The sequence below is a fragment of the Megalopta genalis genome, chromosome 11, assembly GCF_051020955.1.
Source record: "Megalopta genalis isolate 19385.01 chromosome 11, iyMegGena1_principal, whole genome shotgun sequence".
Taxonomy (NCBI): domain Eukaryota; kingdom Metazoa; phylum Arthropoda; class Insecta; order Hymenoptera; family Halictidae; genus Megalopta; species Megalopta genalis.
Genome location: NC_135023.1, coordinates 581494 through 721544, shown reverse-complemented (window position 1 = coordinate 721544; position 140051 = coordinate 581494).

The window sequence follows — 140051 nt, the reverse complement described above, 5'->3', positions numbered from 1 at the left end:
TGAGGGGGAGGAGTCAGATTTCTCTGTCTCCTCCCACCACTCATCGCAGAGTGTCCCGGGCTCGTCGTCAGCGAGGAAGAGAGGACGGCCGCCGACGACCGGCGAATATGTTGGCCTCGCAGAGGCCAAACTTAGGCTGGCCGAGGCCTCGCAGTTGGAGGCCGAGGCAAGGGAGGTGGCGGCGATATTCGACCCGGGTGCCCCCGTGCCGAGACCATCGCGATCGAGCGTCCCGCTCCCGGACGAGACGGATATCGCGGAAAATTTCCGCAACCGTCCGACGCGGGATGTCGCGGCAGCTATATTGGAGAGCCTGGATGAGGTGGCCAGGATCTCCGGCGTGTCAAAGGGGCTGAAGGGCAACTTGGCCCGCGCCCTGAGGGTGGCCGCCTTAAACGGCAGGGTAGGGGTGTCCGAGCTTGCGGTTAGGTCGGCTACCGACGCCACGCGTGCCCTGGAGGCCGAGAATGCCGTCCTCAGGGGGCAAATGATGGAGCTGCAGGCGGAGGTGGCCCGGCTCCGGCAGGTGGTGGAGGCGAGAACGGCTGCTGCCGCAATGCCTCCGCCGCCGCGCCCGGGAGAGGGCTCAGTATCGCCGCCGATCATCGGCGCCCGGGATTGCCATCGCTCCGGGCAAGAAAAGTCCTCGCCGCCACCTGCGGCTGCGCCCGCAGATTTTCTGGTGCAGATAGGAGCCCTGATAGACGCCAAATTGGCGTCATTCAGGAGGGAGCTCGCGCCGCGAACGGACTCGGCCCTGCGATCGGTGGCACCTGGGCCGTCCGTCCCCTCACAGTCTTCGGACAGGGTGGGGCGGAGGGCGAAGAAGAAGAAGAAAGGTGGGAAAGCTGGGGCGGCTAAAGCGGCCCAGACGGAGCCCGCTCGACCGCGAGCGGAATTGGCCCCACACTCCGCCGCGCCTCCACCCCAGGAGGCGTGGTCCCAGGTGGTTGGCCGGAAGGCCAAAAAGGCGACTGCCAAGGCCACTGCGGCGGCGAATAAAAAAGGACGGGTGGTCCCGGCGGCACCCAGAAAGACACCCCTGCCTCCTCGACCGCCACGCACAGCAGCGGTTACCATAACGGTTCCGTCTGGCGTGGACATTACTTACGCGCAGGCGATGGCCACTGCCAGGTCCAAGGTGGACCTGGCAGAAATTGGCATCGCCTCGCTGAGGCCGCGAAGGGCGGTGACTGGGGGGTTAATTTTGGAGGTCCCTGGCACCGATGGGGCCGCCAAGGCCACCGTCCTCGCCACAAAAGTGGCGGAAGCGCTGGCAGGTACCGGCGTAAAGGTCGCGCGTCCGGTCAAAAAAGCTGACCTTAGGGTGCGCGGCCTGGTCGATTCGACCACGCCGGCGGAGGTCGCTGCGGCTGTTGCCCGCGTGGGCGGGTGCAGCGAGGGGGACATCAATACCGGCGAAATCCGGTCTTCCCCCTCGGGATTGGGCACCCTCTGGGTCCGATGTCCTGCCGCGGCCGCTCGCAAGGTTGCTGTCGCGGGCCGGATAACCGTCGGCTGGACCCAGGCAGCCGTGGAGGCCCTGAGTGCCCGGCCTCTGCAGTGTTACCGTTGCCTTGGTGTTGGCCACACCAGTCAGCGGTGCACTTCGGCCGAGGATAGGTCCGACTGCTGCTATAGATGCGGCAGTCGGGACCATAAGGTGGCAGCCTGTACGGCCACGCCCAATTGTCCCCTTTGTGCGGGCGCGGGCAAGCCGTCTGGTCACCGCCTCGGCAGCCGGGCATGTCCTGCTAGTGCGGGGCGAGGCAAGGGAGGCGGCCAAAGGCCGTCTGCCAGATTTAATAAAAAGAGAAAGGAAACCACGATGGCCAAGGCAGCGACCACCGTGGCCAGCAACGAAAAGGCGGCACCGCCTGATGCTACCGCCGCACCCGCGTGGGCGGATGGGGCCACTAAAGTCCCAGACGCCACCGCATCCGCGGCCGTGACGGCGATGGACACGGCTGTGTAATGGGGCCCCCGGGCCCGATAATACAAGTTAACCTCAACTGCTCGGCCAGAGCGCAGGATCTCCTGTTTCAATGCCTGGCCGAGCGGGGTGCCGGGTTGGCAGTCGTGGCGGAGCCGCACAGGGTCCCCAAACATCCACACTGGATGGGGGACTCGATTGGCTCCGCCGCGATTATTTGGGCTGGGAGGCCGGGGTCCCCGCCGTGCTCGCTTATCGAGCGCGGCCTGGGATACGTGGCCGTCGATTGGGGCGGCACCGCGGTTGTGGCGATATACGCACCTCCAAGGTGGTCCCTCGAAGAGTTTGAGCAGTATCTGGACGGGGTAGGGAGATGCGTCTCCCGCTGCCATCCCCGTCCGGTGCTGGTCCTGGGGGACTTCAATGCCAAGGCCACGGCTTGGGGTTCCCCCGGGACTGACTCGAGGGGCCGGGAGGTGCTGGATTGGGCGGCGGGACTGGAGCTCCGTCTCCTGAATACGGGCTCGGTCCATACGTGCGTGCGGCATAACGGGGGGTCCATCGTTGACCTTTCGTGGGCAACGCCCCCGGCCGCGCGCCGTATTACGGGGTGGAGTGTGGCGGAGGGGGTCGAGACGTTGTCTGACCACAGATACATAATTCTCGACCTCTCCGCCGCCCCACCATCGACACCCCGTCGTCGCCCCGCTGATGAAGGATCGCCTCAACCGCGGTGGGCGCTGAAGCGCCTCGACCAGGACGCTCTGATGGCGGCAGCCCACGTCGTGGCCTGGCCAGCAACACCGGCCGGGCCAGTCGACGGGAATGGGGAGGCCCGTTGGTTCCGGGGCGCAATGACGTCGGTTTGCGACGTCGCCATGCCCCGGGCCAGGGTCTTCCCGAGGAAGGCTGTGTACTGGTGGTCGCGTGCGATAGCTGAATTACGCACCGAGTGCGTCCGCGCGCGACGCCAGTACGCTCGCGCCCGTCGACGACGACGTACGGACGACGTGCTGGCTGCCCAGCTGTACGGGCGATATCGGGAGAAGGTGGTCGCCCTGCAGCTGGCCATCAGGCGAGCGAAGGACCAGGCCTGGCGCGATCTCCTCGGCTCTCTAAACCGAGATCCGTGGGGGCGCCCATACAAGATGGCATTGGGACGATTGCGTCCCTGGGCGCCCCCCGTGACGGAGAGCCTGGATCCGGGGCTGCTCGGGCGGGTCGTGGACGCTTTATTCCCCGTTAGCGAGGGGCCGTCCCGGCCCGTCCCTGAGCCAGAGGAACATGAGTGGTCCCCGGATCTTGAGGTCGCGCCGGAGGAGATGGCCGGGGTCGTCAAATGGCTCCGGGGCAAGAATACCGCCCCGGGGCCGGACGGTATCCCCGGCCGGGTCTGGTTGCTCGCCACGAGCGTCCTGGGGGAGAGGCTGAGGAGCCTCTACTCTGGGCTCCTGAGGTCGGGGACGTTCCCCGACCTATGGAGAGAAAGTCGGATGGTCCTCTTGAGGAAGGATGGGAGGCCGGGGGATTCTCCCTCCGCGTACCGGCCCATTTGTCTCCTGGATGAGGCGGGCAAGATCTTCGAGAAGATCATTGTTGTCCGCCTCTCCAGGCACCTGTCCCGCGACGGCCCAGATCTGGCGGACTGCCAGATTGGCTTCCGAGAGGGGCGATCGACGGTCGACGCTATCGGCCGTCTCAAGTCCCTCTCGGACAATGCCGTGGCAAGGGGCGGGGTGTGCTTGGCGGTGTCCATTGACATCGTCAATGCGTTCAACACCCTGCCCTGGTCCGCCATTAGGGAGGCCCTCGTCGATCACCAGGTGCCTCCCTATCTGAGGCGAGTGATCGGGGCCTACCTGCGGGACAGGTGGGTCGAATACCCGGGCCGGTGCGGGATGATACGGAGGGAAGTGGACCGCGGGGTCCCGCAGGGGTCCGTTTTAGGACCGCTCCTGTGGGACCTGGGTTACAACGCGGTCCTGGAGAAGGCCTCCCTGCCCGACGGTGCCACCCTCGTCTGCTACGCGGACGACACGTTGGTGGTCGCCGTCGGGAGTACCTTCGAGAGGACCATCCGACGAGCAGAGGTTGCGGTGGCAGCCGTCGTCGCGAGGATCCGCGATCTGGGGCTGAAAATAGCCCCGGAGAAGGCCGAGGCTGTCTGGTTCCACGGACGGCCTCGGTCTCGGCCACCGGCCAGATCGTGGATCCGGGTTGGAGAAGCCTGCGTCGAGGTGGAGTCCCAGTTGAAATATCTCGGACTTGTCCTCGACAGCCGCTGGAGCTTCGGTGCGCATCTCGACCGTCTCGTCCCCCGAGTCGAAAAGGCGGCGGCCTCTTTGGGCCGCCTGCTGCCCAACCTCGGGGGACCGGGAGATTTGGTGCGCCGCCTATACCTGGGCGTGGTGCGGTCTATGGCCTTATACGGTGCCCCAATCTGGGCGCCGTACGTGATGACCAGCCGGCGCAACACGCTGTTGTTGCGCCGGCTGCAGAGGCGGATGGCCATCCGCCTCATAAGAGGTTACCGCACCACGTCTACCGTGGCGGCGCTTGCTCTGGCGGGAGAACTTCCCTTCGAGCTTCAAGCGGCGGTGCGCGCCTATGTTTATAGGCGCACTAGCATCGCCAGCCGTGCTCGAGGGGCCCCGCCGGAGCGTGAGACGGTCGAGGGCTTCGAGCTCCAGGCCCGGCGACTAGCGCTCGCCAGATGGCGTGCCGAGCTTTGCTCCCACGCCGGCGAGCGCGTCCCCGGGGCTCTCCTGCCGCACTTCACCTCGTGGCGGGAGAGACGGCATGGCGGGCTCTCCTACCGAGCGACGCAGGTGTTCACCGGGCATGGCTGCTTCGGTGTCTACCTGTGTCGCATCGGGCGGGAAGCGACGACGGTGTGCCACCATTGTGGCGCGGAGGAAGACTCGGCGCAGCACACGCTGGAGGAATGTCCCGCCTTTTCAGCGCTGCGCCGAGTCCTAAAACGAGAAGTCGGCCACGACCTCGCACTCTCCAGCCTAGTTGGGGCCATGCTGGAGAGCCCGTGGAAGTGGGCGGCAGCAATCTCTTTCTGCGAGGAGGTTATGTCGCGGAAGGAGGCTGCCGAGCGGGATCGGGAGCTTACAGATCCCGCCCGACGTGCCCGGGGACGGCGTGCGCGCCCACGCCGAGAAACCCCGGGCAGCTGAGAGTAGGCGGGCGGCGGGTGTACCAGAATATGCTGGTTTCATTGCCCGCCGTCCGCCAACAGAGGAGGACGTCCACTGTTGGGAGTGGAGGATGACGGGTCGCCTGAAGGAGGCGAGGGTTAACTGTGATCCTCCTCCAATATACTCGTCGCCCCCCCGGCGGCCGCTGTGATCAGGGCGGGGGCCCTGGTCACCTATCGCGCGGTCGCCGTGTCGGGGCGGTGCGGGGTGCGACCCCTCGCGCCGCCGAATTTAAATGGATTTAGGGGGGAGGATTTATTTTATTTCCCCCCGGGACGCGGCCGGCCATCGTTACCATCTTGATGGCCGGCCAGGCGAGGGGGAGCCGCGGTAGTGTTCTTCAAGAGTTCCCGTGGCTCCCCCGTTGAATCGCCAGCGATCGGTCCTGCGTCCTCAGGTCGCCGTGGAGGTTTTAGTGGGTCGATCCCCACACTACCCTCGTCCCGCTCCCCCGGGCGGGGCGGGGGTGTCTGGCGAGCAGATTTCCTCCACGAAAAATAAAAAAAAAAAAAAAAAAAAAAAGGTCCCCCCCGAGTCCGCTACCTTGTCGTGGTGGGGGGGCTTCGTGCCCTAATGATCCTCAAGGCTGTGCCGGCGGGGAATTTATTCCCTGGCAGGTTCTACCATGCCGGAGTGGCTTGAGTTGAGGGGCCAACTAAAGTCGGACACATACCGTAAACCTGTGGTCATGTTTTACAGGAACGGGGGTCTTGCCTTAACCGGCCGGGCCGCGAGGATGACAACCTCTCTAAAAAATCCCTAGCCCCAAGCAGTGTTGCGCGGTGAAGAGGGCGTAGCTGGAGTAAGCGCCAGCTATGGTTGGTGGGTGCACCAATCGTTAGCGGACAACCCCGGGGTACCTGGCGACCCCCCGGGCGTATTAGCCTTCCCCGGGTATGGCGGCTCTACCCGGGGTGACCTCCTTTCCGACCACACTCGTGGGATTAAGTATGGAGTCTACTTTTTCACAAACAACCGGGGTGGGGGGAAACGAGCGTGAGGTGGAGGTGCGCGGGCCTATCGTGCGCCTCAAAAGATGCACAGAGCCGGTGTCGCGGAGGCATTCGGCGACACGCGGCAAAAAGAGGACCGCAGCGGGCCTTGGTGAGTGCGATGAGGGGGAGGAGTCAGATTTCTCTGTCTCCTCCCACCACTCATCGCAGAGTGTCCCGGGCTCGTCGTCAGCGAGGAAAAGAGGACGGCCGCCGACGACCGGCGAATATGTTGGCCTCGCAGAGGCCAAACTTAGGCTGGCCGAGGCTTCGCAGCTGGAGGCCGAGGCAAGGGAGGTGGCGGCGATATTCGACCCGGGAGCCCCCGTGCCGAGGCCATCGCGGTCGAGCGTCCCGCTCCCGGACGAGACGGATATAGCGGAAAATTTCCGCAACCGTCCAACGCGGGATGTCGCGGCCGCTATATTGGAGAGCCTGGATGAAGTGGCCAGGATCTCCGGCGTGTCAAAGGGGCTGAAGGGCAATTTGGCCCGCGCCCTAAGGGTGGCCGCCTTAAACGGCAGGGTGGGGGTGTCCGAGCTTGCGGTTAGGTCGGCTACCGACGCCACGCGTGCCCTGGAGGCAGAGAATGCCGTCCTCAGGGGGCAAATGACGGAGCTGCGGGCGGAGGTGGCTCGGCTCCGGCAGGTGGTGGAGGCGAGTACGGCTGCTGCCGCAATGCCTCCGCCGCCGCGCCCGGGAGAGGGCTCAGTATCGCCGCCGATCGTCGCCGCCCGGGACTGCCAACGCTCCGGGCAAGAAAAGTCCTCACCCCCACATGCGACTGCGCCCGCAGATTTTCTGGCGCAGATAAGCGCCCTGATAGACGCCAAATTGGCGTCATTCAGGAGGGAGCTCGCGCCGCGAACGGACTCGGCCCTGCGATCGGTGGCACCTGGGCCGTCCGTCCCCTCACAGTCTTCGGACAGGGTGGGGCGGAAGACGAAGAAGAAGAAGAAAGGTGGGAAAGCTGGGGCGGCTATAGCGGCCCAGACGGAGCCCGCTCGACCGCGAGCAGAATCGGCGCTACCCTCTGCCGCGCCTCCGCCCCAGGAGGCGTGGTCCCAGGTGGTTGGCCGCAAAGCTAAAAAGGCGGCTGCCAAGGCCACTGCGGCGGCGAATAATAAAAAAGGACGGGTGGTCCCGGCGGCCCCCAGGAAGACACCCCTGCCTCCGCGACCGCCACGCACAGCAGCGGTTACCATAACGGTTCCGTCTGGCGTGGACATTACTTACGCGCAGGCGATGGCCACTGCCAGGTCCAAGGTGGACCTGGCAGAAATTGGCATCGCCTCGCTGAGGCCGCGAAGGGCGGTGACTGGGGGGTTAATTTTGGAAGTCCCTGGCACCGATGGGGCCGCCAAGGCCACCGTCCTCGCCACAAAAGTGGCGGAAGCGCTGGCAGGCACCGGCGTAAAGGTCGCGCGTCCGGTCAAAAAAGCTGACCTTAGGGTGCGCGGCCTGGTCGATTCGACCACGCCGGCGGAGGTCGCTGCGGCTGTTGCCCGCGTGGGCGGGTGCAGCGAGGGGGACATCAATACCGGCGAAATCCGGTCTTCCCCCTCGGGATTGGGCACCCTCTGGGTCCGATGTCCTGCCGCGGCCGCTCGCAAGGTTGCTGTCGCGGGCCGGATAACCGTCGGCTGGACCCAGGCAACCGTGGAGGCCCTGAGTGCCCGGCCTCTGCAGTGTTACCGCTGTCTTGGTGTTGGCCACACCAGTCAGCGGTGCACTTCTGCCGAGGATAGGTCCGACTGCTGCTACAGATGCGGCAGTCGGGACCATAAGGCGGCAGCCTGTACGGCCACGCCCAATTGCCCGCTTTGTGCGGGCGCGGGCAAGCCGTCTGGTCACCGCCTCGGCAGCCGGGCATGTCCTGCCAGTGTGAGGCGAGGCAAGGTGGGCGGCCAAAGGCCGTCTGCCAGACTTAATAAAAAAGGGAAGGTAACCACGATGGCCAAGGCAGCGACCACCGTGGCCAGCAACGAAAAGGTAGCATCGCCTGATGCTACCGCCGCGCCCGCGTGGGCGGATGGGGCCACTAAAGTCCCTGACGCCACCGCATCCGCGGCCGTGACGGCGGTGGACACGGCTGTGTAATGGGGCCCCCGGGCCCGATAATACAAGTTAACCTCAACTGCTCGGCCAGAGCGCAGGATCTCCTGTTTCAATGCCTGGCCGAGCGGGGTGCCGGGTTGGCAGTCGTGGCGGAGCCGCACAGGGTCCCCAAACATCCACACTGGATGGGGGACTCGATTGGCTCCGCCGCGATTATTTGGGCTGGGAGGCCGGGGTCCCCGCCGTGCTCGCTTATCGAGCGCGGCCTGGGATACGTGGCCGTCGATTGGGGCGGCACCGCGGTTGTGGCGATATACGCACCTCCAAGGTGGTCCCTCGAAGAGTTTGAGCAGTATCTGGACGGGGTAGGGAGATGCGTCTCCCGCTGCCATCCCCGTCCGGTGCTGGTCCTGGGGGACTTTAATGCCAAGGCCACGGCTTGGGGTTCCCCCGGGACTGATTCGAGGGGCCGGGAGGTGCTGGATTGGGCGGCGGGACTGGAGCTCCGTCTCCTGAACACGGGCTCGGTCCATACGTGCGTGCGGCATAACGGGGGGTCCATCGTTGACCTTTCGTGGGCAACGCCCCAGGCCGCGCGCCGTATTACGGGGTGGAGGGTGGCGGAAGGGGTCGAGACGTTGTCTGACCACAGATACATAGTTCTCGACCTCTCCGCCGCCCCACCATCGACACTCCGTCGTCGCCCCGCCGATGAAGGTTCGCCTCGACCGCGGTGGGCGCTGAAGCGCCTCGACCAGGACGCTCTGATGGCGGCGGCCCACGTCGTGGCCTGGCCAGCAACACCGGCCGGGCCAGTCGACGGGAATGGGGAGGCCCATTGGTTCCGTGGCGCAATGACGTCCATTTGCGACGTAGCCATGCCCCGGGCCAGGGTCTTCCCGAGGAAGGCGGTGTACTGGTGGTCGCGCGCGATAGCGGAGTTACGCACCGAGTGCGTCCGCGCGCGACGCCAGTACGCTCGCGCCCGTCGACGACGACGTACGGACGACGTTCTGGCTGCCCAGCTGTACGGGCGATATCGGGAGAAGGTGGTCGCCCTGCAGCTGGCCATCAGGCGAGCGAAGGACCAGGCCTGGCGCGATCTCCTCGGCTCTCTAAACCGAGATCCGTGGGGGCGCCCATACAAGATGGCATTGGGACGATTGCGTCCCTGGGCGCCCCCCGTGACGGAGAGCCTGGATCCGGGGCTGCTCGGGCGGGTCGTGGACGCTTTATTCCCCGTTAGCGGGGAGGCGTCCCGGCCTGTCCCTGAGCCAGAGGAACATGAGTGGTCCCCGGATCTTGAGGTCGCGCCGGAGGAGATGGCCGGGGTCGTCAAATGGCTCCGGGGCAAGAATACCGCCCCGGGGCCGGACGGTATCCCCGGCCGGGTCTGGCTGCTCGCCGCGAGCGTCCTGGGCGAGAGGCTGAGGAGCCTCTACTCTGGGCTCCTGAGGTCGGGGACGTTCCCCGACCTATGGAGAGAAAGTCGGATGGTCCTCTTGAGGAAGGATGGGAGGCCGGGGTATTCTCCCTCCGCGTACCGGCCCATTTGTCTCCTGGATGAGGCGGGAAAGATCTTCGAGAAGATCATTGTTGCCCGCCTCTCCAGACACCTGTCCCGCGACGGCCCAGATCTGGCGGACTGCCAGTTTGGCTTCCGGGAGGGGCGATCGACGGTCGACGCAATCGACCGCCTCAAGTCCCTCTCGGACAATGCCGTGGCAAGGGGCGGGGTGTGCTTGGCGGTGTCCATTGACATCGTCAATGCGTTCAACACCCTGCCCTGGTCCGCCATCAGGGAGGCCCTCGTCGATCACCAGGTGCCTCCCTATCTGAGGCGGGTGATTGGGGCCTACCTGCGGGACAGGTGGGTTGAATACCCGGGCCGGTACGGGATGATACGGAGGGAAGTGGACCGCGGGGTCCCGCAGGGTTCCGTTTTAGGACCGCTCCTGTGGGACCTGGGTTACAACGCGGTCCTGGAAAGGGCCTCCCTGCCCGACGGTGCCACCCTCGTCTGCTACGCGGACGACACGTTGGTGGTCGCCGTCGGGAGTACCTTCGAGAGGACCATCCGACGAGCAGAGGTTGCGGTGGCAGCCGTCGTCGCGAGGATCCGCGATCTGGGGCTGAAAATAGCCCCGGAGAAGGCCGAGGCTGTCTGGTTTCACGGTCGGCCTCGGTCTCGGCCACCGGCCAGATCGTGGATCCGGGTTGGAGAAGCCTGCGTCGAGGTGAAGTCCGAGTTGAAATATCTCGGACTGATCCTCGACAGCCACTGGTGCTTCGATGCGCACCTCGACCGTCTCGTCCCCCGAGTCGAAAAGGCGGCGGCCTCTTTGGGCCGCCTGCTGCCCAACCTCGGGGGACCGGGAGATTTGGTGCGCCGCCTATACCTGGGCGTGGTGCGGTCTATGGCCTTATACGGTGCCCCAATATGGGCGCCGTACGTGATGACCAGCCGGCGCAACACGCTATTGTTGCGCCGGCTGCAGAGGCGGATGGCCATCCGCCTCATAAGAGGTTACCGCACCACGTCTACCGTGGCGGCGCTTGCTCTGGCGGGAGAACTTCCCTTCGAGCTTCAGGCGGCGGTGCGCGCCTATGTTTATGGGCGCACAAGCATCGCCAGCCGTGCTCGAGGGGCCCCGCCGGAGCGAGAGACGGTCGAGGGCTTCGAGCTCCAGGCCCGGAGACTAGCGCTCGCCAGATGGCGTGCCGAGCTTCGCTCCCACGCCGGCGAGCGCGTCCCCGGGGCTCTCCTGCCGCACTTCACCTCGTGGCGGGAGAGACGGCATGGCAGGCTCTCCTACCGAGCGACGCAGGTGTTCACCGGGCATGGCTGCTTCGGTGTCTACCTGTGTCGCGTCGGGCGGGAAGCGACGACGGTGTGCCACCATTGTGGCGCGGAGGAAGACTCGGCGCAGCACACGCTGGAGGAATGTCCCGCCTTTTCAGCGCTGCGCCGAGTCCTAAAACGGGAAGTCGGTCACGACCTCGCACTCTCCAGCCTAGTTGGGGCCATGCTGGAGAGCCCGGGGAAGTGGGCGGCAGCAATCTCTTTCTGCGAGGATGTTATGTCGCGGAAGGAGGCTGCCGAGCGGGATCGGGAGCTTACAGATCCCGCCCGACGTGCCCGGGGACGGCGTGCGCGCCCACGCCGAGAAACCCCGGGCAGCTGAGAGTAGGCGGGCGGCGGGTGTACCAGAACATGCTGGTTTCATTGCCCGCCGCCCGCCAACAGAGGAGGACCTCCACTGTTGGGAGTGGGGGATGACGAGTCGCCTGATGGAGGCGAGGTTTAACTGTGATCCTCCTCCAATATACTCGTCGTCCCCCCGGCGGCCGCTGTGATCAGGGCGGGGGCCCTGGTCACCTATCGCGCGGTCGCCGTGTCGGGGCGGTGCGGGGTGCGACCCCTCGCGCCGCCGAATTTAAATTTAAATGGATTTTAGGGGGGAGGATTTATCTCCCCCCGGGACGCGGCCGGCCATCGTTACCATCTTGATGGCCGGCCAGGCGAGGGGGAGCCGCGGTAGTGTTCCTCAAGAGTTCCCGTGGCTCCCCCGTTGAATCGCCAGCGATCGGTCCTGCGTCCTCAGGTCGCCGTGGAGGTTTTAGTGGGTCAAACCCCACACTACCCTCGTCTCGCTCCCCCGGGCGGGGCGGGGGTGTCTGGCGAGCAGATTTCCTCCACGTAAAATAAAAAAAAAAAAAAAAAAAAGGTTATGTCAAGGTTATGTCAAGGTTATGTCAAGGTTATGTCGGTCGGATAAGGGACTGTCATGCGTAACTAAGGTCTTTTGGCCATAGCCTCTGCAGTTCAAGTCTTCCCCACCTTCACGTGGTACCGGCTGTTCTCGCCGAAGGGGTTCAGGCTCTCGAATGACGCAGCAATAGTGGTAGCTGTCGACGGGCACAACCACTCACTTTCATATACACACACTTTTCTACGCGTGCTTCCGGGCACCCTTTGTCTCGGGGAGAGTGTAAGAGAGGCCTTCCCCTTTTTCCGGGGAGCCAGTGGATGAATTGAGTAACCCTATAAACGGGTTCACTCGTGAATGAAGGGGGCCTACCTATAAACGGGAATGCCCTGGCGGGTTATGAATGGTCCGGGTACCTGGTCAATAGGTACACCGGAATATGAATGAGTCTCCGAGTTCGAGGGGTCGCTGTCTGGGAGTACGGTGCAGTGATCGTCGGGGGAGGGAATGATCGGGGGTCCTGAGGGGACTTCCTCGTGTCCGTGTGCGCCCCCTATCTGGAGGGTACAGCGGTTAACACCGGTGGGCACTGCCGGGCCGCCATTAGTAGGGGGGCCCGAACCCAGCCCAGCCAGTTGGGAGGCAGCCCTGCACAGTGGTAGGGCGATTACGCTAAATCCCGCTTCTCGTAGTAGTGCCGAGTGGCGTCCGGACGGGTACCCTGCTGCGGGGAGCGGGGGGGGGAACCGACGAGGCCACCGGATTGTAGGGACGCTCGGACATCGGGGGGGTCCAGGACGGGCTGCCGGTGCCCCTTCTCCCGGCGATCCTCCTGACCATATCACACACCTACACTCTCTTACACTGTTTTTGTCCCCTTTTTGTTTAATTCTTTTTTTTAAAAATGAATAAAGATATTGAAAATAAGCAGGTTTTCACAGTGCCGCCTGCGTCCCTCGGTTTATCCGAGGTAAGGGTGCTTCCCGGCACCCGCAATTCCGCCAGGTCGGTAGGCAACCAGGCCGACTTGGACGTGCTGGCTACTGGATGTCAGCGCTTCGACCTCGTGCAGGAGGGCTCGCCCTTCCTGCCGAGGAAGAGTCTGGCACGGTCTCCGCCGTCGGGATCTCGCGATCCTGCACGTGAGGCCGTGGACCAGGAGAATCCCCGGACGGCGGCCGTTACGGCCTCCTCTCCGGTGCCCAATCCCCCCTCCCCTCCCTTCTTCTCCCCTCTCCCTCCTTCCTCTCTATTTTCCTTTCCCCCTTCACCTACCCTCGGCTCTGCCAAGGGTTCGGGGGGTGGTAAGAGTAAAAGTAAGACGAAGAGAAAGAGGACCGCGTTTTCGTCTCCCGAGGAAGCGATTGGCGGTTCCTCGGACGAGTCTGCCACGACGAGCGGCTGCGTGAGCCCCCTGCCTGGCCTGGAAACGCAGGTAAAAAAGGCGGTTGCGGGCACACGAGCGCTCTGCAAGAGGCTATGCGCCTCCACGGAAATGGAGGAAGACACGAGGAAATTGTTCAACTCAATCATAAGAAGCCTCAACGAAGTGCAACACGCGGTCAAGGCTATGAGGAGGAACGAGCGTGCCCCTTCAACCTTAACTCCAGCCCACCGCCCTCCAACACGGAGCTCCCCAGCTCCGGACGCGAAGTCTGGAGGTCGCGGGGTTAATACGGGCACGCAGACCGAGCCTGCGACGGAGAGGATGGACACCGAGTGCATCGCCCCGCCGAGGACCAGGTCTTGTGGCACTCAGACCTGCGACCCGCAGGAGGTGGACGATCATGACGTTGCGGACTGGACGCGCGGGGCCAGGGACTGGCCATCTCTCCGAGCACTGGTGGACAGGAGGTGGGCGGAATCGTCGTTCGTGAACACGACAATTGTCGAGGGTAACCCCCTCGTTGGCTGTCCGGACGACGATCTGGCGTGCTTCGCCCCAGCTGACCTCGAGGTGGGAACGGGCCCTGCCCGCTTCCTTCTAGACCGGATACCGGGGGTTGCTGACCTGAGGACGGACCCTCCATCGGTTGGTGAGTCCACATTTCTCACCCTCAGGACATCCATTCCGCGCCGCGATGCCCCCCCCAGAATCCGCGAGAAAAAAATATTTTTCGCGGCTGACAGGGCAACCGGGTCCAGCACCTTCGCGGCGGAAAACGCGTACAGGGCACTCGCGCACTTAAGGGAACTGGGAGTCAAGATGGCATGCAAGTGCATAGCCATTGCCTCCCACCCCGACATTCCTTCGGAGCCTTTCCGAAAGATGCTCGAGGCGGTTTTTTCGGGAACCGGGGTTGCAATTAAGATCTGGGGGATCCCAGCCGGCCAAATGCGTCGCCCCCCCGAGCAGCCCTCCGACACGGTACTGGTGAGGGGCGAGAACCTCACGTACGCTCAGATGCTTCGGGCCGTAAAGGATAAGGTCGACATCGACGGCGCGGGGATTCTCGTCTCCGACGTCAGGACCAGCAGGGATGGACACATGCTCATACAAGTGAGGGGCGACGGGGCGAAGGCCAGGGCCCTCAGCTCCCTGGTTAACGAAAAGGTACAAGGGCTTAGGGCGTCGGTCGGGGTGGGAAGGGGCCCTCTCCGCACCTTGCACCTCCGCCGTGTCGAAGGCGACGCGACCGTCGACGACATAAAGGCGGCTATTCACAGGAGGCTGCCCGAATTTCCATCTGACAGCTACAAGATACGCGCTCTCCGGCCGGCGTTTGCTGGGAGGCAGAATGCATCTATTCTGGCTCCCGCGTCGGTGGCGGCGCGTATCCTCGCCCTCAGCCCGCTACGCGTGGGCTGGAGCTGCTGTCTGGTAACTGAGCGCGAGGAAATCCTCCAGTGCTTCAGGTGCCGGGGATACGGACATCGGGCCGCTGATTGTAAAGGGCCAGACCGTACAAAGGTCTGCCGCAAATGCGGCGCTGATGATCACCGGGCGGGCGAGTGTAAGGGGCGCGAGAGGTGCGTGGTCTGCGACCAGGACGGGCACCGGGACGGGGGTCTCAGATGTCCTGCCTACCGCAGGGCCCTTGAAGAGGCCAGGAGCAAGGGGGGGAAGCCTCCTTCTATCGAACGACGTCCAAAAATAACGCCGCGAGCGCGAGCCTCTCCCCCTTCGGTTGAAAAGGGGATTGGCTCGTCCGCGGTGCGTAATCATAATATAACACCTGAGCAGTCTGCTCGTCGGAATGAAGCAGGCATTAGTTCTGGGGGCGGTGGTACGCGCGCGGGTGGATGTCCGCAGCCTGCACCGCGCGGTGCATCGGCCGGGGGGGTACCCCCTGTGCCAAGTAGCGCGTCGCCAACGCGCAGCGATGTCTGCGCAGACCAAGGCGCAGACTCGGCCCTTCGCCGCGAGCCGTGCCGGAAAGAGCCGAAGCTCAGGCTGAAGAGAGCGCCGGCCCAGGGACGCGCGGGGGGAGACGGGCTGACGAGTCCGAATGACGTCGTCTTGCGTCCGCGCAGCACGGAACGCGCAGGCGGCGGCGCAGGCGCGGCCGAGCTGGGCGAAATTACACGACAGGAGCCGAGCGGCTCAACAAGCACTGCGGAGCAGGGACGTGCGGAGAGGGACGGTCCTCTCCGTCAAAATATAGAAAATAAGGCTGACGTCACGTAACGTCTGTTTCGATACGCGACTGACACGCACGGTTTTTTGTGCAAGAGTTTTTGTGCGAGGTATATTTCTTGTCGGCCTACTTCTAAAACTTTTTCTTTTTCTTACAGTTCTTTTCTTTTGTATAACGTTAGCTTATCGGTCGTTAACCGATAAGTTTTGAAATTTTAATTTAATTAATTTTATTAGTGAAGTGCAGTGTGTGGGTGCAACGGCAACGCCGAGCTTAACATTGCTGCACGGAATTTACTGTTTGGTTCACCAGAATACCTTCGCTTCAATTTTAGCAGAGCGCAAACGTCTCGCCGACGGTAAATCCCATATTTACTCTCAATTTTCAATTTTCACGAGACGTTATACTAGTGCGGCGCAATGGCTAATATGGCCAGTTTACAGAGTATCCGGCTGGGGGGTCTCAATGTTCTCCAGATCAACTTGCATAGGTGTCGGCTAGCCCACGACCTGCTCCAGCAGGCCGTGCACGAGCTCGAGGTCGACGTTGTCCTCGTGTCGGAGCCCTGGACCGTTCCAGGTGACTGGCACAGGGACGAAACCGGAAAGGCGGCTGTCTGGGTCACGGGGAGGGGCGCCGCGGGGGCGGGAGCTAGGTATGTTGGTGCCGTTCGGGGGGCGGTGGCGGTCGGCGTGGGTGATCTCACCCTCGTTGGCTGTTATTTCTCCCCGAATATCCCGCTCACCGAATTCGGTGTCCTTCTCGGTGGGCTTGAGGCCCTAATTGGAAAAGTTCCTTTGGGCCAGATTGCAGTGGGCGGGGACTTCAACGCGAAGTCCCCGGCCTGGGGATCGGTCTGCTCTGATGCAAGGGGGCATGCCGTCCTCGAGCTTGTTAATAGGATTGGACTCGTCCCGGTGAGAAGCGCCGGGGCGTTTACGTTTGAGCGGGGGAGCCAACGCTCCCTTATAGATTTTATGCTTTGTGGCGGGGGCGCCTATGCAAGGTTGACGGAGAGCAGAATTCTCGACGTTGAGACTGCCTCCGATCATCGGTACATTTTACACAAGTTTGTAGACTGCGCTGCCGGGCGGGGACCGTTCAGTGGCCCTCCGCGCCGGAGCGTAGATATTAAACGTTTCATAAAAGAGTATCACAAGTTTGCGCATGAAGCTAACCCTCTCAGTATTGTTACTGTTGAGGACGTGGACGCGTACATAGACATGATTGTCGACCTGGCCGGACGAGCGTCTCGCACCCTCCACCCCGGGCTGCGCGATAAGCGTCCCGTGTGGTGGTGGAGTAGCGAGATCGCGACGGCCAGGAAAATGGTTTGCAAGGCCAGGCGAAGCCTGCAGAGGGCCAGGCGCGGTCGGGACGCCGGGGCCCTGGAAGTTCGTATCTCGGCGTATAAAGTCCTTAAAAAGGACCTGGCACGCTCTATAGCGATTGCCAAGTCCGCCGCGTGGAAAAAGTTTACTGATAGCGTGGAGGCTGATGTGTGGGGCCGGCCGTACCTGTGGGTCAGCGGCAGGGTCAAGGGACGCTCTCCGCCAGCATCCCTTAGTGCCGGCGAGGTGGCGGACGTCGTCCGCAAGCTTTTTGTAACGGAGCCTCCTAGTGGGGCTCCTTTCCCTCGAATTGAGGAGTTTATATCAGAGTGCCCTGCCTCTTCTAGGCAGTTTTTTTACAGAGGACGAGGTCGAGGCGGCCATCAAAAAGGTCAAGAGGAAGGCGGCCGGCGTCGACGGCATAGCGTCCTCCGTGGTCTGGGCTCTTGGGAGAGAGGCGCTCAGCCACGTCGCCCACCTTTTCAACACATGCCTCGAATTGGGATATTTCCCGGAGGCGTGGAAGGTGGGCCGGCTGGTGTTGATCCCTAAGAAGCCTGGACCCGGGGGCGTGGTGTCGTGGCGCCCGCTTTGCCTTCTCTCGAACTTCTCCAAGGCGTTTGAGTATTGTCTCAAGGAGCGCCTGGCGTCCGTGGTGGCCTTCGCAAGCAATCAATTTGGCTTTGTTAAGCGCAAAAGCACGGTCGATGCCATGTGTCGCCTCATCTACACATGGGACGCTGCCAAGCGTACAGGATTGCATTGCGTAATGGTTGCCTTGGACGTCAGGAATGCCTTTAACACCGTAAGGTGGGACGGTATTTTGGGCGCCTTGGCGGGGAAAGGGGTCTCGGCTCCGCTGTTGCGCGTGCTGAGTAGCTATCTCAGTGGGCGCGTGGTGGAGGCGACGACCCCGTCCGGACCTGAGCGTTTTCCAGTTCATGCCGGGGTGCCTCAGGGCTCCGTTCTCGGCCCCTGGTTCTGGAACGCCCAATACGATGGCCTCCTCGAGATGTCTCTTCCCAGGCACTGTAGTCTAATAGGATTTGCGGACGACGTCGCCCTGCTCGTCGGCGCGCGCAGTGCCGACCGCGTGGTTGCGTTGGCCGAGCAAACGCTCGCCCGCATCCGCGCGTGGTTCGGGGACAACCATCTAGAGCTGGCGGAGGAGAAGACCGAGGTCCTGCACCTGACCAGCAGGAAGGCTCCGGGGCCCCTCCAGCTGGCCCTCGGTTCGGCGTCCCTTCGAGGCGGCGGATGCGTGCGCTACCTCGGACTGCTGATCGAGGGAAATCAGTGTTTTCGTGCACATGTCAGGCGAGGCTGCGAGAAGGCAGCCAAGTACGCGGGCCTGCTAGCCCGAATCCTTCCCAATATCCGGGGCGGGGGCTACTGGGCTCGGCTGCTCTATTATAGGGTGGTCGAGTCGGTGGTCCTCTACGCGGCCCCTGCTTGGGCGCACGTGGCGTCGAGGTGCGGCAACGATAAGGCCATTAACGCGGTCCAGCGTTCGATCCTGGCCCGAGTGGCCAGGTCGTACAGGACCGTGTCCCTCGACGCCGTTTGTGTTCTGGCGGGCGTGCCGCCTCTGGTGTTGGTGGCGGAGGAAAGGCTTCGCATTTTTCGCAGGCTGTCCACCCTCGACCGGGGCTCGGAGGGCTTCGTGTCGGAGGCTGGGCGGGTTAAGGCTGAGGAAAGGCTTGTCACGCTACAGCGTTGGCAAGACAGATGGGACGCTGCAAAGCATGGACGCTGGACCCACCGCTTGATTCCCGTTATCAGCGAGTGGGTCCAGTGGGGCCCTAAAATTCTCAGTTTTCACCTGACCCAGTTTATCACCGGGCACGGATGCTTCTCTGAGTATCAGTCGAGGATGGGCTTTTTGTCGAGTGATCTCTGCCTGGCATGTGGGCGCGGGCCTGATGGCCCCGTTCATGCGTTCTTGGAGTGCGGGCGTTTTGCTGCCGAGAGGGGCGCCGCCGAGGGTTCGATGGGTACAGCTATCAGCCTCGGCAATTTTATGGCGCTTTTAAAAAACGACACCACCAGGACAATTCTCGTTCGCTACATCACCGGTGTTGCCAAGCAACGAGAAGAGCTTGACCGGATAGAAAAGCGACGGCACTGTAGGATGCGAGGCACCTCCAGTTGATCTGGTTGGGTCAATAGTCTAGGCGTTCACTATTTATTTATTTATTATTTATTCTTTTTTTCACTTTTATTTATGTACTTATTTATTTTCTATTTTATGTCACTTATTTATAGATGTTTGTTCTAGACTTCGGTTCCCCTAGGTTTGTCTAGGTGCTCCATGGCTATTTTTTCTTGTCTTCAGGATTTTCTAGCATAGGCTTACCGTGGCCTTTGTCAAACGGTCATGACAGACGATCCAGACACCCACCGTGCAGGAATCCCGAGAGGGGACGCCGCGGTGGGTGTTCTGCGCAAAGGCTGAAGCCTGAGGAGGGGTTTAGTGGGTATACCAGGCATTGCACCTTTTTCGCCAGGGAGTCCCACACTCCCGCCCACCAACATCCAGGGGCGGCGTGCGCAAAGCATTCCCCTCCTCCTGAAAAAAAAAAAAAAAAAAAAAAAAAAAAATGTCAAGGTTATGTCAAGGTTATGTCAAGGTTATGTCAAGGTCCCCCCCGTGTCCGCTACCTTGTCGTGGTGGGGGGGCTTCGTGCCCTAATGATCCTCAAGGCTGTGCCGGCGGGGAATTTATTCCCTGGCAGGTTCTACCATGCCGGAGTGGCTTGAGGTGAGGGGCCAACTAAAGTCGGACACATACCGTAAACCTGTGGTCATGTTTTACAGGAACGGGGGTCTTGCCTTAACCGGCCGGGCCGCGAGGATGACAACCTCTCTAAAAAATCCCTAGCCCCAAGCAGTGTTGCGCGGTGAAGAGGGCGTAGCTGGAGTAAGCGCCAGCTATGGTTGGTGGGTGCACCAATCGTTAGCGGACAACCCCGGGGTACCTGGCGACCCCCCGGGCGTATTAGCCTTCCCCGGGTATGGCGGCTCTACCCGGGGTGACCTCCTTTCCGACCACACTCGTGGGATTAAGTATGGAGTCTACTTTTTCACAAACAACCGGGGAGGGGGGAAACGAGCGTGAGGTGGAGGTGCGCGGGCCTATCGTGCGCCTCAAAAGATGCACAGAGCCGGTGTCGCGGAGGCATTCGGCGACACGCGGCAAAAAGAGGACCGCAGCGGGCCTTGGTGAGTGCGATGAGGGGGAGGAGTCAGATTTCTCTGTCTCCTCCCACCACTCATCGCAGAGTGTCCCGGGCTCGTCGTCAGCGAGGAAAAGAGGACGGCCGCCGACGACCGGCGAATATGTTGGCCTCGCAGAGGCCAAACTTAGGCTGGCCGAGGCTTCGCAGCTGGAGGCCGAGGCAAGGGAGGTGGCGGCGATATTCGACCCGGGAGCCCCCGTGCCGAGACCATCGCGGTCGAGCGTCCCGCTCCCGGACGAGGCGGATATAGCGGAAAATTTCCGCAACCGTCCAACGCGGGATGTCGCGGCCGCTATATTGGAGAGCCTGGATGAAGTGGCCAGGATCTCCGGCGTGTCAAAGGGGCTGAAGGGCAATTTGGCCCGCGCCCTAAGGGTGGCCGCCTTAAACGGCAGGGTGGGGGTGTCCGAGCTTGCGGTTAGGTCAGCTACCGACGCCACGCGTGCCCTGGAGGCAGAGAATGCCGTCCTCAGGGGGCAAATGACGGAGCTGCGGGCGGAGGTGGCTCGGCTCCGGCAGGTGGTGGAGGCGAGTACGGCTGCTGCCGCAATGCCTCCGCCGCCGCGCCCGGGAGAGGGCTCAGTATCGCCGCCGATCGTCGCCGCCCGGGACTGCCAACGCTCCGGGCAAGAAAAGTCCTCGCCCCCACATGCGACTGCGCCCGCAGATTTTCTGGCGCAGATAAGCGCCCTGATAGACGCCAAATTGGCGTCATTCAGGAGGGAGCTCGCGCCGCGAACGGACTCGGCCCTGCGATCGGTGGCACCTGGGCCGTCCGTCCCCTCACAGTCTTCGGACAGAGTGGGGCGGAAGACGAAGAAGAAGAAGAAAGGTGGGAAAGCTGGGGGGGCTATAGCGGCCCAGACGGAGCCCGCTCGACCGCGAGCAGAATCGGCGCTACCCTCTGCCGCGCCTCCGCCCCAGGAGGCGTGGTCCCAGGTGGTTGGCCGCAAGGCTAAAAAGGCGGCTGCCAAGGCCACTGCGGCGGCGAATAATAAAAAAGGACGGGTGGTCCCGGCGGCCCCCAGGAAGACACCCCTGCCTCCGCGACCGCCACGCACAGCAGCGGTTACCATAACGGTACCGTCTGGCGTGGACATTACTTACGCGCAGGCGATGGCCACTGCCAGGTCCAAGGTGGACCTGGCAGAAATTGGCATCGCGTCGCTGAGGCCGCGAAGGGCGGTGACTGGGGGGTTAATTTTGGAAGTCCCTGGCACCGATGGGGCCGCCAAGGCCACCGTCCTCGCCACAAAAGTGGCGGAAGCGCTGGCAGGCACCGGCGTAAAGGTCGCGCGTCCGGTCAAAAAAGCTGACCTTAGGGTGCGCGGCCTGGTCGATTCGACCACGCCGGCGGAGGTCGCTGCGGCTGTTGCCCGCGTGGGCGGGTGCAGCGAGGGGGACATCAATACCGGCGAAATCCGGTCTTCCCCCTCGGGATTGGGCACCCTCTGGGTCCGATGTCCTGCCGCGGCCGCTCGCAAGGTTGCTGTCGCGGGCCGGATAACCGTCGGCTGGACCCAGGCAGCCGTGGAGGCCCTGAGTGCCCGGCCTCTGCAGTGTTACCGTTGCCTTGATGTTGGCCACACCAGTCAGCGGTGCACTTCTGCCGAGGATAGGTCCGACTGCTGCTATAGATGCGGCAGTCGGTACCATAAGGTGGCAGCCTGTACGGCCACGCCCAATTGTCCGCTTTGTGCGGGCGCGGGCAGGCCTTCTGGTCACCGCCTCGGCGGCCGGGCGTGTCCTGTCAGTGCGAGGCGAGGCAAGGTAGGCGGCCAAAGGTCGTCTGCCAGATTCAATAAAAAAGGGAAGGAAACCACGATGGCCAAGGCAGCGACCACCGTGGCCAGCAACGAAAAGGCGGCACCGCCTGATGCTACCGCCGCACCCGCGGGGGCGAATGGGGCCACTAAAGTCCCTGACGCCACCGCATCCGCGGCCGTGACGGCGATGGACACGGCTGTGTAATGGGGCCCCCGGGCCCGATAATACAAGTTAACCTCAACTGCTCGGCCAGAGCGCAGGATCTCCTGTTTCAATGCCTGGCCGAGCGGGGTGCCGGGTTGGCAGTCGTGGCGGAGCCGCACAGGGTCCCCAAACATCCACACTGGATGGGGGACTCGATTGGCTCCGCCGCGATTATTTGGGCTGGGAGGCCGGGGTCCCCGCCGTGCTCGCTTATCGAGCGCGGCCTGGGATACGTGGCCGTCGATTGGGGCGGCACCGCGGTTGTGGCGATATACGCACCTCCAAGGTGGTCCCTCGAAGAGTTTGAGCAGTACCTGGACGGGGTAGGGAGATGCGTCTCCCGCTGCCATCCCCGTCCGGTGCTGGTCCTGGGGGACTTTAATGCCAAGGCCACGGCTTGGGGTTCCCCCGGGACTGATTCGAGGGGCCGGGAGGTGCTGGATTGGGCGGCGGGACTGGAGCTCCGTCTCCTGAACACGGGCTCGGTCCATACGTGCGTGCGGCATAACGGGGGGTCCATCATTGACCTTTCGTGGGCAACGCCCCAGGCCGCGCGCCGTATTACGGGGTGGAGGGTGGCGGAAGGGGTCGAGACGTTGTCTGACCACAGATACATAGTTCTCGACCTCTCCGCCGCCCCACCATCGACACTCCGTCGTCGCCCCGCCGATGAAGGTTCGCCACGACCGCGGTGGGCGCTGAAGCGCCTCGACCAGGACGCTCTGATGGCGGCGGCCCACGTCGTGGCCTGGCCAGCAACACCGGCCGGGCCAGTCGACGGGAATGGGGAGGCCCATTGGTTCCGGGGCGCAATGACGTCGATTTGCGACGTCGCCATGCCCCGGGCCAGGGTCTTACCGAGGAAGGCGGTGTACTGGTGGTCGCGCGCGATAGCGGAATTACGCACCGAGTGCGTCCGCGCGCGACGCCAGTACGCTCGCGCCCGTCGACGACGACGTACGGACGACGTGCTGGCTGCCCAACTGTACGGGCGATATCGGGAGAAGGTGGTCGCCCTGCAGCTGGCCATCAGGCGAGCGAAGGACCAGGCCTGGCGCGATCTCCTCGGCTCTCTAAACCGAGATCCGTGGGGGCGCCCATACAAGATGGCATTGGGACGATTGCATCCCTGGGCGCCCCCCGTGACGGAGAGCCTGGATCCGGGGCTGCTCGGGCGGGTCGTGGACGCTTTATTCCCCGTTAGCGGGGAGGCGTCCCGGCCCGTCCCTGAGCCAGAGGAACATGAGTGGTCCCCGGATCTTGAGGTCGCGCCGGAGGAGATGGCCGGGGTCGTCAAATGGCTCCGGGGCAAGAATACCGCCCCGGGGCCGGACGGTATCCCCGGCCGGGTCTGGTTGCTCGCCGCGAGCGTCCTGGGGGAGAAGCTGAGGAGCCTCTACTCTGGGCTCCTGAGGTCGGGGACGTTCCCCGACCTATGGAGAGAAAGTCGGATGGTCCTCTTGAGGAAGGATGGGAGGTCGGGGGATTCTCCCTCCGCGTACCGGCCCATTTGTCTCCTGGATGAGGCGGGCAAGATCTTCGAGAAGATCATTGTTGCCCGCCTCTCCAGACACCTGTCCCGCGACGGCCCAGATCTGGCGGACTGCCAGTTTGGCTTCCGGGAGGGGCGATCGACGGTCGACGCAATCGACCGCCTCAAGTCCCTCTCGGACAATGCCGTGGCAAGGGGCGGGGTGTGCTTGGCGGTGTCCATTGACATCGTCAATGCGTTCAACACCCTGCCCTGGTCCGCCATTAGGGAGGCCCTCGTCGATCACCAGGTGCCTCCCTATCTGAGGCGGGTGATCGGGGCCTACCTGCGGGACAGGTGGGTTGAATACCCGGGCCGGTGCGGGATGATACGGAGGGAAGTGGACCGCGGGGTCCCGCAGGGTTCCGTTTTAGGACCGCTCCTGTGGGACCTGGGTTACAACGCGGTCCTGGAGAAGGCCTCCCTGCCCGACGGTGCCACCCTCGTCTGCTACGCGGACGACACGTTGGTGGTCGCCGTCGGGAGTACCTTCGAGAGGACCATCCGACGAGCAGAGGTTGCGGTGGCAGCCGTCGTCGCGAGGATCCGCGATCTGGGGCTGAAAATAGCCCCGGAGAGGGCCGAGGCTGTCTGGTTTCACGGACGGCCTCGGTCTCGGCCACCGGCCAGATCGTGGATCCGGGTTGGAGAAGCCTGCGTCGAGGTGAAGTCCGAGTTGAAATATCTCGGACTGATCCTCGACAGCCACTGGTGCTTCGATGCGCATCTCGACCGTCTCGTCCCCCGAGTCGAAAAGGCGGCGGCCTCTTTGGGCCGCCTGCTGCCCAACCTCGGGGGACCGGGAGATTTGGTGCGCCGCCTATACCTGGGCGTGGTGCGGTCTATGGCCTTATACGGTGCCCCGGTGTGGGCGCCGTACGTGATGACCAGCCGGCGCAGCACGCTGTTGTTGCGCCGGCTGCAGAGGCGGATGGCTATCCGCCTCATAAGAGGTTACCGCGCCACGTCTACCGTGGCGGCGCTTGCTCTGGCGGGAGAACTTCCCTTCGAGCTTCAGGCGGCGGTGCGCGCCTGTGTTTATAGGCGCACTAGCATCGCCAGCCGTGCTCGAGGGGCCCCGCCGGAGCGAGAGACGGTCGAGGGCTTCGGGCTCCAGGCCCGGCGACTAGCGCTCGCCAGATGGCGTTCCGAGCTTTGCTCCCACGCCGGCGAGCGCGTCCCCGGGGCTCTCCTGCCGCACTTCACCTCGTGGCGGGAGAGACGGCATGGCAGGCTCTCCTACCGAGCGACGCAGGTGTTCACCGGGCATGGCTGCTTCGGTGTCTACCTGTGTCGCATCGGGCGGGAAGCGACGACGGTGTGCCACCATTGTGGCGCGGAGGAAGACTCGGCGCAGCACACGCTGGAGGAATGTCCCGCCTTTTCAGCGCTGCGCCGAGTCCTAAAACGGGAAGTCGGTCACGACCTCGCACTCTCCAGCCTAGTTGGGGCCATGCTGGAGAGCCCGGGGAAGTGGGCGGCAGCAATCTCTTTCTGCGAGGAGGTTATGTCGCGGAAGGAGGCTGCCGAGCGGGATCGGGAGCTAACAGATCCCGCCCGACGTGCTCGGGGACGGCGTGCGCGCCCACGCCGAGAAACCCCGGGCAGCTGAGAGTAGGCGGGCGGCGGGTGTACCAGTACATGCTGGTTTCATTGCCCGCCGCCCGCCAACATAGGAGGACCTCCCCTGTTGTGAGTGGGGGATGGCGAGTCGCCTGAAGGAGGCGAGGGCTAATTGTGATCCTCTTCCAACATACTCGTCGTCCCCCCGGCGGCCGCTGTGATCAGGGCGGGGGCCCTGGTCACCTATCGTGCGGTCGCCGTGTCGGGGCGGTGCGGGGTGCGACCCCTCGCGCCGCCGAATTCAAATGGATTTTAGGGGGGAGGATTTATTTTATTTCCCCTCGGGACGCGGCCGGCCATCGTTACCATCTTGATGGCCGGCCAGGCGAGGGGGAGCCGCGGTAGTGTTCTTCAAGAGTTCCCGTGGCTCCCCCGTTGAATCGCCAGCGATCGGTCCTGCGTCCTCAGGTCGCCGTGGAGGTTTTAGTGGGTCAAACCCCACACTACCCTCGTCCCGCTCCCCCGGGCGGGGCGGGGGTGTCTGGCGAGCAGATTTCCTCCACGTAAAATAAAAAAAAAATAAAAAAAAAAAAAAAAAAAAAAGGTTATGTCAAGGTTCCCCCCCGTGTCCGCTACCTTGTCGTGGTGGGGGGGCTTCGTGCCCTAATGATCCTCAAGGCTGTGCCGGCGGGGAATTTATTCCCTGGCAGGTTCTACCATGCCGGAGTGGCTTGAGCTGAGGGGCCAACTAAAGTCGGACACATACCGTAAACCTGTGGTCATGTTTTACAGGATCGGGGGTCTTGCCTTAACCGGCCGGGCCGCGAGGATGACAACCTCTCTAAAAAATCCCTAGCCCCAAGCAGTGTTGCGCGGTTATGAGGGTGTAGCTGGAGTAAGCGCCAGCTATGGTTGGTGGGTGCACCAATCTTTAGCGGACAACCCCAGGGTACCTGGCGACCCCCGGGTGTATCAGCCTTCCCCGGGTATGGCGGCTCTGCCCGGGGTGACCTTCTTTCCGACCACACTCGTGGGACCAATTATGGATTCTTTTAAACAAATAACCGGGGAGGGGGGAAACGAGCGTGAGGTGGAGGTGCGCGGGCCTATCGTGCGCCTCAAAAGATGTACAGAGCCGGTGTCGCGGAGGCATTCTGTCACACGCGGCAAAAAGAGGACCGCAGCGGGCCTTGGTGAGTGCGATGAGGGGGAGGAGTCAGATTTCTCTGTCTCCTCAAACCACTCATCGCAGAGTGTCCCGGGCTCGTCGTCAGCGAGGAAGAGAGGACGGCCGCCGACGACCGGCGAATATGTTGGCCTCGCAGAGGCCAAACTTAGGCTGGCCGAGGCTTCGCAGCTGGAGGCCGAGGCAAGGGAGGTGGCGGCGATATTCGACCCGGGAGCCCCCGTGCCGAGACCATCGCGGTCGAGCGTCCCGCTCCCGGACGAGACGGATATCGCGGAAAATTTCCGCAACCGTCCAACGCGGGATGTCGCGGCCGCTATATTGGAGAGCCTGGATGAGGTGGCCAGGATCTCCGGTGTGTCAAAGGGGCTGAAGGGCAACTTGGCCCGCGCCCTTAGGGTGGCCGCCTTAAACGGCAGGGTAGGGGTGTCCGAGCTGGCAGTGAGGTCGGCTACCGACGCTACGCGTGTCCTGGAGGCCGAAAATGCCGTCCTCAGGGGGCAAATGACGGAGCTGCAGGCGGAGGTGGCCCGGCTCCGGCAGGTGGTGGAGGCGAGAACGGCTGCTGCCGCAATGCCTCCGCCGCCGCGCCCGGGAGAGGGCTCAGTATCGCCGCCTATCGTCGGCGCCCGGGATTGCCATCGCTCCGGGCAAGAAAAGTCCTCGCCACCACCTGCGGCTGCGCCCGCAGATTTTCTGGCGCAAATAGGCGCCCTGATAGACGCCAAATTGGGGTCATTCAGGAGGGAGCTCGCGCCGCGAACGGACTCGGCCCTGCGATCGGTGGCCCCTGGGCCATCCGTCCCCTCACAGTCTTCGGACAGGGTGGGGCGGAGGGCGAAGAAGAAGAAGAAAGGTGGGAAAGCTGGGGCGGCTAAAGCGGCCCAGACGGAGCCCGCTCGACCGCGAGCGGAATTGGCCCCACACTCCGCCGCGCCTCCACCCCAGGAGGCGTGGTCCCAGGTGGTTGGCCGGAAGGCCAAAAAGGCGACTGCCAAGGCCACTGCGGCGGCGAATAAAAAAGGACGGGTGGTCCCGGCGGCACCCAGAAAGACACCCCTGCCTCCTCGACCGCCACGCACAGCAGCGGTTACCATAACGGTTCCGACTGGCGTGGAGATGACCTACGCGCAGGCGATGGCCACTGCCAGGTCCAAGGTGGACCTGGCAGAAATTGGCATCGCCTCGCTGAGGCCGCGAAGGGCGGTGACTGGGGGGTTAATTTTGGAGGTCCCTGGCACCGATGGGGCCGCCAAGGCCACCGTCCTCGCCACAAAAGTGGCGGAAGCGCTGGCAGGTACCGGCGTAAAGGTCGCGCGTCCGGTCAAAAAAGCTGACCTTAGGGTGCGCGGCCTGGTCGATTCGACCACGCCGGCGGAGGTCGCTGCGGCTGTTGCCCGCGTGGGCGGGTGCAGCGAGGGGGACATCAATACCGGCGAAATCCGGTCTTCCCCCTCGGGATTGGGCACCCTCTGGGTCCGATGTCCTGCCGCGGCCGCTCGCAAGGTTGCTGTCGCGGGCCGGATAACCGTCGGCTGGACCCAGGCAGCCGTGGAGGCCCTGAGTGCCCGGCCTCTGCAGTGTTACCGTTGCCTTGGTGTTGGCCACACCAGTCAGCGGTGCACTTCGGCCGAGGATAGGTCCGACTGCTGCTATAGATGCGGCAGTCGGGACCATAAGGTGGCAGCCTGTACGGCCACGCCCAATTGTCCCCTTTGTGCGGGCGCGGGCAAGCCGTCTGGTCACCGCCTCGGCAGCCGGGCATGTCCTGCTAGTGCGGGGCGAGGCAAGGGAGGCGGCCAAAGGCCGTCTGCCAGATTTAATAAAAAGAGAAAGGAAACCACGATGGCCAAGGCAGCGACCACCGTGGCCAGCAACGAAAAGGCGGCACCGCCTGATGCTACCGCCGCACCCGCGTGGGCGGATGGGGCCACTAAAGTCCCAGACGCCACCGCATCCGCGGCCGTGACGGCGATGGACACGGCTGTGTAATGGGGCCCCCGGGCCCGATAATACAAGTTAACCTCAACTGCTCGGCCAGAGCGCAGGATCTCCTGTTTCAATGCCTGGCCGAGCGGGGTGCCGGGTTGGCAGTCGTGGCGGAGCCGCACAGGGTCCCCAAACATCCACACTGGATGGGGGACTCGATTGGCTCCGCCGCGATTATTTGGGCTGGGAGGCCGGGGTCCCCGCCGTGCTCGCTTATCGAGCGCGGCCTGGGATACCTGGCCGTCGATTGGGGCGGCACCGCGGTTGTGGCGATATACGCACCTCCAAGGTGGTCCCTCGAAGAGTTTGAGCAGTATCTGGACGGGGTAGGGAGATGCGTCTCCCGCTGCCATCCCCGTCCGGTGCTGGTCCTGGGGGACTTTAATGCCAAGGCCACGGCTTGGGGTTCCCCCGGGACTGATTCGAGGGGCCGGGAGGTGCTGGATTGGGCGGCGGGACTGGAGCTCCGTCTCCTGAACACGGGCTCGGTCCATACGTGCGTGCGGCATAACGGGGGGTCCATCGTTGACCTTTCGTGGGCAACGCCCCAGGCCGCGCGCCGTATTAAGGGGGTGGAGGGTGGCGGAAGGGGTCGAGACGTTGTCTGACCACAGATACATAGTTCTCGACCTCTCCGCCGCCCCACCATCGACACTCCGTCGTCGCCCCGCCGATGAAGGTTCGCCTCGACCGCGGTGGGCGCTGAAGCGCCTCGACCAGGACGCTCTGATGGCGGCGGCCCACGTCGTGGCCTGGCCAGCAACACCGGCCGGGCGAGTCGACGGGAATGGGGAGGCCCGTTGGTTCCGGGGCGCAATGACGTCGGTTTGCGACGTCGCCATGCCCCGGGCCAGGGTCTTCCCGAGGAAGGCGGTGTACTGGTGGTCGTGCGAAATAGCGGAATTACGCACCGCGTGCGTCCGCGCGCGACGCCAGTACGCTCGCGCCCGTCGACGACGACGTACGGACGACGTTCTGGCTGCCCAGCTGTACGGGCGATATCGGGAGAAGGTGGTCGCCCTGCAGCTGGCCATCAGGCGAGGGAAGGACCAGGCCTGGCGCGGTCTCCTCGGCTCTCTAAACCGAGATCCGTGGGGGCGCCCATACAAGATGGCATTGGGATGATTGCGTCCCTGGGCGCCCCCCGTGACGGAGAGCCTGGATCCGGGGCTGCTCGGGCGGGTCGTGGACGCTTTATTCCCCGTTAGCGGGGAGGCGTCCCGGCCTGTCCCTGAGCCAGAGGAACATGAGTGGTCCCCGGATCTTGAGGTCGCGCCGGAGGAGATGGCCGGGGTCGTCAAATGGCTCCGGGGCAAGAATACCGCCCCGGGGCCGGACGGTATCCCCGGCCGGGTCTGGTTGCTCGCCGCGAGCGTCCTGGGGGAGAGGCTGAGGAGCCTCTACTCTGGGCTCCTGAGGTCGGGGACGTTCCCCGACCTATGGAGAGAAAGTCGGATGGTCCTCTTGAGGAAGGATGGGAGGCCGGGGGATTCTCCCTCCGCGTACCGGCCCATTTGTCTCCTGGATGAGGCGGGCAAGATCTTCGAGAAGATCATTGTTGCCCGCCTCTCCAGACACCTGTCCCGCGACGGCCCCGATCTGGCGGACTGCCAGTTTGGCTTCCGGGAGGGGCGATCGACGGTCGACGCTATCGAGCGTCTCAAGTCCCTCTCGGACAATGCCGTGGCAAGGGGCGGGGTGTGCTTGGCGGTGTCCATTGACATCGTTAATGCGTTCAACACCCTGCCCTGGTCCGCCATTAGGGAGGCCCTCGTCGATCACCAGGTGCCACCCTATCTGAGGCGGGTGATCGGGGCCTACCTGCGGGACAGGTGGGTCGAATACCCGGGCCGGTACGGGATGATACGGAGGGAAGTGGACCGCGGGGTCCCGCAGGGGTCCGTTTTAGGACCGCTCCTGTGGGACCTGGGTTACAACGCGGTCCTGGAGAAGACATCCCTGCCCGACGGTGCCACCCTCGTCTGCTACGCGGACGACACGTTGGTGGTCGCCGTCGGGAGTACCTTCGAGAGGACCATCCGACGAGCAGAGGTTGCGGTGGCAGCCGTCGTCGCGAGGATCCGCGATCTGGGGCTGAAAATAGCCCCGGAGAAGGCCGGGGCAGTCTGGTTCCACGGACGGCCTCGGTCTCGGCCACCGGCCAGATCGTGGATCCGGGTTGGAGAAGCCTGCGTCGAGGTGAAGTCCGAGTTGAAATATCTCGGACTGATCCTCGACAGCCGCTGGAGCTTCGATGCGCATCTCGACCGTCTCGTCCCCCGAGTCGAAAAGGTGGCGGCCTCTTTGGGCCGCCTGCTGCCCAACCTCGGGGGACCGGGAGATTTGGTGCGCCGCCTATACCTGGGCGTGGTGCGGTCTATGGCCTTATACGGTGCCCCAATATGGGCGCCGTACGTGATGACCAGCCGGCGCAACACGCTGTTGTTGCGCCGGCTGCAGAGGCGGATGGCCATCCGCCTCATAAGAGGTTACCGCACCACGTCTACCGTGGCGGCGCTTGCTCTGGCGGGAGAACTTCCCTTCGAGCTTCAGGCGGCGGTGCGCGCCTATGTTTATGGGCGCACAAGCATCGCCAGCCGTGCTCGAGGGGCCCCGCCGGAGCGAGAGATGGTCGGGGGCTTCGAGCTCCAGGCCCGGCGACTAGCGCTCGCCAGATGGCGTGCCGAGCTTTGCTCCCACGCCGGCGAGCGCGTTCCCGGGGCTCTCCTGCCACACTTCACCTCGTGGCGGGAGAGACGGCATGGCAGGCTCTCCTACCGAGCGACGCAGGTGTTCACCGGGCATGGCTGCTTCGGTGTCTACCTGTGTCGCATCGGGCGGGAAGCGACGACGGTGTGCCACCACTGTGGCGCGGAGGAAGACTCGGCGCAGCACACGCTGGAGGAATGTCCCGCCTTTTCAGCGCTGCGCCGAGTCCTAAAACGAGAAGTCGGCCACGACCTCGCACTCTCCAGCCTAGTTGGGGCCATGCTGGAGGGCCCGGGGAAGTGGGCGGCAGCAATCTCTTTCTGCGAGGAGGTTATGTCGCGGAAGGAGGCTGCCGAGCGGGATCGGGAGCTTACAGATCCCGCCCGACGTGCCCGGGGACGGCGTGCGCGCCCACGCCGAGAAACCCCGGGCAGCTGAGATTAGGCGGGCGGCGGGTGTACCAGAATATGCTGGTTTCATTGCCCGCCGCCCGCCAACAGAGGAGGAGTCCACTGTTGGGAGTGGGGGATGACGAGTCGCCTGAAGGAGGCGAGGGTTAACTGTGATCCTCCTCCAATATACTCGTCGTCCCCCCGGCGGCCGCTGTGAACAGGGCGGGGGCCCTGGTCACCTATCGCGCGGTCGCCGTGTCGGGGCGGTGCGGGTTGCGACACCTCGCGCCGCCGAATTTAAATGGATTTAGGGGGGAGGATTATATCTCCCCCGGGACGCGGCCGGCCATCCTTACCATCCTGATGGCCGGCCAGGCGAGGGGGAGCCGCGGTAGTGTTCTTCAAGAGTTCCCGTGGCTCCCCCGTTGAATCGCCAGCGATCGGTCCTGCGTCCTCAGGTCGCCGTGGAGGTTTTAGTGGGTCAAACCCCACACTACCCGCGTCCCGCTCCCCCGAGCGGGTCGGGGGTGTCTGGCGAGCAGATTTCCTCCACGTAAAATAAAAAAAAAAAAAAAAAGGTTATGTCAAGGTACTGGGCCCTGCGATCGGTGGCACCTGGGCCGTCCGTCCCCTCACAGTCTTCGGACAGGGTGGGGCGCAGGGCGAAGAAGAAGAAGAAAGGTGGGAAAGCTGGGGCGGCTATAGCGGCCCAGACGGGGCCCGCTCGACCTCGAGCAGAATTGGCCCCACACTCCGCCGCGCCTCCACCCCAGGAGTCGTGGTCCCAGGTGGTTGGCTGGAAGGCCAAAAAGGCGGCTGCCAAGGCCACTGCGGCCGCGAATAGAAAAGGACGGGTGGTCCCGGCGACCCCCAGGAAGACACCCCTGCCTCCTCGACCGCCACGCACAGCAGCGGTTACCATAACGGTTCCGTCTGGCGTGGACATTACTTACGTGCAGGCGATGGCCACTGCCAGGTCCAAGGTGGACCTGGCAGAAATTGGCATCGCCTCGCTGAGGCCGCGAAGGGCGGTGACTGGGGGGTTAATTTTGGAGGTCCCTGGCACCGATGGGGCCGCCAAGGCCACCGTCCTCGCCACAAAAGTGGCGGAAGCGCTGGCAGGCACCGGCGTAAAGGTCGCGCGACCGGTCAAAAAAGCTGACCTTAGGGTGCGCGGCCTGGTCGATTCGACTACGCCGGCGGAGGTCGCTGCGGCTGTTGCCCGCGTGGGCGGGTGCAGCGAGGGGGACATCAATACCGGCGAAATCCGGTCTTCCCCCTCGGGATTGGGCACCCTCTGGGTCCGATGTCCTGCCGCGGCCGCTCGCAAGGTTGCTGTCGCGGGCCGGATAACCGTCGGCTGGACCCAGGCAGCCGTGGAGGCCCTGAGTGCCCGGCCTCTGCAGTGTTACCGTTGCCTTGGTGTTGGCCACACCAGTCAGCGGTGCACTTCTGCCGAGGATAGGTCCGACTGCTGCTATAGATGCGGCAGTCGGGACCATAAGGTGGCAGCCTGTACGGCCACGCCCAATTGTCCGCTTTGTGCGGGCGCGGGCAAGCCGTCTGGTCACCGCCTCGGCAGCCGGGCTTGTCCTGCCAGTGCGGGGCGGGGCAGGGGAGGCGGCCAAAGGCCGTCTGCCAGGTATAATAAAAAGGGGAGGGAAACCACGATGGCCAAGGCAGCGACCACCGTGGCCAGCAACGAAAAGGTAGCATCGCCTGATGCTACCGCCGCATCCACGAGGGCGGATGGGGCCACTAAAGTCCCAGACGCCACCGCATCCGCGGCCGTGACGGCGATGGACACGGCTGTGTAATGGGGCCCCCGGGCCCGATAATACAAGTTAACCTCAACTGCTCGGCCAGAGCGCAGGATCTCCTGTTTCAATGCATGGCCGAGCGGGGTGCCGTGTTGGCAGTCGTGGCGGAGCCGCACAGGGTCCCCAAACATCCACACTGGATGGGGGACTCGATTGGCTCCGCCGCGATTATTTGGGCTGGGAGGCCGGGGTCCCCGCCGTGCTCGCTGATCGAGCGCGGCCTGGGATACGTGGCCGTCGATTGGGGCGGCACCGCGGTTGTGGCGATATACGCACCTCCAAGGTGGTCCCTCGAAGAGTTTGAGCAGTATCTGGACGGGGTAGGGAGATGCGTCTCCCGCTGCCATCCCCGTCCGGTGCTGGTCCTGGGGGACTTTAATGACAAGGCCACGGCTTGGGGTTCCCCCGGGACTGATTCGAGGGGCCGGGAGGTGCTGGATTGGGCGGCGGGACTGGAGCTCCGTCTCCTGAACACGGGCTCGGTCCATACGTGCGTGCGGCATAACGGGGGGTCCATCGTTGACCTTTCGTGGGCAACGCCCCAGGCCGCGCGCCGTATTACGGGGTGGAGGGTGGCGGAAGGGGTCGAGACGTTGTCTGACCACAGATACATAGTTCTCGACCTCTCCGCCGCCCCACCATCGACACTCCGTCGTCGCCCCGCCGATGAAGGTTCGCCTCGACCGCGGTGGGCGCTGAAGCGCCTCGACCAGGACGCTCTGATGGCGGCGGCCCACGTCGTGGCCTGGCCAGCAACACCGGCCGGGCCAGTCGACGGGAATGGGGAGGCCCATTGGTTCCGTGGCGCAATGACGTCGATTTGCGACGTAGCCATGCCCCGGGCCAGGGTCTTCCCGAGGAAGGCGGTGTACTGGTGGTCGCGCGCGATAGCGGAGTTACGCACCGAGTGCGTCCGCGCGCGACGCCAGTACGCTCGCGCCCGTCGACGACGACGTACGGACGACGTTCTGGCTGCCCAGCTGTACGGGCGATATCGGGAGAAGGTGGTCGCCCTGCAGCTGGCCATCAGGCGAGCGAAGGACCAGGCCTGGCGCGATCTCCTCGGCTCTCTAAACCGAGATCCGTGGGGGCGCCCATACAAGATGGCATTGGGACGATTGCGTCCCTGGGCGCCCCCCGTGACGGAGAGCCTGGATCCGGGGCTGCTCGGGCGGGTCGTGGACGCTTTATTCCCCGTTAGCGGGGAGGCGTCCCGGTCTGTCCCTGAGCCAGAGGAACATGAGTGGTCCCCGGATCTTGAGGTCGCGCCGGAGGAGATGGCCGGGGTCGTCAAATGGCTCCGGGGCAAGAATACCGCCCCGGGGCCGGACGGTATCCCCGGCCGGGTCTGGCTGCTCGCCGCGAGCGTCCTGGGCGAGAGGCTGAGGAGCCTCTACTCTGGGCTCCTGAGGTCGGGGACGTTCCCCGACCTATGGAGAGAAAGTCGGATGGTCCTCTTGAGGAAGGATGGGAGGCCGGGGGATTCTCCCTCCGCGTACCGGCCCATTTGTCTCCTGGATGAGGCGGGCAAGATCTTCGAGAAGATCATTGTTGCCCGCCTCTCCAGACACCTGTCCCGCGACGGCCCAGATCTGGCGGACTGCCAGTTTGGCTTCCGGGAGGGGCGATCGACGGTCGACGCAATCGACCGTCTCAAGTCCCTCTCGGACAATGCCGTGGCAAGGGGCGGGGTGTGCTTGGCGGTGTCCATTGACATCGTCAATGCGTTCAACACCCTGCCCTGGTCCGCCATTAGGGAGGCCCTCGTCGATCACCAGGTGCCTCCCTATCTGAGGCGGGTGATCGGGGCCTACCTGCGGGATAGGTGGGTCGAATACCCGGGCCGGTACGGGATGATACGGAGGGAAGTGGACCGCGGGGTCCCGCAGGGGTCCGTTTTAGGACCGCTCCTGTGGGACCTGGGTTACAACGCGGTCCTGGAGAAGGCCTCCCTGCCCGACGGTGCCACACTCGTCTGCTACGCGGACGACACGTTGGTGGTCGCCGTCGGGAGTACCTTCGAGAGGACCATCCGACGAGCAGAGGTTGCGGTGGCAGCCGTCGTCGCGAGGATCCGCGATCTGGGGCTGAAAATAGCCCCGGAGAAGGCCGAGGCTGTCTGGTTCCACGGACGGCCTCGGTCTCGGCCACCGGCCAGATCGTGGGTCCGGGTTGGAGAAGCCTGCGTCGAGGTGAAGTCCGAGTTGAAATATCTCGGACTGATACTCGACAGCCGCTGGAGCTTCGATGCGCATCTCGACCGTCTCGTCCCCCGAGTCGAAAAGGCGGCGGCCTCTTTGGGCCGCTTGCTGCCCAACCTCGGGGGACCGGGAGATTTGGTGCGCCGCCTATACCTGGGCGTGGTGCGGTCTATGGCCTTATACGGTGCCCCAATATGGGCGCCGTACGTGATGACCAGCCGGCGCAACACGCTGTTGTTGCGCCGGCTGCAGAGGCGGATGGCCATCCGCCTCATAAGAGGTTACCGCACCACGTCTACCGTGGCGGCGCTTGCTCTGGCGGGAGAACTTCCCTTCGAGCTTCAGGCGGCGGTGCGCGCCTATGTTTATAGGCGCACTAGCATCGCCAGCCGTGCTCGAGGGGCCCCGCCGGAGCGTGAGACGGTCGAGGGCTTCGAGCTCCAGGCCCGGCGACTAGCGCTCGCCAGATGGCGTGCCGAGCTTAGCTCCCACGCCGGCGAGCGCGTCCCCGGGGCTCTCCTGCCGCACTTCACCTCGTGGCGGGAGAGACGGCATGGCAGGCTCTCCTACCGAGCGGCGCAGGTGTTCACCGGGCATGGCTGCTTCGGTGTCTACCTGTGTCGCATCGGGCGGGAAGCGACGACGGTGTGCCACCATTGTGGCGCGGAGGAGGACTCGGCGCAGCACACGCTGGCGGAATGTCCCGCCTTTTCAGCGCTGCGCCGAGTCCTAAGACGAGAAGTCGGCCACGACCTCGCACTCTCCAGCCTAGTTGGGGCCATGCTGGAGGGCCCGGGGAAGTGGGCGGCAGCAATCTCTTTCTGCGAGGAGGTTATGTCGCGGAAGGAGGCTGCCGAGCGGGATCGGGAGCTTACAGATCCCGCCCGACGTGCCCGGGGGCGGCGTGCGCGCCCACGCCGAGAAACACCGGGCAGCTGAGAGTAGGCGGGCGGCGGGTGTACCAGTACATGCTGGTTTCATTGCCCGCCGCCCGCCAACAGAGGAGGACGTCCACTGTTGGGGATGGGGGATGACGAGTCGCCTGAAGGAGGCGAGGGTTAACTGTAATCCTCCTCCAATATACTCGTCGTCCCCCCGGCGTCCGCTGTGATCAGGGCGGGGGCCCTGGTCACCTATCGCGCGGTCGCCGTGTCGGGGCGGTGCGGGGTGCGACCCCTCGCGCCGCCGAATTTAAATGGATTTAGGGGGGAGGATTTATTTTATTTCCCCCCGGGACGCGGCCGGCCATCGTTACCATCCTGATGGCCGGCCAGGCGAGGGGGAGCCGCGGTAGTGTTCTTCAAGAGTTCCCGTGGCTCCCCCGTTGAATCGCCAGCGATCGGTCCTGCGTCCTCAGGTCGCCGTGGAGGTTTTAGTGGGTCAAACCCCACACTACCCTCGTCCCGCTCCCCCGGGCGGGGCGGGGGCGTCTGGCGAGCAGATTTCCTCCACGTAAAATAAAAAAAAAAAAAAAAAAAGGTTATGTCAAGGTGCGGACGACACGTTGGTGGTCGCCGTCGGGAGTACCTTCGAGAGGGCCATCCGACGAGCAGAGGTTGCGGTGGCAGCCGTCGTCGCGAGGATCCGCGATCTGGGGCTGAAAATAGCCCCGGAGAAGGCCGAGGCTGTCTGGTTTCACGGACGGCCTCGGTCTCGGCCACCGGCCAGATCGTGGATCCGGGTTGGAGAAGCCTGCGTCGAGGTGAAGTCCGAGTTGAAATATCTCGGACTGATCCTCGACAGCCACTGGTGCTTCGATGCGCATCTCGACCGTCTCGTCCCCCGAGTCGAAAAGGCGGCGGCCTCTTTGGGCCGCCTGCTGCCCAACCTCGGGGGACCGGGAGGTTTGGTGCGCCGCCTATACCTGGGCGTGGTGCGGTCTATGGCCTTATACGGTGCCCCAATATGGGCGCCGTACGTGATGACCAGCCGGCGCAACACGCTGTTGTTGCGCCGGCTGCAGAGGCGGATGGCTATCCGCCTCATAAGAGGTTACCGCACCGCGTCTACCGTGGCGGCGCTTGCTCTGGCGGGAGAACTTCCCTTCGAGCTTCAGGCGGCGGTGCGCGCCTATGTTTATAGGCGCACTAGCATCGCCAGCCGTGCTCGGGGGGCCCCGCCGGAGCGAGAGACGGTCGAGGGCTTCGGGCTCCAGGCCCGGCGACTAGCGCTCGCCAGATGGCGTTCCGAGCTTTGCTCCCACGCCGGCGAGCGCGTCCCCGGGGCTCTCCTGCCGCACTTCACCTCGTGGCGGGAGAGACGGCATGGCAGGCTCTCCTACCGAGCGACGCAGGTGTTCACCGGGCATGGCTGCTTCGGTGTCTACCTGTGTCGCATCGGGCGGGAAGCGACGACGGTGTGCCACCATTGTGGCGCGGAGGAAGACTCGGCGCAGCACACGCTGGAGGAATGTCCCGCCTTTTCAGCGCTGCGCCGAGTCCTAAAACGGGAAGTCGGTCACGACCTCGCACTCTCCAGCCTAGTTGGGGCCATGCTGGAGAGCCCGGGGAAGTGGGCGGCAGCGGTCTCTTTCTGCGAGGAGGTTATGTCGCGGAAGGAGGCTGCCGAGCGGGATCGGGAGCTAACAGATCCCGCCCGACGTGCTCGGGGACGGCGTGCGCGCCCACGCCGAGAAACCCCGGGCAGCTGAGAGTAGGCGGGCGGCGGGTGTACCAGTACATGCTGGTTTCATTGCCCGCCGCCCGCCAACATAGGAGGACCTCCCCTGTTGTGAGTGGGGGATGGCGAGTCGCCTGAAGGAGGCGAGGGCTAATTGTGATCCTCCTCCAACATACTCGTCGTCCCCCCGGCGGCCGCTGTGATCAGGGCGGGGGCCCTGGTCACCTATCGTGCGGTCGCCGTGTCGGGGCGGTGCGGGGTGCGACCCCTCGCGCCGCCGAATTCAAATGGATTTTAGGGGGGAGGATTTATTTTATTTCCCCTCGGGACGCGGCCGGCCATCGTTACCATCTTGATGGCCGGCCAGGCGAGGGGGAGCCGCGGTAGTGTTCTTCAAGAGTTCCCGTGGCTCCCCCGTTGAATCGCCAGCGATCGGTCCTGCGTCCTCAGGTCGCCGTGGAGGTTTTAGTGGGTCAAACCCCACACTACCCTCGTCCCGCTCCCCCGGGCGGGGCGGGGGTGTCTGGCGAGCAGATTTCCTCCACGTAAAATAAAAAAAAAAAAAAAAAATAAAAAAAAAAAAAAAAAAAAGGTTGCAGAGGTTGCGGTGGCAGCCGTCGTCGCGAGGATCCGCGATCTGGGGCTGAAAATAGCCCCGGAGAAGGCCGAGGCTGTCTGGTTCCACGGACGGCCTCGGTCTCGGCCACCGGCCAGATCGTGGATCCGGGTTGGAGAAGCCTGCGTAGAGGTGAAGTCCGAGTTGAAATATCTCGGACTGATCCTCGACAGCCGCTGGAGCTTCGATGCGCATCTCGACCGTCTCGTCCCCCGAGTCGAAAAGGCGGCGGCCTCTTTGGGCCGCCTGCTGCCCAACCTCGGGGGACCGGGAGATTTGGTGCGCCGCCTATACCTGGGCGTGGTGCGGTCTATGGCCTTATACGGTGCCCCAATATGGGCGCCGTACGTGATGACCAGCCGGCGCAACACGCTGTTGTTGCGCCGGCTGCAGAGGCGGATGGCCATCCGCCTTATAAGAGGTTACCGCACCACGTCTACCGTGGCGGCGCTTGCTCTGGCGGGAGAGCTTCCCTTCGAGCTTCAGGCGGCGGTGCGCGCCTATGTTTATGGGCGCACGAGCATCGCCAGCCGTGCTCGGGGGGCCCCGCCGGAGCGAGAGACGGTCGAGGGCTTCGAGCTCCAGGCCCGGAGACTAGCGCTCGCCAGATGGCGTGCCGAGCTTTGCTCCCACGCCGGCGAGCGCGTTCCCGGGGCTCTCCTGCCACACTTCACCTCGTGGCGGGAGAGACGGCATGGCAGGCTCTCCTACCGAGCGACGCAGGTGTTCACCGGGCATGGCTGCTTCGGTGTCTACCTGTGTCGCATCGGGCGGGAAGCGACGACGGTGTGCCACCACTGTGGCGCGGAGGAAGACTCGGCGCAGCACACGCTGGAGGAATGTCCCGCCTTTTCAGCGCTGCGCCGAGTCCTAAAACGAGAAGTCGGCCACGACCTCGCACTCTCCAGCCTAGTTGGGGCCATGCTGGAGGGCCCGGGGAAGTGGGCGGCAGCAATCTCTTTCTGCGAGGAGGTTATGTCGCGGAAGGAGGCTGCCGAGCGGGATCGGGAGCTTACAGATCCCGCCCGACGTGCCCGGGGACGGCGTGCGCGCCCACGCCGAGAAACCCCGGGCAGCTGACAGTAGGCGGGCGGCGGGTGTACCAGTACATGCTGGTTTCATTGCCCGCCGCCCGCCAACAGAGGAGGACCTCCACTGTTGGGAGTGGGGGATGACGAGTCGTCTGAGGGAGGCGAGTGTTAACTGTGATCCTCCTCCGATATACTCGTCGTCCCCCCGGCGGCCGCTGTGATCAGGGCGGGGGCCCTGGTCACCTATCGCGCGGTCGCCGTGTCGGGGCGGTTCGGGGTGCGACCCCTCGCGCCGCCGAATTTAATTGGATTTTAGGGGGGAGGATTTATTTTATTTCCCCCGGGACGCGGCCGGCCATCGTTACCATCCTGATGGCCGGCCAGGCGAGGGGGAGCCGCGGTAGTGTTCTTCAAGAGTTCCCGTGGCTCCCCCGTTGAATCGCCAGCGATCGGTTCTGCGTCCTCAGGTCGCCGTGGAGGTTTTAGTGGGTCAAACCCCACACTACCCTCGTCCCGCTCCCCCGGGCGGGGCGGGGGTGTGTGGCAAGCAGATTTCCTCCACGTAAAATAAAAAAAAAAAAAAAAAAAAAAAAAAGGTTATGTCAAGGTTCCCCCCCGAGTCCGCTACCTTGTCGTGGTGGGGGGGCTTGGTGCCCTAATGATCCTCAAGGCTGTGCCGGCGGGGAATTTATTCCCTGGCAGGTTCTACCATGCCGGAGTGGCTTGAGGTGAGGGGCCAACTAAAGTCGGACACATACCGTAAACCTGTGGTCATGTTTTACAGGAACGGGGGTCTTGCCTTAACCGGCCGGGCCGCGAGGATGACAACCTCTCTAAAAAATCCCTAGCCCCAAGCAGCGTTGCGCGGTGATGAGGGTGTAGCTGGAGTAAGCGCCAGCTATGGTTGGTGGGTGCACCAATCTTTAGCGGACAACCCCGGGGTACCTGGCGACCCCCGGGTGTATTAGCCTTCCCCGGGTACGGCGGCTCTGCCCGGGGTGACCTTCTTTCCGACCACACTCGTGGGACCAATTATGGATTCTTTTAAACAAATAACCGGGGAGGGGGGAAACGAGCGTGAGGTGGAGGTGCGCGGGCCTATCGTGCGCCTCAAAAGATGCACAGAGCCGGTGTCGCGGAGGCATTCGGCGACACGCGGCAAAAAGAGGACCGCAGCGGGCCTTGGTGAGTGCGATGAGGGGGAGGAGTCAGATTTCTCTGTCTCCTCCCACCACTCATCGCAGAGTGTCCCGGGCTCGTCGTCAGCGAGGAAAAGAGGACGGCCGCCGACGACCGGCGAATATGTTGGCCTCGCAGAGGCCAAACTTAGGCTGGCCGAGGCTTCGCAGCTGGAGGCCGAGGCAAGGGAGGTGGCGGCGATATTCGACCCGGGAGCCCCCGTGCCGAGACCATCGCGGTCGAGCGTCCCGCTCCCGGACGAGACGGATATAGCGGAAAATTTCCGCAACCGTCCAACGCGGGATGTCGCGGCCGCTATATTGGAGAGCCTGGATGAAGTGGCCAGGATCTCCGGCGTGTCAAGGGGGCTGAAGGGCAATTTGGCCCGCGCCCTAAGGGTGGCCGCCTTAAACGGCAGGGTGGGGGTGTCCGAGCTTGCGGTTAGGTCAGCTACCGACGCCACGCGTGCCCTGGAGGCAGAGAATGCCGTCCTCAGGGGGCAAATGACGGAGCTGCGGGCGGAGGTGGCTCGGCTCCGGCAGGTGGTGGAGGCGAGTACGGCTGCTGCCGCAATGCCTCCGCCGCCGCGCCCGGGAGAGGGCTCAGTATCGCCGCCGATCGTCGCCGCCCGGGACTGCCAACGCTCCGGGCAAGAAAAGTCCTCGCCCCCACATGCGACTGCGCCCGCAGATTTTCTGGCGCAGATAAGCGCCCTGATAGACGCCAAATTGGCGTCAATCAGGAGGGAGCTCGCGCCGCGAACGGACTCGGCCCTGCGATCGGTGGCACCTGGGCCGTCCGTCCCCTCACAGTCTTCGGACAGGGTGGGGCGGAAGACGAAGAAGAAGAAGAAAGGTGGGAAAGCTGGGGCGGCTATAGCGGCCCACACGGATCCCGCTCGACCGCGAGCAGAATCGGCGCTACCCTCTGCCGCGCCTCCGCCCCAGGAGGCGTGGTCCCAGGTGGTTGGCCGCAAGGCTAAAAAGGCGGCTGCCAAGGCCACTGCGGCCGCGAATAAAAAAGGACGGGTGGTCCCGGCGGCCCCCAGGAAGACACCCCTGCCTCCGCGACCGCCACGCACAGCAGCGGTTACCATAACGGTTCCGTCTGGCGTGGACATTACTTACGCGCAGGCGATGGCCACTGCCAGGTCCAAGGTGGACCTGGCAGAAATTGGCATCGCCTCGCTGAGGCCGCGAAGGGCGGTGACTGGGGGGTTAATTTTGGAAGTCCCTGGCACCGATGGGGCCGCCAAGGCCACCGTCCTCGCCACAAAAGTGGCGGAAGCGCTGGCAGGCACCGGCGTAAAGGTCGCGCGTCCGGTCAAAAAAGCTGACCTTAGGGTGCGCGGCCTGGTCGATTCGACCACGCCGGCGGAGGTCGCTGCGGCTGTTGCCCGCGTGGGCGGGTGCAGCGAGGGGGACATCAATACCGGCGAAATCCGGTCTTCCCCCTCGGGATTGGGCACCCTCTGGGTCCGATGTCCTGCCGCGGCCGCTCGCAAGGTTGCTGTCGCGGGCCGGATAACCGTCGGCTGGACCCATGCAGTCGTGGAGGCCCTGAGTGCCCGGCCTCTGCAGTGTTACCGTTGCCTTGATGTTGGCCACACCAGTCAGCGGTGCACTTCTGCCGAGGATAGGTCCGACTGCTGTTATAGATGCGGCAGTCGGGACCATAAGGTGGCAGCCTGTACGGCCACGCCCAATTGTCCGCTTTGTGCGGGCGCGGGCAGGCCTTCTGGTCACCGCCTCGGCGGCCGGGCGTGTCCTGTCAGTGCGAGGCGAGGCAAGGTAGGCGGCCAAAGGTCGTCTGCCAGATTCAATAAAAAAGGGAAGGAAACCACGATGGCCAAGGCAGCGACCACCGTGGCCAGCAACGAAAAGGCGGCACCGCCTGATGCTACCGCCGCACCCGCGGGGGCGAATGGGGCCACTAAAGTCCCTGACGCCACCGCATCCGCGGCCGTGACGGCGATGGACACGGCTGTGTAATGGGGCCCCCGGGCCCGATAATACAAGTTAACCTCAACTGCTCGGCCAGAGCGCAGGATCTCCTGTTTCAATGCCTGGCCGAGCGGGGTGCCGGGTTGGCAGTCGTGGCGGAGCCGCACAGGGTCCCCAAACATCCACACTGGATGGGGGACTCGATTGGCTCCGCCGCGATTATTTGGGCTGGGAGGTCGGGGTCCCCGCCGTGCTCGGTTATCGAGCGCGGCCTGGGATACGTGGCCGTTGATTGGGGCGGAACCGCGGTTGTGGCGATATACGCACCTCCAAGGTGGTCCCTCGAAGAGTTTGAGCAGTATCTGGACGGGGTAGGGAGATGCGTCTCCCGCTGCCATCCCCGTCCGGTGCTGGTCCTGGGGGACTTCAATGCCAAGGCCACGGCTTGGGGTTCCCCCGGGACTGACTCGAGGGGCCGGGAGGTGCTGGATTGGGCGGCGGGACTGGAGCTCCGTCTCCTGAATACGGGCTCGGTCCATACGTGCGTGCGGCATAACGGGGGGTCCATCGTTGACCTTTCGTGGGCAACGCCCCCGGCCGCGCGCCGTATTACGGGGTGGAGGGTGGCGGAAGGGGTCGAGACGTTGTCTGACCACAGATACATAATTCTCGACCTATCCGCCGCCCCACCATCGACACCCCGTCGTCGCCCCGCTGATGAAGGATCGCCTCAACCGCGGTGGGCGCTGAAGCGCCTCGACCAGGACGCTCTGATGGCGGCAGCCCACGTCGTGGCCTGGCCAGCAACACCGGCCGGGCCAGTCGACGGGAATGGGGAGGCCCGTTGGTTCCGGGGCGCAATGACGTCGGTTTGCGACGTCGCCATGCCCCGGGCCAGGGTCTTCCCGAGGAAGGCTGTGTACTGGTGGTCGCGTGCGATAGCTGAATTACGCACCGAGTGCGTCCGCGCGCGACGCCAGTACGCTCGCGCCCGTCGACGACGACGTACGGACGACGTGCTGGCTGCCCAGCTGTACGGGCGATATCGGGAGAAGGTGGTCGCCCTGCAGCTGGCCATCAGGCGAGCGAAGGACCAGGCCTGGCGCGATCTCCTCGGCTCTCTAAACCGAGATCCGTGGGGGCGCCCATACAAGATGGCATTGGGACGATTGCGTCCCTGGGCGCCCCCCGTGACGGAGAGCCTGGATCCGGGGCTGCTCGGGCGGGTCGTGGACGCTTTATTCCCCGTTAGCGAGGGGCCGTCCCGGCCCGTCCCTGAGCCAGAGGAACATGAGTGGTCCCCGGATCTTGAGGTCGCGCCGGAGGAGATGGCCGGGGTCGTCAAATGGCTCCGGGGCAAGAATACCGCCCCGGGGCTGGACGGTATCCCCGGCCGGGTCTGGCTGCTCGCCGCGAGCGTCCTGGGCGAGAGGCTGAGGAGCCTCTACTCTGGGCTCCTGAGGTCGGGGACGTTCCCCGACCTATGGAGAGAAAGTCGGATGGTCCTCTTGAGGAAGGATGGGAGGCCGGGGGATTCTCCCTCCGCGTACCGGCCCATTTGTCTCCTGGATGAGGCGGGCAAGATCTTCGAGAAGATCATTGTTGCCCGCCTCTCCAGGCACCTGTCCCGCGACGGCCCAGATCTGGCGGACTGCCAGTTTGGCTTCCGGGAGGGGCGATCGACGGTCGACGCTATCGTCCGTCTCAAGTCCCTCTCGGACAATGCCGTGGCAAGGGGCGGGGTGTGCTTGGCGGTGTCCATTGACATCGTCAATGCGTTCAACACCCTGCCCTGGTCCGCCATTAGGGGGGCCCTCGTCGATCACCAGGTGCCTCCCTATCTGAGGCGGGTGATCGGGGCCTACCTGCGGGTCAGGTGGGTCGAATACCCGGGCCGGTACGGGATGATACGGAGGGAAGTGGACCGCGGGGTCCCGCAGGGGTCTGTTTTAGGACCGCTCCTGTGGGACCTGGGTTACAACGCGGTCCTGGAAAAGGCCTCCCTGCCCGACGGTGCCACCCTCGTCTGCTACGCGGACGACACGTTGGTGGTCGCCGTCGGAAGTACCTTCGAGAGGACCATCCGACGAGCAGAGGTTGCGGTGGCAGCCGTCGTCGCGAGGATCCGCGATCTGGGGCTGAAAATAGCCCCGGAGAAGGCCGAGGCTGTCTGGTTCCACGGACGGCCTCGGTCTCGGCCACCGGCCAGATCGTGGATCCGGGTTGGAGAAGCCTGCGTCGAGGTGAAGTCCCAGTTGAAATATCTCGGACTGATCCTCGACAGCCGCTGGAGCTTCGATGCGCATCTCGACCGTCTCGTCCCCCGAGTCGAAAAGGCGGCGGCCTCTTTGGGCCGCCTGCTGCCCAACCTCGGGGGACCGGGAGATTTGGTGCGCCGCCTATACCTGGGCGTGGTGCGGTCTATGGCCTTATACGGTGCCCCAATATGGGCGCCGTACGTGATGACCAGCCGGCGCAACACGCTGTTGTTGCGCCGGCTGCAGAGGCGGATGGCTATCCGCCTCATAAGAGGTTACCGCACCACGTCTACCGTGGCGGCGCTTGCTCTGGCGGGAGAACTTCCCTTCGAGCTTCAGGCGGCGGTGCGCGCCTATGTTTATGGGCGCACAAGCATCGCCAGCCGTGCTCGAGGGGCCCTGCCGGAGCGAGAGACGGTCGAGGGCTTCGAGCTCCAGGCCCGGCGACTAGCGCTCGCCAGGTGGCGTGCCGAGCTTTGCTCCCACGCCGGCGAGCGCGTCCCCGGGGCTCTCCTGCCGCACTTCACCTCGTGGCGGGAGAGACGGCATGGCAGGCTCTCCTACCGAGCGACGCAGGTGTTCACCGGGCATGGCTGCTTCGGTGTCTACCTGTGTCGCATCGGGCGGGAAGCGTCGACGGTGTGCCACCACTGTGGCGCGGAGGAAGACTCGGCGCAGCACACGCTGGAGGAATGTCCCGCCTTTTCAGCGCTGCGCCGAGTCCTAAAACGGGAAGTCGGCCACGACCTCGCACTCTCCAGCCTAGTTGGGGCCATGCTGGAGGGCCCGGGGAAGTGGGCGGCAGCAATCTCTTTCTGCGAGGAGGTTATGTCGCGGAAGGAGGCTGCCGAGCGGGATCGGGAGCTTACAGATCCCGCCCGACGTGCCCGGGGACGGCGTGCGCGCCCGCGCCGAGAAACCCCGGGCAGCTGAGAGTAGGCGGGCGGCGGGTGTACCAGAACATGCTGGTTTCATTGCCCGCCGCCCGCCAACAGAGGAGGACCTCCACTGTTGGGAGTGGGGGATGACGAGTCGTCTGAGGGGGGCGAGTGTTAACTGTGATCCTCCTCCGATATACTCGTCGTCCCCCCGGCGGCCGCTGTGATCAGGGCGGGGGCCCTGGTCACCTATCGCGCGGTCGCCGTGTCGGGGCGGTTCGGGGTGCGACCCCTCTCGCCGCCGAATTTAAATGGATTTTAGGGGGGAGGATTTATTTTATTTCCCCCCGGGACGCGGCCGGCCATCGTTACCATCTTGATGGCCGGCCAGGCGAGGGGGAGCCGCGGTAGTGTTCTTCAAGAGTTCCCGCGGCTCCCCCGTTGAATCGCCAGCGATCGGTTCTGCGTCCTCAGGTCGCCGTGGAGGTTTTAGTGGGTCAAACCCCACACTACCCTCGTCCCGCTCCCCCGGGCGGGGCGGGGGTGTCTGGCAAGCAGATTTCCTCCACGTAAAATAAAAAAAAAAAAAAAAAGGTTATGTCAAGGTTATGTCAAGGTCTCTTGAGGAAGGATGGGAGGCCGGGGGATTCTCCCTCCGCGTACCGGCCCATTTGTCTCCTGGATGAGGCGGGAAAGATCTTCGAGAAGATCATTGTTGCCCGCCTCTCCAGACACCTGTCCCGCGACGGCCCAGATCTGGCGGACTGCCAGTTTGGCTTCCGGGAGGGGCGATCGACGGTCGACGCAATCGACCGTCTCAAGTCCCTCTCGGACAATGCCGTGGCAAGGGGCGGGGTGTGCTTGGCGGTGTCCATTGACATCGTCAATGCGTTCAACACCCTGCCCTGGTCCGCCATTAGGGAGGCCCTCGTCGATCACCAGGTGCCTCCCTATCTGAGGCGGGTGATCGGGGCCTACCTGCGGGACAGGTGGGTTGAATACCCGGGCCGGTGCGGGATGATACGGAGGGAAGTGGACCGCGGGGTCCCGCAGGGGTCCGTTTTAGGACCGCTCCTGTGGGACCTAGGTTACAACGCGGTCCTGGAGAAGGCCTCCCTGCCCGACGGTGCCACTCTCGTCTGCTACGCGGACGACACGTTGGTGGTCGCCGTCGGGAGTACCTTCGAGAGGACCATCCGACGAGCAGAGGTTGCGGTGGCAGCCGTCGTCGCGAGGATCCGCGATCTGGGGCTGCAAATGGCCCCGGAGAAGGCCGAGGCTGTCTGGTTCCACGGACGGCCTCGGTCTCGGCCACCGGCCAGATCGTGGATCCGAGTTGGAGAAGCCTGCGTAGAGGTGAAGTCCGAGTTGAAATATCTCGGACTGATCCTCGACAGCCGCTGGAGCTTCGGTGCGCATCTCGACCGTCTCGTCCCCCGAGTCGAAAAGGCGGCGGCCTCTTTGGGCCGCCTGCTGCCCAACCTCGGGGGACCGGGAGATTTGGTGCGCCGCCTATACCTGGGCGTGGTGCGGTCTATGGCCTTATACGGTGCCCCAATATGGGCGCCGTACGTGATGACCAGCCGGCGCAACACGCTGTTGTTGCGCCGGCTGCAGAGGCGGATGGCCATCCGCCTCATAAGATGTTACCGCACCACGTCTACCGTGGCGGCGCTTGCTCTGGCGGGAGAACTTCCCTTCGAGCTTCAGGCGGCGGTGCGCGCCTATGTTTATAGGCGCACAAACATCGCCAGCCGTGCTCGAGGGGCCCCGCCGGAGCGAGAGACGGTCGAGGGCTTCGAGCTCCAGGCCCGGCGACTAGCGCTCGCCAGATGGCGTGCCGAGCTTTGCTCCCACGCCGGCGAGCGCGTCCCCGGGGCTCTCCTGCCGCACTTCACCTCGTGGCGGGAGAGACGGCATGGCAGGCTCTCCTACCGAGCGACGCAGGTGTTCACCGGGCATGGCTGCTTCGGTGTCTACCTGTGTCGCATCGGGCGGGAAGCGACGACGGTGTGCCACCATTGTGGCGCGGAGGAAGACTCGGCGCAGCACACGCTGGAGGAATGTCCCGCCTTTTCAGCGCTGCGCCGAGTCCTAAAACGGGAAGTCGGTCACGACCTCGCACTCTCCAGCCTAGTTGGGGCCATGCTGGAGAGCCCGGGGAAGTGGGCGGCAGCAATCTCTTTCTGCGAGGAGGTTATGTCGCGGAAGGAGGCTGCCGAGCGGGATCGGGAGCTTACAGATCCCGCCCGACGTGCCCGGGGACGGCGTGCGCGCCCGCGCCGAGAAACCCCGGGCAGCTGAGAGTGGGCGGGCGGCGGGTGTACCAGAACATGCTGGTTTCATTGCCCGCCGCCCGCCAACAGAGGAGGACGTCTACTGTTGGGAGTGGGGGATGGCGAGTCGCCTGAAGGAGGCGAGGTTTAACTGTAATCCTCCTCCAATATACTCGTCGTCCCCCCGGCGGCCGTTGTGGTCAGGGCGGGGACCCTGGTCACCAATCGCGCGGTCGCCGTGTCGGGGCGGTGCGGGGTGCGACCCCTCGCGCCGCCGAATTTAAATGGATTCTAGGGGGGAGGATTTATCTCCCCCGGGACGCGGCCGGCCATCGTTACCATCTTGATGGCCGGCCAGGCGAGGGGGAGCCGCGGTAGTGTTCTTCAAGAGTTCCCGTGGCTCCCCCGTTGAATCGCCAGCGATCGGTACAGCGTCCTCAGGTCGCCGTGGAGGTTTTAGTGGGTCGATCCCCACACTACCCTCGTCCCGCTCCCCCGGGCGGGGCGGGGGTGTCTGGCGAGCAGATTTCCTCCACGTAAAATAAAAAAAAAAAAAAAAAAAAAAAAAAAAGGTTATGTCAAGGTTCCCCCCCGTGTCCGCTACCTTGTCGTGGTGGGGGGGCTTCGTGCCCTAATGATCCTCAAGGCTGTGCCGGCGGGGAATTTATTCCCTGGCAGGTTCTACCATGCCGGAGTGGCTTGAGGTGAGGGGCCAACTAAAGTCGGACACATACCGTAAACCTGTGGTCATGTTTTACAGGAACGGGGGTCTTGCCTTAACCGGCCGGGCCGCGAGGATGACAACCTCTCTAAAAAATCCCTAGCCCCAAGCAGTGTTGCGCGGTGAAGAGGGCGTAGCTGGAGTAAGCGCCAGCTATGGTTGGTGGGTGCACCAATCGTTAGCGGACAACCCCGGGGTACCTGGCGACCCCCCGGGCGTATTAGCCTTCCCCGGGTATGGCGGCTCTACCCGGGGTGACCTCCTTTCCGACCACACTCGTGGGATTAAGTATGGAGTCTACTTTTTCACAAACAACCGGGGAGGGGGGAAACGAGCGTGAGGTGGAGGTGCGCGGGCCTATCGTGCGCCTCAAAAGATGCACAGAGCCGGTGTCGCGGAGGCATTCGGCGACACGCGGCAAAAAGAGGACCGCAGCGGGCCTTGGTGAGTGCGATGAGGGGGAGGAGTCAGATTTCTCTGTCTCCTCCCACCACTCATCGCAGAGTGTCCCGGGCTCGTCGTCAGCGAGGAAAAGAGGACGGCCGCCGACGACCGGCGAATATGTTGGCCTCGCAGAGGCCAAACTTAGGCTGGCCGAGGCTTCGCAGCTGGAGGCCGAGGCAAGGGAGGTGGCGGCGATATTCGACCCGGGAGCCCCCGTGCCGAGACCATCGCGGTCGAGCGTCCCGCTCCCGGACGAGACGGATATCGCGGAAAATTTCCGCAACCGTCCGACGCGGGATGTCGCGGCCGCCATATTGGAGAGCCTGGATGAGGTGGCCAGGATCTCCGGCGTGTCAAAGGGGCTGAAGGGCAACTTGGCCCGCGCCCTGAGGGTGGCCGCCTTAAACGGCAGGGTGGGGGTGTCCGAGCTGGCAGTGAGGTCAGCTACCGACGCCACGCGTGTCCTGGAGGCCGAAAATGCCGTCCTCAGGGGGCAAATGACGGAGCTGCAGGCGGAGGTGGCCCGGCTCCGGCAGGTGGTGGAGGCGAGAACGGCTGCTGCCGCAATGCCTCCGCCGCCGCGCCCGGGAGAGGGCTCAGTATCGCCGCCGATCGTCGCCGCCCGGGACTGCCAACGCTCCGGGCAAGAAATGTCCTCGCCCCCACCTGCGGCTGCGCCCCCAGATTTTCTGGTGCAGATAAGCGCCCTGATAGACGCCAAATTGGCGTCATTCAGGAGGGAGCTCGCGCCGCGAACGGACTCGGCCCTGCGATCGGTGGCACCTGGGCCGTCCGTCCCCTCACAGTCTTCGGACAGGGTGGGGAGGAAGACGAAGAAGAAGAAGAAAGGTGGGAAAGCTGGGGCGGCTATAGCGGCCCAGACGGAGCCCGCTCGACCTCGAGCAGAATTGACAACACACTCCGCCGCGCCTCCACCCCGGGAGGCGTGGTCCCAGGTGGTTGGCCGGAAGGCCAAAAAGGCGGCTGCCAAGGCCACTGCGGCCGCGAATAAAAAAGGACGAGTGGTCCCGGCGGCCCCCAGGAAGACACCCCTGCCTCCTCGACCGCCACGCACAGCAGCGGTTACCATAACGGTTCCGTCTGGCGTGGACATTACTTACGCGCAGGCGATGGCCACTGCCAGGTCCAAGGTGGATCTGGCAGAAATTGGCATCGCCTCGCTGAGGCCGCGAAGGGCGGTAACTGGGGGGTTAATTTTGGAGGTCCCTGGTACCGATGGGGCCGCAAAGGCCACCGTCCTCGCCACAAAAGTGGCGGAAGCGCTGGCAGGCACCGGCGTAAAGGTCGCACGTCCGGTCAAAAAAGCTGACCTTAGGGTGCGCGGCCTGGTCGATTCGACCACGCCGGCGGAGGTCGCCGCGGCTGTTGCCCGCGTGGGCGGGTGCAGCGAGGGGGACATCAATACCGGCGAAATCCGGTCTTCCCCCTCGGGATTGGGCACCCTCTGGGTCCGATGTCCTGCCGCGGCCGCTCGCAAGGTTGCTGTCGCGGGCCGGATAACCGTCGGCTGGACCCAGGCAGCCGTGGAGGCCCTGAGTGTCCGGCCTCTGCAGTGTTACCGTTGCCTTGGTGTTGGCCACACCAGTCAGCGGTGCACTTCTGCCGAGGATAGGTCCGACTGCTGCTATAGATGCGGCAGTCGGGACCATAAGGCGGCCGCCTGTACGGCCACGCCCAATTGTCCGCTTTGTGCGGGCGCGGGCAAGCCGTCTGGTCACCGCCTCGGCAGCCGGTCATGTCCTGCCAGTGTGAGGCGAGGCAAGGTGGGCGGCCAAAGGCCGTCTGCCAGACTTAATAAAAAAGAGAAGGTAACCACGATGGCCAAGGCAGCGACCACCGTGGCCAGCAACGAAAAGGTAGCATCGCCTGATGCTACCGCCGCGCCCGCGTGGGCGGATGGGGCCACTAAAGTCCCAGACGCCACCGCATGCGCGGCCGTGACGGCGATGGACACGGCTGTGTAATGGGGCCCCCGGGCCCGATAATACAAGTTAACCTCAACTGCTCGGCCAGAGCGCAGGATCTCCTGTTTCAATGCCTGGCCGAGCGGGGTGCCGGGTTGGCAGTCGTGGCGGAACCGCACAGGGTCCCCAAACATCCACACTGGATGGGGGACTCGATTGGCTCCGCCGCGATTATTTGGGCTGGGAGACCGGGGTCCCCGCCGTGCTCGCTTATCGAGCGCGGCCTGGGATACGTGGCCGTCGATTGGGGCGGCACTGCGGTTGTGGCGATATACGTACCTCCGAGATGGTCCCTCGAAGAGTTTGAGCAGTATCTGGACGGGGTAGGGAGATGCGTCTCCCGCTGCCATCCCCGTCCGGTGCTGGTCCTGGGGGACTTCAATGCCAAGGCCAAGGCTTGGGGTTCTCCCGGGACTGACTCGAGGGGCCGGGAGGTGCTGGATTGGGCGGCGGGACTGGAGCTCCGTCTCCTGAACACGGGCACGGTCCATACGTGCGTGCGGCATAACGGGGGGTCCATCGTTGACCTTTCGTGGGCAACGCCCCCGGCCGCGCGCCGTATTACGGGGTGGATGGTGGCGGAAGGGGTCGAGACGTTGTCTGACCATAGATACATAGTTCTCGACCTCTCCGCCGCCCCACCATCGACACCCCGTCGTCGCCCCGCCGATGACGGTTCGCCTCAGCCGCGGTGGGCGCTGAAGCACCTCGACCAGGACGCTCTGATGGCGGCAGCCCACGTCGTGGCCTGGCCAGCAACACCGGCCGGGCAAGTCGACGGGAATGGGGAGGCCCGTTGGTTCCGGGGCGCAATGACGTCGGTTTGCGACGTCGCCATGCCCCGGGCCAGGGTCTTCCCGAGGAAGGCGGTGTACTGGTGGTCGCGCGAAATAGCGGAATTACGCACCGCGTGCGTCCGCGCGCGACGCCAGTGCGCTCGCGCCCGTCGACGACGACGTACGGACGACGTGCTGGCTGCCCAACTGTACGGGCGATATCGGGAGAAGGTGGTCGCCCTGCAGCTGGCCATCAGGCGTGCGAAGGACCAGGCCTGGCGCGATCTCCTCGACTCTCTGAACCGAGATCCGTGGGGGCGCCCATACAAGATGGCATTGGGACGACTGCGTCCCTGGGCGCCCCCCGTGACGGAGAGCCTGGATCCGGGGCTGCTCGGGCGAGTCGTGGACGCTTTATTCCCCGTTAGCGGGGAGGCGTCCCGGCCCGTCCCTGAGCCAGAGGAACATGAGTGGTCCCCGGATCTTGAGGTCGCGCCGGAGGAGATGGCCGGGGTCGTCAAATGGCTCCGGGGCAAGAATACCGCCCCGGGGCCGGACGGTATCCCCGGCCGGGTCTGGTTGCTCGCCGCGAGCGTCCTGGGGGAGAGGCTGAGGAGCCTCTACTCTAGGCTCCTGAGGTCGGGGACGTTCCCCGACCTATGGAGAGAAAGTCGGATGGTCCTCTTGAGGAAGGATGGGAGGCCGGGGGATTCTCCCTCCGCGTACCGGCCCATTTGTCTCCTGGATGAGGCGGGCAAGATCTTCGAGAAGATCATTGTTGCCCGCCTCTCCAGACACCTGTCCCGCGACGGCCCAGATCTGGCGGACTGCCAGTTTGGCTTCCGGGAGGGGCGATCGACGGTCGACGCAATCGACCGTCTCAAGTCCCTCTCGGACAATGCCGTGGCAAGGGGCGGGGTGTGCTTGGCGGTGTCCATTGACATCGTCAATGCGTTCAACACCCTGCCCTGGTCCGCCATTAGGGAGGCCCTCGTCGATCACCAGGTGCCTCCCTATCTGAGGCGGGTGATTGGGGCCTACCTGCGGGACAGGTGGGTTGAATACCCGGGCCGGTACGGGATGATAAGGAGGGAAGTGGACCGCGGGGTCCCACAGGGTTCCGTTTTAGGACCGCTCCTGTGGGACCTGGGTTACAACGCGGTCCTGGAAAAGGCCTCCCTGCCCGACGGTGCCACCCTCGTCTGCTACGCGGACGACACGTTGGTGGTCGCCGTCGGGAGTACCTTCGAGAGGACCATCCGACGAGCAGAGGTTGCGGTGGCAGCCGTCGTCGCGAGGATCCGCGATCTGGGGCTGAAAATAGCCCCGGAGAAGGCCGAGGCTGTCTGGTTTCACGGACGGCCTCGGTCTCGGCCACCGGCCAGATCGTGGATCCGGGTTGGAGAAGCCTGCGTAGAGGTGAAGTCCGAGTTGAATTATCTCGGACTGATCCTCGACAGCCGCTGGAGCTTCGATGCGCATCTCGACCGTCTCGTCCCCCGAGTCGAAAAGGCGGCGGCCTCTTTGGGCCGCCTGCTGCCCAACCTCGGGGGACCGGGAGATTTGGTGCGCCGCCTATACCTGGGCGTGGTGCGGTCTATGGCCTTATACGGTGCCCCAATATGGGCGCCGTACGTGATGACCAGCCGGCGCAACACGCTGTTGTTGCGCCGGCTGCAGAGGCGGATGGCCATCCGCCTCATAAGAGGTTACCGCACCACGTCTACCGTGGCGGCGCTTGCTCTGGCGGGAGAACTTCCCTTCGAGCTTCAGGCGGCGGTGCGCGCCTATGTTTATGGGCGCACAAGCATCGCCAGCCGTGCTCGAGGGGCCCCGCCGGAGCGAGAGACGGTCGAGGGCTTCGAGCTCCAGGCCCGGAGACTAGCGCTCGCCAGATGGCGTGCCGAGCTTTGCTCCCACGCCGGCGAGCGCGTCCCCGGGGCTCTCCTGCCGCACTTCACCTCGTGGCGGGAGAGACGGCATGGCAGGCTCTCCTACCGAGCGACGCAGGTGTTCACCGGGCATGGCTGCTTCGGTGTCTATCTGTGTCGCATCGGGCGGGAAGCGACGACGGTGTGCCACCACTGTGGCGCGGAGGAAGACTCGGCGCAGCACACGCTGGAGGAATGTCCCGCCTTTTCAGCGCTGCGCCGAGTCCTAAAACGAGAAGTCGGCCACGACCTCGCACTCTCCAGCCTAGTTGGGGCCATGCTGGAGGGCCCGGGGAAGTGGGCGGCAGCAATCTCTTTCTGCGAGGAGGTTATGTCGCGGAAGGAGGCTGCCGAGCGGGATCGGGAGCTGACCGATCCCGCCCGACGTGCCCGGGGACGGCGTGCGCGCCCACGCCGAGAAACCCCGGGCAGCTGAGAGTAGGCGGGCGGCGGGTGTACCAGAACATGCTGGTTTCATTGCCCGCCGCCCGCCAACAGAGGAGGACCTCCACTGTTGGGAGTGGGGGATGACGAGTCGCCTGAAGGAGGCGAGGATTAACTGTGATCCTCCTCCAATATACTCGTCGTCCCCCCGGCGGCCGCTGTGATCAGGGCGGGGGCCCTGGTCTCCTATCGCGCGGTCGCCGTGTCGGGGCGGTGCGGGGTGCGACCCCTCGCGCCGCCAAATTTAATTGGATTTTAGGGGGAGGATTTATTTTATTTCCCCCCGGGTCGCGGCCGGCCATCGTTACCATCCTGATGGCCGGCCAGGCGAGGGGGAGCCGCGGTAGTGTTCTTCAAGAGTTCCCGTGGCTCCCCCGTTGAATCGCCAGCGATCGGTCCTGCGTCCTCAGGTCGCCGTGGAGGTTTTAGTGGGTCAATCCCCACACTACCCTCGTCTCGCTCCCCCGGGCGGGGCGGGGGTGTCTGGCGAGCAGATTTCCTCCACGTAAAATAAAAAAAAAAAAAAAAAAAAAAAAAAAGGTTATGTCAAGGTTCCCCCCCGTGTCCGCTACCTTGTCGTGGTGGGGGGGCTTCGTGCCCTAATGATCCTCAAGGCTGTGCCGGCGGGGAATTTATTCCCTGGCAGGTTCTACCATGCCGGAGTGGCTTGAGGTGAGGGGCCAACTAAAGTCGGACACATACCGTAAACCTGTGGTCATGTTTTACAGGAACGGGGGTCTTGCCTTAACCGGCCGGGCCGCGAGGATGACAACCTCTCTAAAAAATCCCTAGCCCCAAGCAGTGTTGCGCGGTGATGAGGGTGTAGCTGGAGTAAGCGCCAGCTATGGTTGGTGGGTGCACCAATCTTTAGCGGACAACCCCGGGGTACCTGGCGACCCCCGGGTGTATTAGCCTTCCCCGGGTATGGCGGCTCTGCCCGGGGTGACCTTCTTTCCGACCACACTCGTGGGACCAATTATGGATTCTTTTTCACAAATAACCGGGGAGGGGGGAAACGAGCGTGAGGTGGAGGTGCGCGGGCCTATCGTGCGCCTCAAAAGATGTACAGAGCCGGTGTCGCGGAGGCACTCTGCAACACGCGGCAAAAAGAGGACCGCAGCGGGCCTTGGTGAGTGCGATGAGGGGGAGGAGTCAGATTTCTCTGTCTCCTCCCACCACTCATCGCAGAGTGTCCCGGGCTCGTCGTCGGCGAGGAAGACAGGACGGCCGCCGACGACCGGCGAATATGTTGGCCTCGCAGAGGCCAAACTTAGGCTGGCCGAGGCCTCGCAGTTGGAGGCCGAGGCAAGGGAGGTGGCGGCTATATTCGACCCGGGTGCCCCCGTGCCGAGACCATCGCGGTCGAGCGTCCCGCTCCCGGACGAGACGGATATCGCGGAAAATTTCCGCAACCGTCCGACGCGGGATGTCGCGGCCGCTATACTGGAGAGCCTGGATGAGGTGGCCAGGATCTCCGGCGTGTCAAAGGGGCTGAAGGGCAACTTGGCCCGCGCCCTGAGGGTGGCCGCCTTAAACGGCAGGGTGGGGGTGTCCGAGCTGGCAGTGAGGTCAGCTACCGACGCCACGCGTGTCCTGGAAGCCGAGAATGCCGTCCTCAGGGGGCAAATGACGGAGCTGCAGGCGGAGGTGGCCCGGCTCCGGCAGGTGGTGGAGGCGAGAACGGCTGCAGCCGCAATGCCTCCGCCGCCGCGTCCGGGAGAGGGCTCAGTATCGCCGCCGATCGTCGGCTCCCGGGATTGCCATCGCTCCGGGCAAGAAAAGTCCACGCCCCCACCTGCGACTGCGCCCGCAGATTTTCTGGCGCAAATAGGCGCCCTGATAGACGCCAAATTGGCGTCATTCAGGAAGGAGCTCGCGCCGCGAACGGACTCGGCCATGCGATCGGTGGCACCTGGGCCGTCCGTCCCCTCACAGTCTTCGGACAGGGTGGGGCGGAGGGCGAAGAAGGAAAAGAAAGGTGGGAAAGCTGAGGCGGCTAAAGCGGCCCAGACGGAGCCCGCTCGACCGCGAGCAGAATTGGCCCCACACTCCGCCGCGCCTCCACCCCAGGAGGCGTGGTCCCAGGTGGTTGGCCGGAAGGCCAAAAAGGCGGCTGCCAAGGCCAATGCGGCCGCGAATAAAAAAGGACGGGTGGTCCCGGCGGCCCCCAGGAAGACACCCCTGCCTCCTCGACCGCCACGCACAGCAGCGGTTACCATAACGGTTCCGTCTGGCGTGGACATTACTTACGCGCAGGCGATGGCCACTGCCAGGTCCAAGGTGGACCTGGCAGAAATTGGCATCGCCTCGCTGAGGCCGCGAAGGGCGGTGACTGGGGGGTTAATTTTGGAGGTCCCTGGCACCGATGGGGCCGCCAAGGCCACCGTCCTCGCCACAAAAGTGGCGGAAGCGCTGGCAGGCACCGGCGTAAAGGTCGCGCGTCCGGTCAAAAAAGCTGACCTTAGGGTGCGCGGCCTGGTCGATTCGACTACGCCGGCGGAGGTCGCTGCGGCTGTTGCCCGCGTGGGAGGGTGCAGCGAGGGGGACATCAATACCGGCGAAATCCGGTCTTCCCCCTCGGGATTGGGCACCCTCTGGGTCCGATGTCCTGCCGCGGCCGCCCGCAAGGTTGCTGTCGCGGGCCGGATAACTGTCGGCTGGACCCAGGCAGCCGTGGAGGCCCTGAGTGCCCGGCCTCTGCAGTGTTACCGTTGCCTTGGTGTTGGCCACACCAGTCAGCGGTGCACTTCTGCCGAGGATAGGTCCGACTGCTGCTATAGATGCGGCAGTCGGGACCATAAGGTGGCAGCCTGTACGGGCACGCCCAATTGTCCGCTTTGTGCGGGCGCCGGCAAGCCGTCTGGTCACCGCCTCGGCAGCCGGGCATGTCCTGCCAGTGCGGGGCGAGGCAAGGGAGGCGGCCAAAGGCCGTCTGCCAGATTGAATAAAAAAAGGAGGGAAACCACGATGGCCAAGGCAGCGACCACCGTGGCCAGCAACGGAAAGGCAGCATGGCCTGATGCTACCGCCGCGCCCGCTGGGGCGGATGGGGCCATTAAAGTCCCAGACGCCACCGCATCCGCGGCCGTGACGGCGATGGACACGGCTGTGTAATGGGGCCCCCGGGCCCGATAATACAAGTTAACCTCAACTGCTCGGCCAGAGCGCAGGATCTCCTGTTTCAATGCATGGCCGAGCGGGGTGCCGGGTTGGCAGTCGTGGCGGAGCCGCACAGGGTCCCCAAACATCCACACTGGATGGGGGACTCGATTGGCTCCGCCGCGATTATTTGGGCTGGGAGGCCGGGGTCCCCGCCGTGCTCGCTTATCGAGCGCGGCCTGGGATACGTGGCCGTTGATTGGGGCGGCACCGCGGTTGTGGCGATATACGCACCTCCAAGGTGGTCCCTCGAAGAGTTTGAGCAGTATCTGGACGGGGTAGGGAGATGCGTCTCCCGCTGCCATCCCCGTCCTGTGCTGGTCCTGGGGGACTTCAATGCCAAGGCCACGGCTTGGGGTTCCCCCGGGACTGACTCGAGGGGCCGGGAGGTGCTGGATTGGGCGGCGGGACTGGAGCTCCGTCTCCTGAACACGGGCTCGGTCCATACGTGCGTGCGGCATAACGGGGGGTCCATCGTTGACCTTTCGTGGGCAACGCCCGAGGCCGCGCGTCGTATTACGGGGTGGAGGGTGGCGGAAGGGGTCGAGACGTTGTCTGACCACAGATACATAGTTCTCGACCTCTCCGCCGCCCCACCATCGACACTCCGTCGTCGCCCCGCCGATGAAGGTTCGCCTCGACCGCGGTGGGCGCTGAAGCGCCTCGATCAGGACGCTCTGATGGCGGCGGCCCACGTCGTGGCCTGGCCAGCAACACCGGCCGGGCCAGTCGACGGGAATGGGGAGGCCCATTGGTTCCGTGGCGCAATGACGTCCATTTGCGACGTAGCCATGCCCCGGGCCAGGGTCTTCCCGAGGAAGGCGGTGTACTGGTGGTCGCGCGCGATAGCGGAGTTACGCACCGAGTGCGTCCGCGCGCGACGCCAGTACGCTCGCGCCCGTCGACGACGACGTACGGACGACGTTCTGGCTGCCCAGCTGTACGGGCGATATCGGGAGAAGGTGGTCGCCCTGCAGCTGGCCATCAGGCGAGCGAAGGACCAGGCCTGGCGCGATCTCCTCGGCTCTCTAAACCGAGATCCGTGGGGGCGCCCATACAAGATGGCATTGGGACGATTGCGTCCCTGGGCGCCCCCCGTGACGGAGAGCCTGGATCCGGGGCTGCTCGGGCGGGTCGTGGACGCTTTATTCCCCGTTAGCGGGGAGGCGTCCCGGCCTGTCCCTGAGCCAGAGGAACATGAGTGGTCCCCGGATCTTGAGGTCGCGCCGGAGGAGATGGCCGGGGTCGTCAAATGGCTCCGGGGCAAGAATACCGCCCCGGGGCCGGACGGTATCCCCGGCCGGGTCTGGTTGCTCGCCGCGAGCGTCCTGGGGGAGAGGCTGAGGAGCCTCTACTCTGGGCTCCTGAGGTCGGGGACGTTCCCCGACCTATGGAGAGAAAGTCGGATGGTCCTCTTGAGGAAGGATGGGAGGCCGGGGGATTCTCCCTCCGCGTACCGGCCCATTTGTCTCCTGGACGAGGCGGGCAAGATCTTCGAGAAGATCATTGTTGCCCGCCTCTCCAGACACCTGTCCCGCGACGGCCCAGATCTGGCGGACTGCCAGTTTGGCTTCCGGGAGGGGCGATCGACGGTCGATGCTATCGACCGTGTCAAGTCCCTCTCGGACAATGCCGTGGCAAGGGGCGGGGTGTGCTTGGCGGTGTCCATTGACATCGTCAATGCGTTCAACACCCTGCCCTGGTCCGCCATTAGGGGGGCCCTCGTTGATCACCAGGTGCCTCCCTATCTGAGGCGGGTGATCGGGGCCTACCTGCGGGATAGGTGGGTCGAATACCCGGGCCGGTACGGGATGATACGGAGGGAAGTGGACCGCGGGGTCCCGCAGGGGTCCGTTTTAGGACCGCTCCTGTGGGACCTGGGTTACAACGCGGTCCTGGAGAAGGCCTCCCTGCCCGACGGTGCCACCCTCGTCTGCTACGCGGACGACACGTTGGTGGTCGCCGTCGGGAGTACCTTCGAGAGGACCATCCGGCGAGCAGAGGTTGCGGTGGCAGCCGTCGTCGCGAGGATCCGCGATCTGGGGCTGAAAATAGCCCCGGAGAAGGCCGGGGCTGTCTGGTTTCACGGCCGGCCTCGGTCACGGCCACCGGCCAGATCGTGGATCCGGGTTGGAGAAGCCTGCGTAGAGGTGAAGTCCGAGTTGAAATATCTCGGACTGATCCTCGACAGCCGCTGGAGCTTCGATGCGCATCTCGACCGTCTCGTCCCCCGAGTCGAAAAGGCGGCGGCCTCTTTGGGCCGCCTGCTGCCCAACCTCGGGGGACCGGGAGATTTGGTGCGCCGCCTATACCTGGGCGTGGTGCGGTCTATGGCCTTATACGGTGCCCCAATATGGGCGCCGTACGTGATGACCAGCCGGCGCAACACGCTGTTGTTGCGCGGGCTGCAGAGGCGGATGGCCATCCGCCTCATAAGAGGTTACCGCACCACGTCTACCGTGGCGGCGCTTGCTCTGGCGGGAGAACTTCCCTTCGAGCTTCAGGCGGCGGTGCGCGCCTGTGTTTATAGGCGCACAAGCATCGCCAGCCGTGCTCGAGGGGCCCCGCCGGAGCGAGAGACGGTCGAGGGCTTCGAGCTCCAGGCCCGGCGACTAGCGCTCGCCAGATGGCGTGCCGAGCTTTGCTCCCACGCCGGCGAGCGCGTTCCTGGGGCTCTCCTGCCACACTTCACCTCGTGGCGGGAGAGACGGCATGGCAGGCTCTCCTACCGAGCGACGCAGGTGTTCACCGGGCATGGCTGCTTCGGTGTCTACCTGTGTCGCATCGGGCGGGAAGCGACGACGGTGTGCCACCATTGCAGCGCGGAGGAAGACTCGGCGCAGCACACGCTGGAGGAATGTCCCGCCTTTTCAGCGCTGCGCCGAGTCCTAAGACGAGAAGTCGGCCACGACCTCGCACTCTCCAGCCTAGTTGGGGCCATGCTGGAGGGCCCGGGGAAGTGGGCGGCAGCAATCTCTTTCTGCGAGGAGGTTATGTCGCGGAAGGAGGCTGCCGAGCGGGATCGGGAGCTTACAGATCCCGCCCGACGTGCCCGGGGACGGCGTGCGCGCCCACGCCGAGAAACCCCGGGCAGCTGAGAGTAGGCGGGCGGCGGGTGTACCAGAACATGCTGGTTTCAATGCCCGCCGCCCGCCAACAGAGGAGGACGTCCACTGTTGGGCGTGGGGGATGACGAGTCGCCTGAAGGAGGCGAGGTTTAACTGTAATCCTCCTCCAATATACTCGTCTTCCCCCCGGCGGCCGCTGTGATCAGGGCGGGGGCCCTGGTCACCTATCGCGCGGTCGCCGTGTCGGGGCGGTGCGGGGTGCGACCCCTCGCGCCGCCGAATTTAAATGGATTTTAGGGGGGAGGATTTATTTTATTTCCCCCCGGGACGCGGCCGGCCATCGTTACCATCCTGACAGCCGGCCAGGCGAGGGGGAGCCGCGGTAGTGTTCTTCAAGAGTTCCCGTGGCTCCCCCGTTGAATCGCCAGCGATCGGTCCTGCGTCCTCAGGTCGCCGTGGAGGTTTTAGTGGGTCAATCCCCACACTACCCTCGTCCCGCTCCCCCGGGCGGGGCGGGGGTGTCTGGCGAGCAGATTTCCTCCACGTAAAATAAAAAAAAAAAAAAAAAAAAAAAAGGTTATGTCAAGGTTCCCCCCCGTGTCCGCTACCTTGTCGTGGTGGGGGGGCTTCGTGCCCTAATGATCCTCAAGGCTGTGCCGGCGGGGAATTTATTCCCTGGCAGGTTCTACCATGCCGGAGTGGCTTGAGGTGAGGGGCCAACTAAAGTCGGACGCATACCGTAAACCTGTGGTCATGTTTTACAGGAACGGGGGTCTTGCCTTAACCGGCCGGGCCGCGAGGATGAAAACCTCTCTAAAAAATCCCTAGCCCCAAGCAGTGTTGCGCGGTGATGAGGGTGTAGCTGGAGTAAGCGCCAGCTATGGTTGGTGGGTGCACCAATCTTTAGCGGACAACCCCGGGGTACCTGGCGACCCCCGGGTGTATTAGCCTTCCCCGGGTATGGCGGCTCTGCCCGGGGTGACCTTCTTTCCGACCACACTCGTGGGACCAATTATGGATTCTTTTTCACAAATAACCGGGGAGGGGGGAAACGAGCGTGAGGTGGAGGTGCGCGGGCCTATCGTGCGCCTCAAAAGATGTACAGAGCCGGTGTCGCGGAGGCATTCTGCAACACGCGGCAAAAAGAGGACCGCAGCGGGCCTTGGTGAGTGCGATGAGGGGGAGGAGTCAGATTTCTCTGTCTCCTCAAACCACTCATCGCAAAGTGTCCCGGGCTCGTCGTCAGCGAGGAAAAGAGGACGGCCGCCGACGACCGGCGAATATGTTGGCCTCGCAGAGGCCAAACTTAGGCTGGCCGAGGCCTCGCAGTTGGAGGCCGAGGCAAGGGAGGTGGCGGCGATATTCGACCCGGGTGCCCCCGTGCCGAGACCATCGCGGTCGAGCGTCCCGCTCCCGGACGAGACGGATATAGCGGAAAATTTCCGCAACCGTCCGACGCGGGATGTCGCGGCCGCTATACTGGAGAGCCTGGATGAGGTGGCCAGGATCTCCGGCGTGTCAAAGGGGCTGAAGGGCAACTTGGCCCGCGCCCTGAGGGTGGCCGCCTTAAACGGCAGGGTGGGGGTGTCCGAGCTGGCAGTGAGGTCAGCTACCGACGCCACGCGTGTCCTGGAAGCCGAGAATGCCGTCCTCAGGGGGCAAATGACGGAGCTGCAGGCGGAGGTGGCCCGGCTCCGGCAGGTGGTGGAGGCGAGAACGGCTGCAGCCGCAATGCCTCCGCCGCCGCGTCCGGGAGAGGGCTCAGTATCGCCGCCGATCGTCGGCTCCCGGGATTGCCATCGCTCCGGGCAAGAAAAGTCCACGCCCCCACCTGCGACTGCGCCCGCAGATTTTCTGGCGCAAATAGGCGCCCTGATAGACGCCAAATTGGCGTCATTCAGGAAGGAGCTCGCGCCGCGAACGGACTCGGCCATGCGATCGGTGGCACCTGGGCCGTCCGTCCCCTCACAGTCTTCGGACAGGGTGGGGCGGAGGGCGAAGAAGGAAAAGAAAGGTGGGAAATCTGAGGCGGCTAAAGCGGTCCAGACGGAGACCGCTCGACCTCGAGCAGAATTGGCGCCACCCTCCGCCGCGCCTCCTCCCCAGGAGGCGTGGTCCCAGGTGGTTGGCCGGAAGGCCAAAAAGGCGGCTGCCAAGGCCACTGCGGCCGCGAATAAAAAAGGACGGGTGGTCCCGGCGGCCCCCAGGAAGACACCCCTGCCTCCTCGACCTCCACGCACAGCAGCGGTTACCATAACGGTTCCGTCTGGCGTGGACATTACTTACGCGCAGGCGATGGCCACTGCCAGGTCCAAGGTGGACCTGGCAGAAATTGGCATCGCCTCGCTGAGGCCGCGAAGGGCGGTGACTGGGGGTTTAATTTTGGAGGTCCCTGGCACCGATGGGGCCGCCAAGGCCACCGTCCTCGCCACAAAAGTGGCGGAAGCGCTGGCAGGCACCGGCGTAAAGGTCGCGCGTCCGGTCAAAAAAGCTGACCTTAGGGTGCGCGGCCTGGTCGATTCGACCACGCCGGCGGAGGTCGTTGCGGCTGTTGCCCGCGTGGGCGGGTGCAGCGTGGGGGACATCAATACTGGCGAAATCCGATCTTCCCCCTCGGGATTGGGCACCCTCTGGGTCCGATGTCCTGCCGCGGCCGCTCGCAAGGTTGCTGTCGCGGGCCGGATAACCGTCGGCTGGACCCAGGCAGCCGTGGAGGCCCTGAGTGCCCGGCCTCTTCAGTGTTACCGTTGCCTTGGTGTTGGCCACACCAGTCAGCGGTGCACTTCTGCCGAGGATAGGTCCGACTGCTGCTATAGATGCGGCAGTAGGGACCATAAGGTGGCAGCCTGTACGGCCACGCCCAATTGTCCGCTTTGTGCGGGCGCCGGCAAGCCGTCTGGTCACCGCCTCTGCAGCCGGGCATGCCCTGCCAGTGCGGGGTGGGGCAGGGGAGGCGGCCAAAGGCCGTCTGCCAGGTATAATAAAAAGGGGAGGGAAACCACGATGGCCAAGGCAGCGACCACCGTGGCCCGCAACGAAAAGTCGGCACCGCCTGATGCTACCGCCGCACCCGCGGTGGCGAATGGGGTCACTAAAGTCCCTGACGCCACCACATCCGCGGCCGTGACGGCGATGGACACGGCTGTGTAATGGGGCCCCCGGGCCCGATAATACAAGTTAACCTCAACTGCTCGGCCAGAGCGCAGGATCTCCTGTTTCAATGCCTGGCCGAGCGGGGTGCCGGGTTGGCAGTCGTGGCGGAGCCGCACAGGGTCCCCAAACATCCACACTGGATGGGGGACTCGATTGGCTCCGCCGCGATTATTTGGGCTGGGAGGCCGGGGTCCCCGCCGTGCTCGCTTATCGAGCGCGGCCTGGGATACGTGGCCGTTGATTGGGGCGGAACCGCGGTTGTGGCGATATACGCACCTCCAAGGTGGTCCCTCGAAGAGTTTGAGCAGTATCTGGACGGGGTAGGGAGATGCGTCTCCCGCTGCCATCCCCGTCCGGTGCTGGTTCTGGGGGACTTCAATGCCAAGGCCACGGCTTGGGGTTCCCCCGGGACTGACTCGAGGGGCCGGGAGGTGCTGGATTGGGCGGCGGGACTGGAGCTCCGTCTCCTGAATACGGGCTCGGTCCATACGTGCGTGCGGCATAACGGGGGGTCCATCGTTGACCTTTCGTGGGCAACGCCCCCGGCCGCGCGCCGTATTACGGGGTGGAGGGTGGCGGAAGGGGTCGAGACGTTGTCTGACCACAGATACATAATTCTCGACCTCTCCGCCGCCCCACCATCGACACCCCGTCGTCGCCCCGCTGATGAAGGATCGCCTCAACCGCGGTGGGCGCTGAAGCGCCTCTACCAGGACGCTCTGATGGCGGCAGCTCACGTCGTGGCCTGGCCAGCAACACCGGCCGGGCCAGTCGACGGGAATGGGGAGGCCCGTTGGTTCCGGGGCGCAATGACGTCGGTTTGCGACGTCGCCATGCCCCGGGCCAGGGTCTTCCCGAGGAAGGCTGTGTACTGGTGGTCGCGTGCGATAGCTGAATTACGCACCGAGTGCGTCCGCGCGCGACGCCAGTACGCTCGCGCCCGTCGACGACGACGTACGGACGACGTGCTGGCTGCCCAGCTGTACGGGCGATATCGGGAGAAGGTGGTCGCCCTGCAGCTGGCCATCAGGCGAGCGAAGGACCAGGCCTGGCGCGATCTCCTCGGCTCTCTAAACCGAGATCCGTGGGGGCGCCCATACAAGATGGCATTGGGACGATTGCGTCCCTGGGCGCCCCCCGTGACGGAGAGCCTGGATCCGGGGCTGCTCGGGCGGGTCGTGGACGCTTTATTCCCCGTTAGCGAGGGGCCGTCCCGGCCCGTCCCTGAGCCAGAGGAACATGAGTGGTCCCCGGATCTTGAGGTCGCGCCGGAGGAGATGGCCGGGGTCGTCAAATGGCTCCGGGGCAAGAATACCGCCCCGGGGCCGGACGGTATCCCCGGCCGGGTCTGGTTGCTCGCCACGAGCGTCCTGGGGGAGAGGCTGAGGAGCCTCTACTCTGGGCTCCTGAGGTCGGGGACGTTCCCCGACCTATGGAGAGAAAGTCGGATGGTCCTCTTGAGGAAGGATGGGAGGCCGGGGGATTCTCCCTCCGCGTACCGGCCCATTTGTCTCCTGGATGAGGCGGGCAAGATCTTCGAGAAGATCATTGTTGCCCGCCTCTCCAGGCACCTGTCCCGCGACGGCCCAGATCTGGCGGACTGCCAGTTTGGCTTCCGGGAGGGGCGATCGACGGTCGACGCTATCGTCCGTCTCAAGTCCCTCTCGGACAATGCCGTGGCAAGGGGCGGGGTGTGCTTGGCGGTGTCCATTGACATCGTCAATGCGTTCAACACCCTGCCCTGGTCCGCCATTAGGGAGGCCCTCGTCGATCACCAGGTGCCTCCCTATCTGAGGCGGGTGATCGGAGCCTACCTGCGGGACAGGTGGGTCGAATACCCGGGCCGGTACGGGATGATACGGAGGGAAGTGGACCGCGGGGTCCCGCAGGGGTCTGTTTTAGGACCGCTCCTGTGGGACCTGGGTTACAACGCGGTCCTGGAAAAGGCCTCCCTGCCCGACGGTGCCACCCTCGTCTGCTACGCGGACGACACGTTGGTGGTCGCCGTCGGAAGTACCTTCGAGAGGACCATCCGACGAGCAGAGGTTGCGGTGGCAGCCGTCGTCGCGAGGATCCGCGATCTGGGGCTGAAAATAGCCCCGGAGAAGGCCGGGGCTGTCTGGTTCCACGGACGGCCTCGGTCTCGGCCACCGGCCAGATCGTGGATCCGGGTTGGAGAAGCCTGCGTCGAGGTGAAGTCCCAGTTGAAATATCTCGGACTGATCCTCGACAGCCGCTGGAGCTTCGATGCGCATCTCGACCGTCTCGTCCCCCGAGTCGAAAAGGCGGCGGCCTCTTTGGGCCGCCTGCTGCCCAACCTCGGGGGGCCGGGAGATTTGGTGCGCCGCCTATACCTGGGCGTGGTGCGGTCTATGGCCTTATACGGTGCCCCAATATGGGCGCCGTACGTGATGACCAGCCGGCGCAACACGCTGTTGTTGCGCCGGCTGCAGAGGCGGTTGGCCATCCGCCTCATAAGAGGTTACCGCACCACGTCTACCGTGGCGGCGCTTGCTCTGGCGGGTGAACTTCCCTTCGAGCTTCAGGCGGCGGTGCGCGCCTATGTTTACAGGCGCACTAGCATCGCCAGCCGTGCTCGGGGGTCCCCGCCGGAGCGAGAGACGGTCGAGGGCTTCGAGCTCCAGGCCCGGCGACTAGCGCTCGCCAGATGGCGTGCCGAGCTTTGCTCCCACGCCGGCGTGCGCGTCCCCGGGGCTCTCCTGCCGCACTTCACCTCGTGGCGGGAGAGACGGCATGGCAGGCTCTCCTACCGAGCGACGCAGGTGTTCACCGGGCATGGCTGCTTCGGTGTCTACCTGTGTCGCATCGGGCGGGAAGCGACGACGGGGTGCCACCATTGTGGCGCGGAGGAAGACTCGGCGCAGCACACGCTGGAGGAATGTCCCGCCTTTTCAGCGCTGCGCCGAGTCCTAAGACGAGAAGTCGGCCACGACCTCGCACTCTCCAGCCTAGTTGGGGCCATGCTGGAGGGCCCGGGGAAGTGGGCGGCAGCAATCTCTTTCTGCGAGGAGGTTATGTCGCGGAAGGAGGCTGCCGAGCGGGATCGGGAGCTTACAGATCCCGCCCGACGTGCCCGGGGACGGCGTGCGCGCCCACGCCGAGAAACCCCGGGCAGCTGAGAGTAGGCGGGCGGCGGGTGTACCAGAACATGCTGGTTTCATTGCCCGCCGCCCGCCAACAGAGGAGGACGTCCACTGTTGGGCGTGGGGGATGACGAGTCGCCTGAAGGAGGCGAGGTTTAACTGTAATCCTCCTCCAATATACTCGTCTTCCCCCCGGCGGCCGCTGTGATCAGGGCGGGGGCCCTGGTCACCTATCGCGCGGTCGCCGTGTCGGGGCGGTGCGGGGTGCGACCCCTCGCGCCGCCGAATTTAAATGGATTTTAGGGGGGAGGATTTATTTTATTTCCCCCCGGGACGCGACCGGCCATCGTTACCATCCTGACAGCCGGCCAGGCGAGGGGGAGCCGCGGTAGTGTTCTTCAAGAGTTCCCGTGGCTCCCCCGTTGAATCGCCAGCGATCGGTCCTGCGTCCTCAGGTCGCCGTGGAGGTTTTAGTGGGTCAATCCCCACACTACCCTCGTCCCGCTCCCCCGGGCGGGGCGGGGGTGTCTGGCGAGCAGATTTCCTCCACGTAAAATAAAAAAAAAAAAAAAGGTTATGTCAAGGTTATGTCAAGGTTATGTCAAGGTTATGTCAAGGTTCCCCCCCATGTCCGCTACCTTGTCGTGGTGGGGGGGCTTCGTGCCCTAATGATCCTCAAGGCTGTGCCGGCGGGGAATTTATTCCCTGGCAGGTTCTACCATGCCGGAGTGGCTTGAGGTGAGGGGCCAACTAAAGTCGGACACATACCGTAAACCTGTGGTCATGTTTTACAGGAACGGGGGTCTTGCCTTAACCGGCCGGGCCGCGAGGATGACAACCTCTCTAAAAAATCCCTAGCCCCAAGCAGTGTTGCGCGGTGATGAGGGTGTAGCTGGAGTAAGCGCCAGCTATGGTTGGTGGGTGCACCAATCTTTAGCGGACAACCCCGGGGTACCTGGCGACCCCCGGGTGTATTAGCCTTCCCCGGGTATGGCGGCTCTGCCCGGGGTGACCTTCTTTCCGACCACACTCGTGGGACCAATTATGGATTCTTCTATACAAATAACCGGGGTGGGGGGAAACGAGCGTGAGGGTGAGGTGCGCGGGCCTATCGTGCGCCTCAAGAGATGTACAGAGCCGGTGTCGCGGAGGCATTCGGCAACACGCGGCAAAAAGAGGACCGCAGCGGGCCTTGGTGAGTGCGATGAGGGGGAGGAGTCAGATTTCTCTGTCTCCTCCCACCACTCATCGCAGAGTGTCCCGGGCTCGTCGTCGGCGAGGAAGAGAGGACGGCCGCCGACGACCGGCGAATATGTTGGCCTCGCAGAGGCCAAACTTAGGCTGGCCGAGGCCTCGCAGTTGGAGGCCGAGGCAAGGGAGGTGGCGGCTATATTCGACCCGGGTGCCCCCGTGCCGAGACCATCGCGGTCGAGCGTCCCGCTCCCGGACGAGACGGATATCGCGGAAAATTTCCGCAACCGTCCGACGCGGGATGTCGCGGCCGCTATATTGGAGAGCCTGGATGAGGTGGCCAGGATCTCCGGCGTTTCGAAGGGGCTGAAGGGCAACTTGGCCCGCGCCCTGAGGGTGGCCGCTTTAAACGGCAGGGTGGGGGTGTCCGAGCTTGCGGTTAGGTCAGCTACCGACGCCACGCGTGCCCTGGAGGCCGAGAATGCCGTCCTCAGGGGGCAAATGACGGAGCTGCGGGCGGAGGTGGCCCGGCTCCGGCAGGTGGTGGAGGCGAGAACGGCTGCTGCCGCAATGCCTCCGCCGCCGCGACCGGGAGAGGGCTCAGTATCACCGCCGATCGTCGGCGCCCGGGATCGCAATCGCTCCGGGCGAGAAAAGTCCTTGCCCCCACTTGCTGCGGCGCCCGCAGATTTGTTGGCACAAATTGGCTCCTTGATAGATGCCAAATTGGCGTCATTCAGGAAGGAGCTCGCGCCGCGAACGGAGTCGGCCCTGCGATCGGTGGCCCCTGGGCCGTCCGTCCCCTCACAGTCTTCGGACAGGGTGGGGCGCAGGGCGAAGAAGAAGAAGAAAGGTGGGAAAGCTGGGGCGGCTATAGCGGCCCAGACGGAGCCCGCTCGACCGCGAGCAGAATCGGCGCTACCCTCTGCCGCGCCTCCACCCCAGGAGGCGTGGTCCCAGGTGGTTGGCCGGAAGGCCAAAAAGGCGGCTGCCAAGGCCACTGCGGCCGCGAATAAAAAAGGACGGGTGGTCCCGGCGGCCCCCAGGAAGACACCCCTGCCTCCTCGACCGCCACGCACAGCAGCGGTTACCATAACGGTTCCGTCTGGCGTGGACATTACTTACGCGCAGGCGATGGCCACTGCCAGGTCCAAGGTGGACCTGGCAGAAATTGGCATCGCCTCGCTGAGGCCGCGAAGGGCGGTGACTGGGGGGTTAATTTTGGAGGTCCCTGGTACCGATGGGGCCGCCAAGGCCACCGTCCTGGCCACAAAAGTGGCGGAAGCACTGGCAGGCACCGGCGTAAAGGTCGCGCGTCCGGTCAAAAAAGCTGACCTTAGGGTGCGCGGCCTGGTCGATTCGACCACGCCGGCGGAGGTCGCTGCGGTTGTTGCCCGCGTGGGCGGGTGCAGCGAGGGGGACATCAATACCGGCGAAATCCGGTCTTCCCCCTCGGGATTGGGCACCCTCTGGGTCCGATGTCCTGCCGCGGCCGCTCGCAAGGTTGCTGTCGCGGGCCGGATAACCGTCGGCTGGACCCAGGCAGCCGTGGAGGCCCTGAGAGCCCGGCCTCTGCAGTGTTACCGTTGCCTTGGTGTTGGCCACACCAGTCAGCGGTGCACTTCTGCCGAGGATAGGTCCGACTGCTGCTATAGATGCGGCAGTCGGGACCATAAGGTGGCAGCCTGTACGGCCACGCCCAATTGTCCGCTTTGTGCGGGCGCGGGCAAGCCGTCTGGTCACCGCCTCTGCAGCCGGGCATGTCCTGCCAGTTCGGGGCGAGGCAAGAGAGGCGGCCAAAGGCCGTCTGCCAGATTTCTTAAAAACAGGAAGGAAACCACGATGGCCAAGGCAGCGACCACCGTGGCCAGCAACGAAAAGGCGGCACCTCCTGATGCTACCGCCGCGCCCGCGTGGGCGGATGGGGCCACTAAAGTCCCTGACGCCACCGCACCCGCGGCCGTGACGGCGATGGACACGGCTGTGTAATGGGGCCCCCGGGCCCGATAATACAAGTTAACCTCAACTGCTCGGCCAGAGCGCAGGATCTCCTGTTTCAATGCCTGGCCGAGCGGGGTGCCGGGTTGGCAGTCGTGGCGGAGCCGCACAGGGTCCCCAAACATCCACACTGGATGGGGGACTCGATTGGCTCCGCCGCGATTATTTGGGCTGGGAGGCCGGGGTCCCCGCCGTGCTCGCTTATCGAGCGCGGCCTGGGGTACGTGGCCATGGATTGGGGCGGCACCGCGGTTGTGGCGATATACGCACCTCCAAGGTGGTCTCTCGAAGAGTTTGAGCAGTATCTGGACGGGGTAGGGAGATGCGTCTCCCGCTGCCATCCCCGTCCGGTGCTGGTCCTGGGGGACTTCAATGCCAAGGCCACGGCTTGGGGTTCCCCCGGGACTGACTCGAGGGGCCGGGAGGTACTGGATTGGGCGGCGGGACTGGAGCTCCGTCTCCTGAACACGGGCTCGGTCCATACGTGCGTGCGGCATAACGGGGGGTCCATCGTTGACCTTTCGTGGGCAACGCCCCCGGCTGCGCGCCGTATTACGGGGTGGAGGGTGGCGGAGGGGGTCGAGACGTTGTCTGACCACAGATACATAGTTCTCGACCTCTCAGCCGACCCACCGTCGACACTCCGTCGTCGCCCCGCCGATGAAGGTTCGCCTCGACCGCGGTGGGCGCTGAAGCGCCTCGACCAGGACGCTCTGATGGCGGCAGCCCACGTCGTGGCCTGGCCAGCAACACCGACCGGGCCAGTCGACGGGAATGGGGAGGCCCATTGGTTCCGGGGCGCAATGACGTCGGTTTGCGACGTCGCCATGCCACGGGCCAGGGTCTTCCCGAGGAAGGCGGTGTACTGGTGGTCGCGCGAGATAGCGGATTTACGCACCGAGTGCGTTCGCGCGCGACGCCAGTACGCTCGCGCCCGTCGACGACGACGAACGGACGACGTGCTGGCTGCCCAGCTGTACGAGCTATATCGGAAGAAGGTGGTCGCCCTGCAGCTGGCCATCAGGCGAGCGAAGGACCAGGCCTGGCGCGATCTCATCGGCTCTCTGAACCGAGATCCGTGGGGGCGCCCATACAAGATGGCATTGGGACGATTACGTCCCTGGGCGCCCCCCGTGACGGAGAGCCTGGATCCGGGGCTGCTCGGGCGGGTCGTGGACGCTTTATTCCCCGTTAGCGGGGAGGCGTCCCGGCCCGTCCCTGAGCCAGAGGAACATGAGTGGTCCCCGGATCTTGAGGTCGCGCCGGAGGAGATGGCCGGGGTCGTCAAATGGCTCCGGGGCAAGAATACCGCCCCGGGGCCGGACGGTATCCCCGGCCGGGTCTGGTTGCTCGCCACGAGCGTCCTGGGGGAGAGGCTGAGGAGCCTCTACTCTGGGCTCCTGAGGTCGGGGACGTTCCCCGACCTATGGAGAGAAAGTCGGATGGTCCTCTTGAGGAAGGATGGGAGGCCGGGGGATTCTCCCTCCGCGTACCGGCCCATTTGTCTCCTGGATGAGGCGGGCAAGATCTTCGAGAAGATCATTGTTGCCCGCCTCTCCAGACACCTGTCCCGCGACGGCCCCGATCTAGCGGACTGCCAGTTTGGCTTCCGGGAGGGGCGATCGACGGTCGACGCTATCGACCGTCTCAAGTCCCTCTCGGACAATGCCGTGGCAAGGGGCGGGGTGTGCTTGGCGGTGTCCATTGACATTGTCAATGCGTTCAACACCCTGCCCTGGTCCGCCATCAGGGGGGCCCTCGTCGATCACCAGGTGCCTCCCTATCTGAGGCGGGTGATCGGGGCCTACCTGCGGGACAGGTGGGTTGAATACCCGGGCCGGTGCGGGATGATACGGAGGGAAGTGGACCGCGGGGTCCCGCAGGGGTCCGTGTTAGGACCGCTCCTGTGGGACCTGGGTTACAACGCGGTCCTGGAAAAGGCCTCCCTGCCCGACGGTGCCACCCTCGTCTGCTACGCGGACGACACGTTGGTGGTCGCCGTCGGGAGTACCTTCGAGAGGACCATCCGACGAGCAGAGGTTGCGGTGGCAGCCGTCGTCGCGAGGATCCGCGATCTGGGGCTGAAAATAGCCCCGGAGAAGGCCGAGGCTGTCTGGTTTCACGGACGGCCACGGTCTCGGCCACCGGCCAGATCGTGGATCCGGGTTGGAGAAACCTGCGTAGAGGTGAAGTCCGAGTTGAAATATCTCGGACTGATCCTCGACAGCCGCTGGAGCTTCGATGCGCATCTCGACCGTCTCGTCCCCCGAGTCGAAAAGGCGGCGGCCTCTTTGGGCCGCCTGCTGCCCAACCTCGGGGGACCGGGAGATTTGGTGCGCCGCCTATACCTGGGCGTGGTGCGGTCTATGGCCTTATACGGTGCCCCAATATGGGCGCCGTACGTGATGACCAGCCGGCGCAACACGCTGTTGTTGCGCCGGCTGCAGAGGCGGATGGCCATCCGCCTCATAAGAGGTTACCGCACCACGCCTACCGTGGCGGCGCTTGCTCTGGCGGGAGAACTTCCCTTCGAGCTTCAGGCGGCGGTGCGCGCCTATGTTTATAGGCGCACAAGCATCGCCAGCCGTGCTCGAGGGGCCCCGCCGGAGCGAGAGACGGTCGGGGGCTTCGAGCTCCAGGCCCGGAGACTAGCGCTCGCCAGATGGCGTGCCGAGCTTTGCTCCCACGCCGGCCAGCGCGTCCCCGGGGCTCTCCTGCCGCACTTCACCTCGTGGCGGGAGAGACGGCATGGCAGGCTCTCCTACCGAGCGACGCAGGTGTTCACCGGGCATGGCTGCTTCGGTGTCTACCTGTGTCGCATCGGGCGGGAAGCGACGACGGTGTGCCACCACTGTGGCGCGGAGGAGGACTCGGCGCAGCACACGCTGGAGGAATGTCCCGCCTTTTCAGCGCTGCGCCGAGTCCTAAAACGGGAAGTCGGTCACGACCTCGCACTCTCCAGCCTAGTTGGGGCCATGCTGGAGAGCCCGGGGAAGTGGGCGGCAGCAATCTCTTTCTGCGAGGAGGTTATGTCGCGGAAGGAGGCTGCCGAGCGGGATCGGGAGATTACAGATCCCGCCCGACGTGCCCGGGGACGGCGTGCGCGCCCACGCCGAGAAACCCCGGGCAGCTGAGAGTAGGCGGGCGGCGGGTGTACCAGAATATGCTGGTTTCATTGCCCGCCGCCCGCCAACAGAGGAGGACGTCCACTGTTGGGAATGGGGGATGACGAGTCGCCTGAGGAGGCGTGGGTTAACTGTGATCCTCCTCCAATATACTCGTCGTCCCCCCGGCGGCCGCTGTGATCATGGCGGGGGCCCTGGTCACCTATCGCGCGGTCGCCGTGTCGGGGCGGTGCGGGGTGCGACCCCTCGCGCCGCCGAATTTAAATGGATTTTAGGGGGGAGGATTATATCTCCCCCGGGACGCGGCCGGCCATCCTTACCATTCTGATGGCCGGCCAGGCGAGGGGGAGCCGCGGTAGTGTTCTTCAAGAGTTCCCGTGGCTCCCCCGTTGAATCGCCAGCGATCGGTCCTGCGTCCTCAGGTCGCCGTGGAGGTTTTAGTGGGTCGATCCCCACACTACCCGCGTCCCGCTCCCCCGGGCGGGGCGGGGGTGTCTGGCGAGCAGATTTCCTCCACGTAAAATAAAAAAAAAAAAAAAGGTTACCGGCCGGGTGGCGAGAGGCTGAGGAGCCTCTACTCTGGGCTCCTGAGGTCGGGGACGTTCCCCGACCTATGGAGAGAAAGTCGGATGGTCCTCTTGAGGAAGGATGGGAGGCCGGGGGATTCTCCCTCCGCGTACCGGCCCATTTGTCTCCTGGATGAGGCGGGCAAGATCTTCGAGAAGATCATTGTTGCCCGCCTCTCCAGGCACCTGTCCCGCGACGGCCCCGATCTGGCGGACTGCCAGTTTGGCTTCCGGGAGGGGCGATCGACGGTCGACGCAATCGACCGCCTCAAGTCCCTCTCGGACAATGCCGTGGCAAGGGGCGGGGTGTGCTTGGCGGTGTCCATTGACATCGTCAATGCGTTCAACACCCTGCCCTGGTCCGCCATTAGGGAGGCCCTCGTCGATCACCAGGTGCCTCCCTATCTGAGGCGGGTGATCGGGGCCTACCTGCGGGACAGGTGGGTTGAATACCCGGGCCGGTGCGGGATGATACGGAGGGAAGTGGACCGCGGGGTCCCGCAGGGGTCCGTTTTAGGACCGCTCCTGTGGGACCTGGGTTACAACGCGGTCCTGGAGAAGGCCTCCCTGCCCGACGGTGCCACCCTCGTCTGCTACGCGGACGACACGTTGGTGGTCGCCGTCGGGAGTACCTTCGAGAGGGCCATCCGACGAGCAGAGGTTGCGGTGGCAGCCGTCGTCGCGAGGATCCGCGATCTGGGGCTGAAAATAGCCCCGGAGAAGGCCGAGGCTGTCTGGTTTCACGGACGGCCTCGGTCTCGGCCACCGGCCAGATCGTGGATCCGGGTTGGAGAAGCCTGCGTAGAGGTGAAGTCCGAGTTGAAATATCTCGGACTGATCCTCGACAGCCGCTGGAGCTTCGATGCGCATCTCGACCGTCTCGTCCCCCGAGTCGAAAAGGCGGCGGCCTCTTTGGGCCGCCTGCTGCCCAACCTCGGGGGACCGGGAGATTTGGTGCGCCGCCTATACCTGGGCGTGGTGCGGTCTATGGCCTTATACGGTGCCCCAATATGGGCGCCGTACGTGATGACCAGCCGGCGCAACACGCTGTTGTTGCGCCGGCTGCAGAGGCGGATGGCCATCCGCCTCATAAGAGGTTACCGCACCACGTCTACCGTGGCGGCGCTTGCTCTGGCGGGAGAACTTCCCTTCGAGCTTCAGGCAGCGGTGCGCGCCTATGTTTATGGGCGCACAAGCATCGCCAGCCGTGCTCGAGGGGCCCCGCCGGAGCGAGAGACGGTCGAGGGCTTCGAGCTCCAGGCCCGGCGACTAGCGCTCGCCAGATGGCGTGCCGAGCTTTGCTCCCACGCCGGCGAGCGTGTCCCCGGGGCTCTCCTGCCGCACTTCACCTCGTGGCGGGAGAGACGGCATGGCAGGCTCTCCTACCGAGCGACGCAGGTGTTCACCGGGCATGGCTGCTTCGGTGTCTACCTGTGTCGCATCGGGCGGGAAGCGACGACGGTGTGCCACCATTGTGGCGCGGAGGAAGACTCGGCGCAGCACACGCTGGAGGAATGTCCCGCCTTTTCAGCGCTGCGCCGAGTCCTAAAACGAGAAGTCGGCCACGACCTCGCACTCTCCAGCCTAGTTGGGGCCATGCTGGAGGGCCCGGGGAAGTGGGCGGCAGCAATCTCTTTCTGCGAGGAGGTTATGTCGCGGAAGGAGGCTGCCGAGCGGGATCGGGAGCTTACAGATCCCGCCCGACGTGCCCGGGGACGGCGTGCGCGCCCACGCCGAGAAACCCCGGGCAGCTGAGAGTAGGCGGGCGGCGGGTGTACCAGAATACGCTGGTTTCATTGCCCGCCGCCCGCCAACAGAGGAGGACCTCCACTGTTGGGAGTGGGGGATGACGAGTCGTCTGAGGGAGGCGAGTGTTAACTGTGATCCTCCTCCAATATACTCGTCGTCCCCCCGGCGGCCGTTGTGATCAGGGCGGGGGCCCTGGTCACCAATCGCGCGGTCGCCGTGTCGGGGCGGTGCGGGGTGCGACCCCTCGCGCCGCCGAATTTAAATGGATTCTAGGGGGGAGGATTTATCTCCCCCCGGGACGCGGCCGGCCATCGTTACCATCTTGATGGCCGGCCAGGCGAGGGGGAGCCGCGGTAGTGTTCTTCAAGAGTTCCCGTGGCTCCCCCGTTGAATCGCCAGCGATCGGTCCTGCGTCCTCAGGTCGCCGTGGAGGTTTTAGTGGGTCAAACCCCACACTACCCTCGTCCCGCTCCCCCGGGCGGGGCGGGGGTGTCTGGCGAGCAGATTTCCTCCACGTAAAATAAAAAAAAAAAAAAAGGTTACCGGCCGGGTCAGTCGACGGGAATGGGGAGGCCCGTTGGTTCCGGGGCGCAATGACGTCGGTTTGCGACGTCGCCATGCCCCGGGCCAGGGTCTTCCCTAGGAAGGCTGTGTACTGGTGGTCGCGTGCGATAGCTGAATTACGCACCGAGTGCGTCCGCGCGCGACGCCAGTACGCTCGCGCCCGTCGACGACGACGTACGGACGACGTGCTGGCTGCCCAGCTGTACGGGCGATATCGGGAGAAGGTGGTCGCCCTGCAGCTGGCCATCAGGCGAGCGAAGGACCAGGCCTGGCGCGATCTCCTCGGCTCTCTAAACCGAGATCCGTGGGGGCGCCCATACAAGATGGCATTGGGACGATTGCGTCCCTGGGCGCCCCCCGTGACGGAGAGCCTGGATCCGGGGCTGCTCGGGCGGGTCGTGGACGCTTTATTCCCCGTTAGCGAGGGGCCGTCCCGGCCCGTCCCTGAGCCAGAGGAACATGAGTGGTCCCCGGATCTTGAGGTCGCGCCGGAGGAGATGGCCGGGGTCGTCAAATGGCTCCGGGGCAAGAATACCGCCCCGGGGCCGGACGGTATCCCCGGCCGGGTCTGGTTGCTCGCCACGAGCGTCCTGGGGGAGAGGCTGAGGAGCCTCTACTCTGGGCTCCTGAGGTCGGGGACGTTCCCCGACCTATGGAGAGAAAGTCGGATGGTCCTCTTGAGGAAGGATGGGAGGCCGGGGGATTCTCCCTCCGCGTACCGGCCCATTTGTCTCCTGGATGAGGCGGGCAAGATCTTCGAGAAGATCATTGTTGCCCGCCTCTCCAGACACCTGTCCCGCGACGGCCCCGATCTAGCGGACTGCCAGTTTGGCTTCCGGGAGGGGCGATCGACGGTCGACGCTATCGACCGTCTCAAGTCCCTCTCGGACAATGCCGTGGCAAGGGGCGGGGTGTGCTTGGCGGTGTCCATTGACATCGTCAATGCGTTCAACACCCTGCCCTGGTCCGCCATTAGGGAGGCCCTCGTCGATCACCAGGTGCCTCCCTATCTGAGGCGGGTGATCGGAGCCTACCTGCGGGACAGGTGGATCGAATACCCGGGCCGGTACGGGATGATACGGAGGGAAGTGGACCGCGGGGTCCCGCAGGGGTCCGTTTTAGGACCGCTCCTGTGGGACCTGGGTTACAACGCGGTCCTGGAAAAGGCCTCCCTGCCCGACGGTGCCACCCTCGTCTGCTACGCGGACGACACGTTGGTGGTCGCCGTCGGGAGTACCTTCGGAAGGACCATCCGACGTGCAGAGGTTGCGGTGGCAGCCGTCGTCGCGAGGATCCGCGATCTGGGGCTGAAAATGGCCCCGGAGAAGGCCGAGGCTGTCTGGTTCCACGGACGGCCTCGGTCTCGGCCACCGGCCAGATCGTGGATCCGGGTTGGAGAAGCCTGCGTAGAGGTGAAGTCCGAGTTGAAATATCTCGGACTGATCCTCGACAGCCGCTGGAGCTTCGATGCGCATCTCGACCGTCTCGTCCCCCGAGTCGAAAAGGTGGCGGCCTCTTTGGGCCGCCTGCTGCCCAACCTCGGGGGACCGGGAGATTTGGTGCGCCGCCTATATCTGGGCGTGGTGCGGTCTATGGCCTTATACGGTGCCCCAATATGGGCGCCGTACGTGATGACCAACCGGCGCAACACGCTGTTGTTGCGCCGGCTGCAGAGGCGGATGGCCATCCGCCTCATAAGAGGTTACCGCACCACGTCTACCGTGGCGGCGCTTGCTCTGGCGGGTGAACTTCCCTTCGAGCTTCAGGCGGCGGTGCGCGCCTGTGTTTACAGGCGCACTAGCATCGCCAGCCGTGCTCGGGGGTCCCCGCCGGAGCGAGAGACGGTCGAGGGCTTCGAACTCCAGGCCCGGCGACTAGCGCTCGCCAGATGGCGTGCCGAGCTTTGCTCCCACGCCGGCGAGCGCGTCCCCGGGGCTCTCCTGCCGCACTTCACCTCGTGGCGGGAGAGACGGCATGGCAGGCTCTCCTACCGAGCGACGCAGGTGTTCACCGGGCATGGCTGCTTCGGTGTCTACCTGTGTCGCATCGGGCGGGAAGCGACGACGGTGTGCCACCATTGTGGCGCGGAGGAAGACTCGGCGCAGCACACGCTGGAGGAATGTCCCGCCTTTTCAGCGCTGCGCCGAGTCCTAAAACGAGAAGTCGGCCACGACCTCGCACTCTCCAGCCTAGTTGGGGCCATGCTGGAGGGCCCGGGGAAGTGGGCGGCAGCAATCTCTTTCTGCGAGGAGGTTATGTCGCGGAAGGAGTCTGCCGAGCGGGATCGGGAGCTTACAGATCCCGCCCGACGTGCCCGGGAACGGCGTGCGCGCCCACGCAGAGAAACCCCGGGCAGCTGAGAGTAGGCGGGCGGCGGGTGTACCAGTACATGCTGGTTTCATTGCCAGCCGCCCGCCAACAGATGAGGACCTCCCCTGTTGTGAGTGGGGGATGGCGAGTCGCCTGAAGGAGGCGAGGGCTAATTGTGATCCTCCTCCAGCATACTCGTCGTCCCCCTGGCGGCCGCTGTGATCAGGGCGGGGGCCCTGGTCACCTATCGCGCGGTCGCCGTGTCGGGGCGGTGCGGGGTGCGACCCCTCGCGCCGCCGAATTTAAATGTATTTTAGGGGGGAGGATTTATCTCCCCCCGGGACGCGGCCGGCCATCGTTACCATCTTGATGGCCGGCCAGGCGAGGGGGAGCCGCGGTAGTGTTCTTCAAGAGTTCCCGTGGCTCCCCCGTTGAATCGCCAGCGATCGGTCCTGCGTCCTCAGGTCGCCGTGGAGGTTTTAGTGGGTCAATCCCCACACTACCCTCGTCCCGCTCCCCCGGGCGGGGCGGGGGTGTCTGGCGAGCAGATTTCCTCCACGTAAAATAAAAAAAAAAAAAAAAGGTTATGTCAAGGTTCCCCCCCCGTGTCCGCTACCTTGTCGTGGTGGGGGGGCTTCGTGCCCTAATGATCCTCAAGGCTGTGCCGGCGGGGAATTTATTCCCTGGCAGGTTCTACCATGCCGGAGTGGCTTGAGGTGAGGGGCCAACTAAAGTCGGACACATACCGTAAACCTGTGGTCATGTTTTACAGGAACGGGGGTCTTGCCTTAACCGGCCGGGCCGCGAGGATGACAACCTCTCTAAAAAATCCCTAGCCCCAAGCAGTGTTGCGCGGTGAAGAGGGCGTAGCTGGAGTAAGCGCCAGCTATGGTTGGTGGGTGCACCAATCGTTAGCGGACAACCCCGGGGTACCTGGCGACCCCCCGGGCGTATTAGCCTTCCCCGGGTATGGCGGCTCTACCCGGGGTGACCTCCTTTCCGACCACACTCGTGGGATTAAGTATGGAGTCTACTTTTTCACAAACAACCGGGGAGGGGGGAAACGAGCGTGAGGTGGAGGTGCGCGGGCCTATCGTGCGCCTCAAAAGATGCACAGAGCCGGTGTCGCGGAGGCATTCGGCGACACGCGGCAAAAAGAGGACCGCAGCGGGCCTTGGTGAGTGCGATGAGGGGGAGGAGTCAGATTTCTCTGTCTCCTCCCACCACTCATCGCAGAGTGTCCCGGGCTCGTCGTCAGCGAGGAAAAGAGGACGGCCGCCGACGACCGGCGAATATGTTGGCCTCGCAGAGGCCAAACTTAGGCTGGCCGAGGCTTCGCAGCTGGAGGCCGAGGCAAGGGAGGTGGCGGCGATATTCGACCCGGGAGCCCCCGTGCCGAGACCATCGCGGTCGAGCGTCCCGCTCCCGGACGAGACGGATATAGCGGAAAATTTCCGCAACCGTCCAACGCGGGATGTCGCGGCCGCTATATTGGAGAGCCTGGATGAAGTGGCCAGGATCTCCGGCGTGTCAAAGGGGCTGAAGGGCAATTTGGCCCGCGCCCTAAGGGTGGCCGCCTTAAACGGCAGGGTGGGGGTGTCCGAGCTTGCGGTTAGGTCGGCTACCGACGCCACGCGTGCCCTGGAGGCAGAGAATGCCGTCCTCAGGGGGCAAATGACGGAGCTGCGGGCGGAGGTGGCACGGCTCCGGCAGGTGGTGGAGGCGAGTACGGCTGCTGCCGCAATGCCTCCGCCGCCGAGCCCGGGAGAGGGCTCAGTATCGCCGCCGATCGTCGCCGCCCGGGACTGCCAACGCTCCGGGCAAGAAAAGTCCTCGCCCCCACATGCGACTGCGCCCGCAGATTTTCTGGCGCAGATAAGCGCCCTGATAGACGCCAAATTGGCGTCATTCAGGAGGGAGCTCGCGCCGCGAACGGACTCGGCCCTGCGATCGGTGGCACCTGGGCCGTCCGTCCCCTCACAGTCTTCGGACAGGGTGGGGCGGAAGTCGAAGAAGAAGAAGAAAGGTGGGAAAGCTGGGGCGGCTATAGCGGCCCAGACGGAGCCCGCTCGACCGCGAGCAGAATCGGCGCTACCATCTGCCGCGCCTCCGCCCCAGGAGGCGTGGTCCCAGGTGGTTGGCCGCAAGGCTAAAAAGGCGGCTGCCAAGGCCACTGCGGCCGCGAATAAAAAAGGACGGGTGGTCCCGGCGGCCCCCAGGAAGACACCCCTGCCTCCGCGACCGCCACGCACAGCAGCGGTTACCATAACGGTTCCGTCTGGCGTGGACATTACTTACGCGCAGGCGATGGCCACTGCCAGGTCCAAGGTGGACCTGGCAGAAATTGGCATCGCCTCGCTGAGGCCGCGAAGGGCGGTGACTGGGGGGTTAATTTTGGAAGTCCCTGGCACCGATGGGGCCGCCAAGGCCACCGTCCTCGCCACAAAAGTGGCGGAAGCGCTGGCAGGCACCGGCGTAAAGGTCGCGCGTCCGGTCAAAAAGCTGACCTTAGGGTGCGCGGCCTGGTCGATTCGACCACGCCGGCGGAGGTCGCTGCGGCTGTTGCCCGCGTGGGCGGGTGCAGCGAGGGGGACATCAATACCGGCGAAATCCGGTCTTCCCCCTCGGGATTGGGCACCCTCTGGGTCCGATGTCCTGCCGCGGCCGCTCGCAAGGTTGCTGTCGCGGGCCGGATAACCGTCGGCTGGACCCATGCAGTCGTGGAGGCCCTGAGTGCCCGGCCTCTGCAGTGTTACCGTTGCCTTGATGTTGGCCACACCAGTCAGCGGTGCACTTCTGCCGAGGATAGGTCCGACTGCTGCTATAGATGCGGCAGTCGGGACCATAAGGTGGCAGCCTGTACGGCCACGCCCAATTGTCCGCTTTGTGCGGGCGCGGGCAGGCCTTCTGGTCACCGCCTCGGCGGCCGGGCGTGTCCTGTCAGTGCGAGGCGAGGCAAGGTAGGCGGCCAAAGGTCGTCTGCCAGATTCAATAAAAAAGGGAAGGAAACCACGATGGCCAAGGCAGCGACCACCGTGGCCAGCAACGAAAAGGCGGCACCGCCTGATGCTACCGCCGCACCCGCGGGGGCGAATGGGGCCACTAAAGTCCCTGACGCCACCGCATCCGCGGCCGTGACGGCGATGGACACGGCTGTGTAATGGGGCCCCCGGGCCCGATAATACAAGTGAACCTCAACTGCTCGGCCAGAGCGCAGGATCTCCTGTTTCAATGCCTGGCCGAGCGGGGTGCCGGGTTGGCAGTCGTGGCGGAGCCGCACAGGGTCCCCAAACATCCACACTGGATGGGGGACTCGATTGGCTCCGCCGCGATTATTTGGGCTGGGAGGCCGGGGTCCCCGCCGTGCTCGGTTATCGAGCGCGGCCTGGGATACGTGGCCGTTGATTGGGGCGGAACCGCGGTTGTGGCGATATACGCACCTCCAAGGTGGTCCCTCGAAGAGTTTGAGCAGTATCTGGACGGGGTAGGGAGATGCGTCTCCCGCTGCCATCCCCGTCCGGTGCTGGTCCTGGGGGACTTCAATGCCAAGGCCACGGCTTGGGGTTCCCCCGGGACTGACTCGAGGGGCCGGGAGGTGCTGGATTGGGCGGCGGGACTGGAGCTCCGTCTCCTGAACACGGGCTCGGTCCATACGTGCGTGCGGCATAACGGGGGGTCCATCGTTGACCTTTCGTGGGCAACGCCCCCGGCCGCGCGCCGTATTACGGGGTGGAGGGTGGCGGAAGGGGTCGAGACGTTGTCTGACCACAGATACATAATTCTCGACCTCTCCGCCGCCCCACCATCGACACCCCGTCGTCGCCCCGCTGATGAAGGATCGCCTCAACCGCGGTGGGCGCTGAAGCGCCTCGACCAGGACGCTCTGATGGCGGCAGCCCACGTCGTGGCCTGGCCAGCAACACCGGCCGGGCCAGTCGACGGGAATGGGGAGGCCCGTTGGTTCCGGGGCGCAATGACGTCGGTTTGCGACGTCGCCATGCCCCGGGCCAGGGTCTTCCCGAGGAAGGCTGTGTACTGGTGGTCGCGTGCGATAGCTGAATTACGCACCGAGTGCGTCCGCGCGCGACGCCAGTACGCTCGCGCCCGTCGACGACGACGTACGGACGACGTGCTGGCTGCCCAGCTGTACGGGCGATATCGGGAGAAGGTGGTCGCCCTGCAGCTGGCCATCAGGCGAGCGAAGGACCAGGCCTGGCGCGATCTCCTCGGCTCTCTAAACCGAGATCCGTGGGGGCGCCCATACAAGATGGCATTGGGACGATTGCGTCCCTGGGCGCCCCCCGTGACGGAGAGCCTGGATCCGGGGCTGCTCGGGCGGGTCGTGGACGCTTTATTCCCCGTTAGCGAGGGGCCGTCCCGGCCCGTCCCTGAGCCAGAGGAACATGAGTGGTCCCCGGATCTTGAGGTCGCGCCGGAGGAGATGGCCGGGGTCGTCAAATGGCTCCGGGGCAAGAATACCGCCCCGGGGCCGGACGGTATCCCCGGCCGGGTCTGGTTGCTCGCCACGAGCGTCCTGGGGGAGAGGCTGAGGAGCCTCTACTCTGGGCTCCTGAGGTCGGGGACGTTCCCCGACCTATGGAGAGAAAGTCGGATGGTCCTCTTGAGGAAGGAAGGGAGGCCGGGGGATTCTCCCTCCGCGTACCGGCCCATTTGTCTCCTGGATGAGGCGGGCAAGATCTTCGAGAAGATCATTGTTGCCCGCCTCTCCAGGCACCTGTCCCGCGACGGCCCAGATCTGGCGGACTGCCAGTTTGGCTTCCAGGAGGGGCGATCGACGGTCGACGCTATCGTCCGTCTCAAGTCCCTCTCGGACAATGCCGTGGCAAGGGGCGGGGTGTGCTTGGCGGTGTCCATTGACATCGTCAATGCGTTCAACACCCTGCCCTGGTCCGCCATTAGGGGGGCCCTCGTCGATCACCAGGTGCCTCCCTATCTGAGGCGGGTGATCGGGGCCTACCTGCGGGACAGGTGGGTCGAATACCCGGGCCGGTACGGGATGATACGGAGGGAAGTGGACCGCGGGGTCCCGCAGGGGTCTGTTTTAGGACCGCTCCTGTGGGACCTGGGTTACAACGCGGTCCTGGAAAAGGCCTCCCTGCCCGACGGTGCCACCCTCGTCTGCTACGCGGACGACACGTTGGTGGTCGCCGTCGGAAGTACCTTCGAGAGGACCATCCGACGAGCAGAGGTTGCGGTGGCAGCCGTCGTCGCGAGGATCCGCGATCTGGGGCTGAAAATAGCCCCGGAGAAGGCCGAGGCTGTCTGGTTCCACGGACGGCCTCGGTCTCGGCCACCGGCCAGATCGTGGATCCGGGTTGGAGAAGCCTGCGTCGAGGTGAAGTCCCAGTTGAAATATCTCGGACTGATCCTCGACAGCCGCTGGAGCTTCGATGCGCATCTCGACCGTCTCGTCCCCCGAGTCGAAAAGGCGGCGGCCTCTTTGGGCCGCCTGCTGCCCAACCTCGGGGGACCGGGAGATTTGGTGCGCCGCCTATACCTGGGCGTGGTGCGGTCTATGGCCTTATACGGTGCCCCAATCTGGGCGCCGTACGTGATGACCAGCCGGCGCAACACGCTGTTGTTGCGCCGGCTGCAGAGGCGGATGGCCATCCGCCTCATAAGAGGTTACCGCACCACGTCTACCGTGGCGGCGCTTGCTCTGGCGGGAGAACTTCCCTTCGAGCTTCAGGCGGCGGTGCGCGCCTATGTTTATGGGCGCACAAGCATCGCCAGCCGTGCTCGAGGGGCCCTGCCGGAGCGAGAGACGGTCGAGGGCTTCGAGCTCCAGGCCCGGCGACTAGCGCTCGCCAGATGGCGTGCCGAGCTTTGCTCCCACGCCGGCGAGCGCGTCCCCGGGGCTCTCCTGCCGCACTTCACCTCGTGGCGGGAGAGACGGCATGGCAGGCTCTCCTACCGAGCGACGCAGGTGTTCACCGGGCATGGCTGCTTCGGTGTCTACCTGTGTCGCATCGGGCGGGAAGCGACGACGGTGTGCCACCACTGTGGCGCGGAGGAAGACTCGGCGCAGCACACGCTGGAGGAATGTCCCGCCTTTTCAGCGCTGCGCCGAGTCCTAAAACGGGAAGTCGGCCACGACCTCGCACTCTCCAGCCTAGTTGGGGCCATGCTGGAGGGCCCGGGGAAGTGGGCGGCAGCAATCTCTTTCTGCGAGGAGGTTATGTCGCGGAAGGAGGCTGCCGAGCGAGATCGGGAGCTTACAGATCCCGCCCGACGTGCCCGGGGACGGCGTGCGCGCCCGCGCCGAGAAACCCCGGGCAGCTGAGAGTAGGCGGGCGGCGGGTGTACCAGAACATGCTGGTTTCATTGCCGGCCGCCCGCCAACAGAGGAGGACCTCCACTGTTGGGAGTGGGGGATGACGAGTCGTCTGAGGGAGGCGAGTGTTAACTGTGATCCTCCTCCGATATACTCGTCGTCCCCCCGGCGGCCGCTGTGATCAGGGCGGGGGCCCTGGTCACCTATCGCGCGGTCGCCGTGTCGGGGCGGTGCGGGGTGCGACCCCTCGCGCCGCCGAATTTAAATGGATTTTGGGGGGGAGGATTTATTTTATTTCCCCCCGGGACGCGGCCGGCCATCGTTACCACCTTGATGGCCGGCCAGGCGAGGGGGAGCCGCGGTAGTGTTCTTCAAGAGTTCCCGTGGCTCCCCCGTTGAATCGCCAGCGATCGGTGTAGCGTCCTCAGGTCGCCGTGGAGGTTTTAGTGGGTCGAACCCCACACTACCCTCGTCCCGCTCCCCCGGGCGGGGCGGGGGTGTCTGGCGAGCAGATTTCCTCCACGTAAAATTAAAAAAAAAAAAAGGTTATGTCAAGGTTATGTCAAGGTTATGTCAAGATTATGTCAAGGTCCCCCCCGTGTCCGCTACCTTGTCGTGGTGGGGGGGCTTCGTGCCCTAATGATCCTCAAGGCTGTGCCGGCGGGGAATTTATTCCCTGGCAGGTTCTACCATGCCGGAGTGGCTTGAGGTGAGGGGCCAACTAAAGTCGGACACATACCGTAAACCTGTGGTCATGTTTTACAGGAACGGGGGTCTTGCCTTAACCGGCCGGGCCGCGAGGATGACAACCTCTCTAAAAAATCCCTAGCCCCAAGCAGTGTTGCGCGGTGAAGAGGGCGTAGCTGGAGTAAGCGCCAGCTATGGTTGGTGGGTGCACCAATCGTTAGCGGACAACCCCGGGGTACCTGGCGACCCCCCGGGCGTATTAGCCTTCCCCGGGTATGGCGGCTCTACCCGGGGTGACCTCCTTTCCGACCACACTCGTGGGATTAAGTATGGAGTCTACTTTTTCACAAACAACCGGGGAGGGGGGAAACGAGCGTGAGGTGGAGGTGCGCGGGCCTATCGTGCGCCTCAAAAGATGCACAGAGCCGGTGTCGCGGAGGCATTCGGCGACACGCGGCAAAAAGAGGACCGCAGCGGGCCTTGGTGAGTGCGATGAGGGGGAGGAGTCAGATTTCTCTGTCTCCTCCCACCACTCATCGCAGAGTGTCCCGGGCTCGTCGTCAGCGAGGAAAAGAGGACGGCCGCCGACGACCGGCGAATATGTTGGCCTCGCAGAGGCCAAACTTAGGCTGGCCGAGGCTTCGCAGCTGGAGGCCGAGGCAAGGGAGGTGGCGGCGATATTCGACCCGGGAGCCCCCGTGCCGAGACCATCGCGGTCGAGCGTCCCGCTCCCGGACGAGACGGATATAGCGGAAAATTTCCGCAACCGTCCAACGCGGGATGTCGCGGCCGCTATATTGGAGAGCCTGGATGAAGTGGCCAGGATCTCCGGCGTGTCAAAGGGGCTGAAGGGCAATTTGGCCCGCGCCCTAAGGGTGGCCGCCTTAAACGGCAGGGTGGGGGTGTCCGAGCTTGCGGTTAGGTCGGCTACCGACGCCACGCGTGCCCTGGAGGCAGAGAATGCCGTCCTCAGGGGGCAAATGACGGAGCTGCGGGCGGAGGTGGCCCGGCTCCGGCAGGTGGTGGAGGCGAGTACGGCTGCTGCCGCAATGCCTCCGCCGCCGCGCCCGGGAGAGGGCTCAGTATCGCCGCCGATCGTCGGCGCCCGGGATTGCCATCGCTCCGGGCAAGAAAAGTCCTCGCCGACACCTGCGGCTGCGCCCGCAGACTTTCTGGCGCAAATAGGCGCCCTGATAGACGCCAAATTGGCGTCATTCAGGAGGGAGCTCGCGCCGCGAACGGACTCGGCCCTGCGATCGGTGGCCCCTGGGCCGTCCGTCCCCACACAGTCTTCGGACAGGGTGGGGCGGAGGGCGAAGAAGAAAAAGAAAGGTGGGAAATCTGGGGCGGCCATAGCGGCCCAGACGGAGCCCGCTCGACCGCGAGCAGAATCGGCGCTACCCTCTGCCGCGCCACCACCCCAGGAGGCGTGGTCCCAGGTGGTTGGCCGGAAGGCCAAAAAGGCGGCTGCCAAGGCCACTGCGGCCGCGAATAAAAAAGGACGGGTGGTCCCGGCGGCCCCCAGGAAGACACCCCTGCCTCCTCGACCGCCACGCACAGCAGCGGTTACCATAACGGTTCCGTCTGGCGTGGACATTACTTACGCGCAGGCGATGGCCACTGCCAGGTCCAAGGTGGACCTGGCAGAAATTGGCATCGCCTCGCTGAGGCCGCGAAGGGCGGTGACTGGGGGGTTAATTTTGGAGGTCCCTGGTACCGATGGGGCCGCCAAGGCCACCGTCCTCGCCACAAAAGTGGCGGAAGCACTGGCAGGCACCGGCGTAAAGGTCGCGCGTCCGGTCAAAAAGGCTGACCTTAGAGTGCGCGGCCTGGTCGATTCGACCACGCCGGCGGAGGTCGCGGCAGCTGTTGCCCGCGTGGGCGGGTGCAGCGAGGGGGACATCAATACCGGCGAAATCCGGTCTTCCCCCTCGGGATTGGGCACCCTCTGGGTCCGATGTCCTGCCGCGCCCGCTCGCAAGGTTGCTGTCGCGGGCCGGATAACCGTCGGCTGGACCCAGGCAGCCGTGGAGGCCCTGAGTGCCCGGCCTCTGCAGTGTTACCGTTGCCTTGGTGTTGGCCACACCAGTCAGCGGTGCACTTCTGCCGAGGATAGGTCCGACTGCTGCTATAGATGCGGCAGTCGGGACCATAAGGCGGCAGCCTGTACGGCCACGCCCAATTGTCCGCTTTGTGCGGGCGCGGGCAGGCCGTCTGGTCACCGCCTCGGCAGCCGGGCTTGCCCTGCCAGTGCGGGGCGGGGCAGGGGAGGCGGCCAAAGGCCGTCTGCCAGGTATAATAAAATGGGGAGGGAAACCACGATGGCCAAGGCAGCGACCACCGTGGCCAGCAACGAAAAGGTAGCATCGCCTGATGCTACCGCCGCGCCCGCGTGGGCGGATGGGGCCACTAAAGTCCCAGACGCCACCGCATGCGCGGCCGTGACGGCGATGGACACGGCTGTGTAATGGGGCCCCCGGGCCCGATAATACAAGTGAACCTCAACTGCTCGGCCAGAGCGCAGGAGCTCCTGTTTCAATGCCTGGCCGAGCGGGGTGCCGGGTTGGCAGTCGTGGCGGAGCCGCACAACGTCCCCAAACATCCACACTGGATGGGGGACTCGATTGGCTCCGCCGCGATTATTTGGGCTGGGAGGTCGGGGTACCCGCCGTGCTCGCTTATCGAGCGCGGCCTGGGATACGTGGCCGTTGATTGGGACGGCACCGCGGTTGTGGCGATATACGCACCTCCAAGGTGGTCCCTCGAAGAGTTTGAGCAGTATCTGCACGGGGTAGGGAGATGCGTCTCCCGCTGCCATCCCCGTCCGGTGCTGGTCCTGGGGGACTTCAATGCCAAGGCCACGGCTTGGGGTTCCCCCGGGACTGACTCGAGGGGCCGGGAGGTGCTGGATTGGGCGGCGGGACTGGAGCTCCGTCTCCTGAACACGGGCTCGGTCCATACGTGCGTGCGGCATAACGGGGGGTCCATCGTTGACCTTTCGTGGGCAACGCCCCCGGCCGCGCGCCGTATTACGGGGTGGAGGGTGGTGGAAGGGGTCGAGACGTTGTCTGACCATAGATACATAGTTCTCGACCTCTCCGCCGCCCCACCATCGACACCCCGTCGTCGCCCCGCCGATGAAGGTTCGCCTCAGCCGCGGTGGGCGCTGAAGCGCCTCGACAAGGACGCTCTGATGGCCGCAGCACACGTCGTGGCCTGGCCAGCAACACCGGCCGGGACAGTCGACGGGAATGGGGAGGCCCATTGGTTCCGGGGCGCAATGACGTCGATTTGCGACGTCGCCATGCCCCGGGCCAGGGTCTTCCCGAGGAAGGCGGTGTACTGGTGGTCGCGCGAAATAGCGGAATTACGCACCGAGTGCGTCCGCGCGCGACGCCGGTACGCTCGCGCCCGTCGACGACGACGTACGGACGACGTGCTGGCTGCCCAGCTGTATGGGCGATATCGGGAGAAGGTGGTCGCCCTGCAGCTGGCCATCAGGCGAGCGAAGGACCAGGCCTGGCGCGATCTCCTCGGCTCTCTGAACCGAGATCCGTGGGGGCGCCCATACAAGATGGCTTTGGGACGATTGCGTCCCTGAGCGCCCCCCGTGACGGAGAGCCTGGATCCGGGGCTGCTCGGGCGGGTCGTGGACGCTTTATTCCCCGTTAGCGGGGAGGCGTCCCGGCCCGTCCCTGAGCCAGAGGAACATGAGTGGTCCCCGGATCTTGAGGTCGCGCCGGAGGAGATGGCCGCGGTCGTCAAATGGCTCCGGGGCAAGAATACCGCCCCGGGGCCGGACGGTATCCCCGGCCGGGTCTGGTTGCTCGCCGCGAGCGTCCTGGGGGAGAGGCTGAGGAGCCTCTACTCTGGGCTCCTGAGGTCGGGGACGTTCCCCGACCTATGGAGAGAAAGTCGGATGGTCCTCTTGAGGAAGGATGGGAGGCCGGGGGATTCTCCCTCCGCGTACCGGCCCATTTGTCTCCTGGATGAGGCGGGCAAGATCTTCGAGAAGATCATTGTTGCCCGCCTCTCCAGACACCTGTCCCGCGACGGCCCAGATCTGGCGGACTGCCAGTTTGGCTTCCGGGAGGGCCGATCGACGGTCGACGCTATCGACCGTCTCAAGTCCCTCTCGGACAATGCCGTGGCAAGGGGCGGGGTGTGCTTGGCGGTGTCCATTGACATCGTCAATGCGTTCAACACCCTGCCCTGGTCCGCCATTAGGGAGGCCCTCGTCGATCACCAGGTGCCTCCCTATCTGAGGCGGGTGATCGGGGCCTACCTGCGGGATAGGTGGGTAGAATACCCCGGCCGGTACGGGATGATTCGGAGGGAGGTGGACTGCGGGGTCCCGCAGGGGTCCGTGCTAGGACCGCTCCTGTGGGACCTGGGTTACAACGCGGTCCTGGAAAAGGCCTCCCTGCCCGACGGTGCCACCCTCGTCTGCTACGCGGACGACACGTTGGTGGTCGCCGTCGGGAGTACCTTCGAGAGGACCATCCGACGAGCAGAGGTTGCGGTGGCAGCCGTCGTCGCGAGGATCCGCGATCTGGGGCTGCAAATAGCCCCGGAGAAGGCCCAGGCTGTCTGGTTTCACGGACGGCCTCGGTCTCGGCCACCGGCCAGATCGTGGATCCGGGTTGGAGAAGCCTGCGTCGAGGTGAAGTCCGAGTTGAAATATCTCGGACTGATCCTCGACAGCCGCTGGAGCTTCGATGTGCATCTCGACCGTCTCGTCCCCCGAGTCGAAAAGGCGGCGGCCTCTTTGGGCCGCCTGATGCCCAACCTCGGGGGACCGGGAGATTTGGTGCGCCGCCTATACCTGGGCGTGGTGCGGTCTATGGCCTTATACGGTGCCCCAATCTGGGCGCCGTACGTGATGACCAGCCGGCGCAACACGCTGTTGTTGCGCCGGCTGCAGAGGCGGATGGCCATCCGCCTCATAAGAGGTTACCGCACCACGTCTACCGTGGCGGCGCTTGCTCTGGCGGGAGAACTTCCCTTCGAGCTTCAGGCGGCGGTGCGCGCCTATGTTTACAGGCGCACTAGCATCGCCAGCCGTGCTCGAGGGGCCCCGCCGGAGCGAGAGACGGTCGACGGCTTCGAGCTCCAGGCCCGGCGACTAGCGCTCGCCAGATGGCGTGCCGAGCTTCGCTCCCACGCCGGCGAGCGCGTCCCCGGGGCTCTCCTGCCGCACTTCACCTCGTGGCGGGAGAGACGGCATGGCAGGCTCTCCTACCGAGCGACGCAGGTGTTCACCGGGCATGGCTGCTTCGGTGTCTACCTGTGTCGCATCGGGCGGGAAGCGACGACGGTGTGCCACCACTGTGGCGCGGAGGAAGACTCGGCGCAGCACACGCTGGAGGAATGTCCCGCCTTTTCAGCGCTGCGCCGAGTCCTAAAACGGGAAGTCGGTCACGACCTCGCACTCTCCAGCCTAGTTGGGGCCATGCTGGAGAGCCCGGGGAAGTGGGCGGCAGCAATCTCTTTCTGCGAGGAGGTTATGTCGCGGAAGGAGGCTGCCGAGCGGGATCGGGAGCTTACAGATCCCGCCCGACGTGCCCGGGGACGGCGTGCGCGCCCACGCCGAGAAACCCCGGGCAGCTGAGAGTAGGCGGGCGGCGGGTGTACCAGAACATGCTGGTTTCATTGCCCGCCGCCCGCCAACAGAGGAGGACGTCCACTGTTGGGAGTGGGGGATGACGAGTCGCCTGAGGGAGGCGAGGGTTAACTGTAATCCTCCTCCAATATACTCGTCGTCCCCCCGGCGGCCGCTGTGATCAGGGCGGGGGCCCTGGTCACCTATCGCGCGGTCGCCGTGTCGGGGCGGTGCGGGGTGCGACCCCTCGCGCCGCCGAATTTAAATGGATTTTAGGGGGGAGGATTTATTTTATTTCCCCCCGGGACGCGGCCGGCCATCGTTACCATCTTGATGGTCGGCCAGGCGTGGGGGAGCCGCGGTAGTGTTCATCAAGAGTTCCCGTGGCTCCCCCGTTGAATCGCCAGCGATCGGTCCTGCGTCCTCAGGTCGCCGTGGAGGTTTTAGTGGGTCAAACCCCACACTACCCTCGTCCCGCTCCCCCGGGCGGGGCGGGGGTGTCTGGCGAGCAGATTTCCTCCACGTAAAATAAAAAAAAAAAAAAAAAAAAAGTTTATGTCAAGGTTATGTCAAGGTTATGTCAAGGTTATGTCAAGGTTATGTCAAGGTTATGTCAAGGTTATGTCAAGGTTCCCCCCCATGTCCCCCCCGTGTCCGCTACCTTGTCGTGGTGGGGGGGCTTCGTGCCCTAATGATCCTCAAGGCTGTGCCGGCGGGGACTTTATTCCCTGGCAGGTTCTACCATGCCGGAGTGGCTTGAGGTGAGGGGCCAACTAAAGTCGGACACATACCGTAAACCTGTGGTCATGTTTTACAGGAACGGGGGTCTTGCCTTAACCGGCCGGGCCGCGAGGATGACAACCTCTCTAAAAAATCCCTAGCCCCAAGCAGTGCTGCGCGGTGATGAGGGTGTAGCTGGAGTAAGCGCCAGCTATGGTTGGTGGGTGCACCAATCTTTAGCGGACAACCCCGGGGTACCTGGCGACCCCCGGGTGTATTAGCCTTCCCCGGGTATGGCGGCTCTGCCCGGGGTGACCTTCTTTCCGACCACACTCGTGGGGCCAATTATGGATTCTTTTTCACAAATAACCGGGGAGGGGGGAAACGAGCGTGAGGTGGAGGTGCGCGGGCCTATCGTGCGCCTCAAAAGATGTACAGAGCCGGTGTCGCGGAGGCATTCTGCAACACGCGGCAAAAAGAGGACCGCAGCGGGCCTTGGTGAGTGCGATGAGGGGGAGGAGTCAGATTTCTCTGTCTCCTCAAACCACTCATCGCAGAGTGTCCCGGGCTCGTCGTCAGCGAGAAAGAGAGGACGGCCGCCGACGACCGGCGAATATGTTGGCCTCGCAGAGGCCAAACTTAGGCTGGCCGAGGCTTCGCAGCTGGAGGCCGAGGCAAGGGAGGTGGCGGCGATATTCGACCCGGGAGCCCCCGTGCCGAGACCATCGCGGTCGAGCGTCCCGCTCCCGGACGAGACGGATATAGCGGAAAATTTCCGCAACCGTCCGACGCGGGATGTCGCGGCCGCTATATTGGAGAGCCTGGATGAGGTGGCCAGGATCTCCGGCGTTTCGAAGGGGCTGAAGGGCAACTTGGCCCGCGCCCTGAGGGTGGCCGCTTTAAACGGCAGGGTGGGGGTGTCCGAGCTTGCGGTTAGGTCAGCTACCGACGCCACGCGTGCCCTGGAGGCCGAGAATGCCGTCCTCAGGGGGCAAATGACGGAGCTGCGGGCGGAGGTGGCCCGGCTCCGGCAGGTGGTGGAGGCGAGAACGGCTGCTGCCGCAATGCCTCCTCCGCCGCGACCGGGAGAGGGCTCAGTATCGCCGCCGATCGTCGGCGCCCGGGATTGCCATCGCTCCGGGCAAGAAAAGTCCTCGCCACCACCTGCGGCTGCGCCCGCAGATTTTCTGGCACAGATAGGCGCCCTGATAGACGCCAAATTGGCGTGCTTCAGGAGGGAGCTCGCGCCGCGAACGGACTCGGCCCTGCGATCGGTGGCCCCTGGGCCGTCCGTCCCCTCACAGTCTTCGGACAGGGTGCGGCGGAAGACGAAGAAGAAGAAGAAAGGTGGGAAAGCTGGGACGGCTATAGCGGCCCAGACGGAGCCCGCTCGACCGCGAGCAGAATCGGCGCTACCCTCTGCTGCGCCTCCACCCCAGGAGGCGTGGTCCCAGGTGGTTGGCCGGAAGGCCAAAAAGGCGGCTGCCAAGGCCACAGCGGCCGCGAATAAAAAAGGACGGGTGGTCCCGGCGGCCCCCAGGAAGACATCCCTGCCTCCTCGACCGCCACGCACAGCAGCGGTTACCATTACTGTTCCGTCTGGCGTGGACATTACCTACGCGCAGGCGATGGTCACTGCCAGGTCCAAGGTTGACCTGGCAGAAATTGGCATCGCCTCGCTGAGGCCGCGAAGGGCGGTGACTGGGGGGTTAATTTTGGAGGTCCCTGGCACCGATGGGGCCGCCAAGGCCACCGTCCTCGCCACAAAAGTGGCAGAAGCGCTGGCAGGCACCGGCGTAAAGGTCGCGCGTCCGGTCAAAAAATCTGACCTTAGGGTGCGCGGCCTGGTCGATTCGACCACGCCGGCGGAGGTCGCTGCGGCTGTTGCCCGCGTGGGCGGGTGCAGCGAGGGGGACATCAATACCGGCGAAATCCGGTCTTCTCCCTCGGGATTGGGCACCCTCTGGGTCCGATGTCCTGCCGCGGCCGCTCGCAAGGCTGCTGTCGCGGGCCGGATAACCGTCGGCTGGACCCAGGCAGCCGTGGAGGCCCTGAGTGCCCGGCCTCTGCAGTGTTACCGTTGCCTTGGTGTTGGCCACACCAGTCAGCGGTGCACTTCTGCCGAGGATAGATCCGACTGCTGTTATAGATGCGGCAGTCGTGACCACAAGGTGGCAGTCTGTACGGCCTCGCCCAATTGTCCGCTTTGTGCTGGCGCGGGCAAGCCGTCTGGTCACCGCCTCGGCAGCCAAGCATGTCCTGCCGGTGTGAGGCGAGGCAAGGTAGGCGGCCAAAGACCGTCTTCCAGACTTAATAAAAAAGGGAAGGTAACCACGATGGCCAAGGCAGCGACCACCGTGGCCAGCAAGGAAAAGGCGGCACCGCCTGATGCTACCGCCGCGCCCGCGGGGGCGGATGGGGCCACTAAAGTCCCAGACGCCACCGCATCCGCGGCCGTGACGGCGATGGACACGGCTGTGTAATGGGGCCCCCGGGCCCGATAATACAAGTTAACCTCAACTGCTCGGCCAGAGCGCAGGATCTCCTGTTTCAATGCCTGGCCGAGCTGGGTGCCGGGTTGGCAGTCGTGGCGGAGCCGCACAGGGTCCCCAAACATCCACACTGGATGGGGGACTCGATTGGCTCCGCCGCGATTATTTGGGCTGGGAGGCCGGGGTCCCCGCCGTGCTCGCTTATCGAGCGCGGCCTGGGATACGTGGCCGTCGATTGGGGCGGCACCGCGGTTGTGGCGATATACGCACCTCCAAGGTGGTCCCTCGAAGAGTTTGAGCAGTATCTGGACGGGGTAGGGAGATGCGTCTCCCGCTGCCATCCCCGTCCGGTGCTGGTCCTGGGGGACTTTAATGCCAAGGCCACGGCTTGGGGTTCCCCCGGGACTGATTCGAGGGGCCGGGAGGTGCTGGATTGGGCGGCGGGACTGGAGCTCCGTCTCCTGAACACGGGCTCGGTCCATACGTGCGTGCGGCATAACGGGGGGTCCATCGTTGACCTTTCGTGGGCAACGCCCCAGGCTGCGCGCCGTATTACGGGGTGGAGGGTGGCGGAAGGGGTCGAGACGTTGTCTGACCACAGATACATAGTTCTCGACCTCTCCGCCGCCCCACCATCGACACTCCGTCGTCGCCCCGCCGATGAAGGTTCGCCTCGACCGCGGTGGGCGCTGAAGCGCCTCGACCAGGACGCTCTGATGGCGGCGGCCCACGTCGTGGCCTGGCCAGCAACACCGGCCGGGCCAGTCGACGGGAATGGGGAGGCCCATTGGTTCCGTGGCGCAATGACGTCCATTTGCGACGTAGCCATGCCCCGGGCCAGGGTCTTCCCGAGGAAGGCGGTGTACTGGTGGTCGCGCGCGATAGCGGAATTACGCACCGAGTGCGTCGGCGCGCGACGCCGGTACGCACGCGCCCGTCGACGACGACGTACGGACGACGTGCTGGCTGCCCAGCTGTACGGGCGATATCGGGAGAAGGTGGTCGCCCTGCAGCTGGCCATCAGGCGAGCGAAGGACCAGGCCTGGCGCGATCTCCTCGGCTCTCTGAACCGAGATCCGTGGGGGCGCCCATACAAGATGGCATTGGGACGATTGCGTCCCTGGACGCCCCCCGTGACGGAGAGCCTGGATCCGGGGCTGCTCGGGCGGGTCGTGGACGCTTTATTCCCCGTTAGCGGGGAGGCGTCCCGGCCTGTCCCTGAGCCAGAGGAACATGAGTGGTCCCCGGATCTTGAGGTCGCGCCGGAGGAGATGGCCGGGGTCGTCAAATGGCTCCGGGGCAAGAATACCGCCCCGGGGCCGGACGGTATCCCCGGCCGGGTCTGGCTGCTCGCCGCGAGCGTCCTGGGCGAGAGGCTGAGGAGCCTCTACTCTGGGCTCCTGAGGTCGGGGACGTTCCCCGACCTATGGAGAGAAAGTCGGATGGTCCTCTTGAGGAAGGATGGGAGGCCGGGGGATTCTCCCTCCGCGTACCGGCCCATTTGTCTCCTGGATGAGGCGGGCAAGATCTTCGAGAAGATCATTGTTGCCCGCCTCTCCAGACACCTGTCCCGCGACGGCCCAGATCTGGCGGACTGCCAGTTTGGCTTCCGGGAGGGGCGATCGACGGTCGACGCAATCGACCGTCTCAAGTCCCTCTCGGACAATGCCGTGGCAAGGGGCGGGGTGTGCTTGGCGGTGTCCATTGACATCGTCAATGCGTTCAACACCCTGCCCTGGTCCGCCATTAGGGAGGCCCTCGTCGATCACCAGGTGCCTCCCTATCTGAGGCGGGTGATCGGGGCCTACCTGCGGGACAGGTGGGTTGAATACCCGGGCCGGTGCGGGATGATACGGAGGGAAGTGGACCGCGGGGTCCCGCAGGGGTCCGTTTTAGGACCGCTCCTGTGGGACCTAGGTTACAACGCGGTCCTGGAAAAGGCCTCCCTGCCCGACGGTGCCACCCTCGTCTGCTACGCGGACGACACGTTGGTGGTCGCCGTCGGGAGTACCTTCGAGAGGACCATCCGACGAGCAGAGGTTGCGGTGGCAGCCGTCGTCGCGAGGATCCGCGATCTGGGGCTGAAAATAGCCCCGGAGAAGGCCGAGGCTGTCTGGTTTCACGGACGGCCTCGGTCTCGGCCACCGGCCAGATCGTGGATCCGGGTTGGAGAAGCCTGCGTCGAGGTGAAGTCCGAGTTGAAATATCTCGGACTGATCCTCGACAGCCACTGGTGCTTCGGTGCGCATCTCGACCGTCTCGTCCCCCGAGTCGAAAAGGCGTCGGCCTCTTTGGGCCGCCTGCTGCCCAACCTCGGGGGACCGGGAGATTTGGTGCGCCGCCTATACCTGGGCGTGGTGCGGTCTATGGCCTTATACGGTGCCCCAATATGGGCGCCGTACGTGATGACCAGCCGGCGCAACACGCTATTGTTGCGCCGGCTGCAGAGGCGGATGGCCATCCGCCTCATAAGAGGTTACCGCACCACGTCTACCGTGGCGGCGCTTGCTCTGGCGGGAGAACTTCCCTTCGAGCTTCAGGCGGCGGCGCGCGCCTATGTTTATGGGCGCACAAGCATCGCCAGCCGTGCTCGAGGGGCCCCGCCGGAGCTAGAGACGGTCCAGGGCTTCGAGCTCCAGGCCCGGAGACTAGCGCTCGCCAGATGGCGTGCCGAGCTTTGCTCCCACGCCGGCGAGCGCGTCCCCGGGGCTCTCCTGCCGCACTTCACCTCGTGGCGGGAGAGACGGCATGGCAGGCTCTCCTACCGAGCGACGCAGGTGTTCACCGGGCATGGCTGCTTCGGTGTCTACCTGTGTCGCATCGGGCGGGAAGCGACGACGGTGTGCCACCATTGTGGCGCGGAGGAAGACTCGGCGCAGCACACGCTGGAGGAATGTCCCGCCTTTTCAGCGCTGCGCCGAGTCCTAAAACGGGAAGTCGGTCACGACCTCGCACTCTCCAGCCTAGTTGGGGCCATGCTGGAGAGCCCGGGGAAGTGGGCGGCAGCAATCTCTTTCTGCGAGGATGTTATGTCGCGGAAGGAGGCTGCCGAGTGGGATCGGGAGCTTACAGATCCCGCCCGACGTGCCCGGGGACGGCGTGCGCGCCCACGCCGAGAAACCCCGGGCAGCTGAGAGTAGGCGGGCGGCGGGTGTACCAGAACATGCTGGTTTCATTGCCCGCCGCCCGCCAACAGAGGAGGACCTCCACTGTTGGGAGTGGGGGATGACGAGTCGCCTGATGGAGGGGAGGGTTAACTGTGATCCTCCTCCAATATACTCGTCGTCCCCCCGGCGGCCGCTGTGATCATGGCGGGGGCCCTGGTCACCTATCGCGCGGTCGCCGTGTCGGGGCGGTGCGGGGTGCGACCCCTCGCGCCGCCGAATTTAAATGGATTTTGGGGGGGAGGATTTATTTTATTTCCCCCCGGGACGCGGCCGGCCATCGTTACCACCTTGATGGCCGGCCAGGCGAGGGGGAGCCGCGGTAGTGTTCTTCAAGAGTTCCCGTGGCTCCCCCGTTGAATCGCCAGCGATCGGTGTAGCGTCCTCAGGTCGCCGTGGAGGTTTTAGTGGGTCGAACCCCACACTACCCTCGTCCCGCTCCCCCGGGCGGGGCGGGGGTGTCTGGCGAGCAGATTTCCTCCACGTAAAATTAAAAAAAAAAGGTTCCCCCCCATGTTTGCTGTCGCGGGCCGGATAGCCGTCGGCTGGACCCAGGCAGCCGTGGAGGCCCTGAGTGCCCGGCCTCTGCAGTGTTACCGTTGCCTTGGTGTTGGCCACACCAGTCAGCGGTGCACTGCTGCCGAGGATAGGTCCGACTGCTGTTATAGATGCGGCAGTCGTGACCACAAGGTGGCAGTCTGTACGGCCTCGCCCAATTGTCCGCTTTGTGCGGGCGCGGGCAGGCCGTCTGGTCACCGCCTCGGCAGCCGGGCATGTCCTGCCAGTGCGGGGCGAGGCAAGGTAGGCGGCCAAAGGTCGTCTGCCAGATTTCTTAAAAAAGGGAGGGAAACCACGATGGCCAAGGCAGCGACCACCGTGGCCAGCAACGAAAAGGTAGCATCGCCTGATGCAACCGCCGCGCCCGCGTGGGCGGATGGGGCCACTAAAGTCCCAGACGCCACCGCACCCGCGGCCGTGACGGCGATGGACACGGCTGTGTAATGGGGCCCCCGGGCCCGATAATACAAGTTAACCTCAACTGCTCGGCCAGAGCGCAGGATCTCCTGTTTCAAGGCCTGGCCGAGCGGGGTGCCGGGTTGGCAGTCGTGGCGGAGCCGCACAAGGTCCCCAAACATCCACACTGGATGGGGGACTCGATTGGCTCCGCCGCGATTATTTGGGCTGGGAGGCCGGGGTCCCCGCCGTGCTCGGTTATCGAGCGCGGCCTGGGATACGTGGCCGTCGATTGGGGCGGCACCGCGGTTGTGGCGATATACGCACCTCCGAGGTGGTCCCTCGAAGAGTTTGAGCAGTATCTGGACGGGGTAGGGAGATGCGTCTCCCGCTGCCATCCCCGTCCGGTGCTGGTCCTGGGGGACTTCAATGCCAAGGCCACGGCTTGGGGTTCCCCCGGGACTGACTCGAGGGGCCGGGAGGTGCTGGATTGGGCGGCGGGACTGGAGCTCCGTCTCCTGAATATGGGCTCGGTCCATACGTGCGTGCGGCATAACGGGGGGTCCATCGTTGACCTTTCGTGGGCAACGCCCCCGGCCGCGCGCCGTATTACGGGGTGGAGGGTGGCGGAGGGGGTCGAGACGTTGTCTGACCACAGATACATAGTTCTCGACCTCTCCTCCGCCCCACTATCGACACCCCGTCGTCGCACCGCCGATGAGGGTTCGCCTCAACCGCGGTGGGCGCTGAAGCGCCTCGACCAGGACGCTCTGATGGCGGCAGCCCACGTCGTGGCCTGGCCAGCAACACCGGCCGGGCCAGTCGACGGGAATGGGGAGGCCCATTGGTTCCGTGGCGCAATGACGTCCATTTGCGACGTAGCCATGCCCCGGGCCAGGGTCTTCCCGAGGAAGGCGGTGTACTGGTGGTCGCGCGCGATAGCGGAGTTACGCACCGAGTGCGTCCGCGCGCGACGCCAGTACGCTCGCACCCGTCGACGACGACGTACGGACGACGTTCTGGCTGCCCAGCTGTACGGGCGATATCGGGAGAAGGTGGTCGCCCTGCAGCTGGCCATCAGGCGAGCGAAGGACCAGGCCTGGCGCGATCTCCTCGGCTCTCTAAACCGAGATCCGTGGGGGCGCCCATACAAGATGGCATTGGGACGATTGCGTCCCTGGGCGCCCCCCGTGACGGAGAGCCTGGATCCGGGGCTGCTCGGGCGGGTCGTGGACGCTTTATTCCCCGTTAGCGGGGAGGCGTCCCGGCCTGTCCCTGAGCCAGAGGAACATGAGTGGTCCCCGGATCTTGAGGTCGCGCCGGAGGAGATGGCCGGGGTCGTCAAATGGCTCCGGGGCAAGAATACCGCCCCGGGGCCGGACGGTATCCCCGGCCGGGTCTGGTTGCTCGCCGCGAGCGTCCTGGGGGAGAGGCTGAGGAGCCTCTACTCTGGGCTCCTGAGGTCGGGGACGTTCCCCGACCTATGGAGAGAAAGTCGGATGGTCCTCTTGAGGAAGGATGGGAGGCCGGGGGATTCTCCCTCCGCGTACCGGCCCATTTGTCTCCTGGACGAGGCGGGCAAGATCTTCGAGAAGATCATTGTTGCCCGCCTCTCCAGACACCTGTCCCGCGACGGCCCAGATCTGGCGGACTGCCAGTTTGGCTTCCGGGAGGGGCGATCGACGGTCGATGCTATCGACCGTGTCAAGTCCCTCTCGGACAATGCCGTGGCAAGGGGCGGGGTGTGCTTGGCGGTGTCCATTGACATCGTCAATGCGTTCAACACCCTGCCCTGGTCCGCCATTAGGGGGGCCCTCGTTGATCACCAGGTGCCTCCCTATCTGAGGCGGGTGATCGGGGCCTACCTGCGGGATAGGTGGGTCGAATACCCGGGCCGGTACGGGATGATACGGAGGGAAGTGGACCGCGGGGTCCCGCAGGGGTCCGTTTTAGGACCGCTCCTGTGGGACCTGGGTTACAACGCGGTCCTGGAGAAGGCCTCCCTGCCCGACGGTGCCACACTCGTCTGCTACGCGGACGACACGTTGGTGGTCGCCGTCGGGAGTACCTTCGAGAGGACCATCCGACGAGCAGAGGTTGCGGTGGCAGCCGTCGTCGCGAGGATCCGCGATCTGGGGCTGAAAATAGCCCCGGAGAAGGCCGAGGCTGTCTGGTTCCACGGACGGCCTCGGTCTCGGCCACCGGCCAGATCGTGGGTCCGGGTTGGAGAAGCCTGCGTCGAGGTGAAGTCCGAGTTGAAATATCTCGGACTGATACTCGACAGCCGCTGGAGCTTCGATGCGCATCTCGACCGTCTCGTCCCCCGAGTCGAAAAGGCGGCGGCCTCTTTGGGCCGCTTGCTGCCCAACCTCGGGGGACCGGGAGATTTGGTGCGCCGCCTATACCTGGGCGTGGTGCGGTCTATGGCCTTATACGGTGCCCCAATATGGGCGCCGTACGTGATGACCAGCCGGCGCAACACGCTGTTGTTGCGCCGGCTGCAGAGGCGGATGGCCATCCGCCTCATAAGAGGTTACCGCACCACGTCTACCGTGGCGGCGCTTGCTCTGGCGGGAGAACTTCCCTTCGAGCTTCAGGCGGCGGTGCGCGCCTATGTTTATAGGCGCACTAGCATCGCCAGCCGTGCTCGAGGGGCCCCGCCGGAGCGTGAGACGGTCGAGGGCTTCGAGCTCCAGGCCCGGCGACTAGCGCTCGCCAGATGGCGTGCCGAGCTTTGCTCCCACGCCGGCGAGCGCGTCCCCGGGGCTCTCCTGCCGCACTTCACCTCGTGGCGGGTGAGACGGCATGGCAGGCTCTCCTACCGAGCGACGCAGGTGTTCACCGGGCATGGCTGCTTCGGTGTCTACCTGTGTCGCATCGGGCGGGAAGCGACGACGGTGTGCCACCATTGTGGCGCGGAGGAAGACTCGGCGCAGCACACGCTGGAGGAATGTCCCGCCTTTTCAGCGCTGCGCCGAGTCCTAAAACGGGAAGTCGGTCACGACCTCGCACTCTCCAGCCTAGTTGGGGCCATGCTGGAGAGCCCGGGGAAGTGGGCGGCAGCAATCTCTTTCTGCGAGGAGGTTATGTCGCGGAAGGAGGCTGCCGAGCGGGATCGGGAGCTTACAGATCCCGCCCGACGTGCCCGGGGACGGCGTGCGCGCCCACGCCGAGAAACCCCGGGCAGCTGAGAGTAGGCGGGCGGCGGGTGTACCAGAATATGCTGGTTTCATTGCCCGCCGCCCGCCAACAGAGGAGGACGTCCACTGTTGGGAATGGGGGATGACGAGTCGCCTGAGGAGGCGTGGGTTAACTGTGATCCTCCTCCAATATACTCGTCGTCCCCCCGGCGGCCGCTGTGATCAGGGCGGGGGCCCTGGTCACCTGTCGCGCGGTCGCCGAGTCGGGGCGGTGCGGGGTGCGACCCCTCGCGCCGCCGAATTTAAATGGATTTTAGGGGGGAGGATTTATCTCCCCCCGGGACGCGGCCGGCCATCGTTACCATCTTGATGGCCGGCCAGGCGAGGGGGAGCCGCGGTAGTGTTCTTCAAGAGTTCCCGTGGCTCCCCCGCTGAATCGCCAGCGATCGGTCCTGCGTCCTCAGGTCGCCGTGGAGGTTTTAGTGGGTCAAACCCCACACTACCCTCGTCCCGCTCCCCCGGGCGGGGCGGGGGTGTCTGGAGAGCAGATTTCCTCCACGTAAAATAAAAAAAAAAAAAAAAAAAAAAAAAGGTTCCCCCCCATGTGACCGCGGGGTCCCGCAGGGGTCCGTTTTAGGACCGCTCCTGTGGGACCTGGGTTACAACGCGGTCCTGGAGAAGGCCTCCCTGCCCGACGGTGCCACCCTCGTCTGCTACGCGGACGACACGCTGGTGGTCGCCGTCGGGAGTACCTTCGAGAGGACCATCCGACGAGCAGAGGTTGCGGTGGCAGCCGTCGTCGCGAGGATCCGCGATCTGGGGCTGAAAATAGCCCCGGAGAAGGCCGAGGCTGTCTGGTTCCACGGACGGCCTCGGTCTCGGCCACCGGCCAGATCGTGGATCCGGGTTGGAGGAGCCTGCGTCGAGGTGAAGTCCAAGTTGAAATATCTCGGACTGATCCTCGACAGCCGCTGGAGCTTCGATGCGCATCTCGACCGTCTCGTCCCCCGAGTCGAAAAGGCGGCGGCCTCTTTGGGCCGCCTGCTGCCCAACCTCGGGGGACCGGGAGATTTGGTGCGCCGCCTATACCTGGGCGTGGTGCGGTCTATGGCCTTATACGGTGCCCCAATATGGGCGCCGTACGTGATGACCAGCCGGCGCAACACGCTGTTGTTGCGCCGGCTGCAGAGGCGGATGGCCATCCGCCTCATAAGAGGTTACCGCACCACGTCTACCGTGGCGGCGCTTGCTCTGGCGGGAGAACTTCCCTTCGAGCTTCAGGCGGCGGTGCGCGCCTATGTTTATGGGCGCACAAGCATCGCCAGCCGTGCTCGAGGGGCCCTGCCGGAGCGAGAGACGGTCGAGGGCTTCGAGCTCCAGGCCCGGCGACTAGCGCTCGCCAGATGGCGTGCCGAGCTTTGCTCCCACGCCGGCGAGCGCGTCCCCGGGGCTCTCCTGCCGCACTTCACCTCGTGGCGGGAGAGACGGCATGGCAGGCTCTCCTACCGAGCGACGCAGGTGTTCACCGGGCATGGCTGCTTCGGTGTCTACCTGTGTCGCATCGGGCGGGAAGCGACGACGGTGTGCCACCACTGTGGCGCGGAGGAAGACTCGGCGCAGCACACGCTGGAGGAATGTCCCGCCTTTTCAGCGCTGCGCCGAGTCCTAAAACGGGAAGTCGGCCACGACCTCGCACTCTCCAGCCTAGTTGGGGCCATGCTGGAGGGCCCGGGGAAGTGGGCGGCAGCAATCTCTTTCTGCGAGGAGGTTATGTCGCGGAAGGAGGCTGCCGAGCGAGATCGGGAGCTTACAGATCCCGCCCGACGTGCCCGGGGACGGCGTGCGCGCCCGCGCCGAGAAACCCCGGGCAGCTGAGAGTAGGCGGGCGGCGGGTGTACCAGAACATGCTGGTTTCATTGCCGGCCGCCCGCCAACAGAGGAGGACCTCCACTGTTGGGAGTGGGGGATGACGAGTCGTCTGAGGGAGGCGAGTGTTAACTGTGATCCTCCTCCGATATACTCGTCGTCCCCCCGGCGGCCGCTGTGATCAGGGCGGGGGCCCTGGTCACCTATCGCGCGGTCGCCGTGTCGGGGCGGTGCGGGGTGCGACCCCTCGCGCCGCCGAATTTAAATGGATTTTGGGGGGGAGGATTTATTTTATTTCCCCCCGGGACGCGGCCGGCCATCGTTACCACCTTGATGGCCGGCCAGGCGAGGGGGAGCCGCGGTAGTGTTCTTCAAGAGTTCCCGTGGCTCCCCCGTTGAATCGCCAGCGATCGGTGTAGCGTCCTCAGGTCGCCGTGGAGGTTTTAGTGGGTCGAACCCCACACTACCCTCGTCCCGCTCCCCCGGGCGGGGCGGGGGTGTCTGGCGAGCAGATTTCCTCCACGTAAAATTAAAAAAAAAAAAAGGTTATGTCAAGGTTATGTCAAGGTTATGTCAAGATTATGTCAAGGTCCCCCCCGTGTCCGCTACCTTGTCGTGGTGGGGGGGCTTCGTGCCCTAATGATCCTCAAGGCTGTGCCGGCGGGGAATTTATTCCCTGGCAGGTTCTACCATGCCGGAGTGGCTTGAGGTGAGGGGCCAACTAAAGTCGGACACATACCGTAAACCTGTGGTCATGTTTTACAGGAACGGGGGTCTTGCCTTAACCGGCCGGGCCGCGAGGATGACAACCTCTCTAAAAAATCCCTAGCCCCAAGCAGTGTTGCGCGGTGAAGAGGGCGTAGCTGGAGTAAGCGCCAGCTATGGTTGGTGGGTGCACCAATCGTTAGCGGACAACCCCGGGGTACCTGGCGACCCCCCGGGCGTATTAGCCTTCCCCGGGTATGGCGGCTCTACCCGGGGTGACCTCCTTTCCGACCACACTCGTGGGATTAAGTATGGAGTCTACTTTTTCACAAACAACCGGGGAGGGGGGAAACGAGCGTGAGGTGGAGGTGCGCGGGCCTATCGTGCGCCTCAAAAGATGCACAGAGCCGGTGTCGCGGAGGCATTCGGCGACACGCGGCAAAAAGAGGACCGCAGCGGGCCTTGGTGAGTGCGATGAGGGGGAGGAGTCAGATTTCTCTGTCTCCTCCCACCACTCATCGCAGAGTGTCCCGGGCTCGTCGTCAGCGAGGAAAAGAGGACGGCCGCCGACGACCGGCGAATATGTTGGCCTCGCAGAGGCCAAACTTAGGCTGGCCGAGGCTTCGCAGCTGGAGGCCGAGGCAAGGGAGGTGGCGGCGATATTCGACCCGGGAGCCCCCGTGCCGAGACCATCGCGGTCGAGCGTCCCGCTCCCGGACGAGACGGATATAGCGGAAAATTTCCGCAACCGTCCAACGCGGGATGTCGCGGCCGCTATATTGGAGAGCCTGGATGAAGTGGCCAGGATCTCCGGCGTGTCAAAGGGGCTGAAGGGCAATTTGGCCCGCGCCCTAAGGGTGGCCGCCTTAAACGGCAGGGTGGGGGTGTCCGAGCTTGCGGTTAGGTCGGCTACCGACGCCACGCGTGCCCTGGAGGCAGAGAATGCCGTCCTCAGGGGGCAAATGACGGAGCTGCGGGCGGAGGTGGCTCGGCTCCGGCAGGTGGTGGAGGCGAGTACGGCTGCTGCCGCAATGCCTCCGCCGCCGCGCCCGGGAGGGGGCTCAGTATCGCCGCCGATCGTCGCCGCCCGGGACTGCCAACGCTCCGGGCAAGAAAAGTCCTCGCCCCCACATGCGACTGCGCCCGCAGATTTTCTGGCGCAGATAAGCGCCCTGATAGACGCCAAATTGGCGTCATTCAGGAGGGAGCTCGCGCCGCGAACGGACTCGGCCCTGCGATCGGTGGCACCTGGGCCGTCCGTCCCCTCACAGTCTTCGGACAGGGTGGGGCGGAAGTCGAAGAAGAAGAAGAAAGGTGGGAAAGCTGGGGCGGCTATAGCGGCCCAGACGGAGCCCGCTCGACCGCGAGCAGAATCGGCGCTACCATCTGCCGCGCCTCCGCCCCAGGAGGCGTGGTCCCAGGTGGTTGGCCGCAAGGCTAAAAAGGCGGCTGCCAAGGCCACTGCGGCCGCGAATAAAAAAGGACGGGTGGTCCCGGCGGCCCCCAGGAAGACACCCCTGCCTCCGCGACCGCCACGCACAGCAGCGGTTACCATAACGGTTCCGTCTGGCGTGGACATTACTTACGCGCAGGCGATGGCCACTGCCAGGTCCAAGGTGGACCTGGCAGAAATTGGCATCGCCTCGCTGAGGCCGCGAAGGGCGGTGACTGGGGGGTTAATTTTGGAAGTCCCTGGCACCGATGGGGCCGCCAAGGCCACCGTCCTCGCCACAAAAGTGGCGGAAGCGCTGGCAGGCACCGGCGTAAAGGTCGCGCGTCCGGTCAAAAAAGCTGACCTTAGGGTGCGCGGCCTGGTCGATTCGACCACGCCGGCGGAGGTCGCTGCGGCTGTTGCCCGCGTGGGCGGGTGCAGCGAGGGGGACATCAATACCGGCGAAATCCGGTCTTCCCCCTCGGGATTGGGCACACTCTGGGTCCGATGTCCTGCCGCGGCCGCTCGCAAGGTTGCTGTCGCGGGCCGGATAACCGTCGGCTGGACCCATGCAGTCGTGGAGGCCCTGAGTGCCCGGCCTCTGCAGTGTTACCGTTGCCTTGATGTTGGCCACACCAGTCAGCGGTGCACTTCTGCCGAGGATAGGTCCGACTGCTGCTATAGATGCGGCAGTCGGGACCATAAGGTGGCAGCCTGTACGGCCACGCCCAATTGTCCGCTTTGTGCGGGCGCGGGCAGGCCTTCTGGTCACCGCCTCGGCGGCCGGGCGTGTCCTGTCAGTGCGAGGCGAGGCAAGGTAGGCGGCCAAAGGTCGTCTGCCAGATTCAATAAAAAAGGGAAGGAAACCACGATGGCCAAGGCAGCGACCACCGTGGCCAGCAACGAAAAGGCGGCACCGCCTGATGCTACCGCCGCACCCGCGGGGGCGAATGGGGCCACTAAAGTCCCTGACGCCACCGCATCCGCGGCCGTGACGGCGATGGACACGGCTGTGTAATGGGGCCCCCGGGCCCGATAATACAAGTGAACCTCAACTGCTCGGCCAGAGCGCAGGATCTCCTGTTTCAATGCCTGGCCGAGCGGGGTGCCGGGTTGGCAGTCGTGGCGGAGCCGCACAGGGTCCCCAAACATCCACACTGGATGGGGGACTCGATTGGCTCCGCCGCGATTATTTGGGCTGGGAGGCCGGGGTCCCCGCCGTGCTCGGTTATCGAGCGCGGCCTGGGATACGTGGCCGTTGATTGGGGCGGAACCGCGGTTGTGGCGATATACGCACCTCCAAGGTGGTCCCTCGAAGAGTTTGAGCAGTATCTGGACGGGGTAGGGAGATGCGTCTCCCGCTGCCATCCCCGTCCGGTGCTGGTCCTGGGGGACTTCAATGCCAAGGCCACGGCTTGGGGTTCCCCCGGGACTGACTCGAGGGGCCGGGAGGTGCTGGATTGGGCGGCGGGACTGGAGCTCCGTCTCCTGAACACGGGCTCGGTCCATACGTGCGTGCGGCATAACGGGGGGTCCATCGTTGACCTTTCGTGGGCAACGCCCCCGGCCGCGCGCCGTATTACGGGGTGGAGGGTGGCGGAAGGGGTCGAGACGTTGTCTGACCACAGATACATAATTCTCGACCTCTCCGCCGCCCCACCATCGACACCCCGTCGTCGCCCCGCTGATGAAGGATCGCCTCAACCGCGGTGGGCGCTGAAGCGCCTCGACCAGGACGCTCTGATGGCGGCAGCCCACGTCGTGGCCTGGCCAGCAACACCGGCCGGGCCAGTCGACGGGAATGGGGAGGCCCATTGGTTCCGTGGCGCAATGACGTCCATTTGCGACGTCGCCATGCCCCGGGCCAGGGTCTTCCCGAGGAAGGCTGTGTACTGGTGGTCGCGTGCGATAGCTGAATTACGCACCGAGTGCGTCCGCGCGCGACGCCAGTACGCTCGCGCCCGTCGACGACGACGTACGGACGACGTTCTGGCTGCCCAGCTGTACGGGCGATATCGGGAGAAGGTGGTCGCCCTGCAGCTGGCCATCAGGCGAGCGAAGGACCAGGCCTGGCGCGATCTCCTCGGCTCTCTAAACCGAGATCCGTGGGGGCGCCCATACAAGATGGCATTGGGACGATTGCGTCCCTGGGCGCCCCCCGTGACGGAGAGCCTGGATCCGGGGCTGCTCGGGCGGGTCGTGGACGCTTTATTCCCCGTTAGCGGGGAGGCGTCCCGGCCTGTCCCTGAGCCAGAGGAACATGAGTGGTCCCCGGATCTTGAGGTCGCGCCGGAGGAGATGGCCGGGGTCGTCAAATGGCTCCGGGGCAAGAATACCGCCCCGGGGCCGGACGGTATCCCCGGCCGGGTCTGGTTGCTCGCCGCGAGCGTCCTGGGGGAGAGGCTGAGGAGCCTCTACTCTGGGCTCCTGAGGTCGGGGACGTTCCCCGACCTATGGAGAGAAAGTCGGATGGTCCTCTTGAGGAAGGATGGGAGGCCGGGGGATTCTCCCTCCGCGTACCGGCCCATTTGTCTCCTGGACGAGGCGGGCAAGATCTTCGAGAAGATCATTGTTGCCCGCCTCTCCAGACACCTGTCCCGCGACGGCCCAGATCTGGCGGACTGCCAGTTTGGCTTCCGGGAGGGGCGATCGACGGTCGATGCTATCGACCGTGTCAAGTCCCTCTCGGACAATGCCGTGGCAAGGGGCGGGGTGTGCTTGGCGGTGTCCATTGACATCGTCAATGCGTTCAACACCCTGCCCTGGTCCGCCATTAGGGGGGCCCTCGTTGATCACCAGGTGCCTCCCTATCTGAGGCGGGTGATCGGGGCCTACCTGCGGGATAGGTGGGTCGAATACCCGGGCCGGTACGGGATGATACGGAGGGAAGTGGACCGCGGGGTCCCGCAGGGGTCCGTTTTAGGACCGCTCCTGTGGGACCTGGGTTACAACGCGGTCCTGGAGAAGGCCTCCCTGCCCGACGGTGCCACCCTCGTCTGCTACGCGGACGACACGCTGGTGGTCGCCGTCGGGAGTACCTTCGAGAGGACCATCCGACGAGCAGAGGTTGCGGTGGCAGCCGTCGTCGCGAGGATCCGCGATCTGGGGCTGAAAATAGCCCCGGAGAAGGCCGAGGCTGTCTGGTTCCACGGACGGCCTCGGTCTCGGCCACCGGCCAGATCGTGGATCCGGGTTGGAGGAGCCTGCGTCGAGGTGAAGTCCAAGTTGAAATATCTCGGACTGATCCTCGACAGCCGCTGGAGCTTCGATGCGCATCTCGACCGTCTCGTCCCCCGAGTCGAAAAGGCGGCGGCCTCTTTGGGCCGCCTGCTGCCCAACCTCGGGGGACCGGGAGATTTGGTGCGCCGCCTATACCTGGGCGTGGTGCGGTCTATGGCCTTATACGGTGCCCCAATATGGGCGCCGTACGTGATGACCAGCCGGCGCAACACGCTGTTGTTGCGCCGGCTGCAGAGGCGGATGGCCATCCGCCTCATAAGAGGTTACCGCACCACGTCTACCGTGGCGGCGCTTGCTCTGGCGGGAGAACTTCCCTTCGAGCTTCAGGCGGCGGTGCGCGCCTATGTTTATGGGCGCACAAGCATCGCCAGCCGTGCTCGAGGGGCCCTGCCGGAGCGAGAGACGGTCGAGGGCTTCGAGCTCCAGGCCCGGCGACTAGCGCTCGCCAGATGGCGTGCCGAGCTTTGCTCCCACGCCGGCGAGCGCGTCCCCGGGGCTCTCCTGCCGCACTTCACCTCGTGGCGGGAGAGACGGCATGGCAGGCTCTCCTACCGAGCGACGCAGGTGTTCACCGGGCATGGCTGCTTCGGTGTCTACCTGTGTCGCATCGGGCGGGAAGCGACGACGGTGTGCCACCACTGTGGCGCGGAGGAAGACTCGGCGCAGCACACGCTGGAGGAATGTCCCGCCTTTTCAGCGCTGCGCCGAGTCCTAAAACGGGAAGTCGGCCACGACCTCGCACTCTCCAGCCTAGTTGGGGCCATGCTGGAGGGCCCGGGGAAGTGGGCGGCAGCAATCTCTTTCTGCGAGGAGGTTATGTCGCGGAAGGAGGCTGCCGAGCGAGATCGGGAGCTTACAGATCCCGCCCGACGTGCCCGGGGACGGCGTGCGCGCCCGCGCCGAGAAACCCCGGGCAGCTGAGAGTAGGCGGGCGGCGGGTGTACCAGAACATGCTGGTTTCATTGCCGGCCGCCCGCCAACAGAGGAGGACCTCCACTGTTGGGAGTGGGGGATGACGAGTCGTCTGAGGGAGGCGAGTGTTAACTGTGATCCTCCTCCGATATACTCGTCGTCCCCCCGGCGGCCGCTGTGATCAGGGCGGGGGCCCTGGTCACCTATCGCGCGGTCGCCGTGTCGGGGCGGTGCGGGGTGCGACCCCTCGCGCCGCCGAATTTAAATGGATTTTGGGGGGGAGGATTTATTTTATTTCCCCCCGGGACGCGGCCGGCCATCGTTACCACCTTGATGGCCGGCCAGGCGAGGGGGAGCCGCGGTAGTGTTCTTCAAGAGTTCCCGTGGCTCCCCCGTTGAATCGCCAGCGATCGGTGTAGCGTCCTCAGGTCGCCGTGGAGGTTTTAGTGGGTCGAACCCCACACTACCCTCGTCCCGCTCCCCCGGGCGGGGCGGGGGTGTCTGGCGAGCAGATTTCCTCCACGTAAAATTAAAAAAAAAAAAGGTTATGTCAAGGTTATGTCAAGGTTATGTCAAGATTATGTCAAGGTCCCCCCCGTGTCCGCTACCTTGTCGTGGTGGGGGGGCTTCGTGCCCTAATGATCCTCAAGGCTGTGCCGGCGGGGAATTTATTCCCTGGCAGGTTCTACCATGCCGGAGTGGCTTGAGGTGAGGGGCCAACTAAAGTCGGACACATACCGTAAACCTGTGGTCATGTTTTACAGGAACGGGGGTCTTGCCTTAACCGGCCGGGCCGCGAGGATGACAACCTCTCTAAAAAATCCCTAGCCCCAAGCAGTGTTGCGCGGTGAAGAGGGCGTAGCTGGAGTAAGCGCCAGCTATGGTTGGTGGGTGCACCAATCGTTAGCGGACAACCCCGGGGTACCTGGCGACCCCCCGGGCGTATTAGCCTTCCCCGGGTATGGCGGCTCTACCCGGGGTGACCTCCTTTCCGACCACACTCGTGGGATTAAGTATGGAGTCTACTTTTTCACAAACAACCGGGGAGGGGGGAAACGAGCGTGAGGTGGAGGTGCGCGGGCCTATCGTGCGCCTCAAAAGATGCACAGAGCCGGTGTCGCGGAGGCATTCGGCGACACGCGGCAAAAAGAGGACCGCAGCGGGCCTTGGTGAGTGCGATGAGGGGGAGGAGTCAGATTTCTCTGTCTCCTCCCACCACTCATCGCAGAGTGTCCCGGGCTCGTCGTCAGCGAGGAAAAGAGGACGGCCGCCGACGACCGGCGAATATGTTGGCCTCGCAGAGGCCAAACTTAGGCTGGCCGAGGCTTCGCAGCTGGAGGCCGAGGCAAGGGAGGTGGCGGCGATATTCGACCCGGGAGCCCCCGTGCCGAGACCATCGCGGTCGAGCGTCCCGCTCCCGGACGAGACGGATATAGCGGAAAATTTCCGCAACCGTCCAACGCGGGATGTCGCGGCCGCTATATTGGAGAGCCTGGATGAAGTGGCCAGGATCTCCGGCGTGTCAAAGGGGCTGAAGGGCAATTTGGCCCGCGCCCTAAGGGTGGCCGCCTTAAACGGCAGGGTGGGGGTGTCCGAGCTTGCGGTTAGGTCGGCTACCGACGCCACGCGTGCCCTGGAGGCAGAGAATGCCGTCCTCAGGGGGCAAATGACGGAGCTGCGGGCGGAGGTGGCTCGGCTCCGGCAGGTGGTGGAGGCGAGTACGGCTGCTGCCGCAATGCCTCCGCCGCCGCGCCCGGGAGGGGGCTCAGTATCGCCGCCGATCGTCGCCGCCCGGGACTGCCAACGCTCCGGGCAAGAAAAGTCCTCGCCCCCACATGCGACTGCGCCCGCAGATTTTCTGGCGCAGATAAGCGCCCTGATAGACGCCAAATTGGCGTCATTCAGGAGGGAGCTCGCGCCGCGAACGGACTCGGCCCTGCGATCGGTGGCACCTGGGCCGTCCGTCCCCTCACAGTCTTCGGACAGGGTGGGGCGGAAGTCGAAGAAGAAGAAGAAAGGTGGGAAAGCTGGGGCGGCTATAGCGGCCCAGACGGAGCCCGCTCGACCGCGAGCAGAATCGGCGCTACCATCTGCCGCGCCTCCGCCCCAGGAGGCGTGGTCCCAGGTGGTTGGCCGCAAGGCTAAAAAGGCGGCTGCCAAGGCCACTGCGGCCGCGAATAAAAAAGGACGGGTGGTCCCGGCGGCCCCCAGGAAGACACCCCTGCCTCCGCGACCGCCACGCACAGCAGCGGTTACCATAACGGTTCCGTCTGGCGTGGACATTACTTACGCGCAGGCGATGGCCACTGCCAGGTCCAAGGTGGACCTGGCAGAAATTGGCATCGCCTCGCTGAGGCCGCGAAGGGCGGTGACTGGGGGGTTAATTTTGGAAGTCCCTGGCACCGATGGGGCCGCCAAGGCCACCGTCCTCGCCACAAAAGTGGCGGAAGCGCTGGCAGGCACCGGCGTAAAGGTCGCGCGTCCGGTCAAAAAAGCTGACCTTAGGGTGCGCGGCCTGGTCGATTCGACCACGCCGGCGGAGGTCGCTGCGGCTGTTGCCCGCGTGGGCGGGTGCAGCGAGGGGGACATCAATACCGGCGAAATCCGGTCTTCCCCCTCGGGATTGGGCACACTCTGGGTCCGATGTCCTGCCGCGGCCGCTCGCAAGGTTGCTGTCGCGGGCCGGATAACCGTCGGCTGGACCCATGCAGTCGTGGAGGCCCTGAGTGCCCGGCCTCTGCAGTGTTACCGTTGCCTTGATGTTGGCCACACCAGTCAGCGGTGCACTTCTGCCGAGGATAGGTCCGACTGCTGCTATAGATGCGGCAGTCGGGACCATAAGGTGGCAGCCTGTACGGCCACGCCCAATTGTCCGCTTTGTGCGGGCGCGGGCAGGCCTTCTGGTCACCGCCTCGGCGGCCGGGCGTGTCCTGTCAGTGCGAGGCGAGGCAAGGTAGGCGGCCAAAGGTCGTCTGCCAGATTCAATAAAAAAGGGAAGGAAACCACGATGGCCAAGGCAGCGACCACCGTGGCCAGCAACGAAAAGGCGGCACCGCCTGATGCTACCGCCGCACCCGCGGGGGCGAATGGGGCCACTAAAGTCCCTGACGCCACCGCATCCGCGGCCGTGACGGCGATGGACACGGCTGTGTAATGGGGCCCCCGGGCCCGATAATACAAGTGAACCTCAACTGCTCGGCCAGAGCGCAGGATCTCCTGTTTCAATGCCTGGCCGAGCGGGGTGCCGGGTTGGCAGTCGTGGCGGAGCCGCACAGGGTCCCCAAACATCCACACTGGATGGGGGACTCGATTGGCTCCGCCGCGATTATTTGGGCTGGGAGGCCGGGGTCCCCGCCGTGCTCGGTTATCGAGCGCGGCCTGGGATACGTGGCCGTTGATTGGGGCGGAACCGCGGTTGTGGCGATATACGCACCTCCAAGGTGGTCCCTCGAAGAGTTTGAGCAGTATCTGGACGGGGTAGGGAGATGCGTCTCCCGCTGCCATCCCCGTCCGGTGCTGGTCCTGGGGGACTTCAATGCCAAGGCCACGGCTTGGGGTTCCCCCGGGACTGACTCGAGGGGCCGGGAGGTGCTGGATTGGGCGGCGGGACTGGAGCTCCGTCTCCTGAACACGGGCTCGGTCCATACGTGCGTGCGGCATAACGGGGGGTCCATCGTTGACCTTTCGTGGGCAACGCCCCCGGCCGCGCGCCGTATTACGGGGTGGAGGGTGGCGGAAGGGGTCGAGACGTTGTCTGACCACAGATACATAATTCTCGACCTCTCCGCCGCCCCACCATCGACACCCCGTCGTCGCCCCGCTGATGAAGGATCGCCTCAACCGCGGTGGGCGCTGAAGCGCCTCGACCAGGACGCTCTGATGGCGGCAGCCCACGTCGTGGCCTGGCCAGCAACACCGGCCGGGCCAGTCGACGGGAATGGGGAGGCCCATTGGTTCCGTGGCGCAATGACGTCCATTTGCGACGTCGCCATGCCCCGGGCCAGGGTCTTCCCGAGGAAGGCTGTGTACTGGTGGTCGCGTGCGATAGCTGAATTACGCACCGAGTGCGTCCGCGCGCGACGCCAGTACGCTCGCGCCCGTCGACGACGACGTACGGACGACGTTCTGGCTGCCCAGCTGTACGGGCGATATCGGGAGAAGGTGGTCGCCCTGCAGCTGGCCATCAGGCGAGCGAAGGACCAGGCCTGGCGCGATCTCCTCGGCTCTCTAAACCGAGATCCGTGGGGGCGCCCATACAAGATGGCATTGGGACGATTGCGTCCCTGGGCGCCCCCCGTGACGGAGAGCCTGGATCCGGGGCTGCTCGGGCGGGTCGTGGACGCTTTATTCCCCGTTAGCGGGGAGGCGTCCCGGCCTGTCCCTGAGCCAGAGGAACATGAGTGGTCCCCGGATCTTGAGGTCGCGCCGGAGGAGATGGCCGGGGTCGTCAAATGGCTCCGGGGCAAGAATACCGCCCCGGGGCCGGACGGTATCCCCGGCCGGGTCTGGTTGCTCGCCGCGAGCGTCCTGGGGGAGAGGCTGAGGAGCCTCTACTCTGGGCTCCTGAGGTCGGGGACGTTCCCCGACCTATGGAGAGAAAGTCGGATGGTCCTCTTGAGGAAGGATGGGAGGCCGGGGGATTCTCCCTCCGCGTACCGGCCCATTTGTCTCCTGGACGAGGCGGGCAAGATCTTCGAGAAGATCATTGTTGCCCGCCTCTCCAGACACCTGTCCCGCGACGGCCCAGATCTGGCGGACTGCCAGTTTGGCTTCCGGGAGGGGCGATCGACGGTCGATGCTATCGACCGTGTCAAGTCCCTCTCGGACAATGCCGTGGCAAGGGGCGGGGTGTGCTTGGCGGTGTCCATTGACATCGTCAATGCGTTCAACACCCTGCCCTGGTCCGCCATTAGGGGGGCCCTCGTTGATCACCAGGTGCCTCCCTATCTGAGGCGGGTGATCGGGGCCTACCTGCGGGATAGGTGGGTCGAATACCCGGGCCGGTACGGGATGATACGGAGGGAAGTGGACCGCGGGGTCCCGCAGGGGTCCGTTTTAGGACCGCTCCTGTGGGACCTGGGTTACAACGCGGTCCTGGAGAAGGCCTCCCTGCCCGACGGTGCCACACTCGTCTGCTACGCGGACGACACGTTGGTGGTCGCCGTCGGGAGTACCTTCGAGAGGACCATCCGACGAGCAGAGGTTGCGGTGGCAGCCGTCGTCGCGAGGATCCGCGATCTGGGGCTGAAAATAGCCCCGGAGAAGGCCGAGGCTGTCTGGTTCCACGGACGGCCTCGGTCTCGGCCACCGGCCAGATCGTGGGTCCGGGTTGGAGAAGCCTGCGTCGAGGTGAAGTCCGAGTTGAAATATCTCGGACTGATACTCGACAGCCGCTGGAGCTTCGATGCGCATCTCGACCGTCTCGTCCCCCGAGTCGAAAAGGCGGCGGCCTCTTTGGGCCGCTTGCTGCCCAACCTCGGGGGACCGGGAGATTTGGTGCGCCGCCTATACCTGGGCGTGGTGCGGTCTATGGCCTTATACGGTGCCCCAATATGGGCGCCGTACGTGATGACCAGCCGGCGCAACACGCTGTTGTTGCGCCGGCTGCAGAGGCGGATGGCCATCCGCCTCATAAGAGGTTACCGCACCACGTCTACCGTGGCGGCGCTTGCTCTGGCGGGAGAACTTCCCTTCGAGCTTCAGGCGGCGGTGCGCGCCTATGTTTATAGGCGCACTAGCATCGCCAGCCGTGCTCGAGGGGCCCCGCCGGAGCGTGAGACGGTCGAGGGCTTCGAGCTCCAGGCCCGGCGACTAGCGCTCGCCAGATGGCGTGCCGAGCTTTGCTCCCACGCCGGCGAGCGCGTCCCCGGGGCTCTCCTGCCGCACTTCACCTCGTGGCGGGTGAGACGGCATGGCAGGCTCTCCTACCGAGCGACGCAGGTGTTCACCGGGCATGGCTGCTTCGGTGTCTACCTGTGTCGCATCGGGCGGGAAGCGACGACGGTGTGCCACCATTGTGGCGCGGAGGAAGACTCGGCGCAGCACACGCTGGAGGAATGTCCCGCCTTTTCAGCGCTGCGCCGAGTCCTAAAACGGGAAGTCGGTCACGACCTCGCACTCTCCAGCCTAGTTGGGGCCATGCTGGAGAGCCCGGGGAAGTGGGCGGCAGCAATCTCTTTCTGCGAGGAGGTTATGTCGCGGAAGGAGGCTGCCGAGCGGGATCGGGAGCTTACAGATCCCGCCCGACGTGCCCGGGGACGGCGTGCGCGCCCACGCCGAGAAACCCCGGGCAGCTGAGAGTAGGCGGGCGGCGGGTGTACCAGAATATGCTGGTTTCATTGCCCGCCGCCCGCCAACAGAGGAGGACGTCCACTGTTGGGAATGGGGGATGACGAGTCGCCTGAGGAGGCGTGGGTTAACTGTGATCCTCCTCCAATATACTCGTCGTCCCCCCGGCGGCCGCTGTGATCAGGGCGGGGGCCCTGGTCACCTGTCGCGCGGTCGCCGAGTCGGGGCGGTGCGGGGTGCGACCCCTCGCGCCGCCGAATTTAAATGGATTTTAGGGGGGAGGATTTATCTCCCCCCGGGACGCGGCCGGCCATCGTTACCATCTTGATGGCCGGCCAGGCGAGGGGGAGCCGCGGTAGTGTTCTTCAAGAGTTCCCGTGGCTCCCCCGCTGAATCGCCAGCGATCGGTCCTGCGTCCTCAGGTCGCCGTGGAGGTTTTAGTGGGTCAAATCCCACACTACCCTCGTCCCGCTCCCCCGGGCGGGGCGGGGGTGTCTGGAGAGCAGATTTCCTCCACGTAAAATAAAAAAAAAAAAAAAAAAAAAAAAAGGTTCCCCCCCATGTGACCGCGGGGTCCCGCAGGGGTCCGTTTTAGGACCGCTCCTGTGGGACCTGGGTTACAACGCGGTCCTGGAGAAGGCCTCCCTGCCCGACGGTGCCACCCTCGTCTGCTACGCGGACGACACGCTGGTGGTCGCCGTCGGGAGTACCTTCGAGAGGACCATCCGACGAGCAGAGGTTGCGGTGGCAGCCGTCGTCGCGAGGATCCGCGATCTGGGGCTGAAAATAGCCCCGGAGAAGGCCGAGGCTGTCTGGTTCCACGGACGGCCTCGGTCTCGGCCACCGGCCAGATCGTGGATCCGGGTTGGAGGAGCCTGCGTCGAGGTGAAGTCCAAGTTGAAATATCTCGGACTGATCCTCGACAGCCGCTGGAGCTTCGATGCGCATCTCGACCGTCTCGTCCCCCGAGTCGAAAAGGCGGCGGCCTCTTTGGGCCGCCTGCTGCCCAACCTCGGGGGACCGGGAGATTTGGTGCGCCGCCTATACCTGGGCGTGGTGCGGTCTATGGCCTTATACGGTGCCCCAATATGGGCGCCGTACGTGATGACCAGCCGGCGCAACACGCTGTTGTTGCGCCGGCTGCAGAGGCGGATGGCCATCCGCCTCATAAGAGGTTACCGCACCACGTCTACCGTGGCGGCGCTTGCTCTGGCGGGAGAACTTCCCTTCGAGCTTCAAGCGGCGGTGCGCGCCTATGTTTATAGGCGCACTAGCATCGCCAGCCGTGCTCGAGGGGCCCCGCCGGAGCGTGAGACGGTCGAGGGCTTCGAGCTCCAGGCCCGGCGACTAGCGCTCGCCAGATGGCGTGCCGAGCTTTGCTCCCACGCCGGCGAGCGCGTCCCCGGGGCTCTCCTGCCGCACTTCGCCTCGTGGCGGGAGAGACGGCATGGCAGGCTCTCCTACCGAGCGACGCAGGTGTTCACCGGGCATGGCTGCTTCGGTGTCTACCTGTGTCGCATCGGGCGGGAAGCGACGACGGTGTGCCACCATTGTGGCGCGGAGGAAGACTCGGCGCAGCACACGCTGGAGGAATGTCCCGCCTTTTCAGCGCTGCGCCGAGTCCTAAAACGGGAAGTCGGTCACGACCTCGCACTCTCCAGCCTAGTTGGGGCCATGCTGGAGAGCCCGGGGAAGTGGGCGGCAGCAATCTCTTTCTGCGAGGATGTTATGTCGCGGAAGGAGGCTGCCGAGCGGGATCGGGAGCTTACAGATCCCGCCCGACGTGCCCGGGGACGGCGTGCGCGCCCACGCCGAGAAACCCCGAGCAGCTGAGAGTAGGCGGGCGGCGGGTGTACCAGAACATGCTGGTTTCATTGCCCGCCGCCCGCCAACAGAGGAGGACCTCCCCTGTTGTGAGTGGGGGATGGCGAGTCGTCTGAGGGAGGCGAGGTTTAACTGTGATCCTCCTCCAATATACTCGTCGTCCCCCCGGCGGCCGCTGTGATCGGGGCGGGGGCCCTGGTCACCTATCGCGCGGTCGCCGTGTCGGGGCGGTGCGGGGTGCGACCCCTCGCGCCGCCGAATTTAAATGGATTTTGGGGGGGAGTATTTATTTCCCCCCCGGGACGCGGCCGGTCATCGTTACCATATTAATGGCCGGCCAGGCGAGGGGGAGCCGCGGTAGTGTTCTTCAAGAGTTCCCGTGGCTCCCCCGTTGAATCGCCAGCGATCGGTCCTGCGTCCTCAGGTCGCCGTGGAGGTTTTAGTGGGTCAATCCCCACACTACCCTCGTCCCGCTCCCCCGGGCGGGGCGGGGGTGTCTGGCGAGCAGATTTCCTCCACGTAAAATAAAAAAAAAAAAAAAAAAAAAAAGGTTCCCCCCCATGTCCCCCCCGTGTCCGCTACCTTGTCGTGGTGGGGGGGCTTCGTGCCCTAATGATCCTCAAGGCTGTGCCGGCGGGGAATTTATTCCCTGGCAGGTTCTACCATGCCGGAGTGGCTTGGGGTGAGGGGCCAACTAAAGTCGGACACACACCGTAAACCTGTGGTCATGTTTTACAGGAACGGGGGTCTTGCCTTAACCGGCCGGGCCGCGAGGATGACAACCTCTCTAAAAAATCCCTAGCCCCAAGCAGTGTTGCGCGGTGATGAGGGCGTAGCTGGAGTAAGCGCCAGCTATGGTTGGTGGGTGCACCAATCGTTAGCGGACAACCCCGGGGTACCTGGCGACCCCCCGGGCGTATTAGCCTTCCCCGGGTATGGCGGCTCTGCCCGGGGTGACCTTCTTTCCGACCACACTCGTGGGACCAATTATGGATTCTTTTTCACAAACAACCGGGGAGGGGGGAAACGAGCGTGAGGTGGAGGTGCGCGGGCCTATCGTGCGCCTCCAAAGATGTACAGAGCCGGTGTCGCGGAGGCATTCTGCAACACGCGGCAAAAAGAGGACCGCAGCGGGCCTTGGTGAGTGCGATGACGGGGAGGAGTCAGATTTCTCTGTCTCCTCCCACCACTCATCGCAGAGTGTCCCGGGCTCTTCGTCGGCGAGGAAGAGAGGACGGCCGCCGACGACCGGCGAATATGTTGGCCTCGCAGAGGCCAAACTTAGGCTGGCCGAGGCTTCGCAGCTGGAGGCCGAGGCAAGGGAGGTGGCGGCGATATTCGACCCGGGTGCCCCCGTGCCGAGACCATCGCGGTCGAGCGTCCCGCTCCCGGACGAGACGGATATCGCGGAAAATTTCCGCAACCGTCCGACGCGGGATGTCGCGGCCGCTATATTGGAGAGCCTGGATGAGGTGGCCAGGATCTCCGGCGTTTCGAAGGGGCTGAAGGGCAACTTGGCCCGCGCCCTGAGGGTGGCCGCTTTAAACGGCAGGGTGGGGGTGTCCGAGCTTGCGGTTAGGTCAGCAACCGACTCCACGCGTGTCCTGGAGGCCGAGAATGCCGTCCTCAGGGGGCAAATGACGGAGCTGCAGGCGGAGGTGGCCCGGCTCCGGCAGGTGGTGGAGGCGAGAACGGCTGCTGCTGCAATGCCTCCGCCGCCACGCCCGGGAGAGGGCTCAGTATCGCCGCCGATCGTCGGCGCCCGGGATTGCCATCGCTCCGGGCAAGAAAAGTCCTCGCCACCACCTGCGGCTGCGCCCGCAGACTTTCTGGCGCAAATAGGCGCCCTGATAGACGCCAAATTGGCGTCATTCAGGAGGGAGCTCGCGCCGCGAACGGACTCGGCCCTGCGATCGGTGGCCCCTGGGCCGTCCGTCCCCACACAGTCTTCGGACAGGGTGGGGCGGAGGGCGAAGAAGAAGAAGAAAGGTGGGAAATCTGGGGCGGCTATAGCGGCCCAGACGGAGCCCGCTCGACCGCGAGCAGAATCGGCGCTACCCTCTGCCGCGCCACCACCCCAGGAGGCGTGGTCCCAGGTGGTTGGCCGGAAGGCCAAAAAGGCGGCTGCCAAGGCCACTGCGGCCGCGAATAAAAAAGGACGGGTGGTCCCGGCGGCCCCCAGGAAGACACGCCTGCCTCCTCGACCGCCACGCACAGCAGCGGTTACCATAACGGTTCCGTCTGGCGTGGACATTACTTACGCGCAGGCGATGGCCACTGCCAGGTCCAAGGTGGACCTGGCAGAAATTGGCATCGCCACGCTGAGGCCGCGAAGGGCGGTGACTGGGGGGTTAATTTTGGAGGTCCCTGGCACCGATGGGGCCGCCAAGGCCACCGTCCTCGCCACAAAAGTGGCGGAAGCGCTGTCAGGCACCGGCGTAAAGGTCGCGCGTCCGGTCAAAAAAGCTGACCTTAGGGTGCGCGGCCTGGTCGATTCGACCACGCCGCCGGAGGTCGCTGCGGCTGTTGCCCGCGTGGGCGGGTGCAGCGAGGGGGACATCAATACCGGCGAAATTCGGTCTTCCCCCTCGGGATTGGGCACCCTCTGGCTCCGATGTCCTGCCGCGGCCGCTCGCAAGGTTGCTGTCGCGGGTCGGATAACTGTCGGCTGGACCCAAGCAGCCGTGGAGGCCCTGAGCACCCGGCCTCTGCAGTGTTACCGTTGCCTTGGTGTTGGCCACACCAGTCAGCGGTGCACCTCTGCCGAGGATAGGTCCGACTGCTGCTATAGATGCGGCAGTCGGGGCCATAAGGTGGCAGCCTGTACGGCCACGCCCAATTGTCCGCTTTGTGCGGGCGCGGGCAAGCCGTCTGGTCACCGCCTCGGCAGCCGGGCATGTCCTGCCAGTGCGAGGCGAGGCAAGGTAGGCGGCCAAAGGTCGTCTGCCAGATTTAATAAAAAAGGGAAGGAAACCACGATGGCCAAGGCAGCGACCACCGTGGCCAGCAACGAAATGGCGGCACCGCCTGATGCTACCGCCGCGCCCGCGGGGGCGGATGGGGCCACTAAAGTCCCTGACGCCACCGCATCCGCGGCCGTGACGGCGATGGACACGGCTGTGTAATGGGGCCCCCGGGCCCGATAATACAAGTTAACCTCAACTGCTCGGCCAGAGCGCAGGATCTCCTGTTTCAATGCCTGGCCGAGCGGGGTGCCGGGTTGGCAGTCGTGGCGGAGCCGCACAGGGTCCCCAAACATCCACACTGGATGGGGGACTCGATTGGCTCCGCCGCGATTATTTGGGCTGGGAGGCCGGGGTCCCCGCCGTGCTCGCTTATCGAGCGCGGCCTGGGATACGTGGCCGTCGATTGGGGCGGCACCGCGGTTGTGGCGATATACGCACCTCCAAGGTGGTCCCTCGAAGAGTTTGAGCAGTATCTGGACGGGGTAGGGAGATGCGTCTCCCGCTGCCATCCCCGTCCGGTGCTGGTCCTGGGGGACTTTAATGCCAAGGCCACGGCTTGGGGTTCCCCCGGGACTGACTCGAGGGGCCGGGAGGTGCGGGATTGGGCGGCGGGACTGGAGCTCCGTCTCCTGAACACGGGCTCGGTCCATACGTGCGTGCGGCATAACGGGGGGTCCATCGTTGACCTTTCGTGGGCAACGCCCCAGGCCGCGCGCCGTATTACGGGTTGGAGGGTGGCGGAAGGGGTCGAGACGTTGTCTGACCACAGATACATAGTTCTCGACCTCTCCGCCGCCCCACCATCGACACTCCGTCGTCGCCCCGCCGATGAAGGTTCGCCTCGACCGCGGTGGGCGCTGAAGCGCCTCGACCAGGACGCTCTGATGGCGGCGGCCCACGTCGTGGCCTGGCCAGCAACACCGGCCGGGCCAGTCGACGGGAATGGGGAGGCCCATTGGTTCCGTGGCGCAATGACGTCCATTTGCGACGTAGCCATGCCCCGGGCCAGGGTCTTCCCGAGGAAGGCGGTGTACTGGTGGTCGCGCGCGATAGCGGAGTTACGCACCGAGTGCGTCCGCGCGCGACGCCAGTACGCTCGCGCCCGTCGACGACGACGTACGGACGACGTCCTGGCTGCCCAGCTGTACGGGCGATATCGGGAGAAGGTGGTCGCCCTGCAGCTGGCCATCAGGCGAGCGAAGGACCAGGCCTGGCGCGATATCCTCGGCTCTCTAAACCGAGATCCGTGGGGGCGCCCATACAAGATGGCATTGGGACGATTGCGTCCCTGGGCGCCCCCCGTGACGGAGAGCCTGGATCCGGGGCTGCTCGGGCGGGTCGTGGACGCTTTATTCCCCGTTAGCGGGGAGGCGTCCTGGCCTGTCCCTGAGCCAGAGGAACATGAGTGGTCCCCGGATCTTGAGGTCGCGCCGGAGGAGATGGCCGGGGTCGTCAAATGGCTCCGGGGCAAGAATACCGCCCCGGGGCCGGACGGTATCCCCGGCCGGGTCTGGCTGCTCGCCGCGAGCGTCCTGGGCGAGAGGCTGAGGAGCCTCTACTCTGGGCTCCTGAGGTCGGGGACGTTCCCCGACCTATGGAGAGAAAGTCGGATGGTCCTCTTGAGGAAGGATGAGAGGCCGGGGGATTCTCCCTCCGCGTACCGGCCCATTTGTCTCCTGGATGAGGCGGGCAAGATCTTCGAGAAGATCATTGTTGCCCGCCTCTCCAGACACCTGTCCCGCGACGGCCCAGATCTGGCGGACTGCCAGTTTGGCTTCCGGGAGGGGCGATCGACGGTCGACGCAATCGACCGTCTCAAGTCCCTCTCGGACAATGCCGTGGCAAGGGGCGGGGTGTGCTTGGCGGTGTCCATTGACATCGTCAATGCGTTCAACACCCTGCCCTGGTCCGCCATTAGGGAGGCCCTCGTCGATCACCAGGTGCCTCCCTATCTGAGGCGGGTGATCGGGGCCTACCTGCGGGACAGGTGGGTTGGATACCCGGGCCGGTGCGGGATGATACGGAGGGAAGTGGACCGCGGGGTCCCGCAGGGGTCCGTTTTAGGACCGCTCCTGTGGGACCTAGGTTACAACGCGGTCCTGGAAAAGGCCTCCCTGCCCGACGGTGCCACCCTCGTCTGCTACGCGGACGACACGTTGGTGGTCGCCGTCGGGAGTACCTTCGAGAGGACCATCCGTCGAGCAGAGGTTGCGGTGGCAGCCGTCGTCGCGAGGATCCGCGATCTGGGGCTGAAAATAGCCCCGGAGAGGGCCGAGGCTGTCTGGTTTCACGGACGGCCTCGGTCTCGGCCACCGGCCAGATCGTGGATCCGGGTTGGAGAAGCCTGCGTCGAGGTGAAGTCCGAGTTGAAATATCTCGGACTGATCCTCGACAGCCACTGGTGCTTCGATGCGCATCTCGACCGTCTCGTCCCCCGAGTCGAAAAGGCGGCGGCCTCTTTGGGCCGCCTGCTGCCCAATCTCGGGGGACCGGGAAATTTGGTGCGCCGCCTATACCTGGGCGTGGTGCGGTCTATGGCCTTGTACGGTGCCCCAATATGGGCGCCGTACGTGATGACCAGCCGGCGCAGCACGCTGTTGTTGCGCCGACTGCAGAGGCGGATGGCCATCCGCCTCATAAGAGGTTACCGCACCACGTCTACCGTGGCGGCGCTTGCTCTGGCGGGTGAACTTCCCTTCGAGCTTCAGGCGGCGGTGCGCGCCTGTGTTTACAGGCGCACTGGCATCGCCAGCCGTGCTCGGGGGTCCCCGCCGGAGCGAGAGACGGTCGAGGGCTTCGAGCTCCAGGCCCGGAGACTAGCGCTCGCCAGATGGCGTGCCGAGCTTTGCTCCCACGCCGGCGAGCGCGTCCCCGGGGCTCTCCTGCCGCACTTCACCTCGTGGCGGGAGAGACGGCATGGCAGGCTCTCCTACCGAGCGACGCAGGTGTTCACCGGGCATGGCTGCTTCGGTGTCTACCTGTGTCGCATCGGGCGGGAAGCGACGACGGTGTGCCACCATTGTGGCGCGGAGGAAGACTCGGCGCAGCACACGCTGGAGGAATGTCCCGCCTTTTCAGCGCTGCGCCGAGTCCTAAAACGGGAAGTCGGTCACGACCTCGCACTCTCCAGCCTAGTTGGGGCCATGCTGGAGAGCCCGGGGAAGTGGGCGGCAGCAATCTCTTTCTGCGAGGAAGTTATATCGCGGAAGGAGGCTGCCGAGCGTGATCGGGAGCTTACAGATCCCGCCCGACGTGCCCGGGGACGGCGGGCGCGCCCACGCCGAGAAACCCCGGGCAGCTGAGAGTAGGCGGGCGGCGGGTGTACCAGAACATGCTGGTTTCATTGCCCGCCGCCCGCCAACAGAGGAGGACGTCCACTGTTGGGGATGGGGGATGACGAGTCGCCTGAAGGAGGCGAGGGTTAACTGTAATCCTCCTCCAATATACTCGTCGTCCCCCCGGCGGCCGCTGTGATCAGGGCGGGGGCCGTGGTCACCTATCGCGCGGTCGCCGTGTCGGGGCGGTGCGGGGTGCGACCCCTCGCGCCGCCGAATTTAAATGGATTTAGGGGGGAGGATTATATCTCCCCCGGGACGCGGCCGGCCATCCTTACCATTCTGATGGCCGGCCAGGCGAGGGGGAGCCGCGGTAGTGTTCTTCAAGAGTTCCCGTGGCTCCCCCGTTGAATCGCCAGCGATCGGTCCTGCGTCCTCAGGTCGCCGTGGAGGTTTTAGTGGGTCAATCCCCACACTACCCTCGTCCCGCTCCCCCGGGCGGGGCTGGGGTGTCTGGCGAGCAGATTTCCTCCACGTAAAATAAAAAAAAAAAAAAAAGGTTCCCCCCCATGTCCGCTACCTTGTCGTGGTGGGGGGGCTTCGTGCCCTAATGATCCTGAAGGCTGTGCCGGCTGGGAATTTATTCCCTGGCAGGTTCCACCATGCCGGAGTGGCTTGAGGTGAGGGGCCAACTAAAGTCGGACACATACCGTAAACCTGTGGTCATGTTTTACAGGAACGGGGGTCTTGCCTTAACCGGCCGGGCCGAGAGGATGACAACCTCTCTAAAAAATCCCTAGCCTCAAGCAGTGTTGCGCGGTGATGAGGGTGTAGCTGGAGTAAGCGCCAGCTATGGTTGGTGGGTGCACCAATCTTTAGCGGACGACCCCGGGGTACCTGGCGACCCCCGGGTGTATTAGCCTTCCCCGGGTATGGCGGCTCTGCCCGGGGTGACCTTCTTTCCGACCACACTCGTGGGACCAATTATGGATTCTTTTAAACAAATAACCGGGGAGGGGGGAAACGAGCGTGAGGTGGAGGTGCGCGGGCCTATCGTGCGCCTCAAAAGATGTGCAGAGCCGGTGTCGCGGAGGCATTCTGCAACACGCGGCAAAAAGAGGACCGCAGCGGGCCTTGGTGAGTGCGATGAGGGGGAGGAGTCAGATTTCTCTGTCTCCTCAAACCACTCATCGCAGAGTGTCCCGGGCTCTTCGTCGGCGAGGAAGAGAGGACGGCCGCCGACGACCGGCGAATATGTTGGCCTCGCAGAGGCCAAACTTAGGCTGGCCGAGGCCTCGCAGTTGGAGGCCGAGGCAAGGGAGGTGGCGGCGATATTCGACCCGGGTGCCCCCGTGCCGAGACCATCGCGGTCGAGCGTTCCGCTCCCGGACGAGACGGATATCGCGGAAAATTTCCGTAACCGTCCGACGCGGGATGTCGCGGCCGCTATATTGGAGAGCCTGGATGAGGTGGCCAGGATCTCCGGTGTGTCAAAGGGGCTGAAGGGCAACTTGGCCCGCGCCCTGAGGGTGGCCGCCTTAAACGGCAGGGTAGGGGTGTCCGAGCTGGCAGTGAGGTCAGCTACCGACGCCACGCGTGTCCTGGAGGCCGAAAATGCCGTCCTCAGGGGGCAAATGACGGAGCTGCAGGCGGAGGTAGCCCGGCTCCGGCAGGTGGTGGAGGCGAGAACGGCTGCTGCTGCAATGCCCCCGCCGCCACGCCCGGGAAAGGGCTCAGTATCGCTGCCGATCGTCGACGCCCGGGATTGCCATCGCTCCGGGCAAGAAAAGTCCTCGCCACCACCTGCGGCTGCGCCCGCAGATTTTCTGGCGCAAATAGGCGCCCTGATAGACGCCAAATTGGCGTCATTCAGGAAGGAGCTCGCGCCGCGAACGGACTCGGCCCTACGATCGGTGGCCCCTGGGCCGTCCGTCCCCTCACAGTCTTCGGACAGGGTGGGGCGGAGGGCGAAGAAGAAAAAGAAAGGTGAGAAAGCTGGGGCGTCTAAAGCTGCCCAGATGAAGCCCGCTCGACCGCGAGCAGAATTGGCCCCACCCTCCGCCGCGCCTCCACCCCAGGAGGCGTGGTCTCAGGTGGTTGGCCGGAAGGCCAAAAAGGCGGCAGCCAAGGCCACTGCGGCCGCGAATAAAAGAGGACGGGTGGTCCCGGTGGCCCCCAGGAAGACACCCCTGCCTCCACGACCGCCACGCACAGCAGCGGTTACCATAACGGTCCCGACTGGCGTGGAGATGACCTACGCGCAGGCGATGGCCACTGCCAGGTCCAAGGTGGACCTGGCAGAAATTGGCATCGCCTCGCTGAGGCCGCGAAGGGCGGTGACTGGGGGGTTAATTTTGGAGGTCCCTGGCACCGATGGGGCCGCCAAGGCCACCGTCCTCGCCACAAAAGTGGCAGAAGCGCTGGCAGGCACCGGCGTAAAGGTCGCGCGTCCGGTCAAAAAAGCTGACCTTAGGGTGCGCGGCCTGGTCGATTCGACCACGCCGGCGGAGGTCGCTGCGGTTGTTGCCCGCGTGGGCGGTTGCAGCGAGGGGGACATCAATACCGGCGAAATCCGGTCTTCCCCCTCGGGATTGGGCACCCTCTGGGTCCGATGTCCTGCCGCGGCCGCTCGCAAGATTGCTGTCGCGGGCCGGATAACTGTCGGCTGGACCCAGGCAGCCGTGGATGCCCTGAGTGCCCGGTCTCTGCAGTGTTACCGTTGCCTTGGTGTTGGCCACACCAGTCAGCGGTGCACTTCTGCCGAGGATAGGTCCGACTGCTGCTATAGATGCGGCAGTCGGGACCATAAGGTGGCAGCCTGTACGGCCACGCCCAATTGTCCGCTTTGTGCGGGCGCGGGCAAGCCGTCTGGTCACCGCCTCTGCAGCCGGGCATGTCCTGCCAGTGCGGGGCGAGGCAAGGTAGGCGGCCAAAGGTCGTCTGCCAGATTTCTTAAAAAAGGGAAGGTAAACACGATGGCCAAGGCAGCGACCACCGTGGCCAGCAACGAAAAGGTAGCATCGCCTGATGCTACCGCCGCGCCCGCGTGGGCGGATGGGGCCACTAAAGTCCCAGACGCCACCGCATGCGCGGCCGTGACGGCAATGGACACGGCTGTGTAATGGGGCCCCCGGGCCCGATAATACAAGTTAACCTCAACTGCTCGGCCAGAGCGCAGGATCTCCTGTTTCAATGCCTGGCCGAGCGGGGTGCCGGGTTGGCAGTCGTGGCGGAGCCGCACAGGGTCCCCAAACATCCACACTGGATGGGGGACTCGATTGGCTCTGCCGCGATTATTTGGGCTGGCAGGTCGGGGTCCCCGCCGTGCCCGCTTATCGAGCGCGGCCTGGGATACGTGGCCGTTGATTGGGGCGGCACCGCGGTTGTGGCGGTATACGCACCTCCAAGGTGGTCCCTCGAAGAGTTTGAGCAGTATCTGGACGGGGTAGGGAGATGCGTCTCCCGCTGCCATCCCCGTCCGGTGCTGGTCCTGGGGGACTTCAATGCCAAGGCCACGGCTTGGGGTTCCCCCGGGACTGACTCGAGGGGCCAGGAGGTGCTTGATTGGGCGGCGGGACTGGAGCTCCGTCTCCTGAACACGGGCTCGGTCCATACGTGCGTGCGGCATAACGGGGGGTCCATCGTTGACCTTTCGTGGGCAACGCCCCCGGCCGCGCGCCGTATTACGGGGTGGAGGGTGGCGGAAGGGGTCGAGACGTTGTCTGACCACAGATACATAGTTCTCGACCTCTCCGCCGCCCCACCGTCGACACTCCGTCGTCGCCCCGCCGATGAAGGTTCGCCTCAGCCGCGGTGGGCGCTGAAGCGCCTCGACCAGGACGCTCTGATGGCGGCAGCCCACGTCGTGGCCTGGCCAGCAACACCGGCCGGGCCAGTCGACGGGAATGGGGAGGCCCGTTGGTTCCGGGGCGCAATGACGTCGGTTTGCGACGTCGCCATGCCCCGGGCCAGGGTCTTCCCGAGGAAGGCTGTGTACTGGTGGTCGCGTGCGATAGCTGAATTACGCACCGAGTGCGTCCGCGCGCGACGCCAGTACGCTCGCGCCCGTCGACGACGACGTACGGACGACGTGCTGGCTGCCCAGCTGTACGGGCGATATCGGGAGAAGGTGGTCGCCCTGCAGCTGGCCATCAGGCGAGCGAAGGACCAGGCCTGGCGCGATCTCCTCGGCTCTCTAAACCGAGATCCGTGGGGGCGCCCATACAAGATGGCATTGGGACGATTGCGTCCCTGGGCGCCCACCGTGACGGAGAGCCTGGATCCGGGGCTGCTCGGGCGGGTCGTGGACGCTTTATTCTCCGTTAGCGAGGGGCCGTCCCGGCCCGTCCCTGAGCCAGAGGAACATGAGTGGTCCCCGGATCTTGAGGTCGCGCCGGAGGAGATGGCCGGGGTCGTCAAATGGCTCCGGGGCAAGAATACCGCCCCGGGGCCGGACGGTATCCCCGGCCGGGTCTGGTTGCTCGCCACGAGCGTCGTGGGGGAGAGGCTGAGGAGCCTCTACTCTGGGCTCCTGAGGTCGGGGACGTTCCCCGACCTATGGAGAGAAAGTCGGATGGTCCTCTTGAGGAAGGATGGGAGGCCGGGGGATTCTCCCTCCGCGTACCGGCCCATTTGTCTCCTGGATGAGGCGGGCAAGATCTTCGAGAAGATCATTGTTGCCCGCCTCTCCAGGCACCTGTCCCGCGACGGCCCAGATCTGGCGGACTGCCAGTTTGGCTTCCGGGAGGGGCGATCGACGGTCGACGCTATCGTCCGTCTCAAGTCCCTCTCGGACAATGCCGTGGCAAGGGGCGGGGTGTGCTTGGCGGTGTCCATTGACATCGTCAATGCGTTCAACACCCTGCCCTGGTCCGCCATTAGGGGGGCCCTCGTCGATCACCAGGTGCCTCCCTATCTGAGGCGGGTGATCGGGGCCTACCTGCGGGACAGGTGGGTCGAATACCCGGGCCGGTACGGGATGATACGGAGGGAAGTGGACCGCGGGGTCCCGCAGGGGTCTGTTTTAGGACCGCTCCTGTGGGACCTGGGTTACAACGCGGTCCTGGAAAAGGCCTCCCTGCCCGACGGTGCCACCCTCGTCTGCTACGCGGACGACACGTTGGTGGTCGCCGTCGGAAGTACCTTCGAGAGGACCATCCGACGAGCAGAGGTTGCGGTGGCAGCCGTCGTCGCGAGGATCCGCGATCTGGGGCTGAAAATAGCCCCGGAGAAGGCCGAGGCTGTCTGGTTCCACGGACGGCCTCGGTCTCGGCCACCGGCCAGATCGTGGATCCGGGTTGGAGAAGCCTGCGTCGAGGTGAAGTCCCAGTTGAAATATCTCGGACTGATCCTCGACAGCCGCTGGAGCTTCGATGCGCATCTCGACCGTCTCGTCCCCCGAGTCGAAAAGGCGGCGGCCTCTTTGGGCCGCCTGCTGCCCAACCTCGGGGGACCGGGAGATTTGGTGCGCCGCCTATACCTGGGCGTGGTGCGGTCTATGGCCTTATACGGTGCCCCAATCTGGGCGCCGTACGTGATGACCAGCCGGCGCAACACGCTGTTGTTGCGCCGGCTGCAGAGGCGGATGGCCATCCGCCTCATAAGATGTTACCGCACCACGTCTACCGTGGCGGCGCTTGCTCTGGCGGGAGAACTTCCCTTCGAGCTTCAGGCGGCGGTGCGCGCCTATGTTTATGGGCGCACAAGCATCGCCAGCCGTGCTCGAGGGGCCCTGCCGGAGCGAGAGACGGTCGAGGGCTTCGAGCTCCAGGCCCGGCGACTAGCGCTCGCCAGATGGCGTGCCGAGCTTTGCTCCCACGCCGGCGAGCGCGTCCCCGGGGCTCTCCTGCCGCACTTCACCTCGTGGCGGGAGAGACGGCATGGCAGGCTCTCCTACCGAGCGACGCAGGTGTTCACCGGGCATGGCTGCTTCGGTGTCTACCTGTGTCGCATCGGGCGGGAAGCGACGACGGTGTGCCACCATTGTGGCGCGGAGGAAGACTCGGCGCAGCACACGCTGGAGGAATGTCCCGCCTTTTCAGCGCTGCGCCGAGTCCTAAAACGGGAAGTCGGCCACGACCTCGCACTCTCCAGCCTAGTTGGGGCCATGCTGGAGGGCCCGGGGAAGTGGGCGGCAGCAATCTCTTTCTGCGAGGAGGTTATGTCGCGGAAGGAGGCTGCCGAGCGGGATCGGGAGCTTACAGATCCCGCCCGACGTGCCCGGGGACGGCGTGCGCGCCCGCGCCGAGAAACCCCGGGCAGCTGAGAGTAGGCGGGCGGCGGGTGTACCAGAACATGCTGGTTTCATTGCCCGCCGCCCGCCAACAGAGGAGGACCTCCACTGTTGGGAGTGGGGGATGACGAGTCGTCTGAGGGAGGCGAGTGTTAACTGTGATCCTCCTCCGATATACTCGTCGTCCCCCCGGCGGCCGCTGTGATCAGGGCGGGGGCTCTGGTCACCTATCGCGCGGTCGCCGTGTCGGGGCGGTGCGGGGTGCGACCCCTCGCGCCGCCGAATTTAAATGGATTTTAGGGGGGATGATTTATTTTATATCCCCCCGGGACGCGGCCGGCCATCGTTACCATCCTGATGGCCGGCCAGGCGAGGGGGAGCCGCGGTAGTGTTCTTCAAGAGTTCCCGTGGCTCCCCCGTTGAATCGCCAGCGATCGGTCCTGCGTCCTCAGGTCGCCGTGGAGGTTTTAGTGGGTCAAACCCCACACTACCCTCGTCCCGCTCCCCCGGGCGGGGCGGGGGTGTCTGGCGAGCAGATTTCCTCCACGTAAAATAAAAAAAAAAAAAAGGTTATGTCAAGGTTATGTCAAGGTTATGTCAAGGTTATGTCAAGGTTATGTCAAGGTTATGTCAAGGTTATGTCAAGGTTATGTCAAGGTTATGTCAAGGTTCCCCCCCCGTGTCCGCTACCTTGTCGTGGTGGGGGGGCTTCGTGCCCTAATGATCCTCAGGGCTGTGCCGGCGGGGAATTTATTCCCTGGCAGGTTCTACCATGCCGGAGTGGCTTGAGGTGAGGGGCCAACTAAAGTCGGACACATACCGTAAACCTGTGGTCATGTTTTACAGGAACGGGGGTCTTGCCTTAACCGGCCGGGCCGCGAGGATGACAACCTCTCTAAAAAATCCCTAGCCCCAAGAAGTGTTGCGCGGTGAAGAGGGCGTAGCTGGAGTAAGCGCCAGCTATGGTTGGTGGGTGCACCAATCGTTAGCGGACAACCCCGGGGTACCTGGCGACCCCCCGGGCGTATTAGCCTTCCCCGGGTATGGCGGCTCTACCCGGGGTGACCTCCTTTCCGACCACACTCGTGGGATTAAGTATGGAGTCTACTTTTTCACAAACAACCGGGGAGGGGGGAAACGAGCGTGAGGTGGAGGTGCGCGGGCCTATCGTGCGCCTCAAAAGATGCACAGAGCCGGTGTCGCGGAGGCATTCGGCGACACGCGGCAAAAAGAGGACCGCAGCGGGCCTTGGTGAGTGCGATGAGGGGGAGGAGTCAGATTTCTCTGTCTCCTCCCACCACTCATCGCAGAGTGTCCCGGGCTCGTCGTCAGCGAGGAAAAGAGGACGGCCGCCGACGACCGGCGAATATGTTGGCCTCGCAGAGGCCAAACTTAGGCTGGCCGAGGCTTCGCAGCTGGAGGCCGAGGCAAGGGAGGTGGCGGCGATATTCGACCCGGGAGCCCCCGTGCCGAGACCATCGCGGTCGAGCGTCCCGCTCCCGGACGAGACGGATATAGCGGAAAATTTCCGCAACCGTCCAACGCGGGATGTCGCGGCCGCTATATTGGAGAGCCTGGATGAAGTGGCCAGGATCTCCGGCGTGTCAAAGGGGCTGAAGGGCAATTTGGCCCGCGCCCTAAGAGTGGCCGCCTTAAACGGCAGGGTGGGGGTGTCCGAGCTTGCGGTTAGGTCAGCTACCGACGCCACGCGTGCCCTGGAGGCAGAGAATGCCGTCCTCAGGGGACAAATGACGGAGCTGCGGGCGGAGGTGGCTCGGCTCCGGCAGGTGGTGGAGGCGAGTACGGCTGCTGCCGCAATGCCTCCGCCGCCGCGCCCGGGAGAGGGCTCAGTATCGCCGCCGATCGTCGCCGCCCGGGACTGCCAACGCTCCGGGCAAGAAAAGTCCTCGCCCCCACATGCGACTGCGCCCGCAGATTTTCTGGCGCAAATAGGCGCCCTGATAGACGCCAAATTGGCGTCATTCAGGAAGGAGCTCGCGCCGCGAACGGACTCGGCCCTGCGATCGGTGGCCCCTGGGCCGTCCGTCCCCTCACAGTCTTCGGACAGGGTGCGGCGGAAGACGAAGAAGAAGAAGAAAGGTGGGAAAGCTGGGGCGGCTATAGCGGCCCAGACGGAGCCCGCTCGACCGCGAGCAGAATCGGCGCTACCCTCTGCCGCGCCTCCGCCCCAGGAGGCCTGGTCCCAGGTGGTTGGCCGGAAGGCTAAAAAGGCGGCTGCCAAGGCCACTGCGGCGGCGAATAATAAAAAAGGACGGGTGGTCCCGGCGGCCCCCAGGAAGACACCCCTGCCTCCGCGACCGCCACGCACAGCAGCGGTTACCATAACGGTTCCGTCTGGCTTGGACATTACTTACGCGCAGGCGATGGCCACTGCCAGGTCCAAGGTGGACCTGGCAGAAATTGGCATCGCCTCGCTGAGGCCGCGAAGGGCGGTGACTGGGGGGTTAATTTTGGAGGTCCCTGGCACCGATGGGGCCGCCAAGGCCACCGTCCTCGCCACAAAAGTGGCGGAAGCGCTGGCAGGCACCGGCGTAAAGGTCGCGCGTCCGGTCAAAAAAGCTGACCTTAGGGTGCGCGGCCTGGTCGATTCGACCACGCCGGCGGAGGTCGCTGCGGCTGTTGCCCGCGTGGGCGGGTGCAGCGAGGGGGACATCAATACCGGCGAAATCCGGTCTTCCCCCTCGGGATTGGGCACCCTCTGGGTCCGATGTCCTGCCGCGGCCGCTCGCAAGGTTGCTGTCGCGGGCCGGATAACCGTCGGCTGGACCCAGGCAGCCGTGGAGGCCCTGAGTGCCCGGCCTCTGCAGTGTTACCGTTGCCTTGGTGTTGGCCACACCAGTCAGCGGTGCACTTCGGCCGAGGATAGGTCCGACTGCTGCTATAGATGCGGCAGTCGGGACCATAAGGTGGCAGCCTGTACGGCCACGCCCAATTGTCCCCTTTGTGCGGGCGCGGGCAAGCCGTCTGGTCACCGCCTCGGCAGCCGGGCATGTCCTGCCAGTGTGAGGCGAGGCAAGGTAGGCGGCCAAAGGCCGTCTGCCAGATTTCTTAAAAACAGGAAGGAAACCACGATGGCCAAGGCAGCGACCACCGTGGCCAGCAACGAAAAGGCGGCACCGCCTGATGCTACCGCCGCACCCGCGGGGGCGAATGGGGCCACTAAAGTCCCTGACGCCACCGCATCCGCGGCCGTGACGGCGATGGACACGGCTGTGTAATGGGGCCCCCGGGCCCGATAATACAAGTTAACCTCAACTGCTCGGCCAGAGCGCAGGATCTCCTGTTTCAATGCCTGGCCGAGCGGGGTGCCGGGTTGGCAGTCGTGGCGGAGCCGCACAGGGTCCCCAAACATCCACACTGGATGGGGGACTCGATTGGCTCCGCCGCGATTATTTGGGCTGGGAGGCCGGGGTCCCCGCCGTGCTCGCTTATCGAGCGCGGCCTGGGATACGTGGCCGTCGATTGGGGCGGCACCGCGGTTGTGGCGATATACGCACCTCCAAGGTGGTCCCTCGAAGAGTTTGAGCAATATCTGGACGGGGTAGGGAGATGCGTCTCCCGCTGCCATCCCCGTCCGGTGCTGGTCCTGGGGGACTTTAATGCCAAGGCCACGGCTTGGGGTTCCCCCGGGACTGATTCGAGGGGCCGGGAGGTGCTGGATTGGGCGGCGGGACTGGAGCTCCGTCTCCTGAACACGGGCTCGGTCCATACGTGCGTGCGGCATAACGGGGGGTCCATCGTTGACCTTTCGTGGGCAACGCCCACGGCCGCGCGCCGTATTACGGGGTGGAGGGTGGCGGAGGGGGTCGAGACGTTGTCTGACCACAGATACATAGTTCTCGACCTCTCCGCCGCTCCACCATCGCCACCCCGTCGTCGCCCCGCCGATGAAGGTTCGCCTCAACCGCGGTGGGCGCTGAAGCGCCTCGACCAGGACGCTCTGATGGCGGCAGCCCACGTCGTGGCCTGGCCAGCAACACCGGCCGGGCCAGTCGACGGGAATGGGGAGGCCCATTGGTTCCGGAGCGCAATGACGTCGATTTGCGACGTCGCCATGCCCCGGGCCAGGGTCTTCCCGAGGAAGGCGGTGTACTGGTGGTCGCGCGCGATAGCGGAATTACGCTCCGAGTGCGTCCGCGCGCGACGCCAGTACGCCCGCGCCCGTCGACGACGACGCACGGACGACGTGCTGGCTGCCCAGCTGTACGGGCGATATCGGGAGAAGGTGGTCGCCCTGCAGCTGGCCATCAGGCGAGCGAAGGACCAGGCCTGGCGCGATCTCCTCAGCTCTCTGAACCGAGATCCGTGGGGGCGCCCATACAAGATGGCATTGGGTCGATTACGTCCCAGGGCGCCCCCCGTGACGGAGAGCCTGGATCCGGGGCTGCTCGGGCGGGTCGTGGACGCGTTATTCCCCGTTAGCGGGGAGGTGTCCCGGCCCGTCCCTGAGCCAGAGGATCATGAGTGGTCCCCGGATCTTGAGGTCGCGCCGGAGGAGATGGCCGGGGTCGTCAAATGGCTCCGGGGCAAGAATACCGCCCCGGGGCCGGACGGTATCCCCGGCCGGGTCTGGTTGCTCGCCACGAGCGTCCTGGGGGAGAGGCTGAGGAGCCTCTACTCTGGGCTCCTGAGGTCGGGAACGTTCCCCGACATATGGAGAGAAAGTCGGATGGTCCTCTTGAGGAAGGATGGGAGGCCGGAGGATTCTCCCACCGCGTACCGGCCTATTTGTCTCCTGGATGAGGCGGGCAAGATCTTCGAGAAGATCATTGTTGCCCGCCTCTCCAGACACCTGTCCCGCGACGGCCCCGATCTGGCGGACTGCCAGTTTGGCTTCCGGGAGGGGCGATCGACGGTCGACGCTATCGACCGTCTCAAGTCCCTCTCGGACAATGCCGTGGCAAGGGGCGGGGTGTGCTTGGCGGTGTCCATTGACATCGTCAATGCGTTCAACACCCTGCCCTGGTCCGCCATCAGGGAGGCCCTCGTCGATCACCAGGTGCCTCCCTATCTGAGGCGGGTGATCGGGGCCTACCTGCGGGACAGGTGGGTTGAATACCCGGGCCGGTACGGGATGATACGGAGGGAAGTGGACCGCGGGGTCCCGCAGGGGTCCGTTTTAGGACCGCTCCTGTGGGACCTGGGTTACAACGCGGTCCTGGAAAGGGCCTCCCTGCCCGACGGTGCCACCCTCGTCTGCTACGCGGACGACACGTTGGTGGTCGCCGTCGGAAGTACCTTCGAGAGGACCATCCGACGTGCTGAGGTTGCGGTGGCAGCCGTCGTCGCGAGGATCCGCGATCTGGGGCTGAAAATAGCCCCCGAGAAGGCCGAGGCTGTCTGGTTCCACGGACGGCCTCGGTCTCGGCCACCGGCCAGATCGTGGATCCGGGTTGGAGAGGCCTGCGTCGAGGTGAAGTCCGAGTTGAAATATCTCGGACTGATCCTCGACAGCCGCTGGAGCTTCGATGCGCATCTCGACCGTCTCGTCCCCCGAGTCGAAAAGGCGGCGGCCTCTTTGGGCCGCCTGCTGCCCAACCTCGGGGGACCGGGAGATTTGGTGCGCCGCCTATACCTGGGCGTGGTGCGGTCTATGGCCTTATACGGTGCCCCAATATGGGCGCCGTACGTGATGACCAGCCGGCGCAACACGCTGTTGTTGCGCCGACTGCAGAGGCGGATGGCCATCCGCCTCATAAGAGGTTACCGCACCACGTCTACCGTGGCGGCGCTTGCTCTGGAGGGACAGCTTCCCTTCGAGCTTCAGGCGGCGGTGCGCGCCTATGTTTATAGGCGCACAAGCATCGCCAGCCGTGCTCGAGGGTCCCCGCCGGAGCGAGAGACGGTCGAGGGCTTCGAGCTCCAGGCCCGGCGACTAGCGCTCGCCAGATGGCGTGCCGAGCTTTGCTCCCACGCCGGCGAGCGCGTCCCCGGGGCTCTCCTGCCGCACTTCACCTCGTGGCGGCAGAGACGGCATGGCAGGCTCTCCTACCGTGCGACGCAGGTGTTCACCGGGCATGGCTGCTTCGGTGTCTACCTGTGTCGCATCGGGCGGGAAGCGACGACGGTGTGCCACCACTGTGGCGCGGAGGAAGACTCGGCGCAGCACACGCTGGAGGAATGTCCCGCCTTTTCAGCGCTGCGCCGAGTCCTAAAACGGGAAGTCGGTCACGACCTCGCACTCTCCAGCCTAGTTGGGGCCATGCTGGAGAGCCCGGGGAAGTGGGCGGCAGCAATCTCTTTCTGCGAGGAGGTTATTTCGCGGAAGGAGGCTGCCGAGCGGGATCGGGAGCTTACAGATCCCGCCCGACGTGCCCGGGGACGGCGTGCGCGCCCACGCCGAGAAACCCCGGGCAGCTGAGAGTAGGCGGGCGGCGGGTGTACCAGTACATGCTGGTTTCATTGCCCGCCGCCCGCCAACAGAGGAGAACCTCCCCTGTTGTGAGTGGGGGATGACGAGTCGCCTGAGGGAGGCGGGGGTTAACTGTGATCCTCCTCCAATATACTCGTCGTCCCCCCGGCGGCCGCTGTGATCAGGGCGGGGGCCCTGGTCACCTATCGCGCGGTCGCCGAGTCGGGGCGGTGCGGGGTGCGACCCCTCGCGCCGCCGAATTTAAATAGATTTTAGGGGGGAGGATTTATCTCCCCCCGGGACGCGGCCGGCCATCGTTACCATCTTGATGGCCGGCCAGGCGAGGGGGAGCCGCGGTAGTGTTCTTCAAGAGTTCCCGTGGCTCCCCCGTTGAATCGCCAGCGATCGGTCCTGCGTCCTCAGGTCGCCGTGGAGGTTTTAGTGGGTCAATCCCCACACTACCCTCGACCCGCTCCCCCGGGCAGGGCGGGGGTGTCTGGCGAGCAGATTTCCTCCACGTAAAATAAAAAAAAAAAAAAATAAAAAAAAAAAAAAAAAAGGTTATGTCAAGGTTATGTCAAGGTTATGTCAAGGTTATGTCAAGGTTCCCCCCCGTGTCCGCTACCTTGTCGTGGTGGGGGGGCTTCGTGCCCTAATGATCCTCAAGGCTGTGCCGGCGGGGAATTTATTCCCTGGCAGGTTCTACCATGCCGGAGTGGCTTGAGGTGAGGGGCCAACTAAAGTCGGACACATACCGTAAACCTGTGGTCATGTTTTACAGGAACGGGGGTCTTGCCTTAACCGGCCGGGCCGCGAGGATGACAACCTCTCTAAAAAATCCCTAGCCCCAAGCAGTGTTGCGCGGTGAAGAGGGCGTAGCTGGAGTAAGCGCCAGCTATGGTTGGTGGGTGCACCAATCGTTAGCGGACAACCCCGGGGTACCTGGCGACCCCCCGGGCGTATTAGCCTTCCCCGGGTATGGCGGCTCTACCCGGGGTGACCTCCTTTCCGACCACACTCGTGGGATTAAGTATGGAGTCTACTTTTTCACAAACAACCGGGGAGGGGGGAAACGAGCGTGAGGTGGAGGTGCGCGGGCCTATCGTGCGCCTCAAAAGATGCACAGAGCCGGTGTCGCGGAGGCATTCGGCGACACGCGGCAAAAAGAGGACCGCAGCGGGCCTTGGTGAGTGCGATGAGGGGGAGGAGTCAGATTTCTCTGTCTCCTCCCACCACTCATCGCAGAGTGTCCCGGGCTCGTCGTCAGCGAGGAAAAGAGGACGGCCGCCGACGACCGGCGAATATGTTGGCCTCGCAGAGGCCAAACTTAGGCTGGCCGAGGCTTCGCAGCTGGAGGCCGAGGCAAGGGAGGTGGCGGCGATATTCGACCCGGGAGCCCCCGTGCCGAGACCATCGCGGTCGAGCGTCCCGCTCCCGGACGAGACGGATATAGCGGAAAATTTCCGCAACCGTCCAACGCGGGATGTCGCGGCCGCTATATTGGAGAGCCTGGATGAAGTGGCCAGGATCTCCGGCGTGTCAAAGGGGCTGAAGGGCAATTTGGCCCGCGCCCTAAGGGTGGCCGCCTTAAACGGCAGGGTGGGGGTGTCCGAGCTTGCGGTTAGGTCAGCTACCGACGCCACGCGTGCCCTGGAGGCAGAGAATGCCGTCCTCAGGGGGCAAATGACGGAGCTGCGGGCGGAGGTGGCTCGGCTCCGGCAGGTGGTGGAGGCGAGTACGGCTGCTGCCGCAATGCCTCCGCCGCCGCGCCCGGGAGGGGGCTCAGTATCGCCGCCGATCGTCGCCGCCCGGGACTGCCAACGCTCCGGGCAAGAAAAGTCCTCGCCCCCACATGCGACTGCGCCCGCAGATTTTCTGGCGCAGATAAGCGCCCTGATAGACGCCAAATTGGCGTCATTCAGGAGGGAGCTCGCGCCGCGAACGGACTCGGCCCTGCGATCGGTGGCACCTGGGCCGTCCGTCCCCTCACAGTCTTCGGACAGGGTGGGGCGGAAGACGAAGAAGAAGAAGAAAGGTGGGAAAGCTGGGGCGGCTATAGCGGCCCAGACGGAGCCCGCTCGACCGCGAGCAGAATCGGCGCTACCCTCTGCCGCGCCTCCGCCCCAGGAGGCGTGGTCCCAGGTGGTTGGCCGCAAGGCTAAAAAGGCGGCTGCCAAGGCCACTGCGGCGGCGAATAACAAAAAAGGACGGGTGGTCCCGGCGGCCCCCAGGAAGACACCCCTGCCTCCGCGACCGCCACGCACAGCAGCGGTTACCATAACGGTTCCGTCTGGCGTGGACATTACTTACGCGCAGGCGATGGCCACTGCCAGGTCCAAGGTGGACCTGGCAGAAATTGGCATCGCCTCGCTGAGGCCGCGAAGGGCGGTGACTGGGGGGTTAATTTTGGAAGTCCCTGGCACCGATGGGGCCGCCAAGGCCACCGTCCTCGCCACAAAAGTGGCGGAAGCGCTGGCAGGCACCGGCGTAAAGGTCGCGCGACCGGTCAAAAAAGCTGACCTTAGGGTGCGCGGCCTGGTCGATTCGACTACGCCGGCGGAGGTCGCTGCGGCTGTTGCCCGCGTGGGCGGGTGCAGCGAGGGGGACATCAATACCGGCGAAATCCGGTCTTCCCCCTCGGGATTGGGCACCCTCTGGGTCCGATGTCCTGCCGCGGCCGCTCGCAAGGTTGCTGTCGCGGGCCGGATAACCGTCGGCTGGACCCAGGCAGCCGTGGAGGCCCTGAGTGCCCGGCCTCTGCAGTGTTACCGTTGCCTTGGTGTTGGCCACACCAGTCAGCGGTGCACTTCTGCCGAGGATAGGTCCGACTGCTGCTATAGATGCGGCAGTCGGGACCATAAGGTGGCAGCCTGTACGGCCACGCCCAATTGTCCGCTTTGTGCGGGCGCGGGCAAGCCGTCTGGTCACCGCCTCGGCAGCCGGGCTTGTCCTGCCAGTGCGGGGCGGGGCAGGGGAGGCGGCCAAAGGCCGTCTGCCAGGTATAATAAAAAGGGGAGGGAAACCACGATGGCCAAGGCAGCGACCACCGTGGCCAGCAACGAAAAGGTAGCATCGCCTGATGCTACCGCCGCATCCACGAGGGCGGATGGGGCCACTAAAGTCCCAGACGCCACCGCATCCGCGGCCGTGACGGCGATGGACACGGCTGTGTAATGGGGCCCCCGGGCCCGATAATACAAGTTAACCTCAACTGCTCGGCCAGAGCGCAGGATCTCCTGTTTCAAGGCCTGGCCGAGCGGGGTGCCGGGTTGGCAGTCGTGGCGGAGCCGCACAAGGTCCCCAAACATCCACACTGGATGGGGGACTCGATTGGCTCCGCCGCGATTATTTGGGCTGGGAGGCCGGGGTCCCCGCCGTGCTCGGTTA